Raw genomic sequence first — 107,804 nt, 5'->3', positions numbered from 1 at the left:
AGTGCCTGGGCAACGACTTCCAGTGAAAGGGATCTCCATCAAGCTGCAGGAGGAGAGCTAGAGAGATAATTACATGCCTGAGGTCTGGGGCCCTGGCTCCACAGATCACTGAAGTTTTGTAGATTCTGACACTAAGGAAGTGCTGAAGCTCTTGAACTTTGGCAATCTGTTCAAACTGCAGGCCACTCAGCCCACAGTTGGGATGAATTTCAAAACACCTCATGGAAACTTTTGACTCTTGCTGCTGTACTTTAGTATTTTCACCCTAAACCTTGGACAAAAAAAAAAGAAAGGAAACAAAGTCTCTGACTTTTTTTTTTGCAGATGGTATGATTATTTATTTGGAAAATCCAAGAGATTCCATAGGTATGTTGTCAGAGTCATTCAAAGAGATCAGCCAGGTTGCTGGACAAAATTTAACATCCAAATTCAAATAAAATACAGAATTCAACAGTGTTTCTATACACAAGCAATAATTTATTAAAAACTGTAATATCTTTTTAGAAAGAAATCATATACAAAATTAAAATTGTACAGAACCCAGAAAAAAAACTTAGAAAAGATATTAAAAGATATTTATGAAGAAAAACTAGGCTATAAAACTGTAAAAACTACCAGCTAGAAAAGGAATAAATTGAGTGATGGAGAGATACATTAAATTTAGGGATGAGAAACCTCAATGTCACAAAGACAGTTCTCTCCATAAAAATCTGCTGATTCAATCCAAGTCCACTGAATATTGCAACAGGGTTTTTCAGAGAGTTAGGCAAACTGATTCTAAAATTCATGTGGGAGAGAAGAGGACCAAGAAGAGATTAGACAATTCTGAAATGAAGACTTATTTGAAAGCAATAGTAATTAACACAATGTGGTATTGTTGCTGGGCTAGACAAAGAGATCAATAGAATAGAGTGCCCAGAAACAGATCCAAGCATATGTGGGAATGTGATTTATGATGGCAGCGGCCTTGCAACTTAGTGAGCGAGAATACACATTTCAATAAAAAATGTTGCAACAATTGACTTTTCATTCATAAATATTAATTTCAGATGGATTAACGATCTGAAAGTGAAAGACAAAACTTTAAAATAATTAGCAGAAAATGTAGGAAATCTCAGGGAGGAAAAGTTTTCTTTGATGAGAGACATAATTTATAAAAGATCAATTTCACTACATCACCAAAAAAAAAAAAAGCTTTCTTCTATGAAAATGACATTATAAACAAAAGACAAGCAACAACCTAAATGATAAATATTGGTAGTACATACAGCAGATAAAAGGTTGGTATCTGGGTATTGATCTCCTACACACCAATAAAGCAAACACAGAACTTTTTGAGTGCCACACCAAATGACATTCTTTTCCTTCTTCCTAGCTAATAGACTCCTGATTCAAAAGTCAAGGGTCTAGGCTTTGGATGAGGCTGGACTTTCCCCATCCCCATCAGGTGAACAGTGATTGGTCTAAGTAGAGCATGCTGATAAAGTTTCTCTGGTCAGTGATTGGTTTAGATATGGACATGTATACAATTCTGTCCACTGAGACCAGAAGGGAGATCTCCCGTGGGACTCTGGAAAAAAAAAGACACTGAGAAGAGAGGATCATTTCTTTTGCTCCTGGACACTGTTGTCTACATGAGACACCCAGAGAAGAGGCAGCCGTCTTGGACCATAAGGGGGCCAGTCTAGGAAGCAAACCAACATGATGAGAAGTAGCTTATAGAAAGATGGAAAGAGCCTCTTCTTTGATGTCACAGTTGAGTCTCTGAGTGAACCAAACCTAGGACTCCTTGTTATGTGAGATAATATAACTCCCTTTTTTGCTTAAACCACTTCTAACTGGACTTTCTATAACTATATCAATAGTTGCACTGGGTAGCAAAGAATGTGGATGTAAGCAATTTGCCTGGAAGAAACCCAGATGGCCAATGAGCATGATAAGATGCTCTGCCTCAGAGGCAAGGAATGCAAATTCAAATGAGATACTACTTCACACCCAGCAGATTAGCAAAAATAGAAAGTCTAACAAGAGCAGATGTTGGCAAGGATGTGGTCAGATAGGACACTTTATACAAATGCTGGTGGCAAGACCATAAACTGGCTACAGAATAGCTCAGCAGTACTAGTCTAGGTGACAGAGTACCTGCAACCTTGGCTTCCTGCTCCGAGGTGTACACTCCAGAAATGGGTTCAGATGAGCACAAGGATGCTCATCACAGCCCTGCTTACAACAGAAAGTCATAGAAACAACTCAAAAGCCCATCAGTAGAGGAACTGATAAATAAGTTGTGGCTTGTTCATATGATGAAATAGTAAACAGAAGTTAAAATCAATGAACCAAAGCCACATATATCAATGTGGCTCCATTGTGAAATGCACCTCAAGTGGAAAAAGACACAAATGATACATACAGCATGATGGTCTTACATACATTTTAATAGTACATGCTGCTTTATGAATACTTAAATCTATAGGAAAAATGTGAAATTATGGGCTAGACTTAAAAGGGAAGGAAATTCTGACATATTTTACAACGTGGGTGAATCTTGAGGACATTATGCTCTTTGAAATAAACCAGTCACAAAAGGACAAATACCATATGATTCCATCTATAATGTAGATTATATATGATGTACCTAGAGTAGTCAAATTCAGAGACAGGAAGTAGAATGGTGGTTGCCAGGGACTTGGGGGTGGGGGCCTGGGGAGTTACTGTTTAGTGGATAGAGTTTCAGTTGGGAAGAGGAAAAATTTCTGGAGATGGATAATGGTGATGGTTGCATAACAATGCGAGTGTACATGATGCCAGTGAACAGTACACTTAAAATGGTTAAAATAGTGATTTTTATGTTATGTATATCTGACAATTAAAATGGTAATTAAAAAATTCTGGGCCATAAAGGATGCATTCCAAATTTTTGAGAGTGGGTAGGGTTGGCAGTGGGACTAGGGAGCCAGAGAAAGGGCTTTCAGCTCAAATTCTCATGTTCTGTTTCTTTTATTTGAAAGAACCTGCAGCAAAAATGACACTATAACAGCAGGATTTTTTGTTTTGTCTTGTTTCCTTTTGGCCACTTCCTGCGATGAGGGATCTTATTTTCCCAACCAGTACCCCCTACTTTTCGAGTGCAGTGTCTGAACCACTGGACCACCAGGGAAGTCTCTGAAAGTACTTATAAATTTTGTTTGTGGATTTCCTGGGGGCTTCCCAGGTGGCACTAGTGGTAAAGAACCCGCCTGCCATGCAAGAGACAAGACAGATGTGGGTTCGATCCCTGGGTCAGGAAGATCCCACGGAGAAGGAAATGGCCACCCGTTTCAGTACTCTTGCCTGGAGAGTCCCATGGACAGAGGAGCCTGGCGGGCTACAGTCCATGGCGTTGCAAAGAGTCAGACACGACTGAAGTGACTCAGCAGCAGCAGCAGTTGGTGGAGCAGTGGATAAGAATCCGCTGCCAATGCAGGGGACATGGGTTTGATTCCCGGTCCAGGAAGATTCCACATGCCTCAGAGCAACTAAGCCTGAGTGCCACAACTACTGAACCTGCTCTCTAGAGCCCAGGAGCCGCAGCTGCCAGGCCCACGTGCTGCAACTACTGAGGGCCCTGTGCCTAGAGCCTGTCCCCCACAACAAGAGAAACTACTCCAATGAGAAGCCCGTGCATCGCAATGAAGAGTAACCCTCTCACCCCTCACCCCCACCCCACTCACCCCAACTAGAGAAAGCCCACACAAAAAAGTAACCAAGACCTGCCTCAGTCAAAAAAAAAATTTTTTTTTAAATTCTGTTTGTTATGTGATTCTTCTTCTTTTTTGGCCCCTAACAGGGATCCAATCCAGGCCCACCACATCTTGACCACTGGACTGCCAAGAAATCCCCTGAACTTTTCTTATTTTTAAAGAAACTTTTCAAACTAAAAGTAAAAAAGTAGGTGTGTAAATTCTTTTCTCTCTCAGAACAGAGAGTTCTCTAAAGTAGAACCGCCCTGAAGTGGCAAGATTTGCCACCCCAGTCTTCACTGTCACGGCCACCTGAAGTGCAAGGGGTTTAGCATAGAGCCTTAGAGCTAAGCTACTTTTGCAGAGGGTACCTGGGCTAGGTACATGCAGCCCGCCAAGCCTGGTGGAGCCAGTTGGCAGGGAAGCTGGCAGGGCCTGGATTTGCTCTCCCTTGACCCTGGGCAGGTGAGGCAGAGGCTGACGGGAAAATGCCTTTTGAGAGCCAATCTCTTTCCCAGGCACCCACTGCAGATCCAGACAGCACATGAAAAATAGAAGCCAACATCAAAACACGGGAATGTGTAATAATAGCACTTGGAGCAGGCAGGAAAAAGAGTTCTTCGAATCTGCTGATGACAAAATAACATTGCTCAATCTTTCCGTGTTTTTTTTTTTTTTTTTTCCCTTTGACTTCCTTGCAATCTCTGGAGTTCCCATAGCTATGGCTGTCTGCTTTACAAAATACATATTTACAAGCCCTCTAAGCCTGGCTAAATATAGCCTTTCTTTTAAAGCAACTGATGATTTGGAGAAATCTTTCCTCTGTCCTATCCTTTCCCTGCCCCCAACACACACACACACACACACACACACACACACACACACACACGCACACGCACACACACGCACACACACACAGAGCCTGACTCCTCCTTCTAGGTCTCCTTCCTAAATCTCCAAGATGTATCTGAACTTTCCAAGTGACACTAGAACAAAAAGTGGAGGGTGAATGAAAGAAAGAGGGTGCCAAGCAGAGGGACCCAAGCAAGGCAGTCTCCCAGCTGTGGGAGGACCTCAAAGAATCCCTCTCTCTGCAGGGGCACTGGGGGCCTTGAGACACTAAAAGGCAGGAATGAAAAACCCTTTGGGAGGTAGAGAAGCAAAGTCACCTTCACTCCAGGGATGATCCCAAAAGATTTGGAGACAAGGTGTGCTTATATTTCAGAATCTCATATAATAGACTTTAAAGGGAAACGAGAGGCCCCATAGTCCAGTGGAGACACAGGTAGAAATGCAAAATATTGATGCCTCATTTCAGCCACACTTCCCCACACATGTACACGTGTACATACATACCCTTACATGTTTGGATAGCCATGTAATCAATAACAGCCAACCCACCAAGTTCAGACGTTCAAATTTGAACAATTTGATGAAACTGAGGCTTAGGGAGTAAAAACAACTACCCCAACCAAGGTCGCTCAGCAAGTGGCTGGAAAAGTGTTAGTCACTCCGTTGTGTTCAATTCTCTTTGATCCCATGGACTATATAGCCCCCCAGGCTCCCCTGTCCATGGAATTCTCCAGGCAGGAATACTGGAAAGGGTAGCCATTCCCTTCTCCAGGGGATCTTCCCGACACAGGGATCAACTCAAGTTTCCTGCACTGCAGGCAGATTCTAAATGGGTGGAACTAGGGCTCAGTTCAGATCTTATAAACCTTTGTTTCTTTTCTCCAAAACTGGAAAGTCATTTCCCACTTCATGTCTCAGCCTTCTTCATTACCCCTGGGAAGAGGTCAGCCAAGAGCCACTAAAGCCCATTCAACACTGACATCCTGGATTTGAGCTCTCCTGTATGTAAAATGTACTCACAGGCAAGTCTTTCTAGCATCCTCAAATTAGCCCAAATCTCTGGCAGAGGAGGACAAAAGGAGAGTGGTTGGAACAGGGGCCACTGGTTCACCAAAAAATGACCAGAGAGCAGGGTCTAGGCCAGCCTTTGCTCAGGTGACGCTAGCCAGGGAAATACCACTTTCCTAGGCTGAATCTCAAGACTCCAGGGCTGGAAAGAGAAGACAACCTTGGCTCGCTCACCCCAGGAGTCCAGGGCACTAAAAGCTCCAGATTTATTTATCACAAAACAGTTCTCTCTCTGCCTTCATCACCTGTCTTTGCAGTTAACACCTGGTGTTTAAAACACAACCCTCAAGAACAGTCTCAGAAGGCCCTCAAATTTGAGGGTAGGTGGGAAAATAAAGAGGGGCTTTATCTGGAGGAAGGTTGGGTGTGAATTATCTCCCCCTAAGAAGCCTCCAGGCTTTTTAGCAACAGCTGGAAGAGGCACACACTCTATCTTCTGTGTTCCATCCACTTTCACTTCAGTTTACCCTTACTGAGCACAGAAAACCTAAGTGATTTGTCCAAGGTCACACAGCTAGTAAGTAGTGGATCCAGGATTTGAACTCTGGCAACCTGGTTCCAGGGCCAGCTTTGGGAACCATTCATTCTCTATTTCATAACAGAGGTAAGGAAGGGTTAGAAGACCATCAGGCAACAAATGATAAAGGAGAGAGAAAGAAAGGTTAAATTACTCCGGGAGCTGAGTGAGGATCTCAGCCTGAGGAATAAAAATTAGGTTCAAACCCTTCAGTTTGGGCGTAACCCTTCCCAAAGTAACCGTCCTCCTCACCCTCCCCTTCCTGCAGGTGTGATTACTGCCTCAGGCAGGCAGGGATGGGTGGAGAAGATAACACCCCATTCCCCACCCCTCTCACAGGCTAGCCTGCCTGGCGCCTGACCCCAGGGAAGGACATGCTAAAGCACTCATTGCTTCATAAAAGCTTCTTCGGGAATTCTGGCTAGGAGGGTCACTAAGCTAACTGGGAGCCCAGGAAATAATGATCCCTCTCATTAGCCTCAGTCATCTGAGCTCTGGGCTGGCTCCAACCCTCCTGCATCCCAAAATACTCAAAAGGGTTTCTTGGAAGTCTCAGGACAAGGGAGACCCAAGCATCCCAACAATTAGAGTTCAACCCAAGCTGCTGCTGGAGATGTTATTGGGGGCTGGGGCTGGGGGTGGGGTGTCCGCAGGGCCTGATAGTTGGCTCTTAGCTTCTCCTCCCATCCTTAGAAGCTGGCTTCCCCACCTGGCCAGAAGCGTGGGCACAGACCCCTTGGCTGGGACCAGTTAGAATGACTCATCAAAGGCTGTGGGAGATTCTGGGCAGAATACCCTGGGGCCTGAGCCCTCCCTCAATCCACACAAGAGTTTTTGAGGACACTGCTCAAAGCCCCAACTAGTGAGACTTCAGTCTCACCTAACTTCCCTAATAAGGTTGGGGGTGGGGCCTGTAGGTGGGGAGGCTCAAGTCCCAGACTTGGACTTGGAAATCCAAGTCACTGAAGCTCCTGCTCAGAGCCCAAATCTTCCCTTTCCCTTAGCCTCAGGATTGCCAGCCTCAAGATCAGTCCTGTGGCTCCTGGCCCCTCCCTGTCCCAATATTCAGGGTTCCCAGGAGGCTTCCCACACCCCATCCCCCACGAGCTTTTGCACGTGCTACCCAGTTTATCTCCCACAAAACCCACACACATCCCGACAGTGGAGGGATGAGAGAATTCCTTTGAACAGCCCTTCTAAGCAAGGGGGGCGGGTAGTGGGAGATCGGAAAGAAGAGGAAGAGGATGGAAGGGAAGAGGGAGGGGGAGGCGGCAGAGGCTGCAGGAAGGCCTGAGATGCAGGAAGCAGCTGGGAGTGGGGGGAGGCTTTGTGCCTGAGGTGTTCTCTGGGTCCTAGGGTCCACAATGTTCATTATTTTCTGGGATCTGTGGAGTGAGGCTGCGCATCTGGATCTGTCATGACCAAGGGGGAGGACCTTCACTCCCAGGCCCTGAGCAAGGGTACAGGGCAATCCCAGGCCCCTTGATATGTATGGGGGTTGAGGGGAGTATCGAAACAGCTGCCGGGACAGCGGACGTAGATGTCAGTGCCACCCTTCCCCCTCCCTCCCTACATTCACACTTGTACACAGTGGCCAGAATCCTTTAGATGAGAGATAAAAGCTAGAGCTCTCACTGGTGAAACTTGGGCCCCAGGCCTCCAGAATTCCTCCTCCAAAACTCCTTCTTCCTGTTTGAGAGGCAGCAGTGCCCTAGTAAGGCCCCGAAGACAGGGATTCCACCCTTCATTTCCAGCGTGGGCACAGTGCAAGCAGTTGACAGCATACCCTCTTCAGAATTCCAGAGGGCAAAAGCCAGCTTCAGGCGGCCACCTGGGTGATGAGGACCATTCCTTTCTTCCCCTTTCTCCCCCACCATGAGACCAGCAACATTGGGCCAAAGCGTCACACCTTAAAAAGTACAAAGGTTCCCTATTGTTACAATGCAGATTCCAAGGCCAGCCTCTGAGATTCTGCTTCACAAAGTCTGGGGGAGGATCCAGAAATCTGAGTTTTAAAAAAGTTCAAACTAGGCAGCTCCAAGAATCTTGAAGAAAATGATTCTTTGTCCCTCCCCCATTAGTTCCCCCTCCACACCCAGAGTAGAGGAGGGCCAGGACGAAACCAGAGTGCCTTCCCCCAATATTTAGTGGAGGGCTTCCCTGGTGGCTCAGACAGAAAAGAATCTGCCTGCAATGCAGGAGCCTGGGGTTCAGCCCCTGGGTCAGGAAGATTCCCTGGAGGAGGAAATGGCAAACCACTCCAGTATCCTTGCCTGGAGAATTCCATGGACAGAGAGGAGCCTAGTGGGCTACAGTCCATGGGGTCGCAAACAGTCGGACACGACTGAGCGACTAACACACTTATTTAATATTTAATGGGGGGTGAGGTTATATATGTTGCGAAAAGCTACAGTCAGAGGTTGGCATGGAAGGGTTGAAGAAGACTGGCCAACCTCTGGGGTCAGTGGCCGGCTATGGCGAGGGCCGGTAGGGGAGGAGTATACATTGGGGTGGAGGGGAAGGGGAGGGCTCACAGGCTCGGGTCCCGGAAATCCGATCCCTTTAGGACCCAGAGATGCCAGTCCCCCAGCGGCGGCGGCGAGAAGGGCAGCCGCTCGGTCTCCGGCAGCCGCCGCTCGGGCAGAGCCAGAGAAAGACCGAGGCTCGGGGCGCGGGGGGGAGGGAGGGAGGGAGGGTGGCGCGGCGGCGGCGGCGGAGCGGCCCGGGCCGGCCGAGCAGCTATGGGCGCCCGGGTGCCGGGCCCCTGGAGAGCCAAGGCCCCCGGCCGGGGTGGGGGGTGCCGGGGCTACCAGCCCCGCTGACACCGCCTCGGACGATGTGAGCGGGCGCCTCCGCTGCTGCAGGGCGAGCGGTCCCACCGGCTCCGAGCGCCCCTTTTCTAATTTGGGTGGGGGCGACCATACCAGGCCGCTCGGGTTTTGGTAGAAGGGCGGGCTGTCTTTGGCAGCTTGACTGGGGGAGGCGATCCACAGGGCGCTCGGAGATTTTTTTTTTTCTTTTCTTTTTTTTTTTTTTAAAGCGAGGTTAACTGTTTTAGGCAGCTTAGTTTTGGGGGGAGGCTTTAAAAAGGCCTTTCGGGGTTCCTTTTCTCTGGGGGAGGGGGCGGTGGTCCCGACTTGGCCCGCCGCCTGTTGGAAGGGGGGAGCGGGAAGCGTTGGGATGCGAACCCGGCTCCCCCCACTATGATGAAGACGGAGCCACGGGGGCCTGGGGGTCCCCTCCGGAGCGCCTCCCCGCACCGCAGCGCCTACGAGGCGGGCATCCAGGCTCTGAAACCGCCCGACGCGCCCGGGCCCGACGAGGCACCCAAGGCAGCCCACCACAAGAAATATGGCTCCAACGTCCATCGCATCAAAAGTATGTTCCTGCAGATGGGCACGACGGCAGGCGCGCCGGGCGATGCGGGCGGCGGCGCGGGCCCCACCGAGGCCCTGCGGGCGCCCGAGCGCGGCGTGCGATTGTCGCTGCCGCGGGCCAGCAGCCTGAACGAGAACGTGGACCACAGCGCCCTGTTGAAGCTGGGCACCAGCGTATCGGAGCGCGTGAGCCGCTTCGACTCCAAGCCCGCGCCTTCCGCGCAGCCCGCGCCGCCGCCGCACCCGCCGTCCCGGCTGCAGGAGACGCGGAAGCTGTTCGAACGGAGCGTCCCCGCGGCCGCGGGCGGCGACAAGGAGGCCGCGGCGCGGCGGCTGCTGAGGCAGGAGCGCGCCGGCCTGCAGGACCGGAAGCTGGACGTCGTGGTGCGCTTCAACGGCAGCACTGAGGCGCTGGACAAGCTGGACGCCGACGCCGTGTCCCCGACGGTCAGCCAGCTAAGCGCAGTCTTTGAGAAGGCCGACTCGAGGACCGGCCTCCACCGCGGGCCCGGGCTGCCCAGGGCCGCGGCCGCCGGGATTCCCCAGGTCAACTCGAAGCTGGTCAGTAAGCGGTCCCGGGTGTTTCAGCCGCCCCCGCCGCCGCCCGCCCCGTCGGGGGATGCCCCAGCCGAGAAGGAGCGCGGCCCCGGAGGGCAACAGCCCCCGCAGCACCGAGTGGCCCCCGCCCGGCCGCCCCCCAAGCCCCGGGAGGTGCGCAAGATTAAGCCGGTGGAGGTGGAGGAGAGCGGGGAGTCGGAGGCCGAGGCAGCGCCCACAGAGGTGATCCAGGCGGAGGTGACAGTCCACGCGGCCCTGGAGAATGGCAGCGCCTTGGCAACCACCGCTAGCCCGGCGCCTGAGGAGCAGAAGGCTCAGGCTGCCCCGGAGGAGGAGGCGGCGACCGTGGCGGTGCCTGAAAAGGGGGTGGGCAATGGCCGGGCCCCGGACGTGGCCCCCGAGGACGTAGACGAGTCCAAAAAGGAGGACTTCTCAGAGGCGGACTTGGTGGACGTCAGCGCCTACAGTGGGCTGGGGGAGGACTCTGGGGGCAGTGCCCTGGAGGAGGACGACGAAGAGGAGGAGGAGGGGGAGCCCCCCTACGAGCCCGAGTCGGGGTGCGTGGAGATCCCAGGGCTCTCGGAAGAAGAGGACCCGGCCCCGAGCCGAAAGATCCATTTCAGCACAGCGCCCATCCAAGTAAGTGAACCCCCCTCCCCGCCCCCTCGCCGCCCCTGCCACGTGCACGCAGTCGCCCCCGCCTCGCCAGCCAGCCGGGTTTGGCAGGCTGAGTCAGCCCTGTCACCCAGCCCCCTTCCCAGAAGTTACCTCCCTGAGGGGGGCGTGGGGGACTTCCAGCTGTTTGTCAGAGGGGGAGGATATTTAGGCCTGAGATGAGGTGGCCTGCCCTGACCTGCCCTCGGGTTCCTCTGCCTGCTGCCCCACCCTGCCCTGCGCCGGTCCTGGGACACCTGCTTTCCCTTCCTTTCCCAGACATTCTCCTTCCCGAGACTGCCAACGGCGTGGGCTTAAGTGGTGGGAAGGTGTGTGTGTGTGTGTGTTTATGTGTACCTGAGGCCTCAGGAGAGCACCCCCACTTTGGTCCTTGCTCCGCTCTGGGTTGGAGGGGCATGAGGAGCTTAGAAACACCCCTGCTTTCCTGCTGCACCAGAGCTGCACACGGGGGTGGAGGAGCCAGAAACGTCCCCAAACGAAGGTGCAGCCCTTCCTTCAAACTGGTTGTAGCCTTCACCCCAACTTTGCAGAAGTGAAAGAGGGAAGCAGGTCTCTGAGGTTGAGCTCAGCTGGGGCCATGTGACTGGGGGCCCTGTTCCCTGGGGTCTGTGCTGGGCCAGCTCCCGAGGTGGGGGTACAAGGTTACACAGGCAGGCACTTTGTGGTTTTTGAGGAGGCTAGGCCTTCAGCAGGGTATGGAGGAGAAGGAGGTGGGGCTGGGAAACTCCTAGGTGCCTGGCAGCAGCCTCCTGCTTTTGCTCTTGGCTTTGGCAGGCACCAGGCGCTCTTGCCTGATTCTCTGGGTACCCTGAAAGGACAGGAGATCCTCCCTTTTGGGGGGCACACACACGATTGGTGATTGGTTTGTGGGTTGTGCCAGTGCCCTCAGATCCTCAGGAGAATGCTGGGAGAGATCCCTGGGAGAATTAAGAACCCCAGCCCCCAGTTTCCCGAGGCTTCCCTGGTGGCTCAGATGGTGAAGAATCCGCCTGCAGTGTACTACCCTCTATTCTTGGCTGGCACATTCAGCTTAACGATTTTTCTCACCACCCCAAGCTCAGCTGTGCCCAACTCCCAAGTCTGCTTCATGGGGGTTGTCCAGGCCAAGGAGAGTTCAGCCTTTGCCCCTCCCCAGTCAACCCCCCCCTCTGTTTGATTGAAATTTCCATAACTACTCCTGGACACTGAAGCTGCCCATTTCCTTCCACCTGCCCCAGCATTTTAACCTCTGTTCCTCTTCCACCTCCCACCCCAGGGGGCCTGGGAAGTGCAACTCCCCACTCAGGCCAGCCCCTTCCCCCAGCCTGTGACCTCACAAGCCTTTTGCCTCTCCTCTCCTTTTCTGAAGTGCTGGGATCCTGGAGGCAGAGAACTGAAGAATATGGAGTGTTTCTTGGGACACTGAGGATGCAAGTGGGGACCCCTGAGGGGCTCAGGACACCCCACGGCCCTGCCACAGCAGTTTTCTGAGCTGCCTGATCCCCTCAGAGGTGGAGTTTGGTCTTTTAGTCCTGAGCCTCTGGCTGTCTATATTTGACACCTTACCCTGATTTTTGGGTAAAAAATAGCACCTGATTTGGAGCAGTGCTCCCTGACTCCCCGGTGACAGTTGCTCGCCTGTGGTGTGTGGTGCTGCCTTTGTGTGTGACTTTTGACCTTGCTGGGGGTGTCTTCCTCCCCACCCAGTTCTTCCCTCTCTCTGCCCCCACCCCTGCATTGATACTAAGTCCAGGGTCTTGTGCCCCTCGGATGACCCAATTATTGGCCATAATGTAGAGGCTTCTGCTGAGGACAGAAACCTCAATTCTGCATGGTTATTTGGAGAGGGGGACTGGATCCAGGGCCCTCGAATAGGCTGGACACATGGAGGTGGGCAGTGTGAATGGTGGTCTGAGGCCTCTGACCCTCGGGCCTGGGTTTCCTGCAGGGGGCAGGATTTAATAATCTGAGAAAAGGGGAGGACAAAGCCCAGGACAGGCTGTGAGGGTGTTTTGGAGGTCACAGTGCGTGTGTGTGTGTGTGTGTGTGTGTGTGTGTGTGTGTAATTGCATGTGCTGTGTGTGTGTGTGTGTGTGTGTGTGTAATTGCATGTGCTTAATCGTGGTGGGGAGGAGTTTGGTTGACCCAGGCTACCACATAGACTGAGGGATGAAGAGACCCTCTCTGCTGGGATAGAGGGTGAGTTGAGGGTCAAGGGACTCGAATGCAGAAGTGGGTCAAAGCCAGTTCGCCAGATCTAGGCGCATGCCAGCCTCATCCCGGGGCTGGGGACCTATGTGCAATGGGGACAAAGTCCCAGTCACCCACCCACCAGTCTCATCCCACCCTGCTATGGGCTAGCTCCCATGACCTTGGGCAGTGGGCCTAGCATCTTGCACCGTTTGTAGACTAGGTGGCCCATTTCTCTCAGGAGCTTGGGGCTGCTGGCCAGATGTCAAGAGGGCAGTCTGACTGCTGCACCATCAACAAAGAACTCTAAGGGTTTGCACTCTTTCTCTGATGCTGTAAAGTTGCGGGCAGTGAGTTAAGTGACCATGTAGGCCCCTCCCAGCTAGGAGCCCCCTTGTGGGAGCCATGGTGCTTGGGGGGTGACCCTAAACCAAGGCTGGGACACCAGAGCTGCTGGCCTGGCCGCCCATAGCGCCTGCTTCTGGAGGAGAAGGACCCTGGCAGGGGCCTCGGGGGAGACAGTGTCCCACTCCAGCTGCTCAGGCCTCAGGCCCAGCCATCTGATAGAGCTGCTGCTACCCTTCATCGCCCCCGCTTGGCTCCAAGTGGTGCCAACCTGTCGCTGCAGGCAGTGAAGCAGGAACACATCATGGTGCCCCAAATGGTGCTCATTAACCTCCCACCAGGAACACCCTGCCTAGACCCAGACTTAGGCACTCCTGCTGACCCCTTGTCCTACCTTCTCTGTTCTTTGGAAGAGGGTCAGGCTGGGGATTCCTCTTTCCCCTGAGCCAGCAGAGGGGTACAGAGGACAATAAGGCCAGGTTCACTGTGGACAGTGTCGGAGGCTGCCACTTCCCTGCTCTCCTTGCTTTCTGCAGGTATTGGGTCCAGGACCTCTGTCCGGGCCTCCTAGTGCCCTGGGGATAAGGGGGGTACCTCAGAGAGCTGCAGTTCAGAAGGGCGATTGAGGTCTGGCAGTATGGGCAAGGCCATGGGGGCCCCTTAGGAGGAGGACCTGCCCATTTTCCATGGGGGTACCAGTGGTCCTTCTGCCTCTCTCCTCCACTCTGGAAGCTTCAAGTCCAGGCTAGCTGGGTCCTGGGTGCCCCGCTTCCTCTTTCTACCCTTCTCTCTCCTCCCCTCCCCCCCTCTGTGTCTCACATCCGCTCCCCCCCTCCCCATCTGGCATCCTCCAGCATCTCTTCCACTCCTTATCCCTCCTCCTCTTCCCCTCTTCTACTCAGCGTGTTCCTTCCTCTCTCCTGCCGTCTGTGTCCACCCTCGTCTTTGCCTGGGATGGGGGCTGTCTGTTGGTCTCTCTCTGACCTGGGAACCTGGGTTCATGAGTGTGACAATTTCTCCAGCATTGACCTTCCTTTCCTCCTCTAACTGGCCATGCTTTATGTGGTCAGGGCTACAGGAGAGTCACGGTGTGGATGTGGCGAGGCCGGGTCCCTTTCTGTCTTGCCCACTAACTCAGAACTAGAAGGGCCCCACTCTGAGCTGGGATCAGCACGGGCTGGGGAAGGCCTTACCTCAACCTGTCTGGGGGTGGGAGAGGCCTCTGGCAGGAGGGGAGCGCAGTGGCTGGCGCAGCCTACCCTTTCAGCCTGCTCTCACTGGGTTGGCCCCTGCCCTCCTATTGGTGCCTCTGACAAGCAGCCTCTCCCCCAGGTGTTCAGCACCTATTCCAACGAGGACTACGATCGTCGCAACGAGGACGTGGATCCCATGGCAGCCTCTGCTGAGTACGAGCTGGAGAAGCGGGTGGAGAGGTTGGAGCTGTTCCCTGTGGAGCTGGAGAAGGGTGAGCTGGGCCACCTGGGCCTCCGCCTTGTGCCAACTTCCGCCCTGGGTGGACCCTCAGGGCTTCCACTGAGATGTTCTGCTTCCTCTAACTGGGCCTCAGTCAGCACCCCACAGCCACACAGACTCAGCCCAGCCCAGACCCCCACTACCACCCGGCCCCGCAGGAGCACTGTGGGCTGGGCTCTGGGCTCCGTGGGCCAAGCCACAATGGGAGAGTGGTGGAGGGGGGAGACGGCGGGCATGGCTGGAACGGTCACACCTAACTGCATCCTTTGCACAGTGAGGGTGCCGGGAAAGGAAGGAGGGGCCACTATAAAAGCATTTAACACGAGGCCTGACCAGACCTGGGGGGATCCCCAAGGAAAGGGACGCTTGAGGTGAACTCTGAAGAGGAGATGAGGGGGGAGACAGATGGGGGCAGCTGCGGAGAGAGGAGTGGGTCTTGCGGGAAAGAAAAGCAGGAGGTCTTGAGTCACTGAGGCTATGAGCAGGGATGAGACTGCTTAGGAAGGTGGAGATCAGCCCCCTCATGGCTCCCCTACCGGTCCACGTGGCCACCACACACCTCATCTGCATGCAGATAGTGCCCCCTCAGCACGCCCTGCTGCCCATCAGTTCTTTGGATGGGGCAGAGGGCAGACAATGACCCAAGAGCATCCTAGTTGGCTTGGCAAAGAGGGAGTGACAGAACCAGATGTGGGACATCCCCTCAGCATGGAGACTGCTTCTTGAGGTGAGGCTGTGCCCCACTCTGAGGGCTGGGGATGGGCCTCTCTCACTGTGTCCCCTGAAAATCCTCACTCCTTCCCCCCCACTGCCCTGCTGGCTTCTCATCACCCTCTGCTTCACAGACTCCGAGGGCCTGGGCATCAGCATCATTGGCATGGGGGCCGGGGCGGACATGGGCCTTGAGAAGCTGGGCATCTTCGTCAAGACCGTGACTGAGGGTGGCGCGGCCCATCGGGACGGCAGGTACCACCTCCCCTTCCTTTATCAGCCATCACCTGGGGCTGGGTCACTGAGTGGGGCACAGGCCACTCCCCGTGTGGGGCTCAGACGTTCGTGGAGACCACTGTGCCTGTTGCTGGTCCACTCCCCCAGGGAGCGGTGAAGAACAGACAGGGCCCTTGGCTTCATGGCACTTGCATGCTGTGTAGGTGTTGTGTTTCGGGCCATGGTGAGGAGAGCGTGGGTGTGGAGGCTCTGTGCCTAGTAGAGTACACATGCGCTGTCTTTTTCATTTAGGAAATATTGAGCCTGTGACACTGTTGAAGGGTTGGTGCCAGGCCCTGGGAGTCCGTGATGAGGGCCTTGCCCTTAAGAAGCATGTAGTGTAGTAAGGCAGATGGACATTCAAGAGGGCACGCAGAAAATGGTGAAATGGACAAAAGCACAGGATGGCACTAAAGCCTAAGTCAGGAGGGCTTGACCTCTTTGGGTTTCAGCGAGGTTTTCCTGGAGGAAGTGACATTGGAGTTGAGACCTAAAGCCTGAACGGGAGTGGGGTGTGCAAAGTGTTCCAGGCAGGGCAACAAAAGCAGGCAGGTATGGCTGGAGCTAGAGATCACAAGGGATTCAGGTGTCTTCTGAGGTTAGACAAGCCCGTGGGGGCGGGCTGGGGAGGAGGCTGCGCCTTGCCTCTGTGCTTACGTTTGGCCCCTGAGGCTGGAGGGTGTGAGTTCTGTGGGTCAGAGGGCTCAGGAAAGATCCCCTGGGGTTCTGAGCAGCCCAGTGAGTCCTCTGGAGCCTTCCTGCTGTGTGTGAATTGCAGAGGGGAAGTGGGAATGGCTTTAGGGCACCCCCTGGTTGTAAGTTAAAGGTTGATGTCAGTGTGCCTTGGGGTACCTCTAAGCCCAGATCCTTCCATATGACAGAGGTGACTGGGTGTTCCTGTGAGGACTGGGGTCATGCTGCTAGAGGTGAAGTTGCCTCATTCAGGAAGCTCCTGTCTGCTGCCGCCCACGTGGCATGATGGGCAGGGGTGGGGGTGGGCAGAGAAAAGAACAGTGACCACCCTGGCTCTTTTACTTACCCCTTATTTGAACTTCCCAGAGCCTCTCCCATGGTTGCCTGTTGGCCAGTTGGGGAGTGTTGTGTGCATGTGAGAGTGTCCCGGTGGGGGGTGGGGGTGAACTGTTTACTGTAAACCATTTCCTCCATTTCTGTGTGGGAGCCCTGCGGGGAGGCCTGGCACTCTGGAGGGAGGTGGGAGTGGAGGATGGAGGTGGCCGAGTGTCCCTCCCTTGCTTTCATCCCCCTTGCGGTCAGGCTGGGCCACTCCCATCTCTCCTTGTGTGGGGAACAGGGCTTCCAGCGCCATAGCTGGAGCGTACTGGGGACTGTGCACGTGTGCTGGGGGGACTAACCCTGTGGGACTGTAGTGAACACAGATCTCAGGCATTTGGAAGAAATCTGTGGGCTCAGGTCTGTGCAGAATGGGTGTGTAAGAGGGCTGGCTGCACGTCACGTGTGTGCTGGAGGCCCTAGCTGGTGTACATGGCCATGATAAACTCTGTGGATGTCATACTGGTCTGTCGAGTGATGGAGGAAGGGACTAGTATGTGATTGTCTTGGGAAGTGTGCTTGCCACCTCTTCTGGTTCCGGATACCCGTGTCTGTTGTACTTGCTTGGGTCTCACGGCCCATGGGCCTGGCTGATACCTGATCCTCCGGCCTCACGCCTCTTATTTAGGTAGACAAAGTACCAGGTTCCTGTGGGGACTGAGCCTTGAGTTTCTGAGGGGAAGGGGGCCATGTCTACCCCAGCTCCACAGTTCCCCTCGGGATCCCCTAACCAATGTCACTCACCTCCCCCTCGCCCGTCCGCAGGATCCAGGTGAACGATCTCCTGGTGGAGGTGGATGGAACAAGTCTGGTGGGAGTGACCCAGAGCTTTGCAGCATCCGTGCTCCGGAATACCAAGGGCCGCGTGCGGTGAGGCCCAGGAGGGTGGGGGCAGTGGGGAGTGGGAGCAGACAGGAGGCTCAGCCCTTATCTGGCCACTTTGCCCACCTGCCCACACCCAGTTAAGATCCTCTGTGGCCCAACTTACAGAGAAGTTTCCACTGTGGAAAGGAACTGCTGTGTCTTATCCCTTGCCCCGTCTCCCTTCCCATCTCCAGCCCCTGACCACTGCTGGCCACCAGCACTCAGGCTTCAGGCCTGTTGTCCACCATGCCTCCAAACTGGCCTCTTGGTCGTCTTTCCCCATCTGTCCTGACTCATTCTTTGAGGATCGCAAGAGGCGCAGGGAGGATGCCATCCAGATTGGGGTTTATCCCTCCCTCCCCTCTAGCCTGGTGTAGTCTGTGAGGACTTTCCTCCTTGGGTCTGCCAACTGAGGAGGTTGGGTTAGAGGCTCCCTATGTTCATCTCTGGCATAACATTCAGGGACCACTCCCTGCCCCCTCCAAAAGGGGTACTGCCCCCAGGAAAGGGTGGTAGAGAGAAACAGGATGTGGGTGGCCACGGAGAGGAGGGGCTGGTGCCTGGAAGTTCCACGATTTCCTTTCCATCCTAATCTCCAGTCGCCATCATCCCACCCCTTCCTGAAGCTCAAGGACTTGGAGAGCATATAAGACACCCCTCCACAGCTCAGGGTCAGCTTTGCCAGTCCCCTGCCTCGTTTTCTCCCACGTGGTGAGGGAAGAGCTCCTATACTGGCACCTCCTGAATTCATGTCCCCTGCAGCCTCGCTCGAAGTTTGGCTGACATCTCCCCATCCCCCGAACTGGCCAGGAGGGCTAATGAGTCTCTGCTACTCGGGAAAGAAACCCAATAAGGGCCCCCTGTTCCCCCATTCATTATTAACACTCTGCAGTCTCTGGACTCAGCCCTCTCATTTCACCTCCCCTGGGAGGACCTGGGTATTGAGAGGGGAGTACCAACGGGGAGGATGGTGGCATTTCTAGTTAAGGACAGAGAAAAAGGAGACAACACTGGTGCCCCTGCAGGTTTATGATTGGCCGGGAGCGGCCCGGTGAGCAGAGTGAGGTGGCCCAGCTAATTCAGCAGACCCTGGAACAGGAGCGATGGCAGCGAGAGATGATGGAGCAGAGATATGCCCAGTACGGCGAGGATGATGAGGAGGTAGGGACTCCACTTGGCTGGGAGCGCCATCGTCCCCTGGTGGCCTGATGGAGCATTACAGCTGTCCTCTGCCACTTTCCCAGGCCTTGTAAAGAACCCCAGAGCGCCACTCCTATCCTGGGGGAGCCCCTAATCTGAGAGGAAATGCAGATCCTTCCCTTAAAGAATCTCTAGTCTGATGGAGGAGTCACACCCTATGTCTTCAGAAAGCCTTCCTGGTCCTACAAAGAAAACATAGTTCCCTCTAAGAGCCCGCACTCTAAGGGGAACTAGTCTGAGGAAGGAGACAGCTCTAGACCTCAGGGGACCTGCTGCGTGAGGAGGGGAAAGCAAAGGCTGTTTCTTCAGGGGTCTTAGTCTTTTAGGGGATAACTCCTGCCTTCAGGAGACTCTCCTGAAGTCACAAACCATGCCCAGGTGTGGGCCCCTGACTGATGGCAGAGGTCATGAACCACACCCCTGGGTCGCTCCCAGTCTGCCATGGACCAACCACTGCTGGTCTCAGCCCTAATCATCAGGGCTGAGGGAGGCTGGCGCAGGCAGGAAACACAGCCTCCTGTCTCCCTTCACAGACGGGAGAGTATGCCACCGACGAGGATGAGGAGCTGAGCCCCACGTTCCCAGGGGGCGAGATGGCCATCGAGGTGTTCGAGCTGGCAGAGAATGAGGATGCCCTGTCCCCTGTGGACATGGAGCCCGAGAAGCTGGTGCACAAGTTCAAGGAGGTGCGCAGAGGGGTCCCTGGGCTGGTGGAGGGCAAGGGCAGGCTAGCATTTAGTGCTGCAGCCCTGCCTGCCCCAGCCAGAGCTGAGTGTCTGTGCCCTCGCCCCCACAGCTCCAGATTAAGCATGCTGTGACTGAGGCAGAGATCCAGCAGCTGAAGAGAAAGGTAAGAGTGGCAGGAAGTGGGGGAGGCTGAGGCTATGGGGGGGGGGACAGTCTTCCACCCTCACAGCTGTACATGCTGACCCTTGTCCACCACCCACAGCACATGGGAAACAAGCTGCTCTGAAGTAAGGGAGGGTAGTATTAAGAGCTCAAGCTCTAGACCATCTCTCCACCACTCACTTGCTGCTCTGGGCCTCATTCTCCATAAAATGATTTGATAATAGTGCCAGGACCATAGGACCATTGTGAGGATAAAATAGAATAATACATGTAAGGTCTTTAGTACAGTGTCTGAGACATAATAGTTGCTTAATAAAAAGTTGAGCTATTAGCTGTCAGCCCTCTAATAGCTGAATGTGGATGTCTTCACTTTCACATAGTCCCACACGTGTCTTCTACATACAAGCCTAGCATTTAGCCTAGCCTAAATGCAAACCACCCAGAGATCCAAACACCAGCCCAGATCCCAGGTACGTGGTACCCACAGACCCACCCACCCAGACACCTAGAGACACCCACTCTGCTTAGACATAACATGAGGACAACGGACCCATGCTTCACAAGCAAGACGTTTGTGTCCGTCTGCTTGTGTGTCTGTCTGCTGTGAGATACAGGACGTTTCATGGAACACAGACGTTTCATCTCACGGAGATGCCGTGTAGAAACCGGCACAAGCACACTGGGTGCCAGCACCCTTACAGGCATACAGATACAGACTTCTGATACACAGTCTGTATCAGACTGTATCAGGCTGTTGAGCTGTATCAGACATTAGGAGCTTCCAGTGTGGCAGGGAAAGGCAGAGGCACACAGGAGTTTTGCAGACATTGTGCACCCAGGTATACACAGGTGCATTCCCATATGTGGGCTTAGACCAACGTGCCTGGAGACAGGAGAGTGTGAAGCTGAGCCCCAGTGGGAAGGCAGGGTTTAGGTGACTGAGGCAGAGGAAGGGCATTCCTGGCAGGGAGACAAACATGAGCTGGGAGACTGACTTTGGAAAGAGACCTACAGGCTATGGCGGCCATTCCTGGGGTGGGGAGTGGGAGGTAGAGCTGGATTGCCAGGATGGGCTGTAGCAGTATCCTGACTCCTCACTGAGGACTCCGGCCTGGATCCTGCGGCCATATGAGACCATGAGGAAGCTCACTACCCCCAAAGTGGGAGGCATGAGGGTGAGCAGGACTTGGAGACTGGTGAACCAGTTAGAGGCCCAAGTGGTGCCTTGGCAGGTATGGGCCGGGCTACCCAGGGCACAGGCAGAGGGTATGAGGCAATGGATTCAAGTTGCATTTCCCAGGTTGAGGTGACAGTTCATGTTCTTAGAGTAGGTGCAGAGCATGAAGGGGAGGAACACGTCAAAGGTCTTTCAATTTATAAATACCTTTGGGCTTCTCTGGTGGCTCAGTGGTAAAAGAATCTGCCTGCAGTGTGGGAGACCTGGGATCAATCCCTGGGTTGGGAAGATTCTCCTGGGGAAGGGAATGGCTACCCACTCTAGTATTCTTGCATGGAAAATTCCATGGACAGAGTAGCCTGGCAGGCTACAGTCCATGGGGTCGCAAAGAGTCAGACACAACTAAGCAGCTTTCACTTTTCTTTCTAGATGTGCAGCACCATCCAATTCATGTGATGGGCAAAAACAGACTAGATCCTTGCCCTGTATGGCTTAGAGTCTGCACACCAACATCTGTACATAGAAGCTGACACAGGCTTTATAGGAGAGGACAGGGTCGCTGAACTCCTAAAGCTGGTGGAACCTGATGAAGCTGGGATCGCGGGGGGGTGGCTGTGCTGTCAGAGAGAATCACAGGAGACTTCTGGGGAAGCGGTATACTGAGCTCAGCTGAAGGCTGAGCTAGTGGGAAATGATGAGGCAGTGGGAGGGTAGATGGGAGCATTCCAGGCACAGGGAATGGCAAGGCGAAGGCCCTGCAGCAAGAGGGAATGTGGCAGGTCCAAGGATGTGCAGGAAGGCCTGTGTGGCTGGGACACAGAGGGCAAGGGGTGTTTGCAGCCAGCAAGGTTGGAGGGGCAGTCAGGGGCTTGAAGCTCAGCACTGGGGTGGCAGTGCTGATGGCACATTTTGACAGGGGTGGGCTAGTTGGAAAAGGAGGAATAAGTTTGTGTGGGTGGGGCCAGGTTTGGGGCAGGGTGCCTCTGAGGAGCCGGAAGTAAAGTTGGGCTGGAGATCTGGGGCTCAGTGCACAGAGGTGGTAAAGAAAGTGAGTAAAGAGGGAACAGAGGCCCTATGACTGGGCTGTGGAGCCAGAAGGTCTGCACTGGGGTGGCAGGGGCGCTGGGAGAGCAGAAGGACTATTTAGGAAGCCACAGGAGCCAGGGCTACATAGAGGGAACGGAGGGCAATGGAGCCCTCTTCTCACCCATCTACCATCATACTGTAGCCTTTGTGAGCTTGGCAAGGCAGGAATCAGTCCCACTTTACAGATGGGGGAGGAGAGCTTAAGACAAACATGGCTTACCCCAACTCACGGAGATAGTCAGTGATGAATCCAGGCGGCCTGCCTTCTAGGAGTGTAGCACATGTCAGGGCTCCTGGCTGGGACAGATGGGGTCCTACCTCCTCCCTCTCCAGGTTTCGGTTCTCAGACTCAGCCAAGGAGTCAGTGGTTGGGGGGCAGTGGGCTCCATATCTGCAGGAATCATCCAGAGACTGTCGTCCCCACCAACCCAGGGCTGTTCTTTCCTCTCAGCTGCAGAGCCTGGAGCAGGAGAAGGGGCGGTGGCGGGTGGAGAAGGCCCAGCTGGAGCAGAGTGTGGAGGAGAACAAGGAGCGCATGGAAAAACTGGAGGGTTACTGGGGTGAGGCCCAGAGCCTGTGCCAGGCTGTGGACGAGCACCTGCGGGAGACCCAGGCCCAGTACCAGGCCTTGGAGCGCAAATACAGCAAGGCCAAGCGCCTCATCAAAGACTACCAGCAGAAGTACGTGTGGGGGCTGGGAGCCCTGGACCTCAGGAGGATGGAGAGGCCTGTGGTGGCCTTCCCTCCCCACCCCAGCCAAGTAGGGGGGCCAGGAGCGCAGAAGTTGGAGGGTCCTGTTGGGGGGGTGCCTGGGTTCATAATGATTGGGTGCCAGAGCCAACAAACCGGGCCCCAGAGGCTTTGGGAAGACTGGAGATTTCCAGACCTGAGAACATGGAGTGGGCAAGAGCTGCCCAGGTAGAGCCAAGGACAGGGCTGAAGACCCTGAGACGCTGAACGGAAGCCAGACCACACACCCTTACCCACTGTTTGTCTCCCACTGATCCCCAGGGAGATTGAGTTTCTGAAAAAGGAGACAGCACAGCGCCGGGTTCTGGAGGAGTCAGAGCTGGCGAGGAAGGAGGAGATGGACAAGCTCCTGGACAAGGTAGGCCCTGGATGCCCCAGGGGCAGGAGGGAGCAGCAGGTCAGTCACCCTGTGCATCTTGGCTGGGAGCTCAGGGTCATGTCCCCAGCAAGGGGGCAGGCAGGGCAGGGCCCAAGTCCAGTGCCCAGTCCTGACGCCTTCTCCCCCTTTTTTTCAGATCTCAGAACTGGAAGGAAACCTGCAAACACTGAGGAATTCCAATTCTACTTAACAGGAATCATTCCTTAACCGGACAATAATTAATCCCCTCCCATTGTCCTCCCTCCCCTGTCCTCAATACTTGACCCCGCCCCCTATCAGCCTGGGGACAGGTGCCCCGACTCTCCCACGCCTCCACCCCACCTCACCCAGCTTCAGGGACCAGAGGGCCCACATCATATAGGCCCCTTAAGGTGGCCCAGGCAGACAGGTGGCTGGAAGGATGGCCTCCTTGCCCATGGGACTGAGGCACAGAGGCTGTGGAATGCCAAAGGCTGGCCTGGGTGGTGGATGGACACAAGGACCTGCAGACCAAACTGCCAGACTTTACAACCTCCAGCCTTTGTCTTTGGACTGGAACGGGGCTGGGGGCTCTCCCAGCATCTCACCACCTGGAGGCTGCCTCCTGCTCCTAGGTGGTCCCTGGGCCTCTTGACTTGAGATTCTACCGTCTTGGCCCTTCCCCCCTCCCCTATCATTGTGCTGTTCTGTTGCATTCTTATCCTCCTGCTGGGAAGGGTTGTCTCCACACCTTCTCGCATCCTTGTCCACCTTCCCAGGAGGGATAGAGTCCACTCAGAGCCTGGAGGCTGGGCCTAACCCTGCACTGATTTCTCATATATCCTTCATGAAAAGGGGAGAGTCCAGGACATGTGGTGTCCAGCTCCCCCTTCTCCTGGGGCAGCAGCCCTCAATTTCTCCTTGTGCCTCCCCTCCCCCAGGTGCCAAATAGCCATAACCTCCTCCTGGAACCATTCTGCGGCCTCTTTGGGGTCCAGGTGTCCTGGCCAAGCCTGGCAGTGCAAGGGAGGAGAAGAGGTCAGTTTAGAGGGCCTGGTTTTAGGCAAGGGGAACATTTCTTACTGGAGAACCAAGTCCCGTCCTGCCCTATGCAGGGCCACACCTGGAAGCCTTGTACTAACATCACAGAGATTCAGCCTCACCCCACCCACACCCACAGTTTTCCAGTGTTTTGACTGGAGGGCAAAATTTTACTACTTTTCTTCTTTTTGGAGACCAGGGCTGCGCTGCTGGCAGCCTGCTTTCTAAGTGAAATCGACTCTGTTTCCCCACGTTAACCCCAAATCGGGGCTTGGACCAAGGGAGGTGAGACCCCTACCCCAGGTCCCCTCCCCTTTCAGAAACCATCTCATTTTTGCCTCTTCCTCATGCCCCTGCCTCAGCCTGGGTTTTTGTTCTTTTTTAAAAAAACAACCCCTGTACCATCCGTTTTGGCTTCCCCTCGTCCCCTGTAAATAGGCCATGCCATCGATCAGTATTTCTCAGCAATCTCTTCCTGCCCCCAGATGTGCGCCTACCCCCTGAAAGCTGGCTGTCTCAGTGCCTGGACCCGTGCAATTCACCTCCTCGGCCTCAGCAGACGGAGGGGGCGGGGCCAGGGGCGGGGCTGTTGGGGAGGCTTCCGGTTTCTCCGGCCGAGGGCCACCCTCGCCCCGCCTTTTGCAGGACTGCGTCTCTGTATATAATATATATATGTATGTATTGTTCCCGGTTTTGTACGGATCATGCCCTCTGTCAGGTCACCCCCATAAAAGCAGTCCCCAGAGCTTTGCCGCCTGGTTTCTTGATTCGCGGGAGGGGGTGAGGAATACCAGTCTGGGTCAGGAGGTCTGCCGGTGCTACTTCTGACCCTGAGGAGCTTTATGCCTTGTTCTTGCAAACTCCGTTTGCCACCCCCGCTCCCATCCCTTCTGGGCAGGGCTGGGATTTCCCGAGCGTTCCTTAGGCTCATCACTTTCAGCTCTTTTTTACAAGGCCTCCAATGGAATTCAGAGGATGGGTTAGATACGGTAATGGAGATACCCAGCCCCTACTCTCCCACTAGGCACCCTGTAGAAGATACAGGAAGGATTAATGGTGGAGGTGGTAGCTGGGGATGGGAAATGATACGTCAGAGCAGTTTTGTGCCCAGGGTCCTAGAGAATCCCCCTGGGGGTGGCCAGAGAGAAGTTGTCCTAGCCCTCTGTCCTGCCAGCAGCTCTGGTTGCTAACTCACCAGTTCTAATTAATACCAATGGGTCTGGGAGTCCAGATGCCAGGGTTCCAAAGACAAGTCCCAAAGAGAGATGAGAGCAGGGGGCCCACCCTCAACACTAGCATTTCCTTGCTTTGGGACGCTGTGTGCTATATGTGAAAAAACTGAACCACAAGGCACTTGTGTTCAGTGGCCTGGCCCCCAAAAGGATTCTCACAGACCTCTCTGCCCTAAAGAATGGAAGTCCTAAAATTAGGACCCTTCAGGATCACCTTGGTGGGTCCCTGATAAACCTGAGATGAGGGACCTCAACCAGAACTCGCAGTTGTAGTCAGTTCCTGTGTTGGCCACTCCCTTCTGGATGGCTCTGTCACAGTCTCCATGTCAAGCCAAATTCTGGCTTCCAATAGCTTCCCTTCAAAAATCCTAGTTCTACACCTCAGGGCCGTATAGAACCAGTCCAGTTCTGCCACTCGAGAATCAACTGGCAACCTGGAGACGGTGGTCATGCATCTTCATGAGAGCCATCTTTTACAAGTGGATCTTCCTCGGAACACTTCAGGGAAGACAGTTTCAGGTGGCTGAATTCCAGGATCAGAAACCACCAAACCACAAGGTCACTGGTCATATCTCCTGACTTACAGGTGACTTAGGCCCTGCTCAGGCAACCTAGCCAAGTTCCCAGAAGTGAAGTGGCTGGACCTCTCTGGGTGTTGAGGCAGACATGGGAGTTGTGATGAAGGCTTATGTTGATCTGATCTGATCAGAGCTGAGCATCCAGGGCAGGGTCCTATGCCTGTCTGTCCTGTGTATTAGATGAGGGGCTTGCACACTACGTTCCAAAAGGTGGAACCCTTTCAGAAAGTAACCCCCAAATCTAAGTATAGTGTGTGGCTGGGGATGGTGGGTATAGCTTTGCAAGCTTTCTCAGGCCTGAGATATGACTCACCTGTGAGACATATCAAGTGGCCATGGGCAAACCTATGTGAGGCATTACCCCAGTCCAGCCCTGCTCCCTTCCCAGTTCCTAGGAGCTTGAGCAGGTTTGCCACAGCCCAACACTTGCCACAAGGGAGGGAAATCAGATGAGGGGGATTTCATCTGGGGGTCCTATGGCCTATAGAAACAGGGGGTCCTATGGCCTATAGGCACCCTCCCACAGAACCTGTCCCAGCCCTGACTTCACATACCCATCATCTCTCCATTCCCTATGGGGGCAATATAATCAATCCCCCACTCCAGCCTACCACCCAGATCTCACCAAATGCCTGCGAACCATGTTCTCTTTAAAGCCCCGGACAGACCCAGTAGGACCTCCCCAGATCTCCACAATCTAGCCAGCAACCCACAGCTGCCAGCAGATTCTGAAGACAGAGATACCCAAACTCCCATAGATCTCCTTGGATCTTACCCTCTAAAATTTATCATCCTCACCTATGGTCCCAAGGTACCATCTGGGCCCAACATGCCACCTCCTACAGCCCCTCAGAGACCTGGGACTGCAGCGACTCTGGCAGATCATCAGGCAACTCTTCTCCTCCAGACTGAGGGATAGAGGTGTGCAACCTCTCCCCTGAGCTCTGGACCCACTTGTCCAACCTTACCACCTGCTCTTGAACAAACAAAGGGGGCAATAGAAACACCCACTTCATGGGTTTATCATGAGGGTGACATTGATAACCTGAGAAAAGTGCTTAGTACAGTGCCAAGAGCATGCCGTCTCAGTACAGTAGCTAGTTGATTTTTGTCTCCCCTGGCTGGCCTACCACCACCTCCAGCTCGCCAGGTCCAAGTCTGATCTCATCCACCCGCACCCCCCTCTATGTCCAGGGCCTCAAGCCAAGACCTGCAGTCATCGAGATCCTCCTTCTCCCTCAGTGGCCAGCCAGTCCCCAAACCCTGTCAGTTTCTTCAGTTCTATATCCTTAATACTTCTCATGGTGATCTTTGATCTTCGTGCCCACCACCATCAACTCAACAGCCTCATGAGGCGTGCCACAGCCTTCAGGCTGCCTTCTCCAAAGGAACCAAGGTGTTCTTCCTAAAATGCAGATCGGAGCCCCTCACTACTCTTACTTTTCCCACTATGGCTGGTAGGATAAGGTCCAGTCTTCCCAGCCCATGCATCCTTCGTCTTTCTACCCCTCTCCTTCCTCCCACCACTAGCCACTAGCGCTTCTGCCCTAGCCTGGCCTGCAGAAGTAGCCTACGTGTCACCTCCTCAGCAGTCCTTCCACACACAGCCCCTGCCTCACCTCCTCAGCCACCCACAGACAAGGAGGGGCTCCCTGGGTGGGCTCTCCCCACGCTGAAGTGTCCTCTGTGAACCCAGGCTCACAGCCTGCTCTCCTGAGGGCCTCTCTGTTCGTCTGTCCCCCTGACAATTCTGTGAGCCACGATGGCCAGGACCAGGTCGATTCTGTTCCTCACGGTCCGCTCCCGCTTCAGCGCACCCAGTTGCTCTGTGGTCGTCCATTGAATGGATCAGGAGCCCTCATAGGCCTTGCAGAGGAGTCAGAAGCCCCGTGGGTCCTGAGATGGGGCCGCCTCTCTGGCCGCTCACACCCGCGGACTCCCACTGGCCGCGGAGCCTCGGCAATTAGAATCCCGTCACCGGGGCGCCTCCTCCTTCCCCCGTGCTCCCGCTGCCTCCGCCCCTCCCTTCCACTCTCCCGCCCTCCACCCGTTCTTTGTCTCCCGCCTCGCCGCCACGCGCCCCCCGCGTTGCCTCTTCCCTGGGGACCCTCGCGGATCCCCGCAGAAGCGACGCTACGAGTATCTGCCTGCCGGGCGGGGGACCCCCGCGTCCAGCCGGGCCTGGCGGGGCGGGAAGTGGTTCCTCTCCTTCTCTCTCTCTCTCCCTCCCCCTCCTCCACTCTCTCTCTCTCTCTCTCTCTCTCTCTCTCTCTCTCTCTCACACACACACACACACACACACACACACACACACACACGCACGCACGCACACACGCACGGAGCATCCTCCCCGTCAGGTCTCCTGGTCCTGCCCCGCCCGCCTCGCCTCCTGCTTCCTGCAAACCTCTCTCCGAAATACCCACCCCGCCACGTTTCCTCCGGCTCCAGGACCCCCCTCGCTGACCCCTACCCCTATTCCTGGGATGGAGCGTATGGAGCCAGCCCGGAGCCCCCCGCGGCCGGGGTGACAGCCCCCCACCCCCTTGCCCCTCTCCCACCTGGTCCCTGCCCCAAGCACCATGGGCCTGAGGGGTTTCCGAGGCGCCAGACGCTGAAGATGACAGATGCTGGAGGTAAGGGATTGGGACCCCAAGATCCCTAACGTGGACGAGGACGCAGGGTCACTTGGGCTCATCGTGGGAACCCCAGTGGGGCTGGATGGGGCCAAGAGACAAGGACCTTTCTTCCCTCTTCCCTAGGGGGGCCTGCACGGAGGTAGGGTGCTGGGCTGCCAGGGGAGGGGGTGGAGATAGGATCTGTGTCCCTAATCCTCTCCCTCAGCCCGCAGCCTGGAGAAATTAATTTAAAAAAACAAACTGGTGTTGGGGGAAGGGTGAAGCTTAACTCCTTCTTGCCTGGTGAGGAGCTGGACTGATGGACTGAACAGAAGTAGCCACTTGGCTCTGATTGGCGCATAAGGTCCCTGGGGGGTACAGAAGATGCCCTGTTCTCCACCCCACCCCATCTCCAGCGGTGCTTGTGAGGGGACGGATGGACTCTTGCCAGATGCCCCCAGCCTGGGCCTTGTGGGAGGGGGTCACCACTTTCTCTAGCCCCACACTGCTACCCGAGCCCTAGCCTCCTCTCCCAACCACCCCTCTTCAGGCTTTTCCAGTTGCACTTCTCTCTTGGGTTCCTTCTCCTCTCCCAGGGCCCCTTCCCTCCTTCCTGCTCCACTGGGGGCTGCCCCTCTCCTGGCAGCTTTCTCCACCCCTCCCCAGGGCCTCACTCAGGGCTGCTGGAGCCCCGTCTCTCCTGCTTCCCCTGCCCCTGCTGCTGCTGCTGCTCTCTGGCCCATTTCTTTCTTGCTCGTTCTTCCTCCTCTCTGCAGCTCTATGGACTAACACTCCACCAACCTGTCCGTCTCTGTCCTGCACTCCATGCCCTCTTCAGGACTTGTACACACTTTATTTCTCTTTCTCCTTCCCCTGGGTCCCAGGGAACTTGGAGTTCACCTGTCCCCCTTTCTCCTAGGGAAGGGACAAATGCTACTGGTGTTCTTCCTCCGGGAATTGGGAAGTCTGGGGAGGAAGGAGTGGCCTGCAAGTTAGAGCCCATAGTGTGTCCAGAGAACAAGTTCTTCTCCACCTTGCTGGTTTGAATGTGAGTGTGGTGTGTGAATGTGTGTGTGTGTGTGTGGGTGTAGGAGTGTAGAGTTGTAGGAGTGTAAATGGGGGGTTCTCTAATTTTGCAAGGTTCAATTTTGAAAGGTGGTAGAGGAGGGGCCTGGAGACATCCTGATGTCATGCTTCCCCAAGGAGGGTCTCCCACACACACCTCAGGGAGTTATGTGGAAGAAAGCAGTTTGTGCTGAGTCAGAATGTATTGGGCGCTGGTGTGAGCTGGAAGCCCCAGCTCACCCCAGAGGGTGTCTAAAAGAGGGTGGCATCTACAAGAGGGTCTTGTTCCTAGACTGGGATCTTGAATAAAGAGCACATGGGCTTTCCATTGGCTTCCCAGTTGACACTAGTGGTAAAGAACCTGCCTACCAATGCAGGAGACATAAGAGATGTGGGTTCGATCCCTGGGTTGGGCAGATCCCCTGGAGGAGGGCATGGCAATCCATTCCTGTATTCTTGCCTGGAGAATCCCATGGACAGAGGAGCCTGGCGGGCTACAGTCCATAGGGTCGCAAAGAATCAGATATGACTGAAGTGATTAAGCACACACAGGCAGGCTTTCCATTCTCAAGTTGTCTAAAACTAGCAGCAGCACTGCCGCCCTCAGGGAGCCTCCATTCTGATGTGAGAAGCAGTTCTCTTCAGAGAGTCCCTACTGATGGGGATACTGGCCCCTCTCCTCAGGAACTCCTGTCTGATGTGGGGGAGATATGACCTACTTAGGGAATCAATGAAGTATGAAAAATTACTCATTTCCTAGTGGCAGGAAAGGGTGGATTTAGAAATTATATAAACGAATGAGGGGAGTAATGGCTATCTAGGACAGCTTTCTGGTGGAGGTGGCAGCTGGGTCCTGGTCAGATGAGATTTTGCGACTGAATGAGGGAGTCTGGTTCATTCTTTGGAGCAGCCTCTTTTCCCATCTGCCTTCAGGACAGGAAGAGAAGGTCTAGAACTTCTTTGTTACTAGCACCCAGAGTTCAAAAATGGAAGAGAGTTCTTAGAGGCTCCATATCCCTGGCCCCTTCTTACACCTCATTTCCTGCTTGTAGCCCCAAGTGTCCATGGAGCCTGGGGTGGACATAGTTTTGACGTACCCAGTCTTAGTGAGTATGGATCAGTTCCACTACTCTACCCATCCTGTGCCTTCCCCCAGCAGTGTTCTGTCCTTATGAGTAGGTTTCAAAGCTGCAGATCACTACCCAGGATAGAGCTGAGGGGATCAAGGTTGCCTTCAGCCTCTTACCTCTTGCATCTCAGTTTTCTCATCTGTAAAGTGGAGATAACTAAGAATCCCAAGCCTGGCCAGCATGCAGTGAGATGATATCTATGTGATAACAGAAGAGGAGAGTTGGAAAAGAACCCAGCAGGCATTTGTCCTAACTTTCCTAAATGTGTCAAATGTATGGTCCAATCCAGTGCTCTGTCCTTCTCGTGGGGACCTGAGAGTTAGAAATAATCGGAGATCATGTCCCAGCCATGTAATGTGCTCCTGACCCTGAGCTTCTTCCTTCTCCCCTCATCTGCTATCCATGTGCCTCTCTAACATCCAGGCCTTGGTTTAGGGATGCTGCAATCCTACATCTGCTAGAAAGCCTGCCCAAACTGTTTCAGCTACATATATCCTGCTTCTCCACCTGCCCTTACTTTCTTACAGCCTATAAACAAAACAAAACCCCTACCCATCCAACTTCTTGCCAGAACATGCATGATGCTTCATAGAGATTTGGCTATCCACTGTTCTACTGTGGGTACTCTTTATACCCTTCTGCGTCTGTGAGTCTGTCTAGAACTGTGAGAACTGTGAGTTTGTTAAGAACAGAGGCCCTGCTGATGATGCCAGCTTCCTGAACAGCTCATGTTCAGAAAGATAGGTGGTGACTTGATGACAGTGGAGGGAGGCAGGACTGGGTGATGGGTGGGAAGATGCCTGAGTGGATGGTGTAAATTGATGGATGTAAAAATGCGTAGATGGTTGAATAGGGTGGATGGTGGATGACTGACTGAATGAATGGGTGAATAGCCAAGTAGATGCACAGATAAGTAAGGAGGTAGGTAGATGAGTAGATGGAAGAACCTGGGTTCTGGTTCTGATTTTGCCATAACTTGTTATGTGATCTTAGGTCAGTCATTCTCCCATCTGTTTCTTTATTTGTAAAATGAGAGGATTGGATTTAATAGTCTTCAAGATTTCTCCCAGATTTGATGTTGGACAGTTTATGATAGTTAAACATTTTAAGAAAATGCCAGTGATGGAAAGGCTCAGGACGGTGAAGGGGAGATGTTCAGTGACCTGTGTGGAGACAAATCACACAGTCCCAGCTCGGACTGGGACCACGGGAGAGCCTGTTGTCTACACCTTGGACTTGCTTCTGTCTCCTGCCCAAGCCCACCATCTGGGGTGTGGTTTAGATGGTTTCTCTTCAAGGGGCTAGAGGAAGACTTGTAAGGGAAGGTGAGGGGCTAGAAGGCCAGGAACAGGTAGCCATCGGCAGCTCCCTTACCTCCACCCACCATGGTCTATTTCCTTCTTATCCATGGTTCTTCTTCCTCTCTCTCTTGTCCTCCCAGCTCTCTCGAGTCATGGCTTCTTCAAAGCTCCGAGAACCTGTGGATGAGGTTTTTGGTAAGTACTGTTTGACTCTATCTCTAGCCAAGGCTAAGAGGTTTTGAGGGAGGGGCAGCCCCGGGGACGTCAGTGTGTGTGTATTTTGGCCTTAAAGTCTGAGTCTTTGTCACTACTATCTGAGTAGATATCCAATTACAACAACAATGATGATAATAAGGGTCCCCATTTACTAAGTGCTTGTCTCATGCCAGGTACTAGGCTAGCATAGCCATTTCACATGCCCTGTATCCCATCTGTTGTTATTGTTATTCAGGGACTACCTCCTGTCGGACACTTTGTAACCCCATGAACTGCAATACACCAGGCTTTCCTGTCCTTTACTATCTCCCGGAGTTTGTTCAGATTCATATGGATTAAGTTGGTGATACAATCTAACCATCTCATCCTCTGCCACCTGCTTCTCATTTTGCCTTAAATCTTTCCCAGCATCAGGGTCTTTTCCAATGAGTCAGCTCGTCACATCAGGTGTCCAAAGTATTGGAGCTTCAGCTTCAGCATCAGTCCTTCAAATAAATATTCAGGGTTGATTTCTTTTAGGATTGATTAGTTTGATCTCCTTGCAGTCCAAGGGACTCTCAAAAGTCTTCTCCAGTATCACAATTCAAAAGCATCAATTCTTTGGCACTCAGCCTTCTTTATGGTCCAACTCTCACATCTGTACATAACTACTGGATAAGCCATAGCATTGACTATGCAGATCTTTGTGGGCAAAGTGATATCTCTGCTTTTTAATATGCTGTCTAGTTTTGTCAAAGTTTTCCTTCCAAGAAGCAAGTATCTTTTAATTTCAAGGCTGCAGTCATTGTCTGCAATGATTTTGGAGCCCAAGAAAATAAAATCTGTCACTGTTTCCACTTTTTCCCCTTTTATTTGCTATGAAGTGATGGGACCAGATGCCATGATCTTAGTTTTTTGAATGTTGAGTTTCAAGCCAGCTTTTTCACTCTCCTCTTTCACTCTCATCAAGAGACTCTTTAGTTCCTCTTGACTTTCTGCCATCAGAGTGGTATCATCTACATATCTGAGGTTGTTGATATGTCTCTCCACAATCTTGACTCCAGCTTGTGATTCATCCAGCCTGGATTTCACATGATGTACTCTGCACAGAAGTTAAATAAGCAGGGTGATAAATATACAGTTTGTTGTACTCCTTTCCTAATTTTGAACCAGTTGGTTGTTCCATGTTTGGTTCTAACTGTTGCTTCTTGACCCACATACAGGTGGTCAAGAGGTGGTCTGGTATTCCCATCTCTTTAAGAATTTTTCACAGTTTGTTGTGATCCACACAGTCAAAGGCTTTAGTGTAGTCAGTGAAGCCGAAGTAGATGTTTTTCTGGAATTCCCTTGCTTTCTCCATGATCCAAAGAAAGTTGGTAATTTGATCTCTGGTTCCTCTGCCTTTTCTAAACCCAGCTTGTACATCTGGAAGTTCTTGGTTCATTAGTACTGAAGGATTTTGAGTATAACCTTGCTAGCATGTGAATTGAGCACAGTTTTACTGTAGTTTGAACATTCTTTGGCATTGTGCTTCTTTGGGATTAGAATGAAAACTGACCTTTTCCAGACCTGTGACTACTGCTGAGTTTTCCAAATTTGCTGACATATTGAGTGCAGCACTTTTACAGCATCATCTTTAGGATTTTAAACAGCTCAGCTGGAATTCCATCACCTCCACTAGCTTTGTTCATCGTAATGCTTCCTAAGGCCCATTTGACTTCACACTCCAGGATGTCTGGCTCTACGTGAGTGACCACACCATTGTGGTTATCTAGGTCATTAGGACCTTTTTTTGTGTAGTTCTTCAGTGTGTTCTTGCCACCTCTTCTTAATCTCTTCTGCTTCTGTTAGGTCCATACCATTTCTGGGCCATGTTTTGTCAGAACTCTTCACGATGACCTGTCCATCTTGGGTAGCCCTGCATGGCATGGCTCATAACATCACTGAGTTACACAAGCCCATTTGTCATGACAAGGCTGTGATCCATGAAGGGGATGTATCACGTTAACCCCACAATAATCCTAAGAAGTGTACCCATATAGCAGACATTAAGCCTAGGACACAGAGTGCTGCAGTGACTGGCTTTAAAGATCACATGGCAGTTTAGTGGTAGAGCTGGGACAAGAACTCCAGACTGCCCAATTCCCTGCTGGCAGTCACTGTGCCATATACCAGGATACACTGTGCTCTGTAACCCAGCAGAGGCAACGCAGGTTACCTCCGAGTCCCATAAATAAGAGACCTCATCTACATGATGTGCAGGAAAATAAAAAATGCATAACACACTTAGCATCTATACTCCCGGGGCACCCAGGATCGACCCCCTCTGTTCTGAGATGCGTGGACTCCCGCACACACACCCTATTATTTGCCTCCTGCAGTCTTTTTATTGTGCGGATTAGAGAAAGACCACTAGAGGACTGAGTTCCCAGCACGCACCGGGGTGGAAAGGCCGTTTCCCAGTTGGATTCAGTGGAGGAGTCAGTGAGCGAAAGAAGGCGGAGGAACATGGCGGGAGAGGTGGAAGCAGAAAGCTCTATCCTGTATGCAGCCGTCAGGGCTCTCAAGCCGGGAAAGGCTCCTAGGTGTGGAATACCATAGGGCCTCCAGCGTCTCCTCCCCTGCCTCTCCTCATCTCTACCTTCCTTGCCCTTCCTTTTCCTCCAACCCTGCTCAACTGACTCTCCCCTGGGGCTGCCGCAGATCCCTGCGATGCCTGGAACTGCTGCTGCCTCCCGGCTCCTGAGGAACTGCTTCCCGCCCCGGCTTCCCTAGGGTCTGTGCATGAAAGCTTTGCTTTGGGGACTCCCCCAGTCTCAAACAGCCTCTGGGCCTCAGACTCTGAATCTGTCCATCCTCACCCAGGTCCAGCCTGACTCCCGGCCTGGCAGAGGTGAACTCCCCCTTCCTTAGGCTTTTCAGCCACCAGCCCCAGCCCAACCCTTCCTGTTTTCCTTCTCCCCAACCTGCTGAGGTAGCTGCCAGCCTGGCCGGCTTCCTGAAGAGAAAGGTGATGAAATATTCATGACTTCCCACAGCCCAGGGCTGGCTAACTCCCAGGGGGAGAGGAAGAGGGAGAGAGAGATGGAAGGAGGGATGGAAGGAGGTGAGAGGGGCCTGGTAGAGCAAGGCACCAGGAGAGAAGCTGGCCCCATCTTGCCTCGGAAATCCTCACGCCCCTCAGGAGTCCCTTTGCTCCCTAGACCCTCCACAGTAAGATGACCATGGTTTGATGTGGCCCAAATTCAGGTGCAGAGGGCCTTCTCCTTGGCCCAGGGCAGCTGGGCACCAGTTAACGCTGAACTGGTTGAGGATGCTCATCAGCTGCCCACCAGCAGGCCTGCCTACTGTCCTTTGCTCCCTCTGCACTCTGGGCCAAATCTTGCTCTCTGAGGAGACTAAGTACCTGTAAACTAGGGGATTGAACACACACGTCTCTCCATCTCTGCCTCAGCTAGGGAGGTAGGGAGGGCTTGGTAATTACTCGCTGAGCCTCTGGAGCCAGACTGCCTATAACCCTGGCTTGCTCTTCACCAGCCCTATCAGTTCAGTTCAGTCACTCAGGCGTGTCCAACTTTTTGTGACCCCATGGACTGCAGCACGCCAGGCCTCCCTGTCCATCACCAACTCCCGGAGCCTGCTAAAACTCATGCCCATCGAGTCAGTGATGCCATCCAACCATCTCATCCTCTGTCATCCCCTTTTCCTCCTTCCTTCAATCTTTCCCTGCATCAGGATCTTTTCAAATGAGTCAGTTCTTCCCATCAGGTGGCCAAAGTATTGGAGCTTCACCTTCAGCATCAGTTCTTCCAATGAATATTCAGGATTGATTTCCTTTAGGATTGACTGGTTGGATCTCCTTGCAGTCCAAGGGACTCTCAAGAGTCTTCTCCAATACCACAGTTCAAAAGCATCAGTTCCTCAGCGCTCAGCTTTCTTTATGGTCCAACTCTCACATCCATACGTGACTACTGGAAAAATCATAGCTTTGACTAGATGGACCTTTGTCAGCAAAGTAATGTCTCTCCTTTTTAATATACTGTCTAGGTTTGTCACAGCTTTTCCAGCTCTATACCCTCAGGCAAATTAAGGCTGCCCTGAGAATTCCTGGAGTCTCCTTGGGTTGTGGGGAGGTTTAAATGAGCTAGTAGTTATAAAACACTTAGGACACTTGTACACACACACACACACACACACACACACACACTGTCACACACACAAGGTTCTATGTCTGTTAGTGCAATGAACAAAATAGAGAAACATCCGCCTTCATGGAGCTGACATTTTGATTGGTGGAGAGAGACAATAAACTAAATAACCTATATGGTGTGCCAGAGAATGATAAATGATATAGGAAAAAATTTAGCTGTGGGTTTTGGGGATATTCTAAATTGAGTGGTCTCTCAGTGAGAGAAAGTATTTAAGCAGAGACCTGAAGGAGCTGAAAGAAGGAAGTGTGCAGAAATCTATGGCAAGAGCCTTGCAGGAAAGGGGAGGGGAAGTGCAAAGGCCCTGAGGTGCAGGATAGTTTATATAAGGAAGAGCCAGGGTGGCTGGAGAGAGGCAAGAGGGAGAGCGTTTCTGAACAGCCTGAGTCTAAAGGCCATGCTGAGAACTGTTTCTTCCTCTGTGTGAGATGGAAATCAGTGGAGGTTCTGAGTGGAGGGAGGAGTTACACGAGCTGACATGTTTTATCAGGATCACTCAGGCTGCTGGGCTGGAAATAGACAGTAAATGGGAAAGGGAGGCAGAGGGAAGAGTAGCTGGGAGGATCTGTAATAATGGAGCCAAGAGCTGATGGTGACCCAGACCAGGGATGCTGTGTGTTCTCCTATTCCTTTCCTCTCCCCTCCTCTCTCTCCCCACATGTAGGCATGTATGTAAGTGTGTGTTTACAAAGACACATATACACAATATTTTATTGGGGGAGATCAAAAGTAGAGACTAGCACAAAGTACCCCATCATACATTTATGTACGTATCACTCAACTTCAAGGATCATCAACTCATGGACAGTCTTGTTTCATCTACATCCCCTTCCTTTCTTCCCTCCTAATTTCCTGGATTATTTTGAACCTAATCTAAATCATTATGTCATTCACCATAAATATTTCAGCATGTTTAGATATATTTCCAAAGGAGAGAGAACAGGAATTGGGGTTGGATCAGTTTGTAGGGTAGGAGAGAGAGGGAGGAATCAAGGGTGATTCCACGGTTTGGCCTTAGCAGCTGGAAGAATGGAGCTGTCATTCATTGAGATGGGTAGACTGGGCAGCTTGTGGGGTGAGGATGTCAGGAGTCCAATTTGTAACATGTACATTGAAGATGTCCATTGGACATCCAAGTGGAGGTGTCAAGTAGGGGGCTGGACCCATGAATTACCAACTGGGTCTAGGTCTGAAGAGGGCTTCCCTTGTGGCTCAGCTGGTAAAGAATCTGCCAGCCGTGTGGGAGACCTGGGTTCAATCCTTGGGTTGGGAAGATCCCCTGGAGAAGGGAAAGGCTACCCACTCCAGTATTCTACCCTAGAGAATTCCATGAACTGTATAGTCCAGGGGGTCGCAGAGAGTCGGACTGAGTGACTTTCACTCACTTCGGTAGGTCTGAGAAGGCTACTGGGTAGACAGTGGGGTCTTTCACAGAGCCAGGGATAGAGTCTGAGGCAAGGTGGTGATTCGTTTGATGGACTGAGTTTGAGGTGCCTGGGTGCTTCAGATGTGGCAGGTGTTGAGGTGCTCAGACTTGGAATTCAAGGAAGGAATCAGAGCTGGAAATAGATATAGGTGGTAGTTCAGCCACTGGGGGTGATTTATGGGGTGTCTACAGACAAGAGAAAGAGGAGCAGGCAAAGCAGGGCAGGCATGAGTGATGGGGTGGGGTCCCTGAGATCACGGAGGGTGGAGTGGTGAAGAAAGGTCTTAAGCTGTGATGGTCTGGGAAGAATGCTTTCTGCCTGGAGAAACTCAGGGACACTGCAGAAAGAAGTCTGTATTCTAGGGTGGAACAAATGGAAAGTGAAACTCGGAGCTGTGGGGTTTATGCATAATCTACTGGGTTTACCTACTCTTCCACCATGTCCTCATCTAGGACCTAGCCCTGGGCTATGTACCCCAGGACAGGAGAGACAAGCTTCAGGGGTCTGTGGGCTTTCCTCTCTGCCACTGGCTTATAGGGGTCCCTCTAGTTAACTGCGAGTCATCTAGCTGCTCAGCAGTGCTGTCTCTGAGTGTGACCCTGAGCATGGTGCAGAAAGCCAGCATCCCCAGCAGGGCCAGTCTCTGGAGCAAGACTGTGTGAGTGTGCTCAGTCGCTCAGTCGTGTCCAGGCCTTTGCGACCCCATGGACTGTAGCCCACCAGGCTCTTCTGTCCATGGAATTTTCCAGGCAAGAATACTGTAGTGGGCTGCCATTTCCTCCTCCAGGGGATCTTCCCAACCCAGGGACTGAAACCGTGTCTTTTGCGTCTCCTACATTGGCAGGCGAATTCTTTGTCACTGCACCACCTGGAGCCAGAGCTAGACTGGCCAGGCTCAAATTCCAGACTGTTGCTAGCTGCGGGCCTCAGGCATGAGACTTGACCTCTCTGATCCTCAGTTTGCTTAGCTGTGAAATGGGAATAGAAGCTATCCCTAGCCTGTGGGTTGTTCTCAGTAGACAAGGTGATGAATATATATTCTGACACGTAGTTGGCACTTCTTCAGTGGTAGCCATTACAAGTGTGCTCTCTCCAGCCTCATCTTCCAGTCCTTCCCTCCACAAACCTGCCCTCTCATTGCTCTGGAGGTATCCTGCCCCCAGCTTCCCTTCCTCTCAGCATAGCATATACCAGTTTTGCCAGCCTCCACCAGTTTTGCCAGCCTCCTCTCTTGTAAACTCCCAGACAGACCTGAAGACCCAGCTTTGGTGTTTCCTCCTCCAAACAGGACAGTCCTGTCCTCTTGCCTGTGAGAGGGTCTATCACACACTGTATGTACAAGCTGACATGTCCATGTCCCTGCGAGATACAGTTTTCCATCTCACTGGACCACTAGTGCCCAACACTCAGTGACATTGTTGAATGCCTGGGTGTGAGTACAGGTGGCCACTTGAGGTGGGCCTGTGGCCTTGCTGTCCTTATGTATCTGGTCTCTGTCCCTCTTTCCTGGTTTGCAGACCTGGACTTGGCAGTGCCAGAGACCGTCAGACTGGACAGCAGTTTACACAAGGCCCGGGCCCAACTACTGGCCAAGGGCCGGAGACACCGGCCCTCTCGCTCCAGGCTTCGGGACAGTGCCAGCTCTGCAGAGGATGGCGAAGGCTCCGATGGGCCTGGAGGCAAGGTTGGGGCAATCCCCCCAATCACCATACCCTATACCCTTCTTGCCCCCGGATAATCCCTCCAAAGCACTCTTCCAGGGACACCACACCCCTAGACTTCTCACATAACAAGGCTGACAAATATTAGCTGCAGTTCAATTCTGGCTCATTTCATCCTTTCAAGGAAGGTATTACCCCATTTTCCAGACAAGGAAACTGAAGCTCTAAGAGGTTCACTATCAAAGTCACACAGTAAGTGAAGGAGGCCGGATGCAGCCCCTGCCTCTGTGACCAGAAGATCCATCTCTCACTGCTCGCTGCCCAGTCACCCCTCGGCCCTAGGCACGAGGGAGCCTTCCCTCCAGGCCGGGAAGGCCCTAAGAGCCCGGGCTCCCCTCCGGGAAGAGGGGAAGAGGGTAGGCGGTGAGCAGCTGCCCCTCCTCCAGGGAACCGACGGCTGCGGGAGCCCCCTGCACCGGCTGCGCTCGCCGCTGCACTCGGGCCCGGGGTCCCCAGCGGGGGGCTCCTTCTGCCTGGAGCCCCCGGGATTGCGGCGCAGCCTGGACGAGGACGAGCCGCCGCCCTCACCGCTCGCACGCTACCGGCCCCTGCACAACGCCGCCTCGCACGAGGGTCTGGCCGCCGCCTCCTGCTCGCCGCCCCGCTCCGCGGCCTCGTCCGACAGCTCGCCCAGCTTCGTGCGCCGCCACCCTCGCGCCGAGCCGCACAGCGAAGGTGAGCGCCGGCCGGCGCGGCGCCCCCTGCCGGCAAGCGCTCCTTCGGGCGCCGAAGCACTTAGCCAGACCTCGGGTTTGGCACCGGGTGGCTCAGGGGAGGTGGAGAATAAAGACCACGGTTCATTCACTTATTTCCAGAGAGCCTTAATGTGTGCCAGACACTGGCTGGGCACTGGGACACACAAAAGAGCAAGCAGATGCTGTCCTCGTCCTCGCGAGGCTTATAGGTTCTAGGGGAAGCAGTCAAATAATTCCTTATAGTTTGAGGGGAAGCAATCCCTTAATTAAATATATAGGTACAAGGTGTATTGAGTGCTATTCGAGAAAGGGTATGCAGGGCGGGAGGGCATTTATCAGGTTGAAAACATCCTGGGAGCGGTTGGGAGCCTCCTGGAAGGTTTCTTGAGGAAGTGACATGTGAGCCAAGATTAGAAGGTTGGTTACAAGTTGGCCAAGATAAAATTAACAGTAAAGAGTAGTGATCTCTACTTTTTCAGAGTGGTTTATGGTTTGTATAAGGCTTTCATAAATATCTTATTCAGTTCAGTTCAGTAGCTCAGTCGTGTCCGACTCTTTGCAACCCCATGGACTGCAGCATGCCAGGCTTCCCTGTCCTTCACTATCTCATCCTATTAGGTCTCATGAAATAGGCAGTGTTATTAGCCCCATATTTGAGATGCAGGAAACTCAGAGAGGTAGTGACTTGTCCAAGGTCACACAGCTAGTGAAGGGCATTCAGAGTAAGGTTGCCTGATTCTAAGTCAAGAGAATTTCTATCACCTTATTGGAAGTTGGAAGAGGCAGACAAGCCACCACATAGGTTATTTCCTTCCTTTTCTTCCTCAAAAGATGACAGCCGAGATGCCAGCCCACCTGAGCCCGCCAGCCCTACCATTGGCCTGGATAAGAAGACTCGCCGAAAGTTCCTGGACCTGGGGTGAGTGAACAGAAACAAAGGCTTGGGGATTGGGTAGCACAGTGGGCAGCGCTGTTCCACTCCCCCTTGCCCTCCCCACAGGGTCACCTTACGCCGAGCATCCACTAGCAAGAGCCGGAAGGAGAAGGGCAGCAACCGTCTGTCCATGGGCAGCAGGTGAGAGGTACCCACAGCCCCTCAGCCACAGCTTCTGCCCGTAACTCCCTGTGGTTCCAGCCCTCTCCTCGGTTCCCACACCCATGCAGCATGCTCTCTCTGCAGGGAGTCAGTGGAGGGGTCCGGCAGGTCAGGGGGCTCCCCGTTCCTGCCGTTTTCCTGGTTCACAGACAGTGGCAAGGGCTCCGCATCTTCTGGCAGCACCACCTCCCCGTCCTGCTCCCCTAAACGCGAGGGTTTCAGCCCTAAGAAGTCAGCTTCTCAGGTGAGTCCGTGGCCTTCTGGCCTCCATACTGGCCCCCAGACTCAGGTGACAGGACACACTTCACCCTGGCTTGGGCCTGGATCCAGGCATTCCTGGAGTCCATTTGTCCATCCAAGGAGCCATTCGATGATCATTAATTCATCCAGTCTCTGAGTTCAGGCATTCACCTGTTCACTTGTTTGTATGCAGAGTGGTTCATTTGTTGATTCATTCACTGCTGTCTCCATTCAACACACGTAACTGAGCACTATGATCCCTTAGTACACACCCAGCCTGAGAGCTCTTCTATTCCTGCTAACTCTTCTGCCTGGCTCAGTTCTGACTCCACATCCTGTATTAGGAGCTGGACTACGTGTGGTACAGTGAGGCTGGGGGGAACAGAGGTGAACAGGACCACAACCTAGCTAGTGCTTGGAAAGTTCACAACCCTGTGGGTGAAGTGAGACCAAAGAACAGAAGCAACAATGAGCACCTATTTACGTTCACTAGGATTCTGTGGCCGATAAAGCTCCGAAAGCATTGTTGTTTACCCTCACAAAGGCTCAGTGAAGTAGGGAGGGCAGGCACACTCATCCCTATTGTGAAGTGAAGTGAAGTGAAAGTCACTCAGTCGTGTCTGACTCTTTGCGACCCCATGGACTGTACAGTTCATGGAATTCTCCAGGCCAGAATACTGGAGTGGGTAGCCATTCCCTTCTCCAGGGGATCTTCCCAACCCAGGGATTGAACCCAGGTCTCCCGCACTGCAGGCAGATTCTTTACCGACTGAGCCACCAGGGATGCTCATATTGTACAGATGGGCAAATGCAGGCCCAGATTGAAAGGATTTGCCTACAGACTCAGCTGGATTTAGATGCCAGGCTCTAATGACCTCCAGCCCTGTGCTTGTTCTGTGATTCTGTTCCTGTGTGCAGCCAGGTCAGAGAAGATCAGAAAACTGTAAATTCAGGGGAGAAAGGGTCCCTCTTCCACACCCTCCCTTCTTCCCTCCCTTTCTTCCATTGTGCTGGACCCTGGTGAACAGACACAGCCCAGGCCCTCGTAGAGCTCAGAGTCCAGTGAAGACACGACATCTAACCAGGCTTTTATAAGCCAGGGTGCTGGAGGCCATGCTGGAGACGCTCGAGGCAGGAACACCTGACCCAGCCCCGGGGAATCCCGCTGTCAAGGAAGCGACACCAGTCTGAACTCCATTCCTGCTAACTCCTCAGTTCTAGCCCTGCCGCCTCCCAGAGACCTCAGATCCCAACGCCTCCCCTAAGCTGCCTTGCTCTGTGTGCCTGCCCAGCTCCTGGTTCACATCCAAGGGCCCTGAGAAACTCCTGGTGCCTGGCCCTGGACTTCAGCTCCATCTGAATGGGATGGTGGGTTGCGGGTTGCTGCCTTGGGCTTGAGGTGAGCTCTCTCCTCAGCAGTATGCCCGCTTTCCATCTAGGAATCCACCCTGAGTGATGATTCCACACCCCCCAGCAGCAGCCCCAAGATCCCAAGTGGTCCCCGGCAGGCGGCCAAGTGTTCCTACCCCTACCACACTCTGTCCCAGTCTTCCGATGAGGTAAGCAGGCCCTGACCTCTGACACAGGTGGGTGGGCCACAGGGCACACCTTGCCCCTCACTCTCCTTGGTCTCCACCCCAGTTTCTGGATGAGCCTCTTCCCACCGTCTACCACTGGACCAGTCAGCAGGTGGGCCAGTGGCTGCAGAGCCTCAACCTGGAGCAGTATGCTGCTGAGTTTGCCGCGCGGCAGGTAGATGGGCCGCAGTTACTGCAGCTGGATGGAAGCAAACTGAAGGTGGGTTGGGGTGGGGGGACCACCACCCAGTTGGATCCCTGAGGCAGCCTTCAAGGATTGGGATCCCCTCGTTCTGACCTTTCCACTCCCTTTAAGGCCACTGCCTTGACCTCTGACCTCTAGGCAAGATCCTTGATCTTTGCTCTCTAGCATGGATTCCCTCCCAGTCTTGACTCCAGCCCAATTTCTCAGTCTCACCTTCGCGCTCCGGCCAAAGTCTTCAGGTTGACCTCTGACCTTGAGGACTAGCCTATCATCTGACTCTTGACTCTAATGAGCCTCCCCTGGTCATCTCATCTGAATTTTGGAGCCTTCATCTCTAAGACTAAAAATCTTGGGAGGCTGGTGGTTGTGGGAGGCAAGTGGAGGGAGAGAGGGTGTCAGAGGTGGTGCTCTGATCTCTGGTTTCTGGCCTGTTTTGCACCATCTGCTGAGTTGCTTGGGGAAGCAGTGGTGAGGGGAGTCCCCCAGGAGTCTTTGGAACAGGAAGGGGCCTCAGTTATTGACGGGCTGTGTGACCTCGGACAAACTCGCTTCCCATCTCTGGGCTCACGGAACCAGGCAGGGTTATTCCAAGGCTGAAATCCTGAGTGGAGGGATGGTAGCCAAGGATTAGGGTGGGGAAGGGGCAAAGGGCCTGGAACCCTGCACCATTTACCCTCATCTCTCCCAGCCACTCCCACTCCAAATTTCTGCCCTGAGGGTCCTGATCCGTCAGCAAGCCTGGGATGTGGAGGCTGAGGGCTGGCAGAGCTCCAGCGAGAATACACCTGGGGCACAGAGAACCCCGGGCTTGGGTTGGCCAGGTGTGGGGCTCTGGGGCTCTTCACTTCACCCTTGGATTCCTCCCCCAGAGTCTGGGGCTCAGCAACTCGCATGATCGGGCGCTGGTGAAGCGGAAGTTGAAGGAGCTGGCGGCGGCCGCTGAGAAGGAGCGCAAGGCCCAGGAGAAGGCTGCACGGCAGCGTGAGAAACTCCGGCGCAGGGAGGAGGCCAAGAAGAGCTAGGGAGACGGGAGGGCAGCCACTGGCACCCAGCACGAAGCTGCTGGGCTCTGCGGGCACAGGCCGTCTTAGGAGGCGGGGCCTGGGCACCAGGCTTGGGTTGGCCTGGCTCCATGCTCTCAGGAGGAACAGCCCTCACCCTGTCATCTGTCTGGACTCAGATCCCTCAGAAAGAGAGACCCAGGGGAGAGGACCCAGTAATAAATCCCCTTGCAAGGACTTTTTGGCACAAAGTTCCTGGGGGAAGTAGCAGATTATGGGCAGAGAGGCCAGGGCTGAAGCAAATCAGGGAGCTCAGAGGTGCCTGAGTGATTCTGATCCTGTTCCCTCAGGCCATGGGGGTCCTGGGGCTGCCAGTGAACTAGGAGGCCTGTGTACTTTCCAGAGGCCCTGGGCAAGATAGAGGGGGTGAGCCTCTCTGCAGCAGCACGTGGATAAAGTAGCTCCTTTCCAGCTCTCCCAGGTGACTGCGTGTCGAGAGAGCTCTGCAGGAGGCTGGTGGGCCTGCAGCAAGTTGCACTCAGAGCAGACTCCTAGTCTGCACTCAATAGGAGAGGAGAAAGCAGCACGATTATCCTGTGTCATCTTTGCAAGGGCTTTAGAAGGAAGGGAGGGGTTTCAGTGGTAAAATGATGCCCTTGCAGGTCTGCCCCTCCTGAGGCCCACACAAAGCCTGGGTTTTGACCGACTCTCCAAGTTGGGCCCACTTCTGCGGCTCCTGCAGAGGCCACCTGGACCCTCCCTGAAGATGGCAAACTTGGGAACTGGTGGGGACAAATGACACCCCCATCAATGCCTAGATGGCCCTTAACTGGTGAATCCTCACCTCAGCCAGGCAGAGAGGCAAAATCTGGGAGGCCCCCTGAAAGCTGCTAAATTGAAAAGGTTCATCAGCCCTCCCCGGCCTGTCCTGGTTCTTTTTTTTTTTTTTTCTGTCCTGGTTCTTAACAGGGCCTCGGTGGGCTCCAGAACTGGCAGACAGGAGGGGTGGGGCCCGCTCCCTGGGTGGGGGTGGAAGCCATCTCAGCAGCCCAGGGAAGATGTCTGTCCTTCTAGGGTGAGTGTGTCCAGTGTCCAGGCATCATGCTGGCCAGCAGCTAGCCCAGCCTTTGCAGCACTGGCCAGAGTTAGCAGTAAAGTCAGAGGCCTCAGAGAAGAAACCTCCCTTCACCTCCTCCCACCAGCCTGGAGCAGCAGACAGGCCCCCATATACACCCGCTCCCCTCAATCCAGCCCAAGGGCTGTGGCTGTGACCCCTGTTCTCTGGGTCTTAGTTCTTTTTCCTTTCTGCTGTCTGTGCTTGGAGAGGGGCTTCAGAGCGGGGAATGGACGTGGGGGCACTGGTACCCCCTGGGCCCCCAGGGGGCTGGTAAGGAGGATGGAAAGCTCCCAAGTCCTTGAAGCCATCAGGAGCTATCTGGGTGCCCACCTGCATGTGAAGGGGGAGGCGGTACTTAGTTTCTTTCAATAAACACTTATGACGTGCCAGTGACCTTCCTGTTTGCCCCAGCTGGGGGGGTGGGCTGGGCTCTGAGTGTGGCAGGGCCCCAGGTCTGTCAGTGGGAGCTGCACTGTCAAGCGTTCTGAACGGACGGCCGTGGCCACTGTTGCACTTGGCATGCACTGGGTCATGTCCGGAGCACATCACGTGTTGGTCACAGGGACTGCAGTCTGCATACATTTGTACAAGAGGATCTCCCTCCCCCAGGAAAGCAGATGGGCCGCAGTCTCATTCCATCTCCTCTTTACTGTAGATGTCACTGTCACCATCATAGCCACTGGGAGGAGCACACAACTTTAACCCCCTGTGTGCTAAGGGGAAGGGTAGGGGCATTCGGGGCTATAAAACTAGCTATATACACACAACATTCTAGGGAGAAAGCCACCCCAAGCACACGCCATGTCCAGGCACAGTGGGAGTTGGGGTCTGCTCAGGGGGGACTGTGGGTGATGGGTAGGTGTATGCACATGAGGACATGCAGGGGAAGGGCTCTGGAGGTGGCAGAAACATTGCTGGGGTTACCGACAGGGAGGAGAGGCTGGGCGGCTGACCTCTGTGTCCTCCCAGATTATTCGGCTTTAGGGGTGAGCCCCAGGTGAGAAACCCCCTCCCTCCTAACTTTGATCTTAGAGAGGAGAGAGAGACTATAGGACCAGATCCCCAGTCAGGGGTCCCCTCCCACTACCCCAGATGTGGCAGGCACCTGGCCCCTTCCCGACACTGACACCAGACCAGCGCCAGGGTACCGGCATGGGCCAGGACAGTAAGGCAAGCAGGGGCGTCCACTTGGAAGGCCAGGGCCGTGGTGGGCAGTGAGGGGGACCGAGGGCCCCTGGCAGAGAAGTGGCAGCTCTGGGCTCAGAGAGGAAGACTGGCATGGAAACGTATCTCTGGAACACCCCATCAGGATGGAGACATCCTCCAATCCTCAGGCATTGCCCACAGAGACTGGACCCAGGGAGACCACCAAGGGGTCTCCATGGAGACAGAGATTGGCACTTAGGGGCCACCACAGACTGGTCACTGCAGTGATTTCCAAAGAGACAGAAGCTGGTCAACAGGGAGAGTCTCCTGCACCTGGGGGGGCGGGGAATGGGGAGGGTCACCACGGTGGCCGGACCCAGAGACAGCAGTCCATTCTCCTGGGTGTAGGTGAGTGGGGCAGCTCCTAGCTGACGCGGTATGTGGACGTGTTCTTGGGCTCCGTGCTGGGCACACACCAGTCGCCGGCCTCCTGGATGGTCTGGTAGTGGCGCCAGGCTGACTTGTTGTAGACAGGCAGGCGCTCCACTGAGTCCGTGGACAGGGCCTGAGGGGCATCAGGGTCAGCCTCTCCTGCTTTCCTGCACCTTGCCCACTCCCTGGAAGACCACCCTTGCCCAACGGTGGGCTCCACTGGCCACTAACTGTGGCCCACAAGTCAGCCCAGCCAGGCGCCACACTGGCTGAGATGACTAAACCAGAAAGACCCATGAAAGCGTCTGTCCCTTCGGTGGCTTGCTCCTGCCCGTTTAAAAAGGCTGTTCACTTTAAAGGTCAGGGAGGGAGAGGGAGGAGGTGACCTTGAACAAGGTCACCAGCTCTGGGCCTCAGTCGCCCCCTGAGCTGAATGAGTTCTCCATGGTTCCTCACAAGTCAAGGCTTCCCAGAACAGGGTCTTTACTCCTGCACCACAGACTCCCTGAAACTGCCTGCCAACTCAGGAGCGCCTGGTGGCTGGGGAACTATAGCCCTGCTCTGATTCTCTGTCTGAAATCAGGAAAAGATTGGAGGGATGGAAAAGAAGCCTAAGAATGGGCCCGACCTGTCAGCAACCCACCCCCACCCCTTGGGTGGGGTTTGCAGGCAGGGGCCCTCACCTTGAGATAGATGACAGCATCGGTCCCAAAGCCCTCCATGGAGAAGAGCTGCAGGTCCCCCTGGAAGTACTTGGCATAGAGGCGGGAAATGGGGAGCCCATACCCGAAGCCAGCCTGCAAGGAGGCGAGAAGGGAGCGCAGTGAGACACTGGGCCTGGGCTCCCTGGAGCTGCAGGGACCTATATGCGGAGTGAGGACGGCTCAGCTGGGGTCGTACAGGGGGCTCCCAGCACCAGGGTGAGGAGGGGACAGGAGAGAGGGACAGCTCGGAGACAAGATGGGGATGGTGGGGAGAGGGGAATCAGTCCAGTGGAGGGAGGAAGGATGCAGGGCATGGTGGGGGTGGGGAGCAGGCCAGGGCAGGAGAGGAGGCTGGCTCTGGTAGTCAGGGGTCTGCACAGATCACCGGGCACCTCTTTGTCTCTATTTCCCACACTTGGCCCCGCCTATTCCACTGGGAATGGACACGGAGGTGCTGGTGAGCTGAATAATGCCAAGAGAGAGGTAGTTGCTTGTGGAGAGAGAGAGAGGACAGGGAGAACTGAGGAAAGGTGACAGACAGACACCCACAGATAGGTAGGGAGGTGCAGGCTGGGGAGAGGGAGGAGGAACAAGGAGGCCCAGACTCCGAAGAGGGGACTGACATCACACACAGCCTACAGCCTCCCGTGGGGGGGCCATGGGAGGTAGGGAAGCAAGTGATGGGCATGAGTGACAATTTGATAAGAAGAGACAAGAAGACTGACACGCATTCTTCAGGAGGTCGGGGGGAACTGGAGTGAAGCCAGCTCACCAGTGGGGTTCCCCCGGTGCCAGGCTGGGGCATGGGAGCTGTGGAGTACATGTAACTGAAGAGTCGTTCAATCTTCCTCAAGGGAACACCCCCACCTCGGTCACTCATCTGGGGGAAGACAGGACGTGTCAGGGTCTCTAGACCTCGGTTTTCTCCACACCCCATCCCTGATCTTCTCAGGTCTTCTTCACCCCCACTGTCTTCCCTAAGCCCATCTCCTGGCAGGAGGGAAGTCTCCATACCACTGCTCTCTGGGCCTCAAAGTCAAGGGTCACATACTTTGATGGAAAGATCTTCCTCGCCCAAGGCCACCATGACCTTGATAGGTGGAAGAGTGAGGCTGGATTCGTGGCTCTCCACAGTTGCTCGCATGGCATTCTGTAGTAGAAAACATGATAAGATACAGTGACAGCAGCCTAGACCTAACCACCCCCCACCCTCACAAAGGAACATCCCCCAGTCTCCTCACCTTGAAGAGTTCAAAAAGCATGTGGTAGAGGTGGGAGGGGACATAAACCATGTGAATTGGCTGTTTGGAGTTGGATGCTGCCAGAGAAGTCCAGACCAAAGATCAGGAGATTGTCAAGAGGTCACCATTCAGCATTCATTCACCAGCATCTAACACCCAGCACTCAACCACCATCCATTGTCCATCCATCTGCTCATTCATTCATCCATCTATTCATTCAGTGTCCATTCATCCATTTACCTCTCCATGTAATATCCATCCATCACGCAGTGTCTATCCATCCATCCACCCAGTATCCACCCATTCATCAATCATATCCATTCAACATCTACTCATTCCTCTATCTACACATCCAACCACCCAATTGTCTTCCAGTCTATTCATCTGTTCAAATGTCTATCTTTTCCATCTATCCATTCATTCAGAGTACAGATCCATCCTTCCATTCATCCACTGTTTATCTATCCATCTATTCATCATTTATCCACTCAAACAGTATCTATCCATCTATGCTATACTTAGCCTACTAGCATTCACCTTGATACCAGAATCCCCTGGAGAGTTTTTTCACTCAGGGGAGAGGGGAGGGGGCTACCCAGGTGATCCTGACACCAGCATCCTACTTCCTAAGAATCATTCTAACCTGGAGAGTTTCTTGGTTTTAGGGATTGCGTATCTTCCTGGTGCCTGGCACAGAGCTCTGTATGTAGCAGAAGCTCAATAAATGTGCAATGGATCAATGAATGAGGGAATCTGAGGCCCTGTGCTGGACAAGTGGAGACAAAAAACTGAATAAAATTCAGCCCTACCCTCTCAGAAATTCAAGTCTAGACAGAGAAATGCACACCTCACTTTCACATCAGGTGCTGTACCCAGAACTGTGTGCAGGGCTCTGGGCCTGACCCTGGGGATCCGGAAGTAAAGTGGCCTGTCTCTGCCCTTTGGTTTCTGCCCCCAAGTAATTTAAACAGTGCAATTTAGAGGTCCACTTGGGGCAGGCAGGGCCTAACTCCTCTCTGGGAGCTCTGGGGAGGCTTTTCAGAGGAGCTGAACTTGAATGGGCTCTTAAGGGAAGACTAGGATATGGGCAGCGTGACTTGCAGGCATAAGGCATGAATGCCTTAGGTTTCTGGTGCACAGGCCAGAGTGGCTGAGGAGCAGGGTGGTGGTGGGGAGGGGAGAGGTAACTTCCAGGTCTCTGGTCCTCCTCACCCCTCCACCTCCAAGGTCTTTATCCACTTCACCCCCTTCTTTTCCTCTCTGCTGTCTTCCCCTCCCCTTGCCTAAATCTGCAGTGACCTCCTAACTGGTCTTCCTGGGTCCTCTCCTGCCTCCTCCAACCTCTAAATATCTTTAGAATGTTACTCAGATCCTGTCATGACTGTGCCTCAAACCTCCAGTGGTTTCTCAAAATCCCAGCTCCCGTCTGTAGCCCACGGGCCCTGCGTGCCCAGCTTCTCTCTCCCGCCCTTCACCCCTTCAATCTCCTAACCCCACCACACTGGTCCTTCTGGTTCTCAACTACTCCATCCAAAGTAGGATCCTTGTAGCCATCCTCTGTGTCCATCATTCCCTTTCTTCTTTTAGTAATAGACGCCTACCTCCCCCAAAGTTTTAACTAGCATGTAACTGCTCAGCTAGAGACTAAATTCTCAGCCTCCTCTGCAGCTGGGAGACTTAGGGAAGTGGTATGATCAACTCCCAGGCCCTGCCGTCCACATCCTCTTTCCCAAAACTTCGCCAGGCTGGAACGGAGACGTGAGGGGGTATAGCTGGCTTTGATCATTCTATCCCAGGGGCTAGCGAGAGGAAAACCTGTCTCTCAAATTAAGCATTTTTGGATTCCGGGAAGACAGCCAAACTGACATCCCATCTAATACACTGCTCCTACCCATGACTGTCAGGTTATTTCATTTTGTTTCCTTCCTGTCACATATCATGACCTGAAATTAGCTTATTATTCACTCACTGGTTAAAGGCCCCATTCTCCAACCTCCCCAACACCAAGAATGTGAGCTCCATGGGAACAGGGACCTTGCCTGTTGTGTTTACTGCTTAATAAATATTTACTAGATAAATTAGTAATAGTAATATAATAATAGCTCTGCATCTCCCTCGTTTCCTGACTCCTACCTCACTTCCCTCTCCCATGTCCGCAGCTCTTAGACACACACAGCCTTATTCACTCACCATTGATCTCCTGGATCTCCAGGTCAGGAGAGGCCATGTAATACTTGTCACACAGGAGCTTGGCCATGTCATAGGCATCTGAAAGAAGCAGGGGGTCATCAGGGAATGGGTGGCCTCCCCCCAGCAGGCAATTCTCTTGGTATCTACAGTGGGTGTCACCAACATTAAACCCATGGGCATGTGGCCCTCACCCACTGGGGAATGGGTCACCCTCTGGCCAGGTAAACTTGGGGGTTCACTCGGGCTCCTCTGTGGGCCAGGCACACTGAGGATGACTCACCCTTCACCACCTCAGAGACGTTGCAGTTGGGGTCGATGCTGCCGATGTGTTTGGGGTGGGCAGGGTTGGTTCTGCCATCAAAGAGCAGGGCTACAGGCAGAAACAGTGGGCGCAGTTGGCGGGGCCGTGTGCCTCAGCGCTCCCTCCCTCCTTCCTCTGGCTCTCCAGGACTCCACCTCTCTCTCTAACACTTCTGACCCTAACACCGTCTCCCCACCCTCCAACCCCCTCTCCTCTGACCAGACCCTACAACCTCGAATCAGGCCAGTTTTGGACCTTTGCAGGCCTGAAACATTCTTCTTCTCAGAAGCCTCGTTCCCACACATTCTATATTATATTTAATTCTTCTCTTTTACTATACGTTAAAATAATTTTTACCATCTTGTGTATTTAATGATTGGCAATGATTTCGCAACACTCATAGTTAATTCTCCTAGAATAAGAAGCTCTAGAAAACCACCTGTTTCCAAGTGTAACGAGATTGTCATGAGTACCACAGAAAGAAGTGACACAGTTTCGCTTTCTGTAAACCTCTGAACACTGAACGGCCCTGCGCCCGCTCACTGTGCTGGTTGATGAGCATGCGGATGGAGATGCGGCTGAGGTAGAAGCGGTCCAAGAAGTACTGGATGTTCTGGTTGGAGACGGGGTCGTCGCCGTAGGTGTCCTTGTATTCCAGCACGCCCTCAGCCATTGTGGGCACCACGTCATTGTGGCGGTTCCGGATGGTGACCAGGGCGTCGGTGAACCTGCGGGGTGGGGGGTAGACGTTGGCTCTGGGACACCCTCAGACTCTCCCTGCTCTGCCCTTCTCTCCACACTGCCTTCACCCACTCGACTCTTCCCAGCCCACTCCTCCTGAAGGCTGCCCAGACCTCCCACTGCCTGCCTGGCAGCTCCACCGGGTGGGTCCTGGGTCCCCCCGCATCAGACACACCAGGATTGAGCGCTGTCTCCCCGCTCACCCTGGATACACCCAAGGACAGGGACATTTCCGTCATCCTACGGGCATTTCTGCCCCTGGGGCTGCGGCTCACACCTGCCCTCCCGCCCCCAGCCAGGGCCTCACTCACTGGCTCAGGGTCCGATGGTCCTCAGGGTCCTTGTCCAGGAACTCCATGATGTCCAGGAGACTCTGGACATACCTGTGCAGGAGGGGAGGGGGCATCACCTTAGCTCAGGGCCAGGCCCCTGCCCACCCGACTCTGCTGACCCAACGTTTGCCCTGTGCCTCCAGGGGGCAACGCAGAGTGGGCAGCACGGGTTGACAAGCTGCATCACAAATTTCCTCACTGTGCTCCATCTGTTCCATCCCCGACAACACAGTAAACTTATTGTGCAAGAAAACCTCTAATTCGTTGGTTCTCAGAGGCCTTTGCTTTGCTGTCCTAGAAGAGCAGTCTTCGAAGGGGCTTGGTGGCCACCCCACCCACGGGGCTCCTGGTGAGAAGACTGAGGCCCACACTGGGGAGGGGGCCTTGCCCAAGACCAGCGGTGACAGCAAGGCACTCAAGCCTCCCCCGCCGTCATGGAAACAGACCGAGTGTCTGCCTGCAGGGTGGCTGCTATATCCCAGGGGCCAGCCCGGCGCTCTCACAGAGCAGGGGTTCAAGGAGACAACCTCACACACTGACTCTGGACACCAGGAGCTGTCATCCTGTTCCCAGTTCCTAGGGAACTGGATTTTAAATGGTGGGTGGGAAAAACGAGGTGGGGGGGAGTTGGTGGGGGCTGGGCATGCCCAGCTCTGACACGGGGTGGGGCTGGAGCCCACGGAGAGCCTGAAGGGGCCCAGCTGCCTAGATGCTTCCAAACTGGAGCCACTGTCCCCCCGTCCCCACTGTGAGGCAGGGAGTCACTGCTTTCCTACTAACACCCCAGCCCGCAGCAGCTCACTCTCTTGGGGAAGGCAGACAGTTGAGCCTCTCTCTGGCAGAAACACTTGGGCTGGCAGGAAGAGGGGCCACTAGAGTCTGACCAGGGAGGGCCCTGGGGGCCTAACAGTCCTTCTAGAAGAGGTCCCACCATAATCCAAAGTCCCATGTATGCAGGGCTTTGACCTTAACAGTAAGAACAGCAGGAATCAGCCCCATTTCACAGTCTCCTCAATTGAGGCCTGAGGCAGTTCCGCAGCTGGGAGGTGATATAGTGAAGGCAGGCCTCCAGCGCTCCTGCCACTATACAGTGCTGGCTGCTCAAAAGGGCTCAGCCCCCTGGTCCTGTGGTTCTCTCTGCCTGGAATGCCCTGCTCCCTTCACCTACTGCCACTCTCCTCTCTCTTGCTTACCCCGGAAGAGAAGACAGTGAAAGAGCTAGCTTTGAGGCTGGCTCTGCCAAGTCCCAGCCTGGGCTTTTCCACTTTGAGCTGTGTGGCTCTGGGAAGTCACGGAACCTCTCTGGGCCTGAGTTTCCTTATCAGAAAAAGGGAGGGTATTGTACCTACTGCTATCACTGCTTTTTGGTGAGAATGAAATGTGATAATTAACACAGTGCCCAGCAAAGAGTGAGTACTCTAAATGCTTGCTCTTGTTATGAACAGTGGTTCAGACACTGTCAACAGCTGAGGGCACCCTCTTAGTTCCCAGGTGGCACGTGACACACTCCTCTTGGTTACACTGGGCACAGGCTCTGAATCACACCATGTTTGAACCTGTCATGCTCTGGACAGCCACGGAGAACAGATGGGGCTTTCCCAGCCCTGCTGCTGCCGCCTGCCCTCCCCGCACAGGGCCCAGCACAGCGCCTGGCAGGAGGTGGCAGAGTCACTCGTAGCAGACGTGATCAGCTCTCCCTGGAACCCCCTCACCATCCTCAGAGCCCCAGCAGACAGTCAGAGCAGCCCTCCTACGCCCTCACCTCAGAATTCCTGGAATAACAATAGCCGCCGCTTACCCAGGGACCATCAGTGCTCACCTGTGCTCAGAGTCTATGCAGGGGCTTTCCTCTCCCAGGAGCCTTCATGAGCATGTGCTATTTCCCCCTTTTGCAGATAAGGAAATCAGCTCAGAGAGGGCAGATAATATGTTTCAGGTCACACAGTATGCATTCACACTGGGATTCAAACCCAGGTCTGTCTGATGCCAAGTCTACACCACATGGCCAAGTGCTCACAGTCTACACCGGTCCTAACAGTGATGCTGCTGATGTCCATGGTGAGGGCAACCAGTGTCTACCGGTGCTGGCCTTGTGCTAGGGCTCTGCTCTATGCTCCCCTAATTAAACCTCCACAATGACCCTGTGGGGGGTATGTTACTGCTGGACCCATTTTACAGATGAGGAAGTCAACATACAGAGCCGGAATGCTCTCTCACAGGCCTGTGTTACTCCAGATCCCTGGATCCTATGCCCAAGAGAAAGCTTCAGGCTCATGTGATTCTTAGAGGGAGAGGGGATTTGAGAGGAAGACCTGCAAGTATGTAATGGTAGCAACAGACAGAGACAGGAGAGAAAGGAGACCAGCTGGGGGGTAGGTGCCCTGGGACCCCTTCCCAAGACCCAGGGGGCAAAACAGAGAGGGAGCAGGTTGGAACTACACGGCTCTGACCAGCTGGGCCAGGACTGGGGGTTGGTGACAGGATGAGAGCTCTCGCTGCTGGCCCCACCCCCCGTGGCTGCCTAATGAACCACCAAGGGGGGTGGCATGAAGTAAAACAAAGGGCACCAGGATGGACTGGCAGTGGGAGTGCCAGCTGGCAGGGCTCTGGGGAGAGCTGCAGCTTCATTCAGGCCTCAGTCTCCTGGATTGTGAAGCAAAGATTAGAATCTCCGCCCGCCTTCCTCTGGGGGACATTCCATCAGGGGAGTGGTCCTGGGTATACTCCCGGAAGGGAGAGGAGAGGATGACAAGAATTCTCCCAGGGGAACCGTGACTGGGCCTGAAACCCCTCAAGAGTCTGGCAGACAAGACCTTACCCGTGGTCCTGAAAAGGGAAAGGAGGGAGTGATGTTGGCTCCAGAACGGCCCACCCTGGACGGTCAGAGAAAGAGCTAGGCTTAGACACGGACAGTCTGGAGCAGTGATGCAATGATAGATGCGTCACCTGCCCTGGGCCTGGCAGAACAGGCAGTGGAGCCAACGTGAAGCACTAGGCAAGGCCTGGCCTGGTGACCTCAGCAGTAAGCAAGGCTGCCCAGGACTTCCTGGGTGACATCTGGTGTGTCCTCCCCTCCCCTCTACCAAGTCATGTGGAGACCTCAAACCCTGCCTTCTGGGGCTTTCCAGCCAATCCAGAGCCCTGGATTTGGCAGGTGGGAGGGGTAGAATTTGGTGAGAGGAGGGAGCATGTGTATGCCTGTGTGAGTGTGTGTGGGTGAGCCTGGGTGTAGGGATGTCGGAATGAATACCTGGCAGAGTGGGAAGAGGCACACGCAGGCTTGTGTGGGCAGAGGAGTGGGGAGCCTGTGTGAGTCTGGACGCCTGTGGGGGTGTGTGTCCACAGTTGCTGGGGACCAGGGTGTAAACAAGGAAGAGGCCCTGCGAAGAGGGGAGAGGTGGAGATGTGCTGGTATCTGGAAGCTGCCTGTGGAGGGGCGCTGGGCACGGCCCTGAGCCAGGGCCCCTTTGCTGACAGTGCTGCTCTCTGGTCCCAGTGTGTGAAGTGGGCTTCGCAGCAACAGGAGTAGATCAGAGGAGGCGATGCTGGTGGCCGATCCACTCGGATTACATAAGTGATGGCTGAGGGATTCAATGGCAGGTTTTGGCTATAGCCCCAGGCCTGGCACAGAGCAGGCCCTGGGTGCCCGGAACCAGTGAGGCGGTCATTCTTTTCAAGGGCAAAGACTACTGGGTTTGGTGTCCACACACCTTGCTGAGGCAAGGGAGGTTCATGAGAATGTGCCGTGGTATCCACTCTCACCCCCTTCCCATACTACACCCCTGCAAAGACACTACTAGCCACAGGAGTGACTCACTGTCATTTGATTCTACTCTGCAACTATTACTCAAGCCTCCATTTTTCCAGATACATCCCCAAACTCCATGCCCTTTGTCAGCCTATCACTCTCCCCTGCGAGATGTAAAGGTTACCCCTCTGTGCCCCCGCAACACTAGCCATCAAATAATCTCTGTAAGAAAATCTACTTTCCTGCTGACATGCTTTGCTTAGAAATATCTGACTCCTCCAGAACACGGCTCACTCCCTTTCCTTTGCAAGCACAGCCCCCAGATCACACAGCCTGGGTTGGAATCCTGGCTCTACCACTTACTACCTGATGAGCTCAGGCTAGTTTCTTAATGTCTCTGAACCTCAGTTTCCTCATCTACAAAACAGGGATGATAAAAAGGCCTACTCCGCAAGGTTGTTGTGAAGGGTAAATGAGTAAGGACATGCTCAGAGCAGGTCCTGATGGCCAGCAGGCCTTCCAGGGGTGTCTGCCTCTGTCATTGTCGTCCACCACCAAGACTGCACTCTTAAGAGAACGTCTGCCACAGCACATCATCTTTGGCCAGAAGGTGCCGCTGCCAGAAGATCACAGACATCACTCGTGTGTAGAGTTCATGTACTTCCACATCCAGCAGTGGCATCTCACCCATTTTACAGATGAGGAAGCTGAGACTCAGAGGGGCCATGTGGTTGGCCAAACGTTAAATATCCAGCAGGCACAAAAGCCAAGTCTCAAAGTCAGGCGTGGGTGCCACACCCAGGGCTTTCCCTCACCTTCCAGTCACCTCCAAAACAGGGTCCCATGACCTCAAGTCAGGCCAGTTGAAATAATACATCAGGTTTGTTTAGAAACAGGAATTCTTCACTTATCCACCTGCCTAGACCCTCTCCCCAGCTGAGTAGAAACTCCACTAGCTGTTGCCACGTGTTAACTATTGCCACCACTATTACCGAGAGCATTTGCACAAGTCTTGTCCATTTCCAAAGGAAAGGTTTTACTGCTCACTCATCGGTCTCTGAGGCTAGTAGCCCTCTTGCCAAGCTCTCTGGTAGGTTTTCCCCTTCCTCTTGTCGAACTGCCTACCTTCACCACCTCCATCATGCAAGCTGGCAAGGGGGTTCTCATGGAGAGGGAGGTCTGTCTCAGGAAGTTCTTCCTTGCCTCAGACCACAATCCCTCTTGCTGCATTTGATGCCCATTCTCTGCAAACAGTCTCAGCAGGCTGTCTCTTCATTGTGTCAGAACACTCAAGCAACACCTCCGTGTGCTCTCCTCTAAATCAATCATCCACTGGGAAGCATTCCCTCTTGTCTCACTTCACTCTCTCCTGCTGCTGCTGGTCATTACTTCCCAGCTTTGAGAGAAGAATTAAGTCAGGCCAAGCCCGGACATGAGTAACTGATTTTCAAGAAGGGACTCTGGGACTTCCCTGACGGTCCAGTGGTTAAGAATCTGCCTTGCAATGCAAAGGACATGGGTTCGATCCCTGGTCAGGGAACTAAGATCCCACATGACACAGAGCAACTCAGCCTGTGCGCTGCAACTACTGAGCCCTTGCACTGCAAATGGAGAATCCACGTGCCGCAGTGAAAGACCCCCCAGGACACAAGGAAGATCCCACATGCCACAGCTCAGACCCAACACAGCCACATAAGAAATGAATATTTTTTTAAAAAAGAAGGGGCTCTACGGGCCTTGGGGGCATCACGGGCAATCAGCACCTCCCTGCCCTCCCTCCCCACATCTCCTGACTCTTCAAGGAAACAAGTGTCCAAGGAGGGGCCCGAGAAGCCCTGTCCTGGAGTTAAGGACCAGCTGGAGAGGCAGCCAGGTCACTCAGCTGGACAGAGCCGGAGGAGGGCTGGAGAGAACAGATGGCACCTTCTGTCTCCTCCCCGTGCCTTCCACGCTGCCCCACGGCAGGAAATGCCGGTTGGCTCAGAGGTCCTGGTGGACCTCTAAGGGATAGGCCCCAGTGAGCGGTGACCTCATTGTGCCACGTGAAAATCAGGCTCTGCCCTCTGTCTTCCCACCCACCTTCATCACTTGCAGTAACAGTACTCTGTCCATAAAGTGAGTGCTCAGATGCCCTAGCCAGGCTCTCTCCTGCCTCCACACCTTTGCACAAGCAGTTCCTCTGGTCTGAATGCTCTTCCCTCCTTTCTAGGTCAAAGTTCACTTAGGCAACTTATAAGTTCCAGTGACATGTCACCTCTTCTCTGCCTCCATTTCAACTTCCCCACAGTGTTCTGATTCAACTGAAATTCACTGCGCACAGACCATGTGCCTGGTCTTTTCTTACTTTATCCTCATTGAGTGAGAATAAGGCATTTATAGCACATTCATGCACAGAGAAAAGCTGGAAGGGCATCAATAAAGGGAACTTACAAAACCTGAATGTTTGGTTAAAGGGTGGAGGGAAATAATTGACATTTTCTTTTATCTACTTTTCTGTGTTCTCCGAATGTCAAAGCGAGCATTCTGCAATGAGGGGAAGAAACCAATGTTATTTTAAAGCAACATTATTTCGCTATTAACTTAAATAAAACAAACTCTTCGGTCGCTTACTTCCGGCCACTATATGGAGCTCTTAAGTTTGCCTCTTTTATTCTCCCCATGAGATGATGGCTCCTGAGCAGCAGCTGCTGCTGCTGTTTCCCTAACCTAACACAGCACTGAGCTCCAAGTAGGTGTGGATGCCCCGAATCGAAAAGGAAACCACAGTAGTACCAGACCTGCCACAGCCAGAACAACAGGCAAAAGATTTCTGCACACATGCCACTGAAGATTAACCACGATTAGCTACTCACACCCCCAGTTACAGAGCAGATTTTTGTTTATTCTTCATGTGATTGGCCTTTGGTTAATGTCATTCAGTTTTTAATACTTATCCCTGGACAAAGTTTTTGAGTAAACTTTACTGAGAATTTATCTCTGCTACTGCTGCTGTGTGCAATAAACTTTTGGTCTTTGCTCGTCTAAAGCTCTCTGGGGTTGGTACTGTGCCAAGCTTGTGTCTATTTGAGTGTTTTCCAACATCCCAAACAGGCTGATTTGTTTGGATCATACAATTTGAAGATTCACTTCTTCCTGTTTCCCACCAAGTTGCCCCAGCTAGATGTTATCCAACAGGTGCTAGATTCTCAGGGTCAGGGCTGGTGGCAAATGAGCCTGATTTGGGTTTTGGTATGAAAATGATGATTTCCTCTTCCAGAGAATGGAGGGTGGTGGGTATAGGGCTGTCTCAGAGACACGGAGGCTGGAAGCATGATCTGAGTCCCTGCTATGGCCTAGGATTCCCACTTGACTGTGAGAACTCCCCTACTTCTCAAAAGTCCCCGTGCCTCTCCTCTTGCCCCACCTCCTGCAAGGCTGGGAACATCAGGCATCTGACAATGGAGTGGGGGGGCACGGGGATCTAGCTGAGGGTCTCACCAGCTCTGTACCAGCTGCACCGAGGGTGTGCTCAGCACCCGGTCAGGAAGCAGGTTGATCTCCTTCATGATGTTGGCCAGGCGCACAGGCAGCTCCTGCCTGAGGAAAGTGAACGAGGTTTTCTCACAGGCATTGCTGGACCCTGGTGGGAGAGGGAAAGGTGAGCCTAAGAGTTACAAAGCACTGGAGCCAGAAGACCTCTGAGTGGTGGCGAAGGGGGTCAGGTCACTAAATACTTCATTTCCTGAGGGTTCAGAAGAGACAAGACGACAAGGAGGCACAGGATAAGGACCCCTCCTGACCCAAGCAGTGACCACCACACTACCCAGCCTAACCCTCAGGGAGGTTGTGTCCTTTCCCCACCTCCAGCTGAATCCTGCTTGCCTTCAACCACAGGGGACAGGACCACCCTGGGCCCACTGGGTGCTGCCTCCAGCCCGAGTTCTCTCACTTCTTCTCTTTCTTTTCCCTCCTAGTAGACACTCACATTGCGGGGCTTGAGTCAGGTGGGCAGAGGAGCCTGGGAAACCCATCCTACCTTGAGATGAGCTTCCCTGGCTGAAGGAAGCTATGCTCAGACCACTGCAGCCATAGGGTCCCGGCATCACCTTGGCCCAGGTGGTCTTTATGTCCACAGTAGACTTGCCCCTACATTAATGCCCACCCACCTGAGAGGTAGACAGGGTCAGGGAACTGGGGCCCAAATACTTACAGACTCTTGGTCTGGCTTGAGGATGAAGAGCGGGTAGAGGACTGAATAAGGTCATGGCCCAGAGTCAGGAGACCTGGGTTCTAAGTCCAGGTTCTGCCTTTAACTCTGTCACCCAGGGCGTGTCACTATCCCTCTGAAGATCTGTTTTACCCATTGGACTCCAAGTGAACCACTCTACTGTGAGTGCCTCCCTGCTGTGACAGTTCTGTTAACTGGGGTCCAGTCTGGACTAGACAACTGCTGGAGGCTGGGAGTGGGCTCAGGAAGCTTTCCTACATGGCGGGAGCTCAGATACGGAGGGAAGCAGGTGAACAAGTATCGGGCAACAGATGCCCTGTGTCCCGGCTGCCACCTCCCCGCCCCCTGCCATCAGTGACGCAGCTGTAACCTGAGCCAGGCACTGTCTCCTCAACTCTTGAGAGACCTGGGCAACCCCTTCTAATCCCCAGCTGGCACCATAGAAATTCCGTGTGGACAGACACTGTCCACACAATGCCTGTTTCAGTCACCGTGTTGGCACAGCCTTGCCACTTCCAGAACACTGGTGGTAGGTGACCCTGGCCCAGGAACCCAGGGGCAGCTAAGGATGGGTACAAGCTGTCTGACTCCATTTCACGGTGCCCCGGACCCCTACCCAGCTGGGGACAGATGGCCAGGCCACAGTAGATTTGATCTTCAAGTGTCCTTGCTCTCCAGGACAGCTGGGGGCCAGCTCTTTCAGTGGGGGGAGGTGTACCAGTCAGGGCCTCTCCTGTTGACTCACCTGAAAGAGTCCCTCCCGCTAACAGACCCCTAGGGCAGGCAATGCCCCCTAGTCGCTCCCACAACACCCCCCATTTCCTCTCCGACCTTTACTCTAGGAATCGCCAAGACAATCCCCAGTAACCCTTTAGTGCCTGGATACAACCTCCTGCTCCAACGGCACCGCCTCACGCCCCTTCCTCTCCAAGACTCCTCACAAAACCCAGGAAGACACCGTGGACGCCCCTTCTCAGTGCCCCCCAATTCCCCCTAACAGCCCAGTCTCTTCAGCCGGGGTGCCCTTAACCCTTTCAAGCACGACCGGCCCCTGCCTCCCCGTTAACTCTTTCCTGTCTGAACTCCTGCAAGCAAACCTTCCCTGTCACTCGGCCTCCCTTAGCCTCCGAGTTAACCCTCCATGACCAGGACTCCTTCACTCCCACTCCCGCCCCTCGCAGACCCCCCAGCGGCCAGCCGCCTCCCGCTCACTCGTACCGAAGTCCAGAAACTGCTTCATGGACAGCGGGGATGGGGAGAACTTGCTGAAATGCTCGATGTATTTGGGTGCCCCTGCCAGGGACGCATTCTTCAGCAGCGCGCGGACCCAGCGCATGGCGGTGGCGACCACTCCTCGGGCTCGGGCTCTGGACCCTGCGCGAGCAGCGCTGGTGCTCGGCTCAGCCCAGCCCGGCCCGGTGCCGCGGCGGCCGCCTCCTCCCCAACTCGACCCCAGCTAGGCTCCGAGTCCCGGCCAATCGGCTTGTTGCGGCGCCCCGACGTCGCTAATGGCGTCTCACAAACAACTCCAGGAGAGCCAATAGCCTCTCGCCCCGGCACGTGGCTACCTCCTGGGCCCGCCCCCTTAACCCAGTGTTTGCCCGGAGCGGCCTGTTGTTTTCGAGAGGCAGCGCTGAGAGCCCGCGCTGAGAGCCCGCCTCCCCGGCGTCACCACGCGCGTTCCTCCTCCCGGCCTAGCCCGGATTAACCCCTCCCTCCCCAAAGGCCCGTTATTCCCTTTCCTCGTACACTCCGTTTCCCCGATCCCTCCCCGAATCTCCTTCCCTTGCCTGCCCCGAGGTTGTTCGATAGCTTTCAACGCATCCTCTTCCGCCCACAAGGGCCCGATCCACCTGTCCTGATCTCCACCCACCTGCTCTCCCTCAGGGCGTCTGGTGGGTTCCCAGTCTGGAAGACAGTGACTCGGACTGTGGATGGATCGGGATGCTAGCCCATGCTAATCCCTCATATAGACGTGTAACACACCTACTTCCACAAAGATCCAAGCAGCTCAGGACAAGGCAGCATTTTGCTTTTCCAGTTAAAAACTCCGAGTCAACCCCCTCACTAACACCTAGCGGCGGCTACAATAAACTTTTAAAACCACCTTTATTTTATTATTCTCTACTCATTTGACCTGAGAAAGCAACCTTTTTCGCACTTGGCTTTCTTAGAGAAAGGTCCTGTGCTGGAGGCCAAGAGCCGGCACTTCACAGCAGCCCGGATCTCTCGTGGGAACATAGCTCGTCCTCTTGGCCGGATTTGTCCCGTCCCCGCATCCCACCCACTTGAGGTGTTTTTTGCTTCAGTCTTTGGTCCACACTCACCAAGTGCCAAATAGTTGCCAGGCTTATATGCTGGGAACAGGAAACACAGACAGGATTGGGACATGGTCTTTTGCCTTGATTATTTCATTTCTCAGTTTGAGAGAGCTGCATAAGTAAATAACTAAATAGTTACAACAGACTGCAATTATAACCACTGCAGAGCTATGTGCAAGTCTTCACAATGGAAGGGACTCTCTTAGCTGAATGAATACTATCCCATACGCCAGGCACTCTTTGCATGCATCATCTCATTGAATTCTCTAGACAGCTCTACCGTGCTACTGTTACCACCATTTTACAGTTGAGGAAACAGGTTCAGGTACCATTTTCCACTGCAAATCTGAAGGTGTTACTTCCCGTTCTCTCAGCCTTGGCCTTCACTTCTTACTGGAGCCTTTCCAGTTCTCACATGATCTGCTTTGGTTTAACTCTCTGGCCTCATCTCTTCCACACTCCCCTGCTCAAGTCCCACCCATACTTATCTAGTGCCTTGAACCAGACTTCAATCTCCACACTGTTGCAAATGATGTCTCCTACCCATGGATCATTCTTTCTTCTCACTTTCACCTACCCATTCTTCTACACTCACCAAAATCATCAATGACCTAAATGCTAGCTGAATGGAGTACAGGTAACAAAACACACAAATCCCCCAAATTTCCACTATATGTTCAACTTGGGTTGGTGGGGCGTTCCCAGGGACTCAGACTGACAGAAACTTTATCTCAACACAGGCTTCCACAGCATCAGAGCCAGGAGAAGCAGAACTGGGAATCTCACCCAGCAATTAACTGTCTCAGCCCAGAACTGGTCCCCTTCCCTCCGGCTGACAACTCATTGGCCAGGCTGGGTTATGGGCTCCCTCCAAAGGTTCCTCAGGCCTCCTGATCTAGCACTATTTTAGCTCTTAACACACAGCATGGTAATCATCTGCTGACTCATCTGTCTCCCCAGCTAGGCTTTAAGCTCTGTGAGGGCGGGCCTGTGTTGGTCTTATTCACTGCTCTGTCTCCAGTACCAGATACAGCACATTGAAGGGAAAAGAAGGTGAAACAAGAAGTTGGAGTCACTGGGAAGACATGCCACAGAGATATCAAAGACCACCAATATCCATCCAGCTAGCAATTAGATCATTGACGATATTGGTGAATGCAGTCTTCAAGTTGCCCAGAAGAGAATATTAAATCCTATATGTAAAAAGCTGAGCCCTGTGCCTGGCACACAGTAAATAATAAATAGCAACTATTACTACTACTGCCAAAATTAAAGTAACAAGGAGAAGGCCGTAACCTCTGAGGCTATGTGTATAAGACAGAGATTTCCTATGATCTTCTCTTTAGAGCTGGACTTCCTAATGGGGGCTCTGAGTTGGATCAAATTTCTCCTGCAGAGTGGTAATGGGAGTGGCGTGGAGTGGTGTATCAATCAAGTTAGGTTAGATGATGGGAAGTAACAAAACTCGCAAATCCCCAAATTTTCCACTCTATGTACAACTTGGGTTGGTAGGGAGTTCTCAGGGACTCAGACTGACAGAAGCTTTATTTCAACACAGGCACCCACAGCATCAGAGCCGGAAGAAGCAGAACTGGGAGAGTCTCACCCAGCAATTAACTGTCTCAGCCCAGAACTGATCCCTTTCCCTCCGGCTGAAAACTCATTGGCCAGAATGGCATCATCCAACCAGGAGGACCTAGGAAGTGCAATCCAGCCCTGTGCTCAGGAGAGGGAGAATAATCTGATGGTTTGTTTCATTTTGTTTTAACTGATACAAGAGCCAAGATACTTCTTTTAAAGTGTTTGGAGGTACTGCAGCTCCAAGGAACTCAATAAGCTTGGCATAATACAGGGTTTTTTTCCTATAAAGTGGGCATTGCTGGATCTCTGCCAGTATGTTTCTTTCATGAAAGTATAGCTACAACAGTCCTGAAAATGTCTACTTACTTTTGCCAGTGTGTGTGAGACAGATGGTATGTTTTCATCCAAACAAGTGCTCACAGGAGATGGGAGGCTGGGCCTGTGCACTGGTCAGAGCGATATATAGATCCCACTTCATTCTTCAGTGGTGGCAAAGGACTGAACTGAGTTGCACTGAACTCTGATCAACTTGAGCTGGGCTTTGACCACCTACATGTGTGTTTTTTCTGACCTAGTGAATAACCCAGATTTGGAGAACAAACTGAGGTCTCTGGTTACTGGTCTGGAAGTTCTGGGTAGGGGCTGGGGTTTTCCTGGAGGAACTAGACATCTCACTGTCAATGACAAATCCCAGCACAGAAAATGAGGCAGCAGGCTCTCATAGAGAGGGTAGAGGGCAGACAGCTGCCACAGGGGGGTCGTCTGAGGCAGCTGAAGCTGAATTGAAGATCTGCCTCTAGGCTTTTCTGAGTAGTAATTTCCAGCCTTGTCAAAAGGACTTCCCTGGTGATTCAGACGGTAAAGAGTCTGCCTGCAATGCAGGAGACTTAGGTTCAATTCCTGGGTCGGGAAGATCCCCTGGAGAAGGACATGGCAACCCACTCCAGTATTCTTGCCTGGGAAATCCCATGGACAGAGGAGCCTGGCAGGCTACAGTTCATGGGGTCACAAAGAGTTGGAGATGACTAAGCAACTAATATTTCTTGTCAAAGGTCCTTGGGAACAATTAACAGAAGGACTTGTGACACAATTTAGGACAGAGAAGTCACAGGGTAAGCAGCCTTGGTCCATCCCCCAGGTCTGTGAGGCTTGGTTTTGGCACTAGCAGAGGCTGGGACACGTATGTCCACGCACCATTCAGGGTGCACAAGCACAGTCTGCAGCCTTGGCACAGAGGAGGCAACAGAGAGCTTGACCCAACCCTGCACCTGTGAACTCAGGACAGAAGTGTGTCTGGAAGAGCTGCAGCAGGCTAGGGCTCCCGGTTCTCCCTCCCAGAGCTAGAGAATGGATACTAGGACTTTTCAGTGTTTCCACCCTTGGGTCACTGGTTCACCATCTGATCTACCCATCATGGTATCTAGGGCTGGTTGTGGGGAAACTGAGGCAGTAACACAGATTCTTATCTGAATGTAGCCACCAGATGAGGGCTCTCAGCTCTCTACCTGTGCACACAGCGTCACTCTATCATTACCCAGGACTACCTGCTTCTACAGCAGAGTAGTTTCCTGCCTCTTCCAGACCCTGCATGCCACCACCCCTACTCCTGCTCCTTCCCCAGGCTGGCACAGTGTCTATCAAGAAGCTGTCTTGGATTCCATACAGTCTACTCAGGGCTTTTCCTCATCTGATGTTCTGAATCTCAGTTATGTGATGGTGACCATCCCTTAAGTCTGGGGCACCCCTGAGAACAGGAGCGGTTATCTCGGCCATAGAACTTCACCCTCCCAACCTCTCAGAGCCCTGCACCCGGCTCTGTCCACTGGGGGATAAGCTAGGTATCATGATCCATCAGCCTGAATGGTGTTGCTAAGATGTGGGGGTAGATGGAGGCAGATGCAGTGTGTACAAACAGGGGGCTGTTTACTGGTTGCCGTGAGAAGCCTGTACACAAAGAAGGCACAAGGAGGGGGAGGGGGCTCCCCTGCTACAGTACCATGGAAGGGGGGAGGGGCTGAGGAGGGGACCCGCCAACAGGCCGGGATCAGGACAGGTTTTCTGGAAACAGCTCAACTTCTAGAATGGGCCACAGGTGAGAAGGCAAAGCTGAACTGGCTCCAAAAGCCAAGGATAGCCAAGAGCTCCACTTCTAGGTCTCCAACCCATGGTCAGTGAAGGCAGAGTGGGGTCTGGCAGATGGGGCATGATGGGGCTTCCTCCCTGTTCTACATTCAAGTGTCGCTCCCTCTGTGATCGCGTGGAGATCCCGCCAGGCCTTCAAGGCCAGGATGGTAATGTGGGTGAGAAGTGGTATCTGCTCTGTACCCGTCCATCATCTCCTTGGCCCAGCACCGGTCCCCACTCTATTGAGGATTCCATCATGCTCCAGAGTGGTCCCAGCACAGCATGTCCCGGCTGCCTAGCAGCCTGTCCACCTCTGTTTTCTCCGGCTGCGTTTCCTACTAGCGCGCAGGATGGCCATGGCTGAGTTCAGAGGTTTTCTCAGCAATTCATGAAAGAAAGCCACCCTGGGGACCTTCTTTCTAGTTCATTCTGCTCTTGGTCTGAGCATGCCAGATCCTGTGAACACCTCCTTGGACGACCTCAGGCAGGGTCCCCACTCTTTGCCATGGGTGCTAGGAGCTGCACTGGGGCTCTGGAGGTCTGCTCCTTGTCAGTAGTTTTCATCTCGAGGTCAGGGTCAATCCAGTGCCTGTGGCTCATGATGGGTCCAGTGTGAACAGAGGAAGGGTCACCCATTGGGGGCCTCTTCCTCCTGGCTCTGGCAGAAGGCCTTTGGCTTGGTTTTGGCACTCGTAGAGGCTGGGACACGCATGGCCATGCACCATTCGGGGTGCACAAGCACAGTCTACAAGCAGTGGGACCCACGTGTGCTCATATGTGTCCAGGGCAGAGGGCCACAGTGCTCAGCAATGTACGGGCCACAGCCCCAGCCTTCCTTCAGGGAGAAGGCCACGGCCACATAGCACGTGCATGCACTTGAAAGGTGTGTGCGCCCGAGCCTGATGGTGCCAGCCAAAGGCAGCAGCCCCCGTGGTCTGTCGGGGCATAACTTATGATAAATAGAAGAAGGGGACACTGGGGGAACAGGGTGCAATCAGGGAGGATATCAGTAGTATTGGCCCCGAGTCTGCCAGCTGGTCACCCAGTGCTTCTTGGTGGGCAGGGTGCTCCCTGGAGGTGGGTAGCGCTCCTCCTCCCGGATCCTCACTGCGTGATACTTGGGCATGATCCGGTAATAGCGGGTCCGCTTAAAGAAGTCACACTGGAGAAGGGGGAGAAGAGGGAGGCCTTCAGAAGAAAGCATTTACAACCAGCGGGAAGATGTGCCCAGTCCCTTCCTTCTTCACCAGGAGGTCCGCAAAGCCAGGACCCCTACCCAAACACAATGCCATCTCCCTGCCCTGAGACGAAGATGACAAGGTTCCCCACCCCAGACCCCAGAGGAAGGAGGAGCTGAGGAAGGCAGAGAGAAGAGGGAGAGGCAGATGGAGTCAGAGGGGCAGTCACCTAGACTGCAGATGGAATGGCTAGGAGAGGTGGTGATCTACAGTGACCACAAAGTCGGGAGGGGTCAGTTTGTCAGCTCAAGAGACTCCTAAGAGGAAAAGTGCTGGTTCCCAGGAATAAGGGCTCTACCAGTTCCCTCCTTCTCTGGAGGTGGGGATGGGGGTATGGAATCACTCTGAATTCTGTCTCGTGGCCTACAAACATGGGGCCTAGCCTTGACCCTTTCCAATCCCCAGAAAGCATAAGGGGCACAGGGAGGTTTATGGCTCCCTCTTGAGGTCCCAAGTCCTTGAGGGACTCAGTGGGGAGGCTGGTGAGAGCAGACACCCTGAGCTCTCCCAGGATATGGAGGGGAGACCGACAGAGTAACCTGCTTTTTGGGGTGGTGCGGGGGACAGAGTGAAGTGCAGACAGGGCCCATAAGGGAAGAGGAGCAGAGAGAGAGAGTCAGAGGCCCCAGCCAGCTGGGGGCTTGGGGAAGGGGGCCCGGAGGCCGCGTTACCCAGGTGGGCCGGGGGTGGGGGCTGCCCCCCTCAGTAGTCTTCCGTCAGCCTCTCCGTCTCTGACGGCTGGCTCTTCATCTCCGCCTTCTGCCTCTTAGCTTCATACAGGGCGCGAGTGCGGGCTCGCTTGAAGAAGCCGCACTGCGGAGGGGAGGAGGTGGGGAGGGGCCATCAGGGGGAGTTGGGGGGTTCTTGCCAGCAGCACTCGTGAACTGGGGCTTAGGGCTGGGGAGCCTGGATGCCTGGTTCCCAGCCCCAGCTTGGTGATGTGGCAGGAGCCAGAGCTCCTGGTTCCGCTTTCCAGCTTGCAAGTCCCCCCATTAACCCAGGACTGGGAGCTGGAGAGAAAGTGGGGAGGACTTGGGTGATGGTTGGGTGAGATGGACGTGAGGAATGAGATGAAGGGAGAGTTGGTGAGGGTCTGCTGGCAGGGGGTCCCAGAGTGGGAGTCCCAGTGGCAGGCTGGGTGTTCTAACCTTCCACAGCAAGAGGATGATCAGCCCCAGCAGCAGCAGCCCAGCACTCACAGCCACAAGCACCAGCCACAGCTCGATCTCAGCCGGTAGCTCCTCCACCAGGTCAGAGTCAATGTCCACGGAAAACTGGAAGGGGTGAGAAGGGGCTCAGCCACGTGTCCACCCCCTCAGGCCCTGAGATCATCCTTCCTGTTTGGGCTAGACCCAGGACCCTGCTGTTTGATTTACCACCTGTAGGGGGCACACAGGGATTAGAAAAGCCCCTGCCAGCCCATTGACAGGAGCTGATTTCTCTATCCTCCCCTTTCTCCTAGAGGCAGACACCAAGATCTCAGATCTGGGAGGCACCCTGGAGTCTGGTTTGTGACCCACACATCCAGGCTTGGGTACCAGCTCCATCTTTCACAAGCTGTGGGATCTTGGACAAGTAAATTCACCTCTCTGAATCTCCATTGATTCGTAATGCCTACCTCATAGTATAGTAGAGTGGCCAAAAGTATGGGTTCTGGAGCCAGACTATTTTGGTTCAAGTCCTAACTATGTTATTCACTAGCTGTGTGACCTTGGACAAGTCACTTAACCTTTCTGTTGTTCATCTGTGAAATAGGGAATATACTAATAATATCTGTATCATAGGTTGCTGGGAGGATTAAATGTGTTTGATATGAGTAAACTGCTTTGAGAAATACCTGGAATAGAGCAACACTTCCACAAATATTTACAAAAAAATAGAATGCATAGCATATAGTACCATTTTTTCTTCCCCTACAACGAAGAGATATATTCGTTGTAGGTTTTACAGGTTTTACAATATAGTTATTATACATATTTTGCATATATATACACATATATATTTTTTAAAGTTCCTTTGTGTGTGTTTAATATTTACTTATTTGGCTGTGCTTGGTCTTAATTGCTTCATGTGGGATCTCATTCCCTGATCAAGGGTCAAATCTGGGCCCCCTGCATTGGGAGTGCAGAGACCTAGCCACTGAACCACCAGGGAAGCCCCTGCATATAAACTTATATATAGAAAAATATTTTTCTGACTGTACATGATTTCTTAAAAAGTTACTTTTATTATTTCATATTTTAAATGTCTATATTAAACATATATATATTTTTCAAAGTAATTAGCCTCCAACTAATAAAAATAAATGAAAAAAATGTACAAAAAAATTTAAAAAATAAACATATATTTTTCTCTTTCACATAAATGGGATCTGTGTGTACTATACACATTCTTCTGTGACCTTTTTCATTATCTTTCGATGTCAGTTAATAAAGATCAACCTAATCTCTTCTGACGACTGCACATCATTGTAGGAATGTGCCAGAATTTATTGAACCAATCTCATACTGAAAGACATTTAGATTGTTTCCAATTTTCTGCCATTATAAACAATGCTTTAAAATATCCCCATATATTTATGTTTGCAAATTTGTCCTATTAGCTCCTTGATATATTATCATATGCAAGATCAAAGGAAATGTACAATTAAAAGTTTAATAGATATTGACAAATTCATCTTTAAAAAGAATCTGTCAATTTATATGCCAATCAACAGCATTTCCTTCTACCTTATCAGAACAAGATAGCATTCTTCTTTTTAATATTTTCTCATATGATATGAAAAAAATCTTACTGCTGTTATATTTCACCATATGTACAATGCCTATGCATGCTGCCCTTTCTCTTTATATATTAAAAATATGTCTATCAATATTTTGTCATATATGCTATAAACTTTTTAAAAAGCAATATGTCTTTTGCCCTTTTAGTTTCTTTACCATCTCTTTTGCTGTATACAGATTTAAAACTTCATAGAGTTGAATTTTTCAAAATTTTTTTGTGATTTCTGGGTTTAATAAAATAACTCCCTCTCCCCATAATTAAAGATTATTATTAAATTATTTCCTGAATTTTCTTCTGGTATATTAGGTTTTTTTTCCTACATTTAAATATTTAATCTAACTCAAATGTGTTTTTGTTTATGGTGTGAGGCAGGGGTTTGTCTTTACTTTCCAGACATGTTCTCCCAATACTACTTAATCATCTATATTTTTCTCCTGATTAAAATGCTATCTGTATAATAAAAGTAAATTCCTATTCTGTTCCATTGATCTTCCTGGCCCTTCCTCTGCTACCTTAGTTTATTTTAGGAAATATACGATAATGTATTTAACCAACCCTTCATTCACCTCCTATACATTTCCCTTCTAACCTTTTCATAACAAATTATCAGCAATTTTGTGGTATTTAGTTTTCCATATACAACTTAGAATCAAGTTTGGGAACTTTTTTTCAGGTTAGCACAGAAATGCAACATCTTTACATGCAGATCAAATGAGCTCAAGTAGAGGTTCTCAACCCTGGCTGCACAGTAGAATCACTGGGGGTACTTTTAAACATACCAGTACTGGGGTCCCACCTCCACAGACTCAGATTTCATCACCTAGGGGTGTAGTCCAGACACTAGAAGTCCTCCAGGGGATTCCAATGTGCTGCCAAGACTGAGACCAAATAACTAAAATGTGTGGCCGTGCTCTGAGAAGATGCCCTGCACTCCCATGCCCTGGCCAGGTCCTGCTGTCTCCTTAACACGCTCACTCACCCGCACTGTCTTATTCTCCATGTTGATGGTGGGGACGCTGGTTCGGAGGAACAGGGTGGCCCAGCTGGCTACCCTGACTCGGTCAAAGTCTCTATAATCCTGGAGGGGGAAACGGTGAGTCAAAAAAAGCAGCTGAAGTCCCTCTGAGCTTCCTTCCTGACCAGCTCCCAGGATACTCTCCCTCCACAGAGCATCTTTAAGCAGCACTCCAAAGGACCTGACACCGGGCCTCTCCTCTACACACAAATGCACATCATTCATTCATCTCTGTGTCAGGTCCTATGCTGGATTGTGGGGACAGCAGGGACAGTGAAGGTCACAGTCTAGGTCTGGCCTGCGGGCTAAATCTGGCCCAAGAGCTGCTTTTGTAAATAAAGTATTTCTGGCACACACACACGCCCATTCACCAGTGTATTGTCTGTAGTAGTCTCATGCTACAATGCAGAATTGAGTACCTACAACAGAAAGCGCGTGTCCCACAAAGCTGAAAAGAAATGTTTAATCTAGTCATTCACAGAAAAAGTTTGGTCTAGGTCGGCTGGCGCTGCAACCCAGAGCAGAGTGTGCTAAGTGGCATGTGTGGCTTCTGAGACAGTTCTGTGAGTGTCTAGATGGGAAAGGTCATTGTCAGCTACAAAAATCAGAAAAGATCTTGCTGGTGGTCTCTGAGGGAGACTGTGAAGGCTGAACAGGAGTTTACATGCAGAGGTAACAGATGGGAGCTGGCATCCAGGGAAAAGGAGCAGCACGGGCTAACGCAGAGAGGTGAGAAAGTAATGGATACACAACAGAATAAAGGACACAGGAGATGTTATTTTATGGAGACAAAATGATGTCATGTCCACACATGGATGCAGGACTAACTCTGACAGGGCACACAGTAACAGGTGCAGAACCCAGCATGCATCTATCTCCATGCAGTCACCGACAACACTCAGGTACACACGTGTGGTCTGGCCTCACCCGCTCCCTGTTGCTCTCCCAGCCCGGGGTGGGTGGCAGTTGAGACCGGCACTGACCTCGATGAAGGTGCTGTTCCACACTCGTGCCTGGATGGTCACGTTGGTGATGACAGGGGCATCAGGAATGGGGCACTCCAGCCACACACAGTGGGTGTGGTCACTGCCACAGCTCTGAGATAGGCAGGGAACACAGACCCAGACAGTCTGGGTCTCTAGATTCTCCAGACTTCGCTCCAGGCTTTGTCCCAACTATGGTTGAAACTGAAGGGGCCTGTCCTCATCCCTTCACTCAAGCACATTCCCCGCCAACCCTGCATTTATGTGTTTAAGGCACATTTTTTGGACCACGCATATATAGATGCCAGCAACATGGAGAACAGGAAATCTGGTCCCTGTTCATGTACATGGGGCCCAAACCTGAACACCACCTTCCCACACTGGGACTTTGTTCCTGCTGGCTTCCTCCCCTGGGGGGCTACTCCTCCCTCTCCACCCAGCTAGGCTTCAACTTGCTGCACAGGTCTGCTCCCCTCTCCCTTCCGACAGAGGGCACCCTGCACCCTGTCTTCATCTTGTGTCTCCCCATCGCTAGTTCTAATGCCCAGAGCTTTGAACAGCTATATAACCCCCAAAAGGCTGGGGTTCCTGGAAATAGAATCAGGGCCTGTGATTTTGGTTCACCGTACCAGCTGCTCCCCAGCACAAGGCAAGGGCCACATCTCCACATCAGACTGGAGTCTCCTGGAGAGTAGCACCTATCTCTCTTGCTTCGTATGTCTTGAGGTGTCCACTCATCCTATGATAGGTGGGCATACTCCCCCCAACCCAGTCCTGGCCACTCACCAATTGGATCTCAGACTTGGCCTTTTTGGCAGCAGCCAGAGTGACAGGCGGGGGGCCTTGGCCTCCTCCTGGGTCCAGTTGTCGCCGCCTGCGCTGTGGAGATGGCAGCCTGTCCCCAGGAACCTGAAGGGGGTAGAGGCGATTTACTGGCGGAAGGAGCAGAGGTGAGGAGAGGAGGAAAGGGCAGGGAGAGGAAGATGCTGGCCTTTCTGCCTTGCAGCTAGCAAAGAAAATGGGCCACAAGTGAACGCTCCCCCTGGTGTCCTTACAGAGAGAGTGAGGTTGAGAGGGTTGATAAGGTCTCCAGGTGGCCAGCAGTGCCAGGATCCATTGCCACGGACAGTGATCTCCGTGGGGTACAGCAGCCACTTTCCATTGCTGACTTCATAGGGCCACTCCAGCCCCAGGACCAGGGTCCCCAGCGCTGACAGCCCTTCACCCATTGGGCCCACCTGTGAGGACAAGGGATGTCACGGCTACTTTCTCCTGGGAAACCACCTCTGTCTCACCGACCCCCAATCCTCACACCCTCTGACCCTGGACCCAGAGGTCCCTTTACCTGGAACTCGTACTTGAGAGGGCTTCCCACATCCTCCACAGTTTTCATGCCAGACTCACCCATCACTGTCCCCCCAAAGAAGCTTTGTAGCCGGTGATTCACCCTGGGGGTGAGAAAGAGGCTGGAGTGATAGGGGACAGTAGGGGCCCTTGCAGGGGGTGGGTACCAAGGCTAACTCCTCTGTACAACTCCTCTGACAGAAAGCAGACCTGAGACAAACCCCAGCTCTAGCATTTACTAGCTGTACAGCCTCGAGCAAATAATTTAACCTCTCTAGCCTCAGTTTCTTCAACTGTAAAGTAAGGTTAATCTCTTAAGTGGGGTCACTGTATCATGGGGCCATTTTGAGAAGACAATGAGATGATGTATATAAAATCATTAACACAATGGGCTCTCATGAAATGGTAGGGCCACACCAACACCTTCGCCCCAAAGTTGCTGATTCCTCCACTGCTAGCTGCTCTGCAAGGAGAACAATAATAGTGACAATAATGACAGTGATGTTGAGGATACCAGGCCAAGAGAGGTGTGTCAGAGGAGCTTGGGAGACACTTTAGGGAAGGGAGGCCCAGGCTCCTCAGCAGGCTGGGGTTCAGGGCGGTACCCACATGCTGAGTGAGGCCTGGAGTGTGTAGTCCACCAGCAGAGGCAGGGTCACGGGCCGTAGGTCATCCTGGTGACTTGACCTGAGGAAGGAATGCAGGGGGTAGGGGAGGAATATGCCAGCTGAGGCTGGGGGGCACCCAGAATACCTCAATTCCCATGTAAACTGGTTTCCTGAGGTCACTCACGTGGAGAGCTGCAGCTGCGCCTGCAGTTCCCTTGTGTGTAGGGTCACTCCAATGACCTCGAAGGCAATGAGTAGCTCCATCTGCCATAAGGGCAAGAGAGGCAGAGATGGGTGTTTGAGGCCAGGCGGGGGTGATGCCATGGGGAAGAGAGGGGCTGAGTGCTGTGCTAGGAATTTGGCTCTCTGGTCTCCACCTTCCACCTGTCTCCACTCTTCCACCTTCCTAGCCTCATCTGCCTCCCTCTTCCCATTCTTTTCTGTTAGTAATAGCTCATGTAGCTCAATACTTCTGAGCTACATGACGTTGAGCAATCACTCAAGCTTTCGAAGCCTATGTTTCCTTTCTGTAAATCAGCACCAACCTCCTCAGAAGGTTGTGAGAAATATATAGAAGAATTGGGCTCAGGGCCTGGCACATGGCAGGTGCTCAGCAAAATCAGTTTCCTCGCTTCCACCTGCTCTAGCTTTGTGCATAGCTCCCTAGTGGCTCCATTTTTCTGTCTCTGGGTCTCTCCCACCCCCTATTGCATCCCTCCTCCCCAACTCTAGCTCTTTGATTCAAGGAGACCTGGGAAGCAGGCAGGCAGAGGGAGTATAAGGAATTCACCAGAGGAGCAGCCTTGGACCCACAGCCCTGGGAGAGTACAGTCGGGCACTCACCCTCTGGTTCCGTTTGAAGGGGTTCCCCAGCTCACAAACAATGGTTTCATTGGCTTGGCAGGCTCCAGGCTGAAGAAAGAAGACAAATCAGATCTAGGTGGTCAGACTAAGGCTTGTCCTACCCCTCTCCTGTGGCAGAGGGCCTGAAGCCCTTGAGGCTTGAGAACTGGGTTCCCCTAGGAACAGAGACGCTGGAGGCACCTGAGGAAGCCCGGCCCAGAGGACTAGGGTGGGGGGGACACGTGGCAAATGACAACACATGTATATAACATGTACGAAGGATGCATTGGGTCGTGGTTGGGCTCTGAGGAGGCAGAGGCACTCACGGGGCGCACTGAGGACAGCAGCAGGGACGGAGGCACTTCCAGGGTGAGGAGCGCCTCGTGGGCATCTTCCCCAGCCCGCTTCCGGCTTGGGGTGTTGGTCACGTTGATGCTCAGGAGCAGTTTTCGGAGGTCTCTCCTGTACTGGAGCCTGAAAGGGGAGGAGAGCCTCAGACTGAGCCCAAAGCCCTGCCCCAAACTGTTAGGCTCCGCCCCTCAGAAGAAAGCCCTTTCTGGCCAGGGAAGGCCAATCTTATAGTTCTTGGCTAATTAAAATCCCTCCTCTCCGACTTGCCTCTCTGAGACCCCTCCCCTCAGGTCTCAACAGCTCTCTCCACTCTTTCCGACCAATAGGGCCCCGCCCCTCAATTTCTGATAGCCAATGAGGTCCGGCCCACCTTGGCCAACCAGCCCCGCCCAGAGCGCACCTGCTTAGCCGCTGCCCCAGCTCAGACACGAAGGCCGCCCGCATCTGTAAATTGCTGTCGCACCTATTGTCCTGCCCGCATTCCTTCTGGAACTGTACCTGTGGGTGGAGGGAGCTGTGAAGGGCCCACCATCTATAGCTCTCCAGGCCCTTGTCCTTCCGGCCCCCGCCCCGGCCCCGGCCCCACCCACCTCCGTGTGGTTCTCCAGAGTCTGCGCTTGGTTGAGGACCGGGTAGGCGTCCAGGGACCCAAGCCCCAGTTGGGGGCGATCCGGCAACCGCAAAGGTAAAGAGTAGTTCATGGAGATGGTGATGGGTCGGAGTTTGTCGCGGACGTTGTCCTGGGAAAGGAAGGTGAGCTGAACCCAGCTCTGCACTGCCCTCCAAACCAAGTTGTATCCTCATACAAACTTAAACCCCTAGGGAGGAGCTGTGCCCCTCTCCTTCAACCCTAAAAAACCCCTGTAAGGCTGAATCCCCTCTGGTCTGCTCACCAAACTGACCCGCTTCGGTAAGATGTGGCTCCTCCTCTCCAGAGACTCCTCTGGAGGAAGATTGAGACTTCCTTCATTCCTGGGGTTCCCAAGTTGAGTTTTCCCTTTTCACTCTGATGTCCCAGAGAGAGCCTGAGCTTGTCCTGGCTTGTGGATGCCTTTTCCCTGGAGACAAGCTAACAATCTCACATACTTCTCTTTGGCCCACATCCTGGCTCCAAAGGTCTCTGTTCTCTACCATGGGCTGGGTGTTGAGCCCTGTAGCCAGCCTCCACTTACCTATGACTTTCCAGGTCAATCCACAACCTCTGTCTCTGGAGAGAACTCATTCCCTCACCCTTGACCTTGGGGATTCTCCTGGGTGCATGGAGTTACCTCCTCCTGGGACCATGGAGTCAATGTACCGCCCCTCACCCCTCCCTCACCATCAGGAGCAGCTCCAGCGTCTGGCAGCGCATCTCAGGCATGGAGAAAAAGCCATGGAAGACAGCTGACTGGCTGCGTGCAAAGTGGAGTCGGGGTGGGCGGCGGTCCCGGTCAGCCTCCAGCGTGTAGGCCAGGGCTGTGGGTGCACAGGGTGGTCAGCAAGTGACCAGGTGAGCATGCCCCCCCTCGCCCTACAGCCCAGCACTCACTGATGTTCCGCCTGTAGTTGGGGTTCCCTGCACTCTGGTTGTAAGCAAAGCACAGCTCCACCTGTACACTGTTGAGGGTGGGGGACATACAGAGGGTCAGGTCACGGCGGACCCAGATACCCAGGTCCCATCTCTCACCCCGTTTACTAGGCAAGAGGAAGCAGGGTCTTTGGGGGAAAGGCAGGGACAAAACTGAGGAGTCTACAGAGCTGGGCTGGGGTGTCCCTGGTCTTTTCAAGCCATAGAAAACAGGGTTAGAGGGCACCAGTGGGGAGGCTGAGGTCCTGAGACTAAAGGAGTTGCCTAAAGCCAGGTGTTGGCCCAGCCAAGTCTTGGGCAGGATCCCCAGTCCAGATCTCTTTCCCCACCACCCACTGCTTCCCTACTTCATCTCCCTCAGCTTTCTGATCCATTATCCTCATTCACTAATAGACCTTGGGGTCATCACTGTCATTATTGTAACCATCTTAGCAACTGTGTTTTTTGAGCACTTAGGATTTACAGAGCACCATGCTAAGGGCTTTTTGTACATTATCTCATTTGATTATCACAACGACCCTGTAAACTGTTGTTTTTTTTTTAATTAAAAATTTTTTTTACTGGAGTATAGTTGCTTTACAGTGTTGTGTTAGTTCCTGTGAATTGGTTATTATTATTAGCACTCCCTAGAGTCCATCCCTACCATTGCAGTGGGCAAAGCTGGAATCTGAACCATGCAGACCAGAGCTCCAACCACCATGCCCTACCTGCACCCCCACCACCACAGTTCACCCATTAGTAAGGAATCTTGCTCTTTAATGAGGTTGAGTGGGGAGGGCAATGCTTTCCCAAGAATCAACCCTTTAATGGTGGGGTATCAGGAGTTGCCAGGGAAGGGTTTTGAAAGCCAGGGTCCCTCCTGGGCTTCCCAAACATCAGGAGGAATGAAAAGGGCAGACTGGGGCCAGAGGGTCTCACCAGGAGGTGGCCGTGCAGAACGCAGGGTCCAGTATGGATGGCCTGGCTACCAAGGTCTTGTAGAGGATGTTGATGACAGGCCGGGCCCTACATAGAAAAACCAGACATCAGTGCCTCAGGCCTGCCCCAGGCCAGGCCAGGGTCCGGGCTCAGGCTTGCATGGACCTGATTCTGAAGGAGGACAGAGCTGCGGCTCCATGCAGACAGGGACGGAAGAGAGAGGCCCCCATCCACCATTGCCCTGGCTCACCTCAGCAGCACAATGCGGTCTGACAGGCTCCCCACCAGCAGGTCTGGGTAGAAGTTCTCATCCACGTCCATCTGCCCACTCAGGGAGTAGCCAAAGGTGGTCAGGCCAGGCAGTCCCAGCTGCTCTCCATGGATTACCTGGGGGCAGGGGGAGGTGGTGGGGACAGGCTCTGGGGAAGGTTCCAGAGAACGGGGCCCATGGGGAACAGGCAGGAGTACGTGAGGAAGAGGAAGAAGGTGCCTCTGTCCCTAGCCATCTGTACCTGCTGGGGCTGTCTGAGGAGCCCCCTGGAGCTGCCATGGTACACGTACACTTTGCCCGAGCCCTCGAATGGGGCCCCCACAGCAATGTCTGGGAAAGAGAGAGAGTTCAGGGTCACCCCGGTTACTATGGGCCCCACGGTTTTCCAGCCCTGTGCTGCAGGCCGCAGAGCCCAGCATGGCGTGACCTCCCTGTCAAGCAGTGCTCGGGCTATCAGGGAACAGAGTTCTGTGACTTAGGACTAAAACTGGGCCCATTAGGCACCCAATTGCCTCCTTTATATATGGGAAGTTAGGCCCAGGAGAGGAAAGTGACTTACTAAAGTCACACAGCAAGCTAATGTCTCAGGCAGGTCTAGACCCCAGATTCCTGACCACTGGCTATTTGTTTTCCCTTATTACTGTGCCTTCCTTCTCCCCTGTCAACCGCCCCTCCAGACACCTGGTTCATCTCATGACATTTACCAGCAGGGTCACAAAAGCAGGGGTTCCCCATTTGTGACTTTGCCGGATAGTTCTCAAACACTCATGTCATCCAGTCCTCACGAAAGTGCTGGCAGTAGGTAATACCGTCCCCACTTCACAGATGAGGAAATAGGCTCAGAAAACTCAAAAGTCGGGCAGCTAATGAGTAGAGAAGAGGCTATTTGAGCCTATGTCTGTCTAACAGTGGGGGCTGGGATTTTCATCACAACACTATAACTTTTCCTGTTAACTTCTAACCATTATTTCCACAAAATAACCCCCAAATGTTTTGTCTTCTTAAACTTTCTAGTTTTCTGCTTTTGATCTGATAAGGCCTAGGTAATTAGAAAGTCAAGCTTGGAGAAAAAAAAAAAAAAGAAAGTCAAGCTTGTAGGAGAAGTAGGCAAAGGAAGAATAAGTAGGTCTTGAGTGACAGCTGGGCAACTCTTGGATCAGTAAGTACTTGGGCTTCATTAACTGAACTTTTTAGCACCTATTTTGGCTCTTTAGAGATTCCTCTGCCTTCCTTTTGGTTTTTAGATATATTCTGGGAAATTGAGGTTGTCAGAGAAATGACTTCCAGATAAGCCAGGTGCTCCCATGGCAACCAGGCTAAACCCCTTGATTTATCCCTCTCCTTGACATGCAAGGTCTGATTGGTCTCCAAGTCCTGCAGAATAGTAACTGGCATCCCCTATATTCAGAACTTCTACTATGTTCCTGTGCTTAACATCCACACCTGGTATAGTATATATATATATTTGGCTGCATCAGGTCTTAGTTGCAGAATGCAGGTTCTCTAGTTGTGACATGCGGGCTTAGTTGCCCCTCAGCATGATCTTAGTTCTCCGGCCAGGGACTGAACCCATGTTCCCTTCACTGCAAGATGGATTCTTAACCACTGGACCACCAGGGAAGTTCCACACCTGATATAGTAATATTATATTATTTTTTTAATTTTTAATTGGAGGATAACTGCTTTATAATATTGTATTGGTTTCTACCATACATCAACATGAGTCAGCCATAGGTAATACTATATCAGCCAAATGTACCATGCTCACATTTTGCCCCTTCTGTTCCCACCATTGTGTACACTCAGCCTGGCCTTTGATGCCCAGTGGTATGTGCACTGTTCCCGGAGGTCTACTGAGCTCACCCCTGGGGGCTCCCTCTGCACTGCTGTGAGCTCCCCAGACCTGGGCCCGAGTCTGTCTCCTTTTTGGGCCCCATCAAGCCTGGTATGCAGCTGGCTCTCTCTCTCAGTGGGTGTTGGGGCGGGAGTGCTGGCTCATACCCTGGAATCCGTCTTGGTTGATGTCACCAATGCTTGCCACAGAGAAGCCAAAGGCGGAGTGACTAGGGCCGTGAAGAAGGAGGGAGGGGTGGTTGGGGAAGGAGGTGCCTGCCTGGTTCATGAAGATATAAATTGCACCCCCTACTTCCTCTTTCCGCTCAAAGTAATAGGGGGCACCCACCAGGAGGTCCTGCCACCTGCATAGGAAAGAAGGAGGGGGAGATGGAACACACAGCATAACTGTTATTTAGCAGACACAACTGTGCCATGCAGGGCACACAACTCTACAAGTGATGCTTCTGGCCGTAGGTTGTGGGAAGGACATGGAAGTGTCAATGTGACTGATCTCATAGAAAACACAGCTTGTGGAGAAGCCATGTACACACAGATCACACCCAAACAGCTCATATCCACTAGGGCCATACGAATGACAGGCACAGACAGTGAGATGCAGGCATCATGAAATTGTCATGCAAATACCCCAAATCCCATAAAGTCTGATTGCAAATCAACATGCAAAATGGATTTGTAAATCCCTGCAAACAACAGGCAAAAAAAATGTACAGTTGCAAACCTCTATTTCTCTGCCCTCACTCGTGCAAGCCCACCCACTCATCATTCTCCCTGGCCACAGAGAAATGTCCCTGGATTCTCACCCATCATTGTTCAGGTCTGCCAGGGCAATGGCACTGCCAAAATAGGCTCCCACCTGCGTGCCCTCCAGCACCTGCCTCCTCCGCAAGTCTCCACCTGCTTCCTGGCTCAGCAAAAAGACAGCGCCCACATGTTGGTGCCGCGGGGCACCTGTCACAATGGTGATGTTTGTGGGGTGCAGGATGGCACTGCCCACCTGCATCGTGTAGCCTGGGATGGGAGGAAGGTGGTCAATAGAGACTCCAGTAAGGTTGGTCCCCTTGTACTCTGGTCATCTCCCAGTATCCCCCATTATCTTCTATTCCTCTATTCTAAGTTGGGCAAGAAAGTGGACCTTGGATGCCCAGCCCCAAGTCCTGACTGTACCCTGACCATGAACTCCATGAGGGTCGTGACTCTGCCTCTGGGGGGAGTATACAGCTGGTGCTCAGGGTGTGCTAGCTGAACTGAATGCTACTGGTCTCGGTGCAGCCTGGCCTCTCTGCTCCACAGGCACCAGTGTGCCAGGGACTGAGCCCCCTTCTCCTCCCCACCGAAGGGCCACTACCACTGGACTCACCAATATAGAAGTTTCCTATGTCCTCTGGGTCCTTGTAACTATATTCAGACAAATCCCAGTCCTTCCGCTGAATCATGTAGCTGTTTCCTTCACAAAGATTTGAGGAAGGGGGTATGTAAGTCACCACTCCTTTTCTCCACTATGTCCAGCCCCCCCCCTCCAGATGAGGATAATAATAACCCCTTTGATCTGTGAGTACTTTGCCATTTGAAAATCACTTACTCTTTATTTTAACAATTCTGAGCTAGCATGATGACCCCCACTTTGCAGATGAGAAAAGTGAGGCTCAGGGATGGAGAGCTAGGGATGGAGGCTCAGGGATGTCCAGTCATGGCTGGAATCCAGTCATCTGGGTACTGGCATACTATCAATAGATGACATTTCCCCCACCCTAGACAATGAAGCCAAACTCACACCATTATCTCCTAATCCTGTCCCCAGACTTGGGCTACCTACTTTCCCCTGTCCCCCAGGCTGCTGCTGGAGAGTACCTTGGCCCTGCCAAGGAGTGGGAGGTAAGACTAGCAGAGTGAGCAGAGGCCTCAGCCTCAGGTGAGCCCAGAGCTGTGACTATGCCCTGGGCAACCTGTTGGTCAAGAGGACAAAATAAATAAATCATTGGAATGTAACATACCACATAAGAAAACATAGTCAATAATAATGTAATCACTTTGAAGAGTGACAGATGGTTTCTTGGCTTATAGGGGTGATCATTTTACAATGTACTTAAATGCTGATCACTATGTTATACACCTGAAACTAACATAATATTGTACATCAACTATACTGCAATTAAAAAAAAAAAATAAACAAGATTCTGGGCTCCCTCTGCTTGTTGATTCTGCAGTAGTAGATGCAGTAAGGGAAAAGAGGTTGCTGTTGCTATAGCCTGTGGTGGAGAGAGGCAGGTGGAGGGTGTGTGAGCTGTCAGACACCTAAAAGGCAGTATGTGGTGTGGCAGAATCAAGCAAGAGTTTTGATACAAGAAAATACTCTGCAGCCCTCTCAAAAGATTGCCTTGTATGTACTGACATGAAAGCATGTCCACAATTTTTATTGATACCTGAAGAAGAAGTAGAAGAACAATACATTTAAAATGATTTTCTGTGTGGGTATGTGTGTTTCTTAAGACACCTATATATTCTAAAATAGGTCTGGAAGGACCCACAAGACACTTAGCAGTATACATTGGGAAATGGGACAAGGGAGATGTGGGAGAAGAAGGGCGCTCTTCCTGTTTATTTTACTGTACCATTTAGTAGTTGTACCAGGAATATGTTTTATTTTTTAACAAGTTTTAAATGGTTAACCTGGCATCAGATGGACCTACATTCCAGTACACATTTCAGGACTTATTATGGCCTTGGGCAATTTATTTTACTTCTCCAAGGCTCAGTTTTCTGTAAAATGGGTATAATAATACTTGCATTTTAAGATTAATGAAGATAACAGGTGTACCTCTGGTACCTAGAAAACGCTTTAAAATAGCAGAGGTCGAGGTGGTTGCTGATGGTGGCAAGGGCATCCTCTCCTCTGCCCTCTTGTGTGGAAGCTCTGGCAGGCTGCCTCAGGGCCTAACAGGGGTGGTGGTCTCTGCTCCTCTTCCCTTCCCCCACGGTCCCCACCTTTCCAGTTGTAGGCACCAGGAGCGCCAAAATACACGGTGTTTTGGGTGAAGCCGCCGCTGGTGCCCAGCTGGCACATGCCCGTCTGCAGGTAGTCGGTGTTGCTGTTGCACATCTCGTTGTGGTAGGTCTGCCAGTCATCCGTGGCATTCAGCTCCAGGTCGTTGCCTCTCACATAGCACTTGCCCACCATGCGCCGCTGGTCCTCTAACCCCGACCACAGCACCTGGGTGTAGCGGTGGGCACAGACCTGGGGACCCCCCCCCCAACACACACAGCTAAGCCCGCAGCAGGGACTCAGGAACGGAGTCTCCATGGCCCCGTGCACCTCTGCTTTTGCAGGAGAGGAGTGGAAAGCGGTCTTCCGGCTTTTCTCTCTTCCCACGGAGATGCCTGGACCTGCATTGCCTTTCCAGAATTCCGAAACCTGCCCTGAAGGTTACGAACACTTTTTGGAAGACCAGAAGGTACTGGATTTGAGAGTGGCTTGGAGATCTCGGCAAAATAAAAAGGGAAAAGGATGAGGGGATGTGGGGTTCAGGTTCTTGGGTCGAAAAGGAGCTAGACACAGAGCAGGTTAGGAAGTTTCTTCTCTGTTGTCCCCTGATGATCCTGCCCTCTTAATAAACGGATCAATATTAGAATAACAACAACCACCACAGCAGCAGCAGCTAATACTTAAGAGTGTTTATTTACTTAGTAAGTATATGCCAGACACAAGTCTGAGCTTTTTGCATATTAATTCTCTTAAGCTTCCTACCAGCTCTATGGGCTAGGGATAATTACTTCCTCATTTTAGATAAGGACACTGAGGCACAGAGAAATAAGCAACCTCACATCTAAGAGAGGCAGGGGATAGTCAATCCAAGGCTGTCGGGCTCTGGGGTCAAGCTCTTAAGCACCAGACTGTGCTGCCTCTCTCGAAGCTTCTCCCTGCACATGAGAGGTGCTCCATTAAAGTTTATTGGGCAAATCAATAAGAATAGGGTATTTGTAAAACAGCCAGGGGCCAGAGGAAACCCAGAACCAGGCCTAGTTCTTGTTTGCTTGTCTTTTGTGTCCCTTTTCACCTGTGAACCAAACTTATGCTCGTGCTGGCCCAAGTCTGTCCCGAGTCACTGGGAAGTTTCTAGTGTTGGCATGTAGGGCATGCTCACTAAAAATGAACTGAATGAGTGGACGGGCAAGTAGAAGACTGTGGAAGGACCCAAGATCTAGACTGACTTAGGTGGAGCCCTGGGCCCACCATCCTTAATAAGAGACTAGAAAAGGTGTTTCAGCGAGCTGGTCAAACCCAGAGCTTATGACAATGTTCAAAGGTGACAGAAACCACAACAGTGATGACTATGAGGGTGACAAGTTACTGAAAAGAAGTGCACTGTCCAGACTGATGGAAGTATGCTATTTCTTTAACGGGTGTTGATTACTTGGGTTTATAATTTGCCAAAACTCAACTGAAACTTAAAATCTGTACATTCACTGTATGTAAATGTTACATAAATTTAAAAATGAAAAATAAATTGTCTATCTGGGACTCAAAAATTGACATCCCAGGGGCCAGCACTGACGAATGCAGGCTGGAGGTGACAAGTGACAACAGGGAGTGGCCCCCAACCCAAGCCGGATGAGCTGGAGCAGAAGGGCTGTGCTTCTTCCGTCAGCTGGCCTCCCCAGACGGAGTGCGTCCAGGCCACACTGCCTGAGGCTCTCTCTGCCCTTTCCATCTCGTAGTCCCCTCAACTCATTCCCACAAAGGGTGAGCACCGCCCCTACCCTGGGGTGGGGGGAATGGGTGATTCAGAAAGGACCCAGGCTGGCCCTTGGGAGAGTGCCAGACACCCTCCCCATCCCCCTGCCACAAGTGCAGGGTGAAGGGACACACATGCCCATGGAGACATACAGCTGCAGAAATCGACATTTGCAAGCTCTTGCACCAAGGTCCCTTCTGCTCTCTGCTTCCCTCTGTAGCTCCCGGGAGATGAAAGGAAACGTCTGGAAGGGGATCCGACAGTGAGCCCAGACTTACCAGGACTCTACCTGCAGGGCCCTGGCTGGCCACAGTCACGCCGAGCCACATGTCCTCAATGATGTGGTTAGGGTTACCTGCGGGCATGAGAGGGCTCATGAGCCAGGGCACTTCATCCCATCCTCTAGGCATCCAGTGCCTCCAGAGGGCAGGAGTTGATCCCTCCCAGATCTCCCACTCCAGCAGGGCCACCCTCCCTCCCTGCCTTCCCCAGCTCATCAGAGTCTGAGCTCCACAAACCCCATTTGGTCCCACTCTTCCCTAGGGCTCCCTCTTCCCAACTGGACAAGAAAGCACTGAAGCTGCCCAGCTGAGCCTTCTGTCTCTTCTAGTCATTCTCTCTGCGCTACCTCCTCCACCTGCCTCCTGACCCAGCACCACTTCCTAGGCCCTCTTCTCACTTTTCTCCTTGATGTCCATCCGCTCACAGTCATTCTTGTGGGCAGTGAGTGGGCACAGATACACAGCACCAGTCCGGTTGGTAGAGCCATCGGGCACAGCAAGGTCCCGGGGGGCGCCAGCCAGGAGCCTGGGGGCAAGAAGGTAGTAGACTCAGGCTCACACTCGCCAAAGCCTGCTTCAGACAACTCACTGCTTGATGTGCAAGTACCGAGCATCTGCTCTGTGCCAGGCTCTGAGGGCGGGAGATTAATGGCTCCGTGCCCCTCCCTTGAGGAGTGCCCAGGGTGGGGAAGGCAGGCAAGGAGACAGGCACCTGTGGTCAGTGCCTCATGAGAGGAAAGCAGCGTGCAAACCAGCCCCGACTCTGCATGGGGGGCAATCAGGGAGGCCCACAGAAGAGTACCTTGGCCTGAGTCTGAGGATGCTGCCCAGGGCTCACCAGGTAAAGAAGGGGAGGAAGGGCACTGCAGGCTGAGGTCTGGCATGTGCAAGAGCCAGGAATCGTGAGCAAGAGGGTGACTCAGGGATCTGCCAGGCCCTCGGTACAGCTGGAGGCCAGACACATGGGGAGGAACAAGAGGGCAGGGTGAAAAGGGAAGCTGTGGAGGGATTTTAAGCAAGGCAGAAACATGGCAAGATCTGGGTTTTGGAAGGACTGTTTTGGTATCTGACTGACATAAGCAGATCTGGTTTGGGGAAAGAACGCTTGGCTTCTGAGATGAAGGTAGATGGGAAAGACGATGGCAGTGTTGTCCTGGCACAAGATTTAAACTCCCAGAGATCCGAGGAAAGGATGTGTGAGGTGGTGGGGAGGGGTGGATAGTTGGAGGCCTGGGTCCTACCTCTTTAAGCTATCGGAGGACTTAGATCTTGGGGTGGTCTGAAGAATGTGGGCAGGAAAGGACAACTGACCCCAAACCACAGCTGGGTGAGATGAGTCAGCAGGGTCCTTAAGTGACACTGGGGTGTCTTCTGGCCCCCCTTCTACCGTGTTGAGGCAGATTTACGAGGTATGGGGGTGATGGCAGGAGAGCGGGGTACCTGACACTTTGGGCGGAATGTTGAGCACGAGAGTGGGGGTGCATGAGGACTGTCAGTCACCTTGTCCCTAGTCTGCCTGGAGCCCGTCTTTAGGGATGCCACCTGCAAGTCCCTACAAGGATTCTTAGGGCTCTAGCAGCCCATCCCATACCAGACAGGTGACTAGAGGAGAGGAAGGCAAGTGATCAGCCTTGACATATTCTCTCAAAAAGTAGTTTTTGGACCACTAGAATAAAAAATCCCTGCGATATTTGTTCAACAGGCAAATTCCTCAACAGGCAAAGCCCATCACAGACAGCTTGAGTTGAATCTAAGGGTAGAGCCCTGGAACCTACATATTTAACACACACCCCAAATATTCATATCGCGGTTTGAGAATCCAGCTCTACCACCCCTTGCTCTCCCAGCATCATCTGTATGCAGCCTTTGGACGTTCTGCCAAGACCACCTCCTCAATCCTGCTGGACCCCACCTCCTGGGTGGTAGACATCTCCCAGATACTCCTCCATCTGCCTCAGCAATGCTGGTTCCTGAGGCTCTCAGCTAAGAACTGGGGCACCAGGCCTCCTGTCAGAGCCTGGATATGCAAAACAACAGCCCTGCCCGAAGCTCCTGCCTGGGACCTGACAGTGAGGGCAGCAGGGATTGGGCAGGGCCAGGCCTGGGCATGCCGGGGCCTGGGTGCCTCCGCCCACTGGGTGTCAGGAATGTGCTGCCTGGGGGTGCCGTGAAGGGCCTGCACCTCACACCTCAGCTCAGACTTCACCCTGGAGAACAGTTCCTGAGGGCAAGGGTGCAGCTTCTCTATGCAGGGCAGGGCGGGCAACTCCAACAGAAGGACTGGCAGGGGACCAGCATGGCAGCCAGGCCCTGTTAGTCATCCTTGATCTGGGCTGAGGCGGGTACCTAGTGAGCCCATGGCCTCACCACCTGTAGACATCTGCCCCCCAGTGTGCCCGACAGGTGAGAGCGGGGAGCCGCTGCCCGTGGAAAGGGAATATTTCAGCCCTGGAGCTGAGGGGTCTGGTTCTAGGTGTGTTCTGCCTCAAAGGATAATTTCCTTTCCCCTCTCTGAGCTGTGAGTGCTTCATCTGTAAAATGGGACAGCAGCTGCCCCATCAGCCTCCAGGATTGCTGGGGGAACAGTGGGTTCATTCTTTAGAAGGGCCTTCTGACTATGAAGCCGAGACCCATGTGAGCACTGTGGTTCTGCTTTCTTGCGGCACCAGGATGGCCCCAGCACATCCCCAGGCCTTGTTCTAGGGACCTGGGAATTTCTGCCCTGCCAGGTGAGCGCATCTAAAGCAGAGTGCACCGAGCAGACTAGTTCAGGTGTGTTGATGGGACAGAGGGTGACGAGGAAGTAACACTTCGGGGGCCGAAGGATACCAGGCCATCAGTCAGGTCAGTGGGCTACTGGCAGCTGGTCATTCGAGTGTGGGAGCTCAGATTTGGCTGGAGGTAACAGCTGGGGGTTGGCTACAATGACCTTGGAGGGGTGGGTCCAGGCTTCAGTGGGCGAGGGGTACCTGGAGAACCCAGATTGCATTTCAGGGCGAGCAATGCAAGGGAAGTGTTGCTAGGCCTGCTGCTTTCCAGGCCCAAGTTTAAGTGCTGGAATGGCTGAGGAGCAGGTGGCCACACCCTCCCAGTTGCCTCATCTTAGAGGGAGTGGCCTGAGGGACCCCCTCCTCTTAGCCTCCTGTGGTACAGAGAAGGCAGAGTTGGGCTTGAAGAGCAGTCGGACTGACATAAAACCCCTTACTACCTGTACCCTCTCTGCTCTCACCCTGCACCAGCCTGTGCCCACTGAGGGGCAGTGGGGCGAGACCCTTACTCCAGCCCTGCATCCCAGGCCCCTCCCTCCCCAGAGATTCCACAAGGTGCTCCCCCCACCTCCCTGGAGTATTTTTAGCTCCTACTTGGCCCGCTTAGAGGCCCTTTAAGGCCCTCTGGCTCCCAGCCCAGGATCCAATGGATCCACAGCCAGAGGACTGGGAATAGATGGGGGGGGAGGAGGGTGTGCAGGGGGCCGGGTCTAGCTTCCTCCAGCCACAGTCAGGTGTGGGAAAATCCAGAGGGTGGGAAAGATCTTTTTGTTGCCGTTGTAAATGAATGTAAGTTACTAAGCAAATGAGCACACTGCTCCTGCTGTTGGATCTGGTCCAGATCAGATCAGATCAGAAGCTGATCCCTCCCAGGCCACCACTGAGGTCACCCTCCTGGCAGCGGTCAGAAGCGGGATGCAAGGCAGGATACTTTGTTCAGCTCTTGCAGCAAGGGAGAAAGGAGACTGGACGGCCTCTCTCCTAGAGTCAGGCTGGGCTAGGTGGGAGCTGGTGCCCCTCCAGGTGGCAGGGAGATGAGTAAAATGACCTCTCAAGGGCTTTCAAGCAGCTGCCTCTTCACCCTACTTTTTGGCTCCAGCTAGACAGCTCCTCTTGGTCTTTGTAGAGGCCCCTGAGCTCCAAGTCCAGAGAAACCCTTTCTCACTCCTGCCCCTCCCACCCCCACCCCATCACTCTTCCTGGGGCAGATCAAAGCTAATGCAACAGCCAAGTAGAAAGCAACAGAGTCAGAGGAGGCTGGAGAACAGGGCCCAGGGGTGTCAGGGCACCAGTTGGTTCACCCCAGAGAAGTCTCCCTGGGACATACTGGGGCAGGATGATGTTCAGAGAAACAGCCCGTAAGATTCAGCTTACCAGACTCATCACCTCAGGCAGGCACTGGGGTGGCCCCAGCGGAAAGACTTCAGTTAAACACTGAGGGGCCAGCAAGTCCAGCACTCAGGCCATGGGCCCCCATGCCTTACTCCTTTGGCCAGAAAGCCGGTTAGGGAGGGTTCCACTCCAGCTCTGAGTGCTTGGGTGGGGTGGGGTGCGGAGGGGTAGGGGGCAGCTCTCTGATGCCCGAATCCCAGCTCTGTGCCAACCCTCTGCCTGAATTAGCCATGTCCCCAGAGGCCGCTCCTGTGTTAGCTGAAACACTAGCCTCTTCGTCCTCCCCAACTGCCCCCAGTCCTCTTTCCCCTCTGGTGACTCAGCCTAGAATCCGAGCACCAAGCTGGGGAAACGACAGAATGAGAGGACAGGAGAAAGAGGCCTTGCTCAAGCCTCCAATAATAAAGAACAAGACTGTTTTTCTCATTTCTTCTCCCTTTCTCTGACTCCTTAGTATTTTTTCCCCACATCTGATCCCTTAGGGCATTTTTCATGTCTTCTAACCTCAATCCCCCTTATTGTAACCACCATCCTCTTCCTTCTTTGTTTAGTTCTGATCAAGCCCTTTTCACTTCATTTCTACAAGATCAGGCTGCCCCTACCTCCCACCCAGTTTTAAGTGCCTTGGCCTGGCCTGGTCATTGGATAAAGCCAGAGAAAAAGGACACTGCGCATCCAAACCTTCTGCTTGCAGCCACAGCTGCTCTGCCCATTTCCTCTGGCATGAGCCTTGCAGGCTGCCAGGTGCCTGCCCTACCCAGGGAAGCATGTTTTAGGGGAACAAGTAAGCCTGGTTCCTGCCTACTTCGGGTATGACCTCATTTTTCTGGAGCTCTGGCCATCCCCGACCCAGGCTTCCCAAACACCCTCATTTCCAGGCAAAGGCCCCAGAGGTATCTCCCATAGTCCACAAGGTCAGGTCAGACCAGGACACCTAGATTCCCAGGAGGGAATGACAGAACACGTACGGGGGAAAGCAGGGGAGGTCCGTGACCATCTCCCAGAGGAATAGTCCCTCTGCTTCCCCAGGGGTCCTCACGTATCTCACTAACAAGCCCAAAGCACCCTGGTCCTCTCCCCTTCCCTGCCCTGCTCCTGATCACCAGGAAACTGGAGATTCCAGAGACTGGGAAATTGGGGCCGGGGTTAGCGTAAGCCTCTGATATTGTGGGCATGGAACCACAGTCTAAAGATGAAGGTGATGGGGAACAAAGACACACTTTTGTTTTTAACCATTACTACAATAAGGCCTTCTTTGAGAATATATTGAAAGTTATGCTTTTCCGTCCTCCTGGCTCTAGAATAATGCACAGACATGCAAGACTTTGCATACACTTTCCAAGGTCCCTGTATCTTCTGAAAATCTGCAGGGAACTCCAGGCTCAGACTTTGTTCAGGATCATGAACCCTCCCCCATTTTCCAAAGGGACTCTGAAGCTAACAGAATATAAGACTGCCACTTGACTTGCTGGTTCCCCTGAGCTGTGTACTCAGGCAGCTATTTACATCTGGCTACACAGCAGGCTGCAGCTAAGCCCAGCTGGCCCGGCTGGTTCTCCCTAAGGGTCATGGGGCAGAATTCAGTGAGAAGAGGAGACGAGCCAAGATGTAGAATCACCCCTGGAAAGACTGAAGATTCCCAAGTGAGTCACCCAGAACACTATCTAGAACTACCTGTCACTCTGAGATTCATCAGTTTTAGAAACTTCTGGGCTCCTGAAAGGCCTAATGCCATCTCTAGCTGCCCAGGAAGAAAAGTAGGACTCCTCCACTAAGTCACCTTGAGTGAAGCCCTTGGTTAGCACAAGAGCCCTCAGCTGATGCAGTATTTAACCCAAATCATCTCCTTAAAACCTCATTATTACCCCCATGAAGAAAGTGCCCTAATATATGAAGAGTCAGGTATTAGTGACAGATTCTAGATGGGAAACTGGTAATGGGATTGGGAGCCTCTTCTTTCTCCACAATGCCAAGTTGCCTTCTATAGACCAACAGAGGCAGGAAGGCATATATAAATCCAGGCTGAACCCCTTTCTCGGGAAAACAGGCCTAGAAATATCCTGTTTAAGGTCACAGAGCAGAAAATAAAAATTAAAAAAGGCTGGGGGCGGTAGGGAGTATTGCATATTACAGAAACTATTATTTCCTCCAGCTTTCCATTACCTACCCTTGCTTTTCTGATGTTCTGTTTATACTACATTGCCTTATATCATGTTGATTCAGCATTGAAAATCTGAAAATCTTTTTCTGGGCTGGGGCAGAAAGAGCACTAATATAGAAACTTAAGCTGATGGTCACTTAGAGTCTCGAAAAGATGGAGTATTGGCTAAGGCCAGACTGCAGCTGCTGGGGTCGGGCTGGGAAGGATGTGGTAGCCCTAACCTCTGCAGAAGCCAGACGGAATTAAGGCCAAGTAGGCAGGTAGACTGGGCAGGGGCTGGGCCAGCAGGGCAGGGGCCAAGGCTGAGGCAGAGTCTGGACTTTGGACATTCCAACTTCCTCAAGTTTCTGCAGGTTCCAGCCAGAATTGGGAAAGGTTTCAACACACCCTTTACCTGACCACGTCCTCTTGCTCGGCAGGGTCTGACATCTCAGTAGGTCAAACAGAAGAGCCTGCCTGTGCCGTCCTAATAGCCTTCCCTCCTGGACAGCCTCACCTTCCCCAGCTGCCTACCCTTTTCCTCCACCTGCCAACCTCAGCACACTGAGCCCACGCAGAGAAACTTCTCAAACTTGGACATGCCCCTCTGGGCATGATATAGGGTGGGGGGACAACATAAGCAGCTGGATGTGTCTCCTTCCCATCTCTCTTCTCTGTCTAGCTCTTTCCCCTCCTTCTCCTTGCAGCTGTTGGGGAAGAACAGAAGAGAAAAACACTATTTCCCTCCTGAAACCAAAACAAACACACTCAGGGTTGAAGATTCAACATGAATCCGTGGAATGCGAAGAGACAGAACCGTCTAGTGGGAGGGCATCACTGCTAGGGGTGGGGGTGGGGTGCAGGAAACCAAGGGGGAGTTGGGACGGCTCCTCCACTCACTGCTACTTCTGCATCCTCAAGGGGTCTGAAGGAGCGCCTGGACAGCTCCAACCACCCAGACTCGCCCCTCACCTCTCTCTCCAACCACCAAGCACTTGAGAAGGCCCTCCAGTCTGGTTCTGCGCAGGGTGTGGCTGGCGGGGCCACACAGTAAGTGTGAGGTGGGGGCGGGCTTAAGTGCATGTGCCCGTAGGTCCTTCCGGGAAAGGAGAAAGGCGTTTATCTTGCAGTTTTCCCCAGTTCCCAGCCCAGGAGAGAAGAGGCATTCGGTCCACTAAATTCCCGGTTCATTGAACGGGAGGCGTCTCAGGAAACGGGGACTCCACTTTATTCTCAACAGAGGTTTAGAAGGCTGAGGGGCTGAGTCTAGACAGGTTCTGGCCAGGTCAGCACTTGCAAATGATTACTGCCCCCATCCCACTTCCAATCCCTCTATTTCCCGCCAAACTTCAGCAGCAGGAGAGCCGCCTAGGTCCCCGCCCTCTCAATCTTAGCTCCCAAAAGCCGACGGCCTGCGAGCCTGGAAGCCACCGGGCCCTAGGGCTCGGACTCAGCTCGAGATCCGCATCCTGTGCGCACACTCTTCCTCCCACCCCACTCCGGCCAGTTTCACTTACAGGTAGCGCTGTTGTCGCTCTGTCTGCCGATGGAGGGCGACCGAGTAACCGAAGAGGCTGCCCGGGTTCCCGGCCTCCTTCACCACCAGGAATCGGGTGTCCAGGTTGAAGGCGGAGGCGGCGCGGTTGCTTGCGGCCACCATCAAGGCGAGCGTGCCGAGCAACGGGCGTAGGACGCCGGCGGCGCGGCTGGGGCCGGGGCTCATGGCTGCTGGCGGGAACCTGTCCCCTGGCGAAAGCGCGTGAGGGCGTGGAGCTGGGAGTGAGGACCTGTTCACCTGCTCCCCCGCGCTATCGGAGAACGCTCCCGCCGGCCGCGTAGTTAAGCCCCGCAGCGCTGATCAGTTTCTGGCCCCTAGACTTGGTCAATTTTACATCCGCTCACGGTCTGAACGCTCACATTTCCCTCGGAGGTCCGAGGGGCTGTTCTCCCGCCTGCCCTGTCCCGGGTCACCGCCCCCCTGCCCTGGACACCCTGCCCCCCAGCTCGCACCGGCCGCGCCCACTTGGCCGCAAAGTCGCCTCCGATCCGGGTTCGGCGGCAGATCTGAGCAGGCAGACCGGTCCACCGCAAGGCAGACTGGAAGGAGGGGGTGTCCGCCGCGCGCGCCCCGCCTCCCCACGCCCAGGCCCGCACCTCCCCACCTTGCGCGCCCAGCCAGGGCTAAGCTTTCCTTCCGGGGAAAGAGAAAAGGTCCCTGCTCGGCCGCCGCCTCTTAAAGGGGCAGCACCGCCCCTCCCTCATCCTTCCTGAGCCGGCTCCGCCCTCTCCCCCAAACACCTGTCGGGAGACCCCAAAAGCTTGGATTTCCCCTCCCCTCCGCTTGCTTCTCCAGAGAAGCGTCGCTTCCCGAGCAAGATGGATTGGACGGGCGGAGCCGGGGGTGGGATTTGTCCCGCTGCTTTGCTGCGGCCGCTGGAAAGGCCGTTCCGGGCGCGGCCACCTCTGTGGGTCCGGCTGAAGAGCCCCGGCATTGGCGCATCTGGGAACCAATTTCCGCAGGCCACCGGCTGGAAGGCTCTACTCTCCTCCGCCGCGCTGTGAGTCCCTGAGAGAAGGTTAGCGGTCTCTGAGCATTCTTGCTGGTACCCAGCCCCTTCGCCTTCCTTGTCAAGATTTTTTTCTTTTACCCACTTGTTCCCACCCACTTTGACCCAGGCGGGGAATGGTCTCACACAATCAGACAGATATTTAGCAGTGGTAATAACCAAGCATCGCTAATTATAAATAGCAACGACAGCGTTTTCTCCGGCGGGCTACGCCTTCTGACATCTACTGTATCATGAATATCCATTCGATGTGGAAAGAAGTCCCTTCTCGTTAGAGTGCCTGCATAGCCAGGGAGCTAGGTCCAGACTGTACGTATTTCTGACCCACCCTTGCCTTCAGGGCCCAGCCCAACAGAATCCCAAAGGTCCCTTCCTCCCACCCAGGCTCTGAGTGTTTGAAGACTGGGCAGGGACTTCAGCCCCGACAGATATGTCGTGGGTGGCAGCAGGTTCAGTTAGGTAGGCGGAGTCCAAAGATCTGGTTATCCGCAGAAGAATCTAACTAAATGGGAACTTGAAGAGATCACTCTGTTTTCTTGAGTCTAACTCAGATTTCTTTTGTTGCAGCACGAAGACCCACTTCCCTTGAGCATTCTTTTTTCTAGGCTTTAGGAGCTTTCTTTGTGGTACAGTAGTTCATTCTTCAGACCTTACTTCTCAAAGTTCATTTTAGAGCCCCTATCTCTGAGAGTTTATGGTAATAAGATCTCCATATTGTAGTGCTTGGGCGGCGTAAACTATGCTACCTGCTTTACAAATATTAGTAAATTAAATCCTCACAACAATCTTTCAGGTGTTATCTCTGTTGTAAGGTGAAAAAACTGAGGCTTGAAGGCTACGCAACTTGAATTTTAATCCTATGCTTTCTGACCCTAGAGCCCTTCGTGACTACTTGTGCTAATAATTAACGTTCAAGCCATACACAGGGCACATCTAGGTTTGATGGGGCCTGAAGCTTGTACAATTTGAAGCCCTCTCTAAGGAAAAGGATAAAGAATTAGGAGTACAAAATTAGATTCAGAGCATGGGAAGGGACTCAAGCTGAATCCTTTTTATGAATCCTTTCACCTACAGACTCTCATTTCATTGTCATTTGGCCTCATTCAACTTAAGGAGGAAACTAGATGTCCAAGGTCACACAACTCATGGGAGGCCAGAGCTAGAACTGGAGGCCACTGGCCACAGCTGTGTCTTTAAGAGACAAATTCCAGGCAGATGTTGATTGGAAAGCCAGACACGCCTGAACAAAAGCAGCTGTGATAGCAGAGTTTCTCTAAAGTGTTTGGGGAGAGGACACTTGTCCCTGTCTGCCCTTGGAGCAGCATTTGTTCCCAAGCTGTGACTCTCAGAGCTGCCCAGCCTCTCTCCACGGACCACTTTGTGGTCCAGAGCCTCCAGGGGTTAGGAGATGTGGAACTAAGCAATAGGAAGCTGACCTGGATTGAATAGTTAGCTTGCTCTCCTTCCAGTTGGCTGCTAGGTCCTCCACCTCATCCTTGGAGAAGGGGGAACAGCCAGGACCAGGAACCCAGGGGCCAGGGTGGACACTCAGTGTGGACAGGGGTCCTGCCTGAAACAGCTTTGAGAGTTCTGTCATGACAGATGGGCTCTATGCCAGGTGTTATCTCTTTGGCCATCCCAAACAGGAATGACCAGCATGTCCGATCCCGGGCTTGGGAGCAGGAAAGGGATGAGGGATGGTTTTTCCACTGTGGGGGAGTTTCCAGAGGGAATGTGGAAGTGGGAGCAGGGGGCATCTGGTAGGGGGAGGGCCCAAGCTAAGGAATTTGGAGGAGTGTCAGACAGATCTGGGGGCTTCCCTGGTAGCTCAGCTGGTAAAGAATCCACCTGCAATGCAGGAGACCCTGGTTCTGTTCCTGGCTCGGGAAGATACCCTGGAGGAGGGCATGGCAACCCACTCCAGTATTCTTGCCTGGAGAATTCCCACGGACAGAGAAGCCTGGCAGGCAACAGTCCATGGGGTTGCAAAGAGTCGGACATGACTGAGCACAGCACAGCAGACAAATCTGGGGGACATGGAATGGAGGTGGAGAGATGAAGGGACAGGAAGGGTCTCTGGGCTGGAGAGATGCGGAAAGAGAAACCCACAGTTCAGTGGCATTATCACCCGCAGCCTCATCTCACCCCTCAATTGACTTTTTCAGGCCAACTCTTCCCTGTAGAGAAGGGAGCCACTTCTCTACAGAGAACAGCATGTGTAATGAGGAGTTTGAGACCATATTTTGATGTCTGACTGCTGACACCTCTTCAGCTGTCCCCTCTCCCACTTCAGCCTGAGTGCTGTGCTGCCTCCTTTGGTGTCCGTGGGAGATTTGAACCATGCAAGCCCCTTTCCTCACAAATGCTCCACCAATTTCACTCCCTCACCACAGTGAAAACCCCGGCCAGTCTCCTTTCTTCTTCTCTCTCAAGCCATTTTGGACCTGCTTGAGGAGCCAGCCCTGCTCCTCCAGAGACCTCAATTACATAAATAATAAAACTTTTCATTCCATCTTGGTGTGGGTGTGACATCATCAGTCTTGACATTGAACCAAATTTTGGATGGGGGTCCATCTGTCTCTTTTGGTGACCATGACAACATACAAACTGTGGGTCCTGCTGTAGAGTGAGGGAGGCTTCCTGGAGGAGGAAAATCTGGACAAGTGAGAAGGAAAGGACTAGCAGGAGGGAGCCTCAAGAGAGAGGAAAGCAGAAGAGTCAGGCTTAGCTTGGGGTACAGTTTTCCCATTTGTAACATGAAAACATCAGATGCTGTAAAGGACCTTCCATTTATTCCATTTATGTATTCATACCAGCTTTCCTCTGCACCCCACCCCATGCAACACTCCGCTTGGCCCCATCTCACTCTCCCAGATCCCACTCGCTCACTCACTTCTCACAGGAAAGTCAGCACATATATGGAGAGATATGGATGGAGTAGAATTGTGGTGCCAAAAGGGCTGAATGCAGGCTATCTTCTGCCCTCTCACCTTGTACAAGTTACATGTTGCCTATGTGACTACTTGTTTCTGAATGTTTTATGTACATTTGAATTCAGAAAGGGAGCTAATGTTTGTTGAGCACCTACTGTGTAGCCACCCCTTTATGTATATCTTCTAATAGCCTTATGAGGTGAAGATGTCACCCACTTTACAGCTGAGAATACTGAGATGCCCAAGGTACCTTCCCCAGGCACCCTGCTTCCCCCGTGCCCCGATCATCTTGGCTGCCTTCTGTTCTTCCAGGACACTACAGCTTAGAAGTCACATCCTCCAGGCCTCAGTTTCCCCATCTATGAAATGAAAGAGCTGGAAGAAATCCCTTATTATTCCTCACCTGGCATCCCTGTGTCCCAAGGCTCCTAGTATTTGTTGAACTAAGTGGACCAAATCTCAGCTATTGAATTAAGACTCAGGTCCCTGTCTCTGACTTGAATTGAAAATGCAAATTACTGGGGAGGGAGAGGGGAGCAGTGAAGCATGAATGGGTTTATCAGATTTCCTTTCTCCTATGACCCAGATATGGGGGCAGAACAGGCTCCCAGGCCAAACAACTTCTCTGGCTCAGAATCTGTCAGTCTCAAGCACTCATTGACAGCCTGCTATGTACTGGCACAGAGCTGAGAACCTCCAGAGGCTCAAAAATGAATGAGAGCATCTTCAGGAGGCCAGGGTTTCATCCTGGCCTCACATTCTGAAAGCTCTCAGATTTTAAGAGGCTAAATCCACATTGCATTATATTTCAGGGCTGGTGGTTATGGAACAATGGGTGTTTGTTAGAAAGAACATTCTGGCTATAGCATGAAGTTGCCATTGCCAGGAGGAACCAGGCTGGGAGGGCAGCTGTAATGATTTGGGCAATGGGCGAAGTGGGATGCAAAGGGGCAGAAGGAGGGAGGGAGAGAGTGAGTGAGAAGGCCCCAAGGTGCTGATCTGACTTGGACTTAGGTAAAGGTGTGTGTGTTTTGGGGGGGCGGTATGCAGGAGGTGGGGGAAGGAGAGAACAGAGTGACTCCCACAGGGGCCTGGTGAGTAGGCCCCAGACATCAGGAAAATTCTGTGCTAGCCAACCACTTTGCCTTTCTAGTTCCTCTGACCTTCTCCATGTTTCCCTTGCTGTCCCCCATAGCCTAGGCCTTGCTGCACATCCCTTGACCTTCTGACTGGGAGTTTAGGACTTGGGTGGGCTCTTCAGCATCTCTACTTCATGCCAAGGTGGCCCCTTCAAGTTTGAGAGGCCACTTGGTGGCCCCAGCTGAGCTGAGTCACCAGGCTCCTTGGGGAGATGCCTTCTCATTGGCAGAGTTCTGTGCTCAGGTGTGAAATCTGGACAGGTGCCAGGCTTCATCTGCACCCCCCTTCCACTCCTACTAACGTCCAGAGATTCTGCTAGGGGTGGAGGGCCATGTGTGTGTGGTTGTCCACGGAGCATTCCTACACACATGTTGGTTGGAACGTGTCTGTGCATGTCATCCCTTACACATTTATACATGTTTGCCTATGTGACTATTTGTCTCTGAATGTTTTATGTACATTTGAATTGAGAAAGGGAGCTATTTACTGAGCACCTACTATGTAGCCAGCCCTTTATGTATATCTTCTAATAGCTTTATGTGGTGGAGATGTCACCCACTTTACAGCTGAAAATACTGAGATGCCCAAGGTACTGAGGTACCCAAAGTACCAGGCACCCTGCTTCCCCCATTCCCCAATCATCTTGGCTGCTTTCTGTTCTTCTAAGTCTCTACAATTTAGAAGTCATGTCCCTGAAGTAGGGATTCTGCCTTCACTGGAACCTTATCTCCTTGGGCACCAGCCTCCTCTGAGGGGCACACCCAATAGTGGTCTTTGGTTCTTTGCCCCTGACCCCTCTGGGGTGGCAGCAGGAACCCTCGTGACCTCCCTCTTTGCCCTCTCTTGGTCATCCTTCCTCTCTGTCTCTTCCTAGCACCTCACCCCCTTGCAAGACTCCTCAGCCCACCCTGGGCTTCTGTTCTCGCTCCTCCCTCTGCCTCCCCAGATCACTGTTTGTGTATTAGCATTCCCCTCCCTGCTAATGACCCCCACCCAAATGCCTCCAGGCCCCAGCCTTGATGTTCAGATCTTGTCAACCACCTCCAGCTGGCCACCCACAGGTTTCCCAGATTCTGAGTGTCCAGATCTGGCTCAGCACCTTCCCCTTGTCTCCACCACCTGCTCCTCTTTTTTTTTTTTTCATTTATTTTTATTAGTTGGAGGCTAATTACTTTACAATATTGTAGTGGTTTTTGCCATACATTGACGTGAATCAGCCATGGATTTACATGTGTTCCCCATCCTGAACCCTCCTCCCACCTCCCTCCCCATCCCATCCCTCGGCACCAGCCCCGAGCACTTGTCTCATGCATCCAACCTGGGCTGGTGATCTGTTTCACACTTGATAATATACATGTTTCAATGCTATTCTCTCAGATCATCCCACCCTCGCCTTCTCCCATAGAGTCCAAAAGTCTGTTCTATACATCTGTGTCTCTTTTTCTGTCTTGCATATAGGGTTATCGTTACCATCTTTCTAAATTCCATATATATGCGTTAGTATACTGTATTGGTGTTTATCTTTCTGGCTCACCTCACTCTGTATAATGGGCTCCAGTTTCATCCATCTCATTAGAACTGATTCAAATGAATTCTTTTTAATGGCTGAGTAATATTCCATTGTGTATATGTACCACAGCTTTCTTATCCATTCGTCTGCTGATGGGCATCTAGGTTGCTTCCATGTCCTGGCTATTATAAACAGTGCTGCGATGAACATTGGGCTACACGTGTCTCTTTCATTTCTGGTTTCCTCGGTGTGTATGCCCAGGGGTGGGATTGCTGGGTCATATGGCAGTTCTTGCCGCTCCTCTTGACAGCCTCTATCTCAGTGCCTCACCCCCAGCAGGATTTCATGAACACTCCAAGTCTGGTCCGTGCCACTTGATCTTCTCATAACCTGAGCCCTCTGCCTGGAATACTCCATACCTCCTTGTCCACTTGGAAAATCTCCCCTTGTTCTTCAAAATCTTTCATGAGTTTTCACTTTATTCCTTCACTCCTGCCCCCTTGAATCCTGAGTACACACACACACACACACACACACACACACACACACACACACACAGATGTAATCACTTTTGCATCTTCCAGGCCTTGTACTGACTTGTAGGCTGGGCTCATAGTGTGGTTATAGACTGATAGGACTATCAGTTCAATTCAGTCGCTCAGTCATGTCCAATTCTTTGCGACCCCATGGACTGCAGCACACCAGGTTTCCCTGTCCATCACCAACTCCTGGAACTTGCTCAAACTCATGTCCATTGAGTCGGTGATGCCATCCAACCATCTCATTCTCTGTTGTCCTCTTTTCCTCCTTCCTTCAATCTTTCCCAGCATCAGGGTCTTTTCCAATGAGTCAGTTCTTTGCATCTGGTGGTCAAAGTATTTGAATTTCAGCTTCAGCATCAGTCTTTCCAATGAACACCTAGGACTGATCTCCTTTAGAATGGACTGGTTGGATCTCCTTGAAGTCCAAGGGACTCTCAAGAGTCTTCTCTAGCCTCACAGTTCAAAAACATTAATTCTTCTGCACTCAGCTTTCTTTATCATCCAACTCTTACACCCATACATGACTACTGGAAAAACCACAGCTCTGACTAGATGGACCTTTGTTGGCAAAGTAACGTCTCTGCTTTTTAATATGCTGTATAGGTTGGTCATAACTTTTCTTCCAAGGAGCAAGCGTCTTTTAATTTCATGCCTGCAGTCACCATCTGCAGTGATTTTGGAGTCCAAGTAAATAAAGTCTGTCACTGTTTCCATTTTTCCCTTGTCTATTTGCTATGAAGTGATGGGACCAGATACCATAATCTTAGTTTTCTGAATGTTGAGTTTTAAGCCAACTCTTTCACTCTCCTCTTTCACTTTCATCAAGAGGCTCTGTGATGGGCTAGGACTATGACCTTGGACAGGTCTCTTCACCTCTTAGTCTCCTCACTATGAGTTGGACATAAAGATACCAGACTCAGAGGTTTGTTGAAAAACAGCAGAACTGGGACCCAGAAGTATCTCACTGATAGTTGTGCTCAGTGTCAATTACTCCTGTATTTCCAGCACCCATGACAGTCCCTCACACTCAGTAGATCTTCAGCCACAGTGTGTCTGAGTCCAGTTGGCCACATATTCTTTATGACCCTAAAAAAGGGAATCTAGTAGAAGTGAGTGAGAGGCTAGCTCTGTCTCATAAATACCCTCTTGCTCCCTGCCCCTCCCCACCATGGGATCATGTTGGGACAAATGTCTTGGCTCAGTGGGTTGAAAAGGAAAGTCAGAACTCTGAGGCATGAATGGCTATGCCCACTGACTCACTTCCTCCTCCCTGCCGCTCTGGACTTGTAGGCTGGGCTTCTAGTGTGATTATACTCAGGCCAGGCCCTGCGTAACACAGGTTGTAGCCTCCTCCCAGCTCTCCCCCCTCATCCTAGTGCTCCCCCCAACTCTCCAAGCCCCTCACTTCTAACCTCACCCTGGAGCGGCCAGCAGTGACAAGGAGGTCTGTGGGGCTGGTGAGTGCTGATTTGAAATCTGCTTGCAAGTTTCAGCGAGCTAAAAAGTAGATTACAGGGTAGACTGAGGGGGGAGACACAAGCCTGCTCTCAGGACTCAGAGTCAGATGTGCAAGGCAGGGTCCCTGTCTGGAGTCTGATCTGAGAGGCAGCAGAATTTCCTCCTCCTCCTCATGGCCCTCTCCTTCCCTGCCAAGATCACAGAAATTCTCACTCTTGGGCAACCCTCCTGTGGCTTAAGGCCTATTTCCTGAAGGTTCCTGTTGAAATACAGGGAGTCCTACCTGGCAGGGGAGCTGGCGGGCTCTCTGGCAGGATATTACAGCATCGCCCACAAAAACCAGGGCCCTGGGTTATAAATGACTCAGGCAGCCATGAGGGTGGGGGGAGGGAGGAAAGGGTGCTGAGGGAAGAGTTGGACAAAGAATGATTTAGTGGGGGCGGGCGGGGCAGGCAGGGGTTCCAGACAGGCCCTGACGCTGCCCTCTTCAGTTAAGTGTTGGCATGATGAGGTCAACGATGAAGGAGGTTTTACTTTCCTGTAAAACACTCCCTGAGAGGCATAGCCTTCTGCCTCTGGAGGATTGTCCTGGATGTCAGGGGCTCATCTGAGGGAAGGAAACTGACGGGGCTTGGGGGATGTCAAGGCCACTCCCTCAGTGACAGAGCTGCCCTGGGCCTCGTCGCTGACAGGTGTAGCTCTGAGGTAGGATGAGACCACAGCCCAATGCAGGAAGGGAGAAGGGAACTTGAGGGTGGGGGTGGGGAGGGAAGAGCCAGAAGTGTGGCGGGGAGGGGACACGGAGATGCAGAAGGTAGGGCCGTGGGCAGCAATCACAAGCACAGCTGGCTGTAAGGGACACGCCCAGGAAAGAACTAGAGCCTGGAGTTTGGGCTTCAGCTTGCCCGCCTTGGAACTGAAGGGAAATGACGGGTTCAGGCTTTGGAGTAAGCTGACAGGCTTTGTGGATTCAAAACTTCCTCTGGTTTGGAGTCAGGGAGACCCGTCTATGGGCGGATGTGGGGTTGGAAATGATAAGAGGTGAAGAGCTGCCTCACTGTCGATTTGTGAGATGTTTGGGCAAGGAGTGTGGGCGGGAAGGAGCTGGTGGTTGTGGGAGGCAGGGGTCATGGGCAGGATCCGCAACAAGGACAAACAGTGAGTCTGGGGGACCTCTAGGGCCTCCTAAGTGGAGGTGCAGGTCAGGTCTGGCTGGCAACCTGCCCAAGGCCCCAGGGCAGGGCTAGAGATAGACAAGAAGACCAGAGTCCAGAAGTGACACCAAGGTTTGCAGAGGAAAATTCTCTGGCACCTTTCCTCAAGAGCTCCAGCCTGAGCTTTGCTGTTGATCAGGCCATGTCAGCCTGGTTCCACGTGGTTAGCCTGGGCCCATAGCAAGCTCACTGAAGGTAGTCCCTGGGGTCCTAATCCCCTAGGTCTCTCATCATCTGCACCCTGGGCTCCAGCCCCTCAGCTCTGTCCTTCCTTCCTTCCAGCCCCCTGGGTTCTAGCTCTCTTGGTGATCCCAGTTGTAATCCCAGGGGCCCTACTTCATTCATTCCATGATCACCCTTCTCTCTGTACCCACAGACACCCTGAGAAGACCTCAGAGCACTACACACCCACCCTTGCCACTAGTGGGGAAACATGGTTTGGGCCCTGGCCCCACCCCAGGGAGGGGGCCCCCACCCCTATCCCAATGTTATTCACCTCTAACCCACCTCTGGACAGCTCCGAGCCTCAATTTATTTGCAAAGGGGTGATGATCATGCCCAACTCTAGGGACTGTTGGAAGGGTAAATGATCATACATGTGGAGCAGCTGACAGTGGGCCACCCACCATGCCTTTCCCTTCTCTCTTCCTAGACAACCATCACCTAGCCCCAGGAGGCCCTCCACCTCTCCTCTGATCTAACCCCACTCAAAACCCTACCTTAGATGCCTTGCAGAACCAAACCCAAAGCCCAGGTCCTCAGCAGGATCTTGAGGTCCCCCATGACTGTCCTGCTTATCTTCTGCCCTTGTCCTCCACACGCCTGACCTCCCTACACAGCCCCAGCTGCCAGGCAGATCTGCATCTCCCAAATGCCTGCTCACCCCCTTCTTGAGGCCTTTGCCTACAGGCGGTGCTCCAGCCTCCTCCTACCGGTAGACAGTTCCCCTTTCTTCAAAACCGACTGAAACCCATTGTCTTCCCAAGCTCCCTGGATCTCACTGGATGCTTTCTGCTCCAGCATAACCCTGTTGCTGCCTCTGATCCAGTGTTTGTCACATTTGGCCAAGTGCCACTTACTCACTTGAGTGAAGATGCTTAAGCTCTTTGTGCCTCAATTTCTGTATTTGTAAGATTGAATTACAAATTGCACCCTAACCATAGCGTCATTATGGAGAGTAAAAGAGAACTTGTACAGTGCCTATCACATAGTAATAGCTCAATAAATATTATATTTTTATTGGGATGGGAGTGGGGAGGCAGTGGCTATCTCTCCCTCTACAGCTCAGTCCTCCAGGAAAAGTCAAGCTCAGATTCCCTCTCTTTCCACCCTGCCAAAAGCTCTTACCACAATACTCTGCTTGGAGTGGAGATCAATAATGTGCATTGAATTGAACGGGTACATTGAAAAACTCATGAAATTCCCTGTGGGTCCCCTTCAGCCCCATTCCTTATGGTACGTGGACACAATCAGTGTGAGTGAAATGGACACTCGAGAGCTTGTGGAGGTATCAGCATCTGGGGACCCCATCATAGCACCTCTATCATGGAGGAGCCCAGTTGGCTTTTCCCAGGGCTCAGACTGGGACCCCAACACAGGGATGAGGGGACAGGGGGAAGGGAGTATCCTGGAAGCCTTCCTGGAGGAGAAAATTGGGGACAGCTAGACTGAGAAAAGGGACAACATTTTGTACTGGAAGTCTCACTATGCCAGGCCCCTTATGTATAGTATATCCTTTATTCTTCATGATAAACCTGTGAGGTCAGTCTCATCATCCCCTTTTCCAGAAGAGGAAGCAAAGGCCCAGCCTAGCAAAGTGACAAGTCCAAGGTCATGCAGTTGGAGGAGAGAGCAGGATTCTCATCTGGCTCTATTGGGCTTTGGGGGACTGCCCAGCTGAGAGACAGCTCGAACTGAGGATGGCGGGAGAATTCCAGTCCCAAGGCCATCTGCCCACTCAGCCAGGGAGGCTATGGGCGGGGCGGAAACAACCACCGGAAGTCAAGGGCACACGGCAAACAAGGGTGCCAGGAAATGACCTGGACCTGGGGCCCTTCCTCCCGGCCAGCCCTGTGCCTTTGACGGCCTGTCACACCCCCATTCTCAGTGCTTCCTCCAAAGAAGCAGGGGAAGCTGAGTCGGAGCCCAGGGGATGGCCCTCGAAACCCTGAAGGAACCCCGCCAGCCCTAAGCCCCACTGTGTCCAGCAGAGAGGCAGGACAAGGTCCCAGGGGTCTTGTCCTCTTTGCCTCAGATGGGGCTCAGACTAGGGCCTGGCACAGAGAAGGAACTCAGTAAATGTCAGAGCTACTGGCGGGAGGGGAAGAGACCTGGTCCTGACCTGGTTTCTGCCCTACCTTGTGACCCTGGGTATGTCATAGAGCTTCCCTGTCCATCAGATTGGGTTGTTATCCTCAAATGTACCACACATTCCAGGAAGCCTGAGGTCCTTCCAGTTCTGTCAGTGCAGTTCTGTTAATTCTTTTACCCATTAGATAACTTGGTATTTCAACAAAATGCATTGTTGTTGATGTTCAGTTGCTAAGTCGTGTCCCACTCTTTAGACCCCATGGACTGCTGCATGCCAGGCTCCTCTGTCCTCCACTATCTCCCAGAGTTTGCTCAGATTCATGACCATCAAGTCAGTGGTGCTATCTAACCATCTCATCCTCTGCCTCCCCCTTCTTATTTTGTCTTCAATCTTTCCCAGAATCAGGATCTTTTCCAATGAGTAGGTTCTTTGCATTAGTGGCCAAAGTATCGGAGCTTTAGCATCAGTCCTTCCAAAGAATATTCGGACTGATTTCCTTTAGGATTGACTGGTTTGATCTCCTTGCAGTCCAAGGGACTCTCAAGAGTCTTCTTCAACACCACAGTTCAAAAGCATCAATTCCTTGGAACTCAGCCTTCATTATGGTCCAACTCTCACATCCATACATGATTACTGGAAAAACCATAGCTTTGACTATATGGACCTTTGTCAGCAAAACGATGTCTCTGCTTTTCAATACACTGTCTAGGTTTGTCATTCTCTACATACTGTCCCTGGTGGCTCAGTAGATAAAGAATCTGCCTGCAATGCAGGAGACCCGGGTTCAATCCCTGTGTTGGGAAGATCCCCTGGGGGTAACCCCCTCCAGTATTCTTACCTGGAGAATTCCAAGGACAGAGGAGCATGGTGGTCTACAGTCCATGGGGCCACAAAGAGTCAGACACGACTCAGTGACTAACAGGTTTGTCATAGCTTTTCTTCCAAGGAGCAAGCATCTTTTAATTTAGTGGCTACAGTCACTGTCCACAGTGATTTTGGAATCCAAGAAAATGAAATCTCTCACTGCTTCTTCTTTTTCCCCCTTCCATTTGTCATGAAGTGATAGAACCAGATGCCATGATCTTAGTTTTTTGAATGTTGAGTTTCAAGCCAGCTTTTTCACTCCTTTCTTTCATCCTCAGCAAGAGACTCTCTAGTTCCTCTTGACTTTCTGCCATTAGAGTGGTATCATCTGCATATCTGAGGTTGTTGCCATTTCTCCCACCAATCTTGATTCTAGTTTGTGATTTATCCAGCCCAGCATTTTGCATGATGTACTATGCATGGAAGTTAAATAAGCAAAGTGCCAATATGCAGCCTTGTCATACTTCTTTCCCAATTTTGAACCAGTCTGTTGTTCCATGTCCAGTTCTAACTGTTGCTTCTTGACCTGCATACAGGTTTCTCAGGAGACATATTCCCATCTCTTTAAGAATTTCCCATAGTTTGTCATGATCTGCAGTCAAAGGCTTTAGTGTAGTCAATAAAACAGAAGTAGATGTTTTTCTGGAAATCCCTTGCTTTCTCTATGATCTAACAAATGTTGGCAATTTGATCTCTGGTTCCTTTGCCTTTTCTAAACCCAGCTTGTACATCTGGAAGTTCTTGGTTCACATACTGCTGAAGTCTAGCTTGAAGTATTTTGAGTATAACCTTACTAGCATGTGAAATGAACACAATTCTACATTAGTTTGAACATTCTTTGGCATTGTGCTTCTTTGGGATTGGAATGAAAACTGACCTTTTCCAGTCCTATGACCACTGCTGAGTTTTCTAAATTTGTTGACACATTGAGTGCAGAACTTTAACAACATCATCTTTTAAGATTTTAAATAGCTCAGCAGGAATTCCATCACCTCCACTAGCTTTGTTTATAATGATGCTTCCTATGGCCCACTTGACTTCACACTCCAGGATGTCTGGCTCTAGGTGAGTGACCACACCATCATGGTTATCGAGTCATTAAGACCTTTCTTATACAGTTCTTCAGTGTGTTCTTGCCACCTCTTCTTAATCTCTTCTGCTTCTGTTAGGTCCTTAACATTTCTGTCCTTAATTGTGCCCATCTTTGCATGAAATGTTCCCTTGATATCTCCAATTTTCTTGAAGAAATTTCTAGTCTTTCCCACCCTATTGTTTTCCTCTATTTCTCTGCATTGTTCTATTAAGAAGGCCTTATCTCTCCTTGCTATTCTCTGGAACTCTACATTCAGTTGCATATATTTTTCCCTTTCTCCATTGCTTTTTGCTTCTCTTCTTTCCTCAGCAATTTGTAAAGCCTCCTCAGACAACCACTTTGCCTTCTTACATTTCTTACTCTGATGGTTTTGGTCACTGCCTCCTGTACAATGTTATGAACTTCCTTCCATAGTTCTTCAGGCACTCTGTCTACCAGATCTAATCCCTTGAGTCTATTCATCACCTCCACTGTATAATCATAAGAATTTGGTTTA

The 107,804-nt window shown here is 52.6% G+C and overlaps 4 protein-coding genes across 6 annotated transcripts; 2 read left to right on the top strand and 2 right to left on the bottom strand.

Annotated features, from left to right (window-relative positions):
• Positions 1-8,844: 8,844 nt before the first annotated feature.
• PPP1R9B (protein phosphatase 1 regulatory subunit 9B) lies at positions 8,845-24,860 on the top strand. Its single transcript, XM_065910687.1, has 10 exons — positions 8,845-10,730; positions 14,613-14,745; positions 15,599-15,719; positions 17,577-17,681; positions 18,701-18,836; positions 19,409-19,561; positions 19,672-19,725; positions 22,439-22,668; positions 22,999-23,095; positions 23,253-24,860. The coding sequence occupies exons 1-10, from the start codon at positions 9,360-9,362 to the stop codon at positions 23,304-23,306; spliced, it is 2,454 nt and encodes an 817-aa protein (XP_065766759.1). The 5' UTR covers positions 8,845-9,359; the 3' UTR covers positions 23,307-24,860.
• A 3,096-nt stretch (positions 24,861-27,956) lies between these two features.
• Positions 27,957-45,923, top strand: SAMD14 (sterile alpha motif domain containing 14). 2 transcript variants are annotated; one of them, XM_065910689.1, is made up of 10 exons: positions 27,957-28,558; positions 32,177-32,231; positions 39,384-39,550; positions 39,974-40,262; positions 41,114-41,201; positions 41,283-41,357; positions 41,471-41,622; positions 43,058-43,177; positions 43,260-43,415; positions 44,270-45,923. In XM_065910689.1, the coding sequence occupies exons 2-10, from the start codon at positions 32,220-32,222 to the stop codon at positions 44,420-44,422; spliced, it is 1,212 nt and encodes a 403-aa protein (XP_065766761.1). In that variant the 5' UTR covers positions 27,957-28,558; positions 32,177-32,219; the 3' UTR covers positions 44,423-45,923. The 2 variants fall into 2 exon arrangements, with proteins under 2 accessions (XP_065766761.1, XP_065766760.1); XM_065910688.1 differs by having other exon boundaries at positions 41,463-41,622.
• A 223-nt stretch (positions 45,924-46,146) lies between these two features.
• Positions 46,147-62,034, bottom strand: PDK2 (pyruvate dehydrogenase kinase 2). The gene is made up of 11 exons (XM_065910690.1): positions 61,779-62,034; positions 59,831-59,972; positions 52,585-52,656; positions 52,076-52,260; positions 51,512-51,601; positions 51,232-51,309; positions 49,042-49,118; positions 48,852-48,950; positions 48,573-48,680; positions 47,780-47,893; positions 46,147-47,229 (listed from the first exon to the last, which is right to left on the bottom strand). The coding sequence occupies exons 1-11, from the start codon at positions 61,894-61,896 to the stop codon at positions 47,089-47,091; spliced, it is 1,224 nt and encodes a 407-aa protein (XP_065766762.1). The 5' UTR covers positions 61,897-62,034; the 3' UTR covers positions 46,147-47,088.
• A 4,334-nt stretch (positions 62,035-66,368) lies between these two features.
• ITGA3 (integrin subunit alpha 3) lies at positions 66,369-93,896 on the bottom strand. Of its 2 annotated transcripts, none has more exons than XM_065911005.1 (27): positions 93,839-93,896; positions 93,194-93,422; positions 85,775-85,902; positions 85,374-85,450; positions 83,348-83,597; positions 81,723-81,809; positions 81,166-81,373; positions 80,510-80,706; positions 78,750-78,838; positions 78,488-78,624; positions 78,238-78,324; positions 77,281-77,348; positions 77,071-77,207; positions 76,343-76,492; positions 76,153-76,250; positions 75,728-75,875; positions 75,402-75,470; positions 74,743-74,822; positions 74,560-74,637; positions 73,952-74,054; positions 73,662-73,844; positions 73,393-73,515; positions 72,607-72,720; positions 71,588-71,686; positions 68,973-69,098; positions 68,496-68,637; positions 66,369-67,748 (listed from the first exon to the last, which is right to left on the bottom strand). In XM_065911005.1, exons 2-26 carry the CDS (start codon positions 93,397-93,399, stop codon positions 68,527-68,529), a joined length of 3,153 nt encoding a protein of 1,050 aa, XP_065767077.1. In that variant the 5' UTR covers positions 93,400-93,422; positions 93,839-93,896; the 3' UTR covers positions 66,369-67,748; positions 68,496-68,526. The 2 variants fall into 2 exon arrangements, with proteins under 2 accessions (XP_065767077.1, XP_065767078.1); XM_065911006.1 differs by lacking the exon at positions 93,839-93,896 and adding an exon at positions 93,687-93,758.
• Between the last annotated feature and the right edge of the window lie 13,908 nt (positions 93,897-107,804).

Source organism: Muntiacus reevesi, chromosome 18 (assembly GCF_963930625.1).
Source record: "Muntiacus reevesi chromosome 18, mMunRee1.1, whole genome shotgun sequence".
NCBI lineage: Eukaryota > Metazoa > Chordata > Mammalia > Artiodactyla > Cervidae > Muntiacus > Muntiacus reevesi.
This window is presented reverse-complemented; position numbering and strand designations above follow the sequence as displayed.

What these genes read in the sequence shown, in the direction of transcription:
- PPP1R9B (XM_065910687.1), top strand. Translation starts at nt 9,360, where the DNA reads ATGATGAAGACGGAGCCACGGGGGCCTGGGGGTCCCCTCCGGAGCGCC. An exon ending in CCCTGTGGAGCTGGAGAAGG is followed by an intron (nt 14,746 to 15,598) that starts GTGAGCTGGGCC and finishes TCTGCTTCACAG; the next exon opens with ACTCCGAGGGCCTGGGCATC. An exon ending in ATCAAAGACTACCAGCAGAA is followed by an intron (nt 22,669 to 22,998) that starts GTACGTGTGGGG and finishes ACTGATCCCCAG; the next exon opens with GGAGATTGAGTTTCTGAAAA.
- SAMD14 (XM_065910688.1), top strand. An exon ending in CGAAAGTTCCTGGACCTGGG is followed by an intron (nt 41,202 to 41,282) that starts GTGAGTGAACAG and finishes CCCTCCCCACAG; the next exon opens with GGTCACCTTACGCCGAGCAT. An exon ending in CGTCTGTCCATGGGCAGCAG is followed by an intron (nt 41,358 to 41,462) that starts GTGAGAGGTACC and finishes CTCTCTCTGCAG; the next exon opens with GGAGTCAGTGGAGGGGTCCG.
- PDK2 (XM_065910690.1), bottom strand. Translation starts at nt 61,896, where the DNA reads ATGCGCTGGGTCCGCGCGCTGCTGAAGAATGCGTCCCTGGCAGGGGCA. An exon ending in GGAGATCCAGGAGATCAATG is followed by an intron (nt 49,119 to 51,231) that starts GTGAGTGAATAA and finishes CTTCTCTGGCAG; the next exon opens with CATCCAACTCCAAACAGCCA. An exon ending in GCACCGGGGGAACCCCACTG is followed by an intron (nt 47,894 to 48,572) that starts GTGAGCTGGCTT and finishes GCCTCCTTGCAG; the next exon opens with GCTGGCTTCGGGTATGGGCT.
- ITGA3 (XM_065911005.1), bottom strand. Translation starts at nt 93,399, where the DNA reads ATGAGCCCCGGCCCCAGCCGCGCCGCCGGCGTCCTACGCCCGTTGCTC. An exon ending in CATAGGAAACTTCTATATTG is followed by an intron (nt 81,374 to 81,722) that starts GTGAGTCCAGTG and finishes CTCCCATCCCAG; the next exon opens with GCTACACGATGCAGGTGGGC. An exon ending in CCAAGTCTGAGATCCAATTG is followed by an intron (nt 72,721 to 73,392) that starts GTGAGTGGCCAG and finishes TGCCTATCTCAG; the next exon opens with AGCTGTGGCAGTGACCACAC.